The sequence below is a fragment of the Equus quagga genome, chromosome 5 (assembly GCF_021613505.1).
Source record: "Equus quagga isolate Etosha38 chromosome 5, UCLA_HA_Equagga_1.0, whole genome shotgun sequence".
Lineage (NCBI taxonomy): Eukaryota > Metazoa > Chordata > Mammalia > Perissodactyla > Equidae > Equus > Equus quagga.
The window spans coordinates 88705584-88849762 of NC_060271.1; the positions used below are offsets into that span (position 1 = coordinate 88705584).

At 45.2% G+C, this 144179-nt stretch overlaps 1 protein-coding gene across 8 annotated transcripts; it reads left to right on the top strand.

The window, feature by feature from the left end:
- The first annotated feature begins 12084 nt into the window (after positions 1-12084).
- Positions 12085-109637, top strand: BCL11A (BCL11 transcription factor A). 8 transcript variants are annotated; one of them, XM_046662280.1, is made up of 5 exons: positions 12085-12604; positions 19448-19777; positions 94034-94135; positions 99436-101330; positions 109129-109637. In XM_046662280.1, the coding sequence occupies exons 1-5, from the start codon at positions 12550-12552 to the stop codon at positions 109228-109230; spliced, it is 2484 nt and encodes an 827-aa protein (XP_046518236.1). In that variant the 5' UTR covers positions 12085-12549; the 3' UTR covers positions 109231-109637. The 8 variants fall into 8 exon arrangements, with proteins under 8 accessions (XP_046518236.1, XP_046518240.1, XP_046518238.1 ...); XM_046662284.1 differs by having other exon boundaries at positions 99436-101178; XM_046662282.1 differs by lacking the exon at positions 94034-94135.
- The last annotated feature ends 34542 nt before the right edge of the window (positions 109638-144179 follow it).

Consider the following 144179-nt stretch of genomic DNA (forward strand, 5'->3'; position numbering starts at 1 on the left):
GTGAATATATATTCAGGTAATTTAAAAATGCATATTATGTATTCAATAGACCGGCACAGGTCTGAATTGTATCCTGTATTCTATTCTATCCCCCCACCCCCAAGTCTTAACATGAAAATCTGTAATAGTGTGACTGTACAGCTATGGCCATCAGTTTTCCAATGTTCCTAACTTGGTTGTTTCGTTTATTTATTTTATTTCATTTTATTTTTGAATATCAAAATGTCCAGTCCACACTATGAGCTAATGGCCCACAAAATTTTCCTTTAATAAAGAAAACCATTTAAAACTGAGTAATAGCTCTACACGCTGTTAACACTAACTTTTCCCTTCCCGCTCTTAATGTCCTAGTGAGTAGCATGATATTCTTTTAATTCATAATTCATTATTGTTAGGTAACCCCTAGAAAATTCTTAAACTATTTCATTCTTTAAGCATGCTGTTTTGGATCTTGCTGTGGTGTGTTTTTTGAGCAATAAAATCAATCTCGATGTCACCTGCGTATTTAAAGGTTTTGAGATAAAAGTGACTCTTCCAAATTTTAGGCTGATGAAAATGTCTAAACTGAATTTGTGAACTGGCAGGAGGAACTCTGAACGTGGGTGTGGCTGTTCCCGGAGCAGGGGTAGTGGGCATTTATTTTGTATTTAACCAGATCTAAATGCTTCCGGATTTTATTCTCCCTTTCGTGGACAGCCTGTGATTGCAGCAGGGGGCACTACCAACATACGAATTCCTTGGAAGTGGGAAGCCCCAGCTCTCCTGTTTCCCGGCCTACTTGGAGGCATAACCACTGAAAACAGTTATCTCTCAGAAATTTGCATATTTATGGTGCCTCCTGCAGGTTCCTGTGATTGCTTTACAGTCAGGAAAGGTAACAGAAAAATATATATCCTCCTTTAAAACATGAAAAAGGATCATATAGGAACAGTGACTCTAATGGGAGACTAATCCTTGCAAAGCCTGTAGCATGAAATTTGTTTCTGGAACATTTTTGTTTTGGTTTTGTTTTAGGATTTGAAGGGAATTTTTTTTGGAAGTTACAGGACTAAGTCTCTGATTCCTTGAAAATAGACATAGGAAAAGACTTAATATTTTGAGGGGAAAAATTAGCATAGACTTACTTATTCATTGAATGAATACCTCTAAAGAAGAGAAAATTCCTTGCAGACATGAAAAAGCCACCCTATAGATCATTTAAAAGGCTACTTCCATGGCACATACATTTTTTTAGTCCTAGTCAAAAGCAATGAACAAATGTGCAGTGTAGCTTTGGATATAAAAGTTAATTAGGTCTCAGAAGAGGATAGTTTCATTTTTATTGGCTCTGAGTTCCAAGGATACCTTTGATACACCTTTTCTTCAGCCCTTTTTGACCTTCTTTGTGGAAACTGCGCATGGGCCAGATACTCAGCCTTCTTTGGTTCTGGAGGCTGGATTTTTGTTACTCCGCTCGCTCTCTTGAAAAGCATTCCACCAAAGTAAGCATCATAATGGAAATTACACCCGGAAACATCTAGTCTTATCTCCACCTCAGGACCAAGGTGAAGTTAATGTGACATTTTATCAGAGGTTTTAGTTCAGTGAGAGATTTCGTACACTCTTCAGTTGGCAATACCTGAACGCAAGAACATGGGGGCTGAAGCTTTCATTCCGAGTTGTCCAGTTTCCGTGTATCTTCATCAGAATCTCATTCTTATTTTATTGCAAGTATATTGTACTTAATTTCCTTCCCTCTTAAATGGCCAGTGTTCAGTGCTCATAGAACTGTTATCAGCAGTCATCAGCAAATATCCTCAGTGATGGTGGAATTCCACAATACACAGCCTTCTCTGTATCCCATCCTTTCTATGGGAATGCCTATCAAAATCAAGGGGATGAAAATCATTTTTCCTGCAATTAGACTTTACATAATAAAGACACCATGTAGTAAAAATAATATGTGCTATCAATAATAGACGGTGACATGAATGCGCAAACTGTGGGCAGAAGGACTCTCTCATCACACATTCGTCCCCACAGCAGTGCGCGCACAGACGTACTACCTTTCAGTGTAACATTAGGCGATATATCTGTTTGTTGTTCTGGCTAGGGAAATTCTCATTAAAATAATTACTGCCATCATCTTATTATTTCAGTGCAAATTTATCCACGACGTTTAGGCATTTGGTATTATATTGAAAAAAATATATACTCGGGGATTAATATTTATTTCCTTGCTCCTGGTCAGTGTCTTGTCCCTACAGCATGAAGCAAAGATACCACCTGAAATCAGAGGCCCTTTTGCCCCTTTCAGCTCCCAAAGTGAAAAGCTTCTTCCTTCTAGAATATTTAAAAATTGGATGTAATGAATCACAACATTTTAGCATTGTCAGAAATGTATTAATTTTGAACATTTCTACAAACCAGGTATCATGTCAATCTTACTGAGGGTGAAAAAGCTGATAACACAAGCCTGGGCTCAGGATTTAAAATTTTCTCTTTGTCACATTAATTTTAAGAGATTGAAACCCTTAAATGTGAAGATTCGTGGAAATAAAACAATCCAGCTTGGAATTCTGAAGATGTTACTAAAGCTAAAGTCACATCAATGTTTTTTAAAAAGTAGTTCCTTTTTGGTCTGAGGTTGCTTTTCACTTTGATTCATTTATGCTAAAATAAAAGAAAAAAATTGCGAGTTGCAAGTTCCCCAACTTCTCAAGGAGAGTTGACTTCCTGTAAAACATATGTTTCAAAATGAGCATATTTTTAGTTTTCTAGAATCTTTAAATCAACACATGCAAAAGGTCTGCAATCTTCAGCAAAACTCCTTTATGTGATTAATAGTCAAATAATTAACATATATGCTTTCTTCCCCCTTATATGTTTACAGTCAGACACCAAGTTTATTTTGAAAATCCACTCATCTTGTGTTTTTTCCTACTAATTAGGCTCAGAGTTCAACATTCCATATTTTGAGAAGAGAGGGTCATGATTCTTTTTCCATCATATTTGAAGAGCACATACTGATATTTCCCTTGGTCCCCGAGCAAGGCCACAAGAATTGCTGTTTGGGGATAGGTGGGAGGGAGTTGCCAATACTGCGTGAGTCTCTATGAAGCTCCTTGCCTCTTTCGAATGAGAACCAGCTAGAATAGGCCTTGATATTTAAAGAAGATGGTATCTGGAGAACCAGGCTCCAGAATTCCTCTCTTAGAGTTACTCTGTGTTACAATGCACTTGGATTTTGGCTGCTTGAATATTTTATTGCATTTCAAAGTCTGAGAATTGAGAACAATGAAAAGGACATTTAATCTATAGTAGATAGGATTTTGAAGTTCCAGGGAATGTAAGTGATCTACTTGGTAAGTCTTTACTCACGTACCAGACAGTTTCCTATGGCCCTACTCAGTGCTAAGGGGGAAAAAAGATGAAGTTGACAGAAGCTCTGCCCTATAAGCACTGACAACGCAGGACTTGAGTCAGGTGGTGACTTTTATGACATAAGTTATTATATGAAATATCCACAAAGAGACATGCAATTGTTCACACGTGACCCAAATGCATTTGTAGTTTATAATGTGTAGGTTAGAGAGCAGTGCAAATGGCCTATACTTAACTTTTTAAAAAGTGAAATAATGTAGTTTTCCACTATCTGTGTATTTAATTTATTAGTGAGCAGACACAAATACCTGTGTCTTTTTCACCTGGGGCAGCAACTGAAAATGCATTTGTAGAATTCATTCCTTGATTTAACAAATGTATTAAATGCCTACTATGTGTTAGGGAAGTGAAACAATGTCACTTTAAAAAATGATACATTCCCAAATGCATGCTAGAAATAGGGTATTGTCCACAAAACAAATGTAGCACAGAAATCTCATTTCTCGAAAGTAACTAGTTTAGCTATTTAATAACATCATAAAAACGGAAAACAATAGATTATCACAGATATCCATGACCAGACATCATTATTTACCATTTTCATTTCTGGGAAATCAAGTTTTTTCTCTAGAAAGTAAAAATCTGGCGTCAGAAGTGACCAGAGCTGTGTTTCCTCAAACAGGTCCTTGCTGAAGGCTTAGAACTGTTCACATCAGCCACATGCAGCCAGGGCTATGCAAAGTGAGGAAAATAGTGTGCGTCAGTGTGGCTTTGGCATGTGTGACTCGTGAACTTTATGTGATGTGCTTGTGCCTGTGTGTGTGTATCTTGTTGCCTTAAAAATAAGAGTCATCCAAAAGCAGGAGCCACGTCTTATGTCTGCTCAGTGTGGTGCTCCATAAAGAAAGAAAGAATAACAATTCTTAGGGCCAGATTCTTCATTTTATAGGAACCTGGAGGCTTAGATAACTGACCTTGGGCAAGGGATTTTTTTAAAGAGAAAAGGAGAAAACAGTCAAATTGTATACAGCTAGGAACGGGAGACTAGAGAGGTTTGTCCTCTACCAAGCTGCCAAGGAAAGATGAAATAGGACTAGGCATTTTCTACCAGTAAATTTCCCTTTGCTGAATTTGGCAGGAAAAAAAAAAATTACTGATGATTAACTATCAGGAAAAAAACATGTCTTAATTTCTGGAAAAGGGATTAGAAAAGCCTCAGCTCTTCAGAGATCTCTAGGAATGATTGGCACACATCTGGAGTGGTTGTGGGGCTAGGCATTTGTGGGCTTTATGAGGACCTGGCAGAGAAGGAACTTGAGCCTAGTGACATGTTTGGATGACTACTTCTCTTTTGTCACCTAGAGAATTCCAGAGGAGACCAACTAAAGCTATTGTGAAGTGAAAATTGTCCAGGTCATGTGGTACTTGATGGCCTTATTTGGTGGTCTGATTTTATCAGAGAGAACAGAGAAAAGAAACTGTTCTAGAAGTGAAGAGGTTTCTCAATGCAGGCATGGTTCCTGCACAATTCTTGGTGAGTCTTTCTGTATGAAGGCAGTGATCTTAGAGCCTGCCAACAACACCCAGCCAAGGCCACATCTTGGTGTGTTTATGGGAGGAGCACAGAGCAGCATGCATTTCAAAACTTCATTTTAATTCGTCTACCACCTGATCTTTATGAAATGGCTTTTCTAAAGCAACAAGAGTTGGAGAAACAAGGGTTTGAGCTTTTTACCTTCATCTTTCATCCTACTTCTACTGCCCTCTGATTGACATGTTAACTAGAGAAACCACCCTCGCCCCCATCTCACATCCCCACCATCATCACTACAATCTCCACCATCACCATCACCCCCACCACCATCATCACCACCTCTATAACCTTCATCACTGCTACTACCACCACCGTCAACATCTTCATCACCACCACACCATTGCCACCACATTACTGCCACCATCCTTGTTTTCCTCACACTAGAATCAGTATCAGCCGCATCATCATTAACAAACATTAATTACCTATTATGGTGGTGGTATATCAGGTTAATAGAACATATTTTAAAAATCCGGTCCATTAGGTAATCCAAGATAAACTCTTCATCTGTCTGTCAGCAATTAAAATCAAGCAGAGAAATATATGGTGTTTCTGCATAGTCCTTGCGTAGTTCAGTGCTGACTTCACCATGCTAGCTGTTTCTTTCTGAACAAACTAAGTGATATCAGGAAAGCTACAACCTTCTAAAATAACATGTTAATACCTCTTTATTTTTTACCACACAGTTGATAGACAAGATAAAGAAGATCTGAGGTGCTTTATTTTTCCTCTTCAGTAAATTGATACTTTTTTGTCAGAATGTAACCCAGAATGGATACCTTGTGTATGTGCATGAGGTGGTAACATACCTTGACATATAGTCTTGATTTTTTCAGTTGTTTCTCTCTCTCCCTTCCCCCCCTCCACCTCTCTCTCTCTCTCTGTATATTCCAGGATAATAAAATACTGAAAACATAATAATGGCAAAGAGAACTTGTCCAAATAAAGGGCTAACTGCCTATAAAATTTCCTCTTAGACAGTGAAGTCATAGCTAGAAGTTGGCAATAAGACCATCTGAAACCACTAAAAATCATTTCTGTGATGCTCTGTAAGGAAAGGAGGGAGGGGAGAAACGAGAGAGGGAGGGAAAGAGAGAAAGAGAGAGAGAGGGGGGGAGAGAGAGAGAGAGAGAGAGAAATCTCCAACTCCAAAAGCTTCCTCAGCTGAGTTTTTCTGTCTTTTATAAAACAACTTCACATCTGGACTGATAACTTGAATTCCACCCAGTGCCATTTAAATAGCCCAAGTTATAAACCTCTTAAACTTGGGGTTTATAATAGAAACACTGACAGACCCTTAACTATAGTGCCTCTATAGTAATGAAAGCACCACTATTTCATTATAGCAGTGTCTGGCAGGGCTGCTATAATTAAGAGTCTGTCAGCGTTTCCATTATAAACCCAAATTTTAAGAGGTTTTTAACTCACATTGTTTTAAATCACATTGGGCTGAAACTTGCTGTACAAAATGTCAGACCAGATGTGTGTGTGTGTGTGTGTGTGTGTGTGTGTGTTGTGCTGCTTTTTATTTCTCCCCCTAAAATGAGGTAAATCATTTTTATTTATATTTTGTTTATTCTTGTTTTGTTGTTTTGTTTAGTTATTTGTTTTTAAGATTAGGTGTAAAAATGTGTTTTGAAAAAATTTTTCCCTTGTTGAAAGCAAAAGATTCGTGGGGGGGGGGGGGCACAGAGAATGAAGTTTGAGATATTTTTTATTTTTTGGTTGTTCTGATTGTATTTTTTTCCTTTAGAAGTGCTCTCATTTGGGAAACCTGAGTTGTAGACATCCAAAAAGCAGTGTTGAGAAAATGAATCTCTTGAGATTGGGTTCTTGACACTGGCTTCTTTGGAAGATATTTGATAATGTAGGCTGCTAGAGATGATGGAAATATCTTGTGTTGTGTTCTTAATTGCTCAGCTGCTCTGATATTTGGAATAATCTTTTTGAGCTCACCATCCTTGGGGGGAATCACTTTTAGGCTAAAATGCACTCTTACAATAGGGTTCCATGATCAAAGCCTTGCTGGTCTCTGGGGGAAACTAATAGAATTTGGATGGTTTTGTTGGTTTCATTTATGTGGTGCTAAGATTTATTTATTTGTTCACTCAAAACCCATTTATTGAGCTTCTACTGTGTGCTGACTACTGTACTCGGATGTTCCTAATGCAGTGCATTAGACTGGCTTCATTGCACAGCACCTATGTGTCTTTGATGTCAATGCTAAATTATTTCACCTAGCGGTGTTCTAACCAGAACTCCTTGTTGTCTTCAAAGGGGCCTCTTATTTAAGTAGTGAGACTACTGCTCCCACCCTCCCCATACATTATTGACTCAGCACACAGTAGCCCAGTCTATAGGCAAGTATAGACTTATTTAGAGCAGATTCAGCTTTTTCCTTCCTTTTTCCCTCTCTCCCTCCCTCCTTCCTTCTTTTTTTTGGGACGGGTCCATCCAGGTATGTGAAGTAGCCTGCCAGGCAGCCAAAGGCCCAGGGAGCCTCTGGAGAAATGCCAGACTAACTGAACCTCCCTGGGGGGAAGTCTTTGCCTTTGCAGAAGATGCAGACACTGCCCTCCAGGGGCCTCCTTAGGTCCCAGGCTCTGGGTCACACTGGTAGTAGAGGAGGAAAAAATGTTATGGGGGTGAGGGCTAAGGGAGGCTGGGGAGAAGAGGTGACTGGGGCTCTTCTGCTCACCTTTCAATTTAGGGTGCCCCCACAATGCCCACCCCCTTCCTCACAAACAACCTTTCTTGCTTTTTAAATAGATTTTTCTTTTGTCTTAACTGCACCCCAGCACTCCCACCCCCAAGAATCCCAAATGCAAACCCTATGCCAAGTGTAGACTCCAAACCTAAGTTTTATTTTTATGAAGATGACCGCCCATTCTCTATTTTCTGAACTGCCATTGGGGGGAAAAAAGAGAGAGAGAGAAGAATGAGGTAAAAAGCAAGGTGGGACCGACTGTATTTTTAACCATTCATTCATTCATTCATTTATTTATCTTTAAGTCTATAAAGATGTTTCCCCCTCAAGGCAGACAGTGAATATTTTATTTTAATCTTGTAGTTTCCATCAAGACAGACCTTTTAACCCTTCATTCTCCCGCTCAGCCCGAGTCCCCCGCGCCAGGCGATGCTCGGCTCGAGGGCTGCAACTGCGATAAGCCTCCTTCTTGGAGCTGTTTGTTGACCACATTCACGTTCAGAGCCCTGGAGCTAAAAGCACTTTACACCATAAAATAAAAGCACTGTCTTTTTTTCTAAAAGGTTACGTCTGGAGGCCACGCGGCTCATACTTCATACCGAAAACTACTGAAAGGACTATGAAATCCTCGATGATTTACACTCTCTCACTGCATTAGAGTATAGATCTACTCGAGTCTAAAAATACGGTGGGTTTCTAACCGACGTGAATATATGTGCATTATTTCAGAAAGTCTGTTAGAAAACTTGTCAACACATTATAAAGCATAAACCAGGACTTGGCTATTAAGTACGGAGATCAGAGGCAGAATATATACTGCAGGAAGTCCTGGGGAGTCTCCTCCGCGGGCAAGATAAAAAGGGGGAGGAGAGGAGGGGAGGGGTCGTCACTTGGCCTGGAGTTCACACGCAGTGTCGTCACCAAAGGTCGGGGAAGGAGCCCACCGAACGTAATTACCCCTTCGATGGAATCAGCAAAGGTTCCACAGCTCCAAATGAAGTTAACTGAACTGCCAGAAAATTTTAACGCTATCATAATTTATTACTTTCTAAAAGCCACTTTTGGAAAGGTAAATATACTTATTGTGTATCCAAGTGCGCGCGTTTAAAGTGACCTTTCACCCCTCGACAAAACCACCTGCATCATTAATCAATACTTATGTAATATTTTTAAACCTCTTAAAACAACATATTTTTATTTCTTTAAACACACGTACAAACCCTCCCCCTCCCCCAGTTTGGGGCGCTTTAGCGAGCATCCAGCAGCAGTGAGGGAGGGGGCGTCACTCGTAGGGGCGAGCACGAGGCACCGGGAGTGGGGGTCCGCGAGCGGGGTCGGGATCAAATGCCGATGCACAGCCCTGGTTTTCTGGACTGGGTGAAATCAGGCTGGGGGAGGGGCGGGAGCGCAGGGCAGCTCCTATTTCACTCTGGGCATTTTATGATGGTGAAATTAAATATACGTTAATGGTGGAAACGTCGCTGCTTACCTCTGCATTGGCACCCAGGGAAAGCAGCTGCAAAACTGGGTTTTTAATGTATGTTTTAAGATGTGGTTTCGGAAGGAACCCCCTGGAATCTGAAACAAGTGCAATAACATAGCAGACCTACTTGTAACTAAGTGCTTAATTTCCTATGATTTTTTAAAAAAGAAAATCAATAAAATGTTGCCAGTTATTTATTGGAAATAACCACAGATAGCGGCCCTGATAGGGTGCCGGTTTTAGAGAGCACACAATTGTGTAATGAATTGTAATTCAGAAGACTGTTAAATGTGAACCACAGAACCTTTCAGAGGTAATAAAGTCATTACTTTTTACACTACAGCCAACCCTGAAAAGCTTTATACACACCATTATATATAAATCATACATATATATTTCCACCTCACACATTCGCCCATTTATACACCCTCTCTCTCTACGGACTTCTATAGATGGATGGGAAAAATATTTAAATTTGAAAAGCTCGGTTCCGAAAGAATCTGACTCACTATTGTTACCTGAGGGGATTTTGTTTTATTTATTTATTTTTCAAAGGCCTCCCAGTTGCACTTTCTTCTTCTCTCTCTTCACCGTCCCTCCAACCATTCTCCTCCACGCCTCGCCACCCTCCCCCTACCCCCCGCAATGACCTTCTTTTGGTCACTCAACGGCTAGCTTAACAAGACAAAAAAATAGACGGTAGTAGGAGAGAGATGCTGACCTCCTCTGAAGAACTCACGAAAAAGGGGAAATGGTGCAACGCACACGCTACAGAGCTTTACTGCAAGTGAACCTTCCTGCTTCTTAAACAGGATTTGAGTTTTCCCCCCCTCTTAAACTGGAGAGAAACAATAACAAACCACATTTACACAAACCCAGTCCAGCCCACATCTCTCCCAACGCTGAGCATCAAAACCTCCTTTTCTTATTTAGAGGGGCCCGAAGCTTCGCCGAACCAGGCAAGCCAGTCATTTTCTAACAGGTTTGAAACTTTACTAAGACAACACAGGAATAAACAGCCGCTTGCTGGAGCGGCTGGGAGGTGGGTGCGCGCGTGCAAGCCGGGGGCTCTCGCTGAAAACAATAAAGCCCCCCGCCGGGTGGGTGAATTTATGAAAAAGAGGTCCCTTAGACTGAGGAGGGGGAAGAGAAAACACGAGGGGTTGTGGAGCCGCTTGGAGGAGAAGGAAGGAAGGCTCCTCGCTCTACAGACACACACTCACACACGTCCACCTGCAGCTCGGAGTCTCGCGGGCCGCGGCGACCCGCCTCCACCCTGCACCCTCCGCGCCTCCCTTGGACTTGAGTCCATTTTCCTCTCCCCCCTGCCCTTCCGGATTTGGAATCGCAGCGCGGTCTCGGCAGCGGCGGTGGCGGCTGAGGCTACAGGGTGGCGCAGGCAGGCAGGGAGGCTGGGAGGCGGGAGACGCCGGGGGACTTTGCAGGCACGTTTCTGAATAAACTTTCCAATCGCAGGGGGTGCTGTTGCTGTACATTTTACGTAAAACTGAAAGTATCCCACGCCAGAGTGAAGCCCGCTTTTTGACAGCGGCAGCGTGTGTGCGTGCGTGTGTGTGTGTGCATTAAAGAGACAGGGGTTTATTTCCAACAGGTCTTCCCTAATTTCCCGCGAACCTCTGCGGAAAGGCTAGAGGAGGCTTCGGGCTGCAGGGTGTGCGCCTTGGCCCGGGGCGCCTGCAGAGCGCGGCGCTGACCCAGGGCGGTCACCCCACCAACCGTGGCCTCCCCGCTGCTCTCTCTCCATTCCCCATTTTCTTTCCCCTCGTAACAGCACAGGAATAGTTGTGCTCTGCCCGTAAGAAACATTTTCTTTCCATTCCTCTGTGCTTTTGCAGTTGCTTTGGAGAGGGAGGGGGTGTGTCCTTCCCTGGGACCCGGCTCCGGGACCTCCCGCGGCGCCGGGAGCACGTTCCCAGGGATTGGAACTCCCAGGACTGCCCGTGCTTTGTCCTCTGGCCAGCGGCCGCTCGGTGAGGTGGACGCCTTGGCGCCTCCTTCGCCCCGGGCCCCGGCGCTCCCCTCCGAGTGCCCCGAGTCTGGCTCCACGTTCTGTATTCCTTGGCCTCTCTCTCTTTCCGCGACCCTTGGGAGCCTCGACTTGGTGCTTCAGTTGCATTCAGCCCCAAGCGCTTGTCGGCGCGCTCAGATCCCCGGCCCCCCGGCTCGGCATTGGGGGCACACTCCCGGCCCTGCCGCCCGGGCCTGCACCGCCTCCCTCGCCCTTGCCCCCTCTCTCCAGGCCGCCCCGGCTCCGGGAGGCCCCGGCGCGCCCTTCCGGACCCGCAACCCTCCAAACTTGGGCTGGACTCCGCTTCGCCGCGCGCTCCCTCCCGCCTCCCCTCGCCCGCTGCGGAGCTGTAACTTGGAGGCTCGGCTCTCAACTTCGGGTGATTTTTCTTTGCTATCCTCTCCTCCGGCAAAGTTTCCCGAGCGCAGCCGCCGACTCAGGGCTTTCACTTCGGCCCCGGCGTCCGCACGCGGGGAGCTAGCGCGGCCGCGGCGGCGGCGGTGAGGGGAAGTGGGTGTGCGCAAGGAGGAGGGTGTCCGGGAGCAACTCTACCTGGCTTCCCTCCGCCCGCGCTTCCCCGGCCCGGGGCTGCAGCCTCCCTCTACACTCTTGCTGCTGCTGCTGCTGCTGCTGCCTTTTTTTTTTTTTTTTTTTTAAATATCTTTCATTTAAGGGTCCGCGTGCGGTGGTGGGGGGGGAGCAGGGTGCATGTCTTGCTCCCCCCCACCCCCGCCGTCCCTTTCTTCTCTCCCCGCCACGCCGCCGCCTCGGCGCTCGCTGTGGCCACTGGTGAGCCCGCGGCCCCAGCGCCCCCTCCCCTCCGCCCGCCCCTCCCCCGGGGGCCGCGTCTGGCGTCTGCGGAGCCCCCCGCCCCGCACCTCCCCCGCCCCGCACTGGCCATTGGCTTGTCCTGGTCTCTTTTTCATGTCCAGCCCCTGATGTGTGTCCATTGGTGTGAGCTTCCCCTTCCCTCCTCCCCTTCTCTCCTGCTCGCCCTGCCCATGTTTTGTGTGTCTCTGTCCATCCAGACTCCTGACGTTCAAGTTCGCAGGGACGTCACGTCCGCACTTGAACTTGCAGCTCAGGGGGGCTTTTGCCATTTTTTTCATCTCTCTCTCTCTCTCCCTCTATCTCTCCTCTCTCTCTCTCTCTTTTTTTTTTTTTGCTTAAAAAAAAAAAGCCATGACGGCTCTCCCACAATTCATCTTCCCTGCGCCATCTTTGTATTATTTCTAATTTATTTTGGATGTCAAAAGGCACTGATGAAGATATTTTCTCTGGAGTCTCCTTCTTTCTAACCCGGCTCTCCCGATGTGAACCGAGCCGTCGTCCGCCCGCCGCCGCCGCCGCCGCCGCCCGCCCCGCAGCCCACCATGTCTCGCCGCAAGCAAGGCAAACCCCAGCACTTAAGCAAACGGGAATTCTCGCGTAAGTAACCCAATAATAGTAATAATAATTATTAATAATCACGAGCGCGCGCAGGACGAGAAGCAAGAGCGCGGGGGAGAGAGGGGTGTGTGCGTGCATTTTTAAAATTTTTTAGGAGAAAAACCTCCGAGAGTCGGGAGAAAAGAGATTAAAGGGAGAAAAAAACCCCAAACCTCATCCTATCCCGAACCGTAGCCGTATGTGCACTTTTGGAATAGCACGCACCTTTTAATTTTATTTAATTTTACAAAAATTTGATTCCTTCTCTTTCCTGCTTTCCGCTGTCTTATTTCGCTTTTCGAAAAGGAATGCAATGATTTCCCCTCCAATTTTGCAAAATAATGAACAATGCTATGGATGCGAACAACTCTCCTGCAAACCTAGGGAAGGGAACTGGAGGGGAAAGGGGGGTTGGTTCCACTCACCGAAGGAAGGAAAACGGGGGGGTGGGGGAGGAGGGATCCCAAGCCTAAAAAACAATTCCCAGGGAGAAAAGAGGTGAGACTGACCCTCGGACACGAGCGCGCTCACGGTCAAGTGTGCACCGGGAGAAAGTAGTCATCTCCACAATAGTGAGAAAGTGGGATTGTGGGAGGGGGGCCCCGGCGCTCAGGAGTCTCCCGAGTCTGGAGAGGTGCCGCGGCGGCAGGGAGAGTCGGGCGACCGGGAAGGACGCGAGACGCGGCCGGCGCTGCCGCCTTTTGTTCCGGCCCGAGGTGGGTGTTTGTCCCGCTGCCTTTTGTGCCGGCTCCTCACGCTGGCTCTCCCGCGCCGCCGCCGCCGAAGGGCAGGAGCAAGGGCCGGGGCGAGCGGGAGAGGGAGGGAGGGCGCCTGGGCCGCCGCCGCCCGGGTTGCGGCTGCCCGCCCCTCCCCGCCGAACCTCAGTGGCGGCGAGAAGACTTGCAAAATAAAATAAAATAAAAATAAAACGAGGCAAGAGAATGTAAAATTTCTTGCCCCAAACCAGAAGCCAAACGCTCCGCCGGCCGTTTTCTGCAACGCTCTCCTTTTTGACTCCCCCCCCCCCCCCCCGCAAAAATCTCACAATCTCTAACAGAGTTAAAAAAAAAATACAATTAGCCCCTTCCCCAAAACCCCTTTAGTTGCAAACTTAGAGCGCCAGCGGCACGAGAGGAGCGAGGAACTCCCTCCTCTTACTATTTTTTGGAAGATTTTCAAAAAAAGTGGAAGTGGATTTTGATTGGGAAAAATCTCGTGTCTGAATGTTTACAAGCACCGCGTGTGCGGGAGCCTCCTGCCAACAAACAGACAGAGGACCAAGCGCGGCGCGGCAGCCCAAGAGCGGGCGGCGGCGGCGGCCCGGCCTCGCCGGGGCCTCGCCGGGCCTCGCCGCGCCCCCGCCCCGCCCGGGATCGCCCACTCGGCTCCCACCGCCCGCCCGCACAGCGGCAGGCCGTGCCGCGACTCCGCGCCAGCCGGGTCCGTGGTTCCCTCTCGCCCTCAGCACAATGCCCAGACCTTCTCCCGGCCAACCGGACTGCGAAGTCGGCTGGGGAGAGACTCGGCTTTGCAAACCATTTTTATTTTGCAAAGCAACCGAAAAAGCGTGTTCTGGCCCCCCCATCCCCGAGTCTCTTGTCCACAGCTCCGGACAGCGGGGAGATCACCACGTGCTTTCCCTGCCCCCCTCCCACCTAGCCTGGTCACCGGCCCCCGACTCCCAAGCGCAGCCAGGCCAGGTTGGGGGGAGGTGTGTGTGTGGGGGGGCGGGCAGCGGAGTAGCGTCTTCGAATGCGTTTTGCAAGTGCCGAGTCCCGGGACTCCGCGCACCCACCGTTGAGTTCTCGCCCTCCACCCGGGGCCTGGCTCAGTCGGGTGGGGGGGGGGCCTCCTTGCGAATCTATATAAGGGGATGTGTATGACTTGTCTCCTGGCTAACAGAGTGCGCCTGGAAAGGCGGGCAGTGGACACTTAGGAAAGTTTGGCAGCAAGGGAAAGAAAGGCATGAGAGGGCCCACATCCCTTCCCCACCTCATTCGTGACCCGTATTTAAATTTTTGATGCAATTTTAGAGGACCACCTTTACCAGTTCTGTATTTTTAAAGGGGTGGGGGAGTGCGCACAGGGAATTGAATTTTTCTCTGAGACCTGGAACTTGTCATACACTTCGGAAGCTCCCCCGCCCCGGCACGTTGCGGGGCCCTCCCTCTCCCCACCCCCGCGCATCCCTCCCTCGCCGCTCTCCCCCGCCCCCCACTCCCCCGGCCGCGCCGGATGCGGAGCAGACGCAGCGCGTGGCGGTGTGAAGTTACAGACCGGCCAGGTACCGGCGGGAAGTAAGGGCAGTGTTCGCAGGACTCGGGAAAGCCGGGCCCTTCTTCGGAAGGATGCACTGGGGGCTCGAAGGATGGACTGAGGCGTGCAGTTCGGGCTGCTTTCCCCCACTCCCCCCATCCCGGGTCTATCTCGGGACACTCCAGGCTGGGTGGGTTAGCCCCTCTCCCCCGGTCTCAGTGCGGGTTTGGGATTAGGGGACTAGTTTGGAGGAGGTGCGCGGGTCGCTCCTTCCTCATTTTCTGGGTGCACAGAGGGGGCGGGAGCCATTCCGGTCTTCAGGACCCCCTCACCCCCCATCCTCCGCTTCTTGGGCTGAATAAGCCATTCGGTCGCTAGGAGGCAGAACAAGATCAAGAAAGCTCAGCGAACTTGAACCTGTACCAGAGCCTCCCCACCCCCTGCTCTGCGTTTCTCGGCCGGGGAGGGACAAGCATTGCGAGGGTGGGGGTGGGGGAAACGGACGGTTAGGCAGAATTCCCTTTCTCCCCCCATCACCCCTTATGTCTTTGTTCTTCATTTTGACTTTAAAAATGCTTCTGGCTAGGGCTGCGGAGGAACACCCGGGAGGGCGGCGGACACCCCCGTGCGCCGGGTGCAGAGCGGGGTGCAGTTTTCGGTTTCTTTTGGGGCGGGCATTTTTGGTAGGGAGGAAAGGGGAGTGCGCGGTCTCCGGCGTTGGGGCAAGGCCAAAGGGCGGGATCGGCAAGTTTGCACTTAGTCTCCTGGTTCACTTCTTCCACTCCCTGATCCCCGCGCAAAGCACGGACCACGGCGGCCACGGCAGGCTTGCAGGGCGCCTCTGCAGCCCGACCCCCGGCTCCCCTGCCTCCTGCAGCTCTCGCCTCGGAGCCCGAAATCACAACAATAGTAATAGTTATCATCCTAATGATGCGGGCAAGCAGCATCATTAATTATGAATAACCGCAGCCGCCGCCGCGCTGAGCACACTGGTGCCCGGAATTGCGGGAGAAACGCATTTGTAGAGTTCCCCGAAAGTAAAAAGTGTGAGCCTGTGGACACAGAATGAATTTCAGGACCCGGGGTTGAGGTGTGTGCGGTGATACCGAGTCTGTACCAGGTTAATCAGCCGAGTTTTCCAAGCCTCCCTTTTCATTTCTCCAACTGGAGGGCCCAGGGAACCGCGGTCACCCCACGGCCAGACTGGATGGGAGTAGAGGCGGCAGTCGGGGCTCCTGGCTGCCCGCCGCGCCCGGGCCCCTGGCCCTCGGCCCCACGGCTCCCCGGCCGCCGCCGCACGTGTTCGCAGCGAGCGCGGCCGGAGCCGGCAGCCAGCACGCTGCTCGCTTTGTGCCTCAGAGTCCCGGCGCCCAACTTCACTTTCTGCGCAGCCCGCCCCTGCCGGGCCCCCTGCCCCGGGCCTGTCGCTCCTGCCGTCGCTTTTGTTTCTTTGCTTTTCCTCTCTGCATTTCAGCCTCGGTTTGCTTCCTTACCCTGTTAAGACAATCAAAGGGAAGGACTTGGAAAGCAAACTTGAAGGCTGAGCTTCTTTTCCCCCTCCCCCTCCCCCAGCAGCCCTCGTTTCCCTCGCTCCTTCCCTACATTTCTTCTAAGGCTTTTTTTCCTCCCCTTTTTAAATTTATTCTTTTGCAACTGCGGAGAGAGGAAAGAGATCTCAGTCAGCCGCTGGGGCATTGAGACGTTCCAGTCTGTCTTGCTGTTTGAACGCAGAAGCATTTTATTTTCTATTTCTTCCTCCCCTTGTAGAGAATTCGCTACTAATTATTGTGATTATTTGCCCACTCCCTTCCACTTCAATCCAGGACTCCCCGCTTTGCAGCCGGAGCTTAGGCCGGAGCTTAGAAACGATGGTATTGTGGGGGCGAAGGAGGATGGAATTGAATTGAGGGAGGGGGTAAAATGGCTGAGGTTAGGAATGTTTTTAGGGAAAGAGGGATTTGCATTAAAATACAGAGAAATTATCAGATGCCCAGAAAGGAAATGTTGATTGCCACTGAGAAAAGATATCAATGCAGATCAGTAGACGACACCAAGAGAATTGTATTTTCATATTTTCTTTGTGCCTCACTTTGTCTGATTTTTAATAATATAGCAGCAATAATAAGAACACGTTTTGGTATTTCTCTGAACATCACTAGCCAAATGTTTTGCAAGGAGCCGGATCTTAAATGTATTTCATACATTAGGATATAATTCTTGTTAATTAGCAATAATTTACGTTAAGAGCATAGAAAATGTTGAGGTTACAGGTTTTATATCTGTACATTTGATCATCTTGTTATTTTCAAGAACTTTGCCTCCTATAAAATTAATTAGGTGAAATGTGGAGGTGTAATCAGCAACCTCTGAATTACCACTTCATTTCCTGGTTTTGATTGTAAATCAGTTCAGTCACTACGTTTAGAAGACTTTAACCAAGTCTGTTTTGTACCACATTACCTTTAACTATTTGATACCTAGGAGAATATTTCCTTTTGCTCCTAAATAATGTTTCCACTTTCAGAAATGTGTTAGGCCTTGGGAATAAAAAACGAATCTTAACAGTGGAGTTTAAAAAATGTCTTTTGCAAAGGTTCTACGTAGTACTAACTTTAATAAAATAAAATATTTTTCCTGAGTCTTTCTTCAGACTACAAACCTCAGAACTTGTGGTTAATACTGAACAGAAAAAGCCACGTTTGTCAATGTGTACTTAAAATCCTTAGTTTGAATAGCAGGGACCTTGGAGAATGACTTCCCTAGTCAGTTCCTCACTTGGTCAAAATGAAAGCAAATGTAGGAGAAAAATGACATAGAGGCGTAATGCGAAAGCACTTCCGTTTGTCTCCTTTTATTTGAAAGTGTGCGTGTGTATTCTGTATTTATCTTTTGGTCAGTCTGTTGGGCAAAGAAACATAAGTGCTTACCTTGCTGTCTTTATTAGTAGGAATATAACCTTCATATTCCTGTGGTGACCTTATGTTAAGTTAGGAGGAGTACCAGAGGCTAGAAATTATGACATGTCCTACTTGAGCACAGGTGCAGCTAGGCAGGGCTCTCTCAATATTATTTCACCCAGCACATCTGGGAGTTAGTCCAGATCTTCCCCCTCAATATTCAGCCTGGGTAGGGTTGAAATAAATTTAACCTGAGTTCACTGGATTTTTGCACTTTATCAAAATCTGTTCCAATATTCTACACTCAAATTAAAATCTATTTTTTGATTCTCTGTGGCTTTAAGTTCATTAAATGTGAAATTGGCAGCTTGCTAAAGAAGGTCAGACTGATTAACTGTTTAAGACTTGTACGTTTTCTGCTTCAGTTTTATTAACTGGCAGCATCCTGGATGTGTTTTGTATTTTGTGATTTTTTTTTTTTTTGATATGGTAAGCATAAGATTTCAGGAACAGAGACTTACCAACTCTCTTTTCCCCGTTGGAAGGTTAAAAAATGATAGAAGCTGTTCAAATAGATGCTGGGGTATTTTGGTGCAAAGTTGAAAAAAAAAAAAAAGAGGAAACAGGAACGAAAGACATACCTACCTTGTTATACCATCCGCTGGTGATTATCTGTGCAGAAATAGTCCCATAATGAAGCGTTTTGGAGCTCATTCAGAAAATTAGTCAACTTTGACAACATTAGGCAAAGTATTTCAAGTCTAAAGAAAGGACTTCTCAGCCTTGTTCTGAAATGTGGCATTTGCTTGACCATTCTGATTTTTATGTGATGGGGGCCACCAAGTGCAAACATGTTTAGAATATTTTAAGCATTCCTTTCTTCAGAATGAAAAAATGACTAATTGGCTTATTTTCTTAAGTACTCAAAAGTATCCCATTTAGCTAATGTGTCTGAGAAGAATTGCCAGTGAATTTGGTATTTCTTTGATTTTGTGGCACTGCTGAGAGTGAGAGCAGAAAGGTTTTTGGCGGAGTGAATGATGCTGCGTTATGATGATTATTTAGATCCGTTTCACAGGTGAATGCAGTGGTTTTCTTATTACGGCGCTGTACATGTGGCACACTTTCTGGGTGATGTAGTAGCTGTCTAATTCATGAAGCTACGTCTCTGTATACTCAGGAGTACACACATTCACACACAAAGGGTGTGTGTGTTTATTCACTTCTCCTTTTATTCTTTGGCACAATAGACAACTTAGCCTGTAGGAAAAAAAGAAACAAATTTGGTTTCAATCCATGTGTTTACCAATTTTTTTTGGGGGGGGGGTAGTTATTATTTAAGCTTCTTGATGTTCCCTGCATTAGCTATTTATTTAAGTCATTCTTTCTAAACTCAAAGTCCAGACACATTTGTAGGATGTGTATGTGTTTATGTGTGTCCTCTCGGGTTATGCAAGTCAGATAGTTTTCTTTAAATATATGATGATTTGCCTCAGTGATAAACTTGCTGTCTTGTCGATAACCTCTACATCCTGTACATTTTAGGTGCCCACATTTTCGGGGTACTCTATGGAGGAGCCTAGAAACGCTTTATGTAGTGTGGTGGGATGGGGTGGGGTTGAGAATGTGTTCCCCCTTTTCTCTCCTTTCTGGTACTCTAATAATTGTGCTTTTGTTTCTCCAACCACAGCCGAACCTCTTGAAGCCATTCTTACAGATGATGAACCAGACCACGGCCCTTTGGGAGCTCCAGAAGGGGACCATGACCTCCTCACGTGTGGGCAGTGCCAGATGAACTTCCCATTGGGGGACATTCTTATTTTTATCGAGCACAAACGGAAACAATGCAATGGCAGCCTCTGCTTAGAAAAAGCTGTGGATAAGCCACCTTCCCCTTCACCAATCGAGATGAAAAAAGCGTCCAATCCCGTGGAGGTTGGCATCCAGGTCACGCCAGAGGATGACGATTGTTTATCAACGTCATCTAGAGGAATTTGCCCCAAACAGGAACACATAGCAGGTAAATGAGAAGCAAGGAGAAAAGCTGTTTGCATGTTTTCTTTTCATTTTCAGAGGCGCTGTAGCCAAGCACTAAGAAGGGGTGAAGTGCTTTCTGTATTTCTCCGTGTGACTGTCCATGACAGCCCTGTAATGTTAAAATAATCATTCCTATTGCCTACGTCCAGGACACACAAAAATAAATGTTTTCCACATCACTGAGTCAGATGTAGGCAGAATAGGTACACACACCTGATACCCTCTTTCTGGATCTGCTGATTCTGAATTCCTCTCCTTTTTTCTATCTTTCTCAGTTTTAAGTGTTGAACCTTACTGTATCTAGCCCAGTTTCCAATGTCCATTTCCAGTCTTGGTGACAAGTCAGAGGCAGAGTGGCCACATAGGCATTTGTAGTTTGGCCAGTGACCTGTTTGAGTCAGAATACCTGGTCAGGCCTCCCCAGGGGTGCAGTTAGTTCTCAGGGCTTCCATGAAGTGGGGTGGGCTGGAAGGGCATTTTGGAGGGGGTGGAAAGAGTTAACTGAGCTTCAGGGCTAGCCTTGGATCCATATTGGCTGTCAGCCCGTATGGGGCTGTAATTAAACACAGCCCCGTGGTGGGATGACACCGTGACCTTGACTTTAAGATGCCATTTTCGACTGGCCAGGCCAGAGTAGAGAGGGCAGTTGCTGAAGCGCACAGACGTGCTTACTCGAAAAGTTTAAGGGCATGTTGGAAATTTCAAAAGGTTGGTTTGACAGGAACGGCTGCTCCCTGCAGCCTGCCTCCTCAGCTAAATGATAAATGCTTCTCTGTGCTCTCCCCTGTCTCTGATGTGGTTTTGACAGATGTATCTTGATTTTGTTTGTGGTTTACACAATCACATGTCACCCTTACAAATGTCCAGTCCAGACTTCCACTGTTTCTGCTATAACACAATGTAAAAATTCTCCTGGAAAAATACATACACATCTTCAACAGATCTCCTTCCTCTGCTTAATTTTAGTAGAGAGGTAGCTAGGTGTGTGGGTTTCTCAGCAGCTCAGGGGAGAAGGAATTAGGGCCTAACAGAGGGACTTAAATCCCTACTCTGGGTGATAAACAGCAACACTATATAGTAACCCTTAAAACATTTTTTATGAAACCACAGTGATTTAACACATAAGACAAAGTGAATGCAGATTCTGTGGTGACAAAAATGGCATGCCTGTCAGTGGATCACTTTCCTGTGTTTCCCCCACCCCCTCCCCCCAAAGGTGCAAGGTTGGTTCAGTTTTAGGAAAGGTGGTGCGTCTGATCAAGTGATTCACTGGAACTCGTCTCTCCGACCTAGTTTGACCACGAAGTTGAACTGTAGTAGGTCAGTGCTCCAGAGAGGATCAAATGTCGTATTATTTCTCCTCTCCCCCTCTGGAATTTGATCATTAAAATCAAACGTGGCATTTTCTTTCTGTTTTGAAAGCTTCCTGCAATAACACTCAGATACTTTTCCTTTAGTGAAATGAGAAATCTGCTAGCAGGGAAGTTGCTTTTACAAAATATTTTTCTCGAATCCAGCCCACGTGGATGTGACATGTAGTCTGAGATTTTATTTCCCCCCCTCCCCTGCACCCCCCAGTAGGATACGGCAATGACCATTTCCATGTGCTGTCTTGTGACTGGAAGGAAAATGAACAGAAGTGTAAGGCATGATTAATGAAGCAAGAGCAAGCGGAAGGGGATTGTCGTCTTCGGAGATCCAAAGCCTTTCTAAATCACCAAATATGGAGTAACACTTGCGTGATGTAACATCGTATTTACATATCGAGCTGCTCGTTTAAAAGACAAAACACAGTGTCTGTCAAGCAAGAATTAAAACCACACTTTTTACTGAGGTCCCAAATGGGTTATTCAGTCGCAGATCAACCAGCTCGAAAATTCTGTGCCTCTGTTCTTAGAGGAGGAATCTAAAAGCTGGGGGAAGGCCCTATAGTGAAGGCTTTTTCCCCTTACAGTTGTGAATCCTATGCAGGGAAAGAAAAGCTATTTTCCTTAACTCCCTGGTTGTCATAAAGGTCCCATTTTTTTTTTTTTTTTTTTTTAAGAACTAGTACAACAGCAGAGCCCAGAGAAGCCAAAAAAAGGGAGGCTCATTTAAAATATGTTTTATAGGGCTAATGCTAAATAATTTCACTGAGATGAAAAGCTATCTGAGGTATCTAAGATAGTCAATGGGTGCACAAATGCTGCGACCCAGGTGAGGTAAACCTTTCATGCACGAATAATTACAAAGTCTTGATTCCTTTCATTGTGTTTAATCACCTGTTCCCACCCTGGAATTGGCTGAACATAAATAGCGTGGTCACATCTCAAAGCGAGATGTCAGTAACTAGAATCACGACTTCTCATCATTCACAGTAATGAATTAAGCGTTTCTTATGGTGAAATTAACATTCTACCATTGCACATAAATTAAGATGCGCCGGCCCTCAGGTGCCTCTGAAGCGAAGTTCTGGAAGACGGCTGTGTACTCCCAGCCCATTTCTCTCAAGCACGTCTTCACAATTCCAAGTCTGCTTTTCTTTTTATGGTGAGGAAGGAAACAATGAGAGTAATCATTCAGTAGATATTTGAATTGTGTCACAAAAAGAAAGGAGAAGCGATGCTCTGTATTAGGAAAGAGATATACTGATGAATCTCTAGAAGAATATATTTGGCAACCACATAAAAGGTAGTCATTTAAGTGTGCTGTGTAGGGAAGGCTTTATTAAAGCGATGTAAGTTGGATTTGAGCTCACTGTGTGCTCTGTGCCATTTTATAGGCAAGAAGCAGGAATAAAACAGTGACATCTTCCTGAGATAAATAAAGCTTAGAATTCGCGGTTTTCAAATAGGAGAATAAGGTAGAGTCCTTTAAATCTTCAGTAAAATGGTATGCATTTTGACTGTACATAGGCCTCTCAAAGCTGAGTATTTTTTAGAGAGGAGGATTTTTATCTGGCAAATGATGGGTATGTGTTCTGGCACTTCACCCATATATGTGTATTAACTACACACATATATGTTGATCTGGTTGCTTATTTGATTTTATTCACATATTTTAAATATTGCATGACTGTGATCCATTGAGACCATTGAAATAGTATTAATTTAACTGAGCAGGTTATATCGTGCAGGGCCCAGGTCCTCAATTTGTGTTCACCATCACATCGCAGCAGCCTTTGACTGGCAGTCAGGGCATTTAATAGGGGTTTGGTTTTGTTTTCTAGTCTCATCTTTTATGACGGGGAAAGATTCATCGAAGATTAGTGAATGTGAAACTGCTATTCACTTATAGAAAAGGCCAAAAAATATTCTCCCACCATGTCAGCTTTGAGATTTTGGCTTATTGTACACAGAAATCTTTGAATTGGGCTATGATAAAGTTAGCTTTTTGAGAGAATGGGAGAAAATATGACAAGTCCTATAAAATGTAGTAGAGTCAACCACAATTGATATATAACATTTTCTCCTTAAAATTATGAACATAGACATTTATATCAGAGTATTTAAAAATTATTTCCCTGGACAATATACCTCATCTCTAGATAATAATATGTAAGACAGATTCTCCAAAGAAGTGAGAAATATTCATTCAAAACAGAAATACATTAGCATGTTACTTAAAGGTAAATCAGGTATATGCTTTACCTGATATTATAGGTATAAATACCTATGATATTTACATAAATATGATTTATGATATTTATGATAAATACCTGATGATATAGGTATTTGTGCTTTTCAGAACTTAGAAAATCAACCTGCCTTTTCTCTTTGTACCCATTCTAATTCTTTCCTAGATCAGATTCAACTGGAGGATGTATTTGTCTACTTTATGGTGTAATTATAAATGAGACTATAAACTATAGTATCCTATTATGACTACTTATTTTTCATTTCTCTTTATCTGTGTGATTCTGAATAAAAACTGCTGACTTCTGAAGTGAATTTTTAGCGTGGCAGCTGAAAAAAAGCAACAAACAAAAAATCCCCAATATATTGGTGAACATTTTGTTTACCTTCAGAATCCAGAGAATAGAGAATATTGTTTCCTAATCAACACCTAGGATTTTCCTTGGGGGCCTGTGTTTGTGAGGCTACTACCCAAAGACTCATGTCCATGAGACTGGGAGTCCTATATACAAGCTGTATTTGTAAATAAGACAGAGAAAGGTTGTGAACTGGCAGCTTGGATGTTTTGTCAAAGTACAATGTCAGAGAAACTCTTTCTAAGACAAATTGTAAATAGAACTGTCACAGTGATTGCATGATTGAGCCGCAGAAGTGTCTTACAATTGTTGGCATTGTCAGAGGACTTTTGAAAGCTTAATTAAACACAGTGGCCCGCATGGCTGCTAAATTTACTTTAGAAAGCCAAAAGAAAAAAAAAATCTAAAATGTAGCTGATCCCAAAGATCCCAAAGTTCTTCAGACCTTACCCTTTTGGTGACACAGAAAAAAATGCCCTGTGCATTTTCCTAGTTGTCTTTTATAAATAATAGTTTTGAGAATAGGGCCACGTGATATGAAGATCATCCTGTGTGTGATGTGGAGATTGTGTTAGTTTTTCTGTCTCCTGCTGTTACAGACAGTTAATGTAAAAATGGCCTTTTATTGGAAACACAAATATGTATTCACTTCAAGAACAGGAGCAGAGGGGGAAAGTTTCCCTCCCATTCTCTGTGTTTATTCTGTGAAAGCTTAAAAAAAAGCAGTGCTGTAATTTCTTAAATCACCCCATTCCTTGTTGTGTTGTAAGTTGTGCCTTTTAAAGCATCTGAAATCTGTTTTGCACACCTTTCTCCTAGTGAGTGTGGGATTTAATTATGGAGCTGCCCATGGACTGGAAAATGCAACTGGGTGTAGAAACGGGCAGGCAATGTCAGGATAGCGAACCTTCAGCTCAGGGAAGAGGCGAGTTAGATGTATGTTAATGGCACATTTTAGAGTCCTGGAAAATCATTAATTTCACACTGCAGCCTCAATGTAGTTTGGCTAATGTGGGAGGAGTAAATTGGAGTACAGAACAAACGTGCAAATCCTAGGGAAGCATTTTTCAGAATTCCGTGATTTCTCAGTGAAGGTGTTTAATAAAGGAGAAGAGGTGAGGGGTAACTTCACACACTAGTCAGTCAGAAAGTTTGGCTTTCCTTTGGGGGAAAATATGAAATTTAACCAAAGTAGCACAGCTAGGAAGATGCACCGAGATTGTGTCACTCGATGTTAATCTACTTTGGTTGGTCTGTTCACACCCTTTATTGCACAAAGAAGTCATTTGACAAAATTTACCCCAAGCCCAAGTCTGTTTTTATATACAGTACTACCAGCTTTGTGCAATAAAAACCACTTAGCATTAAGCTGGACTCAGCCTGGCACCTTGCCACTTTTTTAGCAAGAGATTTAATCACCAAGGATCTTTAGTACCTTTCTGCTTGTTCAGATTTCATTTGGGTCATGGTTATGTCAGCAGTGTTGTTATTACAAGGATTGAAAAAAAAAGATTTTAACTTAGTGCTCATTTTTAGCATTATCTCAAATCAGGTAGGTTTTTATTTTATGTGTCAATTTGGAGGACGTTAATAAAGTTCATGAAATATGTTCAGACTATATAATTTAATGGATAATGACTAATATTTTTATTTGTAATACAAATAGAAAATTGGCCATTGTATCCTTCTTTCCTCTGTTCTTTCCTCCTACCTAGGTAAATAAGCATCCTTAAACTGCTTTTCGCCTCTACTTCCAGGGTATAGAGCTCTGGCCAATATCAGTAAATTTACCTTTGTAATTTGCCATGTAGTTTTTACAACAATGACCTAATTAATTTGAGCACGAACCATATTATTGCTACTAGAGTCATTTTCTGTCACAAACTTAATTTCCAGGAAATGTAACCTGACGAATAAGAATGCTTTAGCTCTCCACATGTGCTCCTAGAGACCAAAGGCAGATTTAAAATAATAATAATAATAATAAAAAAAATCCCAGCATTATTAAAGCCAGTATGCTTGATGCCAAATTCAATTTGAAGCCAGTAAACATCAGACTGTATTTCTAATCAGTTTTAGAATGTAACGTATTCCATATTGGGTTCACTGGAATTTGTCTCTCTGCTTTTTACTGGCCAGCTGCACTCCCTATGCATTTTTAAAACATTTCAGCAAAGGCTTTTGCTGTTCTTAGCAGGGTTGGTAACTTGGGGTCTATTTCTGAGCTCATTCGTCATTCTGCGATGGCATTAAGTTGGGTTGGCAAGGGAAAGATTTGAGGCATGGGGGGTGCTGAGGTCACTTCTGACCCCAGCAGGGAATAGGTGAGCTTCATTTGCCTTTACAATAGGCGCACAGTTACTGTACCTTGGAGGAGCTCTCAGGTGCCGCTCAGATGGGCGCATGTAAATGCCCTGTCAGATGCGGAGCCGGAATATTAATGCTTCTTCCACCACCGCGCCATAATAAAGCTGTACACAGCAAGCTTAATATGCAGCTAGTCTGGGGAATTGTGTAAACTTAGATAGCCCAGTGTGAAAGACAGCGGTGTAAAAATGCTCTATATGCCACAGTTTCCCTTCTTGTTCTCCTTTGATCTATAGCAAAATGAAAACATCATCCTTTCTTCCTCTTGGAATTGTCTCCCCAACTCTGCCACCTCCCAATCCACGACCAGAATTTTTTTTGCATGTGCTGGTATGGAGAAATGCAACATAATTTGTTTCATATGGTTAATTACAGGCGTTTGAATATTTAAAATTTTAAATAGCCACAGTTCCAGCTTTTCCTGTTAAAAGTATGTGATTTGAACAAAGGGAGTACAGTGTAAATATTTGTGGTGATTTGCAACACCCCTCTTTCCCCATTAAACACACCCGCACACACATGCACACACACAGACATTCAGTTTAAATCTGGTGCTGACTTAAAGGACTTCTATGCCTCCATTTGTACTTTTTTTTTTTTAACCAACTCTCAACTGGAACTCCATTAAAATATTTTACCATTATTTTTGAGTCCACTGTTGCTTGAGGTTTTAAAGAGGATTTTTATAATGTGTTCATTTAACAGAATCAACAGCTGTCAGAACCAGTTGTGGTAAATCCACAAAGAAACGTACAAAGAAAATACACACGTTTCCTGAAACAAAACACTTGGAAAAATAAGCTACCAAGAACGGGTGAATAAGTGTGCAGACAGGGAGGCGGAGTGTTTCATCTCTTGGTTCCCCTTAGAGACTGATCTGAGGGGATCTGATGCAATGTCGCTGGAAGGGTTACCTGAACAGGTTGCTGCTTGGAGGCAGTGGGCCGTGCACCAGAGCTAGGCCGGCCTTCACCTCGCGCCCTCTTTTGCCTTCCTTTTTTCTTTTTGATCTCTTTAGATAGATGAAACATCAAGTTCTTAGAGTGCTAAACAACAAATTATATCTAGTAAAGGTGAGATGATCAAGTTTAAACTTCCTGTAAAAGAGGCGAGAAGGGGCCTCGCACACCCTCTTCCAGATAGGGTTGGCAGCGCGTTAATCAGAATTGAATCTGTGCGCCAGGGAATTCCCAGTGGGAACCTGGAGCAGGCATGTTGATGAAGGGAATACCTGGGGACCTTTGGTCACTCACAATGAGTTTCTGTTTGTATCTTCACTGTTGTTAGCATTGGCGATGAACAATTACACCTACAATTTGATCTTAGTTTTAGATAGAGCTGAGTCCACTGATTAAAAACTCCCATTAAAATGAAGAATGGAATAATTGTGAAACCTGCAAAGGTGCTTTCAGGAAGAACACAGGTGCCGTTATGCTCACTCCCCGCTCCCCCCCCAACCCCGCCCCGGGTTTTCTGTTTTCTTTTTGAACTTTCTTAAAAAACACAAGGAAGTCTCCTAAGCATCAGAACATCTAAATTTGTGTTCATCAGTTGTTCATTTTCTTGATACGTAATGCTGCATAAAAAAGCGGCAAAAAAAAATCACATCTGTTAATTTTTAGGGAAATAAGGTGTAGCTCGGATTCTTACCTTAGTTGGAGCACAATGCCCTACATGCCACGTCTGATCTTTTACGTTTTAAATATGGAGCTTCTCTTTGGGCAAAAAAAAAAAAAAAAAAAAATCTGAAGCATTTCCCTTTCCCGACTCAGGGGATACCATGATTTCATGATTTATTTACATTTAGGGGGCAGCTCACAATGAGCCATTTACTGCTCATTTTAGACACTCCCCCCAAGTCTTCACAGTTAAAACAATGCATTAACCAATGTTAAATTTTAAATCTCATGAGTTTCTCTCTTCCACTCCATCCTATCCTAAGATTAAAAAAAAAATTATTCTTTTACATTTAAAAGTGAACATTGGCTACTGAAGAATGATTTAAAGGCTGAGAAAAATTTTAATAATAAATCGTAACCTTCTCATGTTATGTTTTTGTTATGTTAAGGGGAAAAAAATCAATAAGGAAAAATTTAATTCTGATAAAGATACTCTTGGATCTTTGAAAACAACTGCTGTCCTTTTAACTAAAACATTTGAGCAGCTTCAAAGACTATGTATTTCTTCTGATCTTGGAGCTGTGTGACTGGTAGCAAGAAAGAAAAAAAATCTTATTCTACATACAAGTGGATTGCTTAACAAGTCTGCACAGACACGTACTTGTTTGTACAATAGAGATAAAAATTCCTGTATAAAAATAATTCAGCTGCTGACAGCAGGCATTGTTGTTGGACCTGTCTTTTGTGCTTGTCCCAGCTCTAGGACCCCTCCCCCCATCTGCTTGGTGCGGCTTGCTGCCTGTAGACTACTGACCAGAAGTTAATTGCTGTATATTAAATATATAGGTATTGTATCTAAAGAGGAATATCTCAAGCCTTCCTATATGCATTCCACTCTACACTCTGATGTGCTTGGGCATTGCCAGCAGTGGGGTGGCAGACAACCGCTCTAATAGGGAAAATGACTTGAAGGCAGTTAGGGGAAATTTGGCCTTCAAGTCCCATTTGCTCTGCAGTGTAGCATCGGTTTCTAAACTTTTGTTTTTAATCTAATTCTGATTTACTCTGTCACATCCCATATCAACCCTCGTTGAACTCTACTCATGTAGAGTAACATTAGTGTCAAACGGAATTGGTCAGGACTGTGGACCTGTGGCTCATACAGATGGTTGTGGATACGGGTTACATGCAGCTCTGCGTCCTATTCTTTCTAATAAACGTTAAAATGTGGTGCGTTTCTGAGCAGGGCCCATGGATAAGAGAGTCAAGGAATCAGGGGTAGTACCTGAGGTTTTCTCCCTTCTCTCTCCTCTTCTTTCCCACTTCCTTGATATACCTACATTTCAGGTAAGATCAATTCCAGGGAAACATCTGATGCTGGGCGGGTGGAGGGGGAGAAGGGTGGCGGAGAGAAGTCGCTGGAATATTTCCAGTTGGGGTTCAAACACAATCACCAAAGCCGAGAGCCCTTTGGTCCAGCAGTGGAGCAGTAAGCACAGGCACGTGGCCCTTTCAAAGCTGTTACTCTAAGTCTGACTCGTACAGTGGCTGAGATAGGACTTAATCTGCTTTTATGCTTTTACCTGGATGGGGTGTTTGGGATGGAGGAAGGAGAGAATTCACTGGGAATTCTATAGCTAGAATTTCTTAAATGTCACGAGGTTAGTAAGGTGTGAGTTAGCATTCAAGGTGTGAGTTAGATTCTTCTCCAGAGTGGTGATTGGGAAGCCTGAAAATCCAGATTCCCACGACACTCTCTAATAACTGGGGTGTGGCGGCAGTGGTGGGTGGACATCACAACTTTCTGAATGTCAGCTGATGTCTGCATGACCCGTTCCCCTTGGATTAAATGCTGCCCGTGCAAGATGGGGGAACCCCAGGAAGATAAATACCAAACGACAGGATTTTCACTCCTCAGAAGTAAACCAGATCTCGCTCCTCTGCCTCATCGTCTCTTCTTTCTTGCTCTTTTCCCTTTGGAAGCAGAAACTTCTAAAATGAATGCCACTCCAAGCCGATGAAAAAAGCTGTTTTTATACCATAGTGGATGTTTACACAGGAGACTCAACTTGAGGGGAAAAAGGCTTTTTGGGAGGGTGATGGGACTCGTGTTAATCTGTTTTGTTGGAGGACTGTGCAGTATTGCCTATGAGCAACTCTGGGCTGTTTTTGATAAATTACCATGGTTAGAGATAGGTTTGGCTCTGAAGGGCTTAGTTTTATGAACAAAGTCCGTAACGATGTTTGCAGCCTCTGTTTGTCTCTTAGCCCCTTTGGCTTCACTAGAAGCTCAATGTTTAGTTTAAGCTCAGTCTGGAAGATATAACAATTTTGCATTAAAAAAATGAGGAAATCATAGGAAGAAAAACCCTTTGCTTTTTGGATGAATCTTACTGATAATTTGCTAAAGCTCATTTGAATTTTAAGCACTTCTTTAATCTTCAAAGGCTAAATTGCTTTATGAATATGCATGGTGTGGGCAGACTTCAGTTCATTACCTAGTTGTAAATTCTAATGACCATTAGGTCCTTCCAGTAATTGCGAATTGTTTTGCATTTTTGATTGGCCTATTAACATGTACATTCGGTGCACATCAGGCTGGCCTGTCAGCCTGCTGAAGGAGAAAAAAAAGGTGAAAATTGTTTATAGCACCAAGATTCTTAGATTTTCAATCTTGCAAAATTGATGATGTAAAAAAATTAAAGCAGTGTTTTTTCTTCTCAAGATTGAAAGTTCACCAAGAGATTTGACATATTTAATTTACATGATGACTTTGCACTCCTTCATTAATGCAATTTGCATATGAAGCTGTTGTTAATCACTTTTGATCATGTTTTGTGTATTAGCTGCCTCAGTGGCTCTCCTCCTCAGATGCCCCAGTAGAAAGGAGCAAAATGATGCATCTTCTTGCCAAGTTTCCTTTAGTGAATTGAGGAATTAGAAGTCTAACCTTGAGTAATTACATATGTTTTATCCGTTTTCTTTTAACGTTAAGTACAGTTTGTGGAAGTGGTGGCTGGAAGTCGTTCTCATTTGGGGAGAAGACTGTAAAATTTAAGTGTATGATTGAGGGACATCCAGATACGTACAGAAATATGTATTGCCTGTCTTGTTTCCCCACCAAAGTTGTCGGGCAGTTTCATTGTTAGCAGTTTGATGGCAGGGAGACCTGAATGTTCCAGTGTATTAAGACATCAGGCTCCTCCTTTGGAAGAGAGCAGGCTACAAACTACAGACCTTTCTAACAATGCTTTGGGTTCCTTCTTTCAATATACGGCTGGCACCTACACGTCTTGGGCCTGAGCTTGGCTGACTTCTTTATCTTTTTGCTCAAGTACGTTTTCCTGTGGCTTCGTTCAGTTTCTGCTCTCAGCCGCTCTCTCTGTGTCCTCCCCTAGTCACTAAAGTAAATTGTGGTCTCTGGGCTCCCGGGTGCCTCTTTCAAGGTACACAAATGCCCTGGTTGTGAAAACAAGGTGCTAACTAACGGTTTCCGATTTTTAAGAGCCTGTGATTTTGGTGTTTGCCTTTTCTGTTGAATAGCCTGTGCTGTCTTATTGATGTTCATCTTTGGTTTATGAGTTTATCACTGGTTAACAAGCAGAATCAGAACACTGAAACTGATATTCTGATTAAAAGGAATGTTTAATGAAAGAAAATAAATTGTGATGGAAAATGAACAGTGTGTAAGAAACATAACTACAATTTTAACCTCCGAGGGACCCTAGCACTGCCCTACCGTGACTTCCATCCATACCATGCTAAAAGCATGCTTCAGTTCAAAGTTGTTAATATTCAGCTGGGAAACAGTATCCAGAACACAAATAAATTATTAAGTGCATGAACTTTTTAGGCAGTAAGATGAACTGATGGGGTCCATCTGTGAGATCCAGGGGCTTTTTATTTGTGTGTGTCGAGCGATTCTGCCCTCTCCGACTTCACAGCCTTTGGTCTCCGGCCAACTGCATGCATAATTGATTCCACACGCACTATCATTTTCTTGATGTAATTGCTTTACTAAGATATGATGAAATCTAATGGATAATTTGCTATTTGAAAATGGGCAAAAAAATTTTCATACTTTTTATTGGGGGGAGGGGTAGTAAAGAAGAGGGTTTTCAGATGACCTGGTATTGAAGAAAGGAGAACAAAACGAAAAAGGCCAAAGTAACTTCTGCACACTGCTTCGATCGCGTTGGCTGTGGGTAGGAAGGTCTTTGTGACATATGGAAGCCAGTGTGTAAATCTCTCTCTTTCTGTCTCCTATCACCCCTCCTTCATTCCTTCTCTCTGTGCCTCTCCCCCAAAACTTTACAAGAAAGGGATCCTAACGAGGTAAAAAGTAAACAGTTTAGTCATCACAAGCCTTATTATTCAGTCTATCCAGGAGTTTTGCCATGTCGGTTTATTTAACTTCCAGGAATGTAAACACTGACACAGCCCTAGAAGCAGCAAGAAAGATGACAGCATTAGAGTTAAAAACCGTGAGCATGGAGTAGCTGTGCTTTATACTCTGCTGTAATAACACTTTACATCGAAACGTAATGGTAAGTCAAAACCGACTGGAAACTTCTGCTTATATGGAGTACAAATTTTATTCTAATAGATTGGCATAATCTAGTGTACCCAGAGTAGATTGTTATATAATGGAGAAACTGTATAAATGTCAAGTACACAAATAATTCTACAGGAAGTAAATGGAAAGTATTAGAATTTCTTAAATCACCATTAAATTTTGTTGGTGGGACAATCTCATTAGCTCCCTCAAAATCATGTGTGGCTTTGCATAAGTCTTTTAAAAATGTATTTTGGGGGAATTTATGGACGTTGAAACATTGTTTTAATCCAAACCAGTTCATGCTTTAAATGTACCTTTAAAAAAATTGTACTGTTTTTCAAAGTACTTAAAGGGAGTGAAGGGGTAGAAAGCATATAAAGCGAATCCATCTCACTGTGGCAAACTGTTTTTCAAGTAAAGTCATAATAATGAACAACACATGATCTGAAATTTGATCAGCAAACATATACTTATGCCAAGGAATTTTCTTTCTTTCTTTCTTTCTTTTTTTTTTTTGCCATTCACATACCAGGGTTCTGTAAATCAGTAAACCAGGCAGAGAGTAACGATTGTAAGGGAGAGACCAAATCATACTACACAGAATGGCACAGCTAAGCTGTCTTTTGGAAGCAACATTAACACCCCTGCCACTAACAACAACAAAAAAAAACATTTTTACAAAACTGGAAATGACAGAATAATTTTAAAAGGGGGAAAAAAAAAACCAACACCCCACCTTCTGATGCTCAAAACTTCAAACTATTAATAGACCACCAGTGAGATAGACTGTCTTTGTGCCTTGAAATACAAAATGAGGGAAATAATTAGCAGAGGAACAAAATTCTCAAAATTTGAAGAACTTCTGTGATTACTCGGGGTGCAGTGAAAAGAAAATGCAAATTTCTTCCTGATCTTAATTAGAATCAATTGTGCGGTGGGTGTGTTGCATTTGGGGGGGAGGGGAGGGGGCAGGGAGTGAGGGGTGGGGGTGGGGGGGGCGTGAAGCGAGGGGCTTCGAGATGTGGAGACAGGTTAGCAGGGGCCTGGCAGCATGGCAGGAAGAAAGGTGGCTTCCAGCATTGGTGCAGTTAACGGTACTGAGGGGGCCCGAATCCTGAGCCCTTGATTTAGCTGGGCTCATTTCCCCTCTGGGGCTGGGAGATTTTATCTGTCTTTTGAGGGGAGGCTGGGCGCTGAAATAACAGCCCCGGCTGCCTTAGGAAGGAGAAGCCGCCTGTGGGTAACTTTCCCCCATACATGGGAAAGCTGTGTGAGATGCTATGGGCTCTGCCTTGTGCACTGTGGCCATCAGTCAATGGGGTCTGCACAGGACCCCCAACACCAGGGCACCACCTCCGCCAACCCCCCCAAATACACTCTTTAGAGTTCAATGGTGGTGGTTGGCCAGAGTCCTGCCAGAGTATGTGTAACCAGTTTCACTGGCTGGATTTCCCCTTGTGTGAAATAATAAAAGCCCTGGCCAAGGCTTATGAATCTATTTTTGTTTCATTAATATTATTTATTATGTATTTTATTAATTTTTTTTAGGAGGGACTGTGCTCTCATTTGACCATTTGTAGTTATAATTAATACATTCTGTACTGGTTGTAAAAAGTGTACTTGCATTTAATTGCAAGTCAGGATAAATTAATGGGTATGATTTAAAACAAAACTCACTTAAAATATTCTTGCAGGGAGCAAAAGAGGGGGTAGTCCCTGCATTTAATTTATTTTCTGTGTGAGCGTCCGTGGCGAGAAGGTCGAAAGGACTGTGTGGGTCTAACGGGATTGTGCCTGTGTCCAAGGGATGTGGGGGCCACACGGGGCGGGGGTGGGGGGGGGGGTGGGGAGGGAAGGACGAAAAGTGGGCAGGAGGAGGGGCCGCCAGGAGCTCTGTTCTTTTCTTTAATTTCTGAGGTTACCGGGAGGGGCTTAAGCAAAGTGGTCAAGTCCATCTGCTCCGGAGAAGGTGGTAAAGAAAAGAGGTTAGTGGCAAGAGGGAAGGAGCACAAAGGGAAAATTGTACATTGGGAGCGTTGCTCTCCCGGCCGTGGTGTAGCCAGACTGGTTTAGCAGACAGAATGATAGATTGTTTTGTCAAGGGTCCCAGGGTGTGCCCTGAACTTGAAGCACTTTGTTTATGTTGAATAGAAAGGGAAAAGCTCAGACATAATCGATGTCTAGTTTTTAGGAGCTCGAAAGAGGTGGGAGAACAGAGAAGAGTCGGGGAGGTGGGGGAGGTGCGGGCCCTGGTGGTGGCTGTCCATTAACAGATGAACTTGGCCGAGGGCCAAGCTTTAGATGCGAGCGTGTCAGGGCCCCAGTGCAGCCAAGCCTTTTCAGGGTTTTTATTTTATTTTTTTTCTTTTTCTTTCTTTCTTTTTTTTTTTTTTTAAATACCTGCTGACTGTACATCAAATGCTCCCAGGTCTTTGGCTAAAGGCAAGAAAAAAAAAAAAGATAGCTCAATTTTTTTCCCCTCTGAACCAGTTGAGGCCAGTCTTTTGGCTACACACACAGGTTCTGTCATCTTTCCTGGCTTGCCGTTGGGAAAAAAAGAGTTGTGATAACGCCAGTAACCCGAGGGCCCAGGATCGGAAGGGTTTGGTGTGTTCAGGAGACCAGTGTGTGTGAGCGCATGTGCTGGAGTGCGTGTATGTGAAGCCAGGGTGTGGCACGGCGAGGGGGCCTGCGTGGGCAGGTAGGAAACCCGGGGAAACAAATTTTTTTTTTAATGGCGGAAGTCAAACTCCTCGTTGGAAAGGACCTGTGAACTAATCTGTGGTGGCTGAGAAAGATAATACACAAGCAGGGCCCAGGAAAGGCCAAGGGTGGCGAGAAAAATGCCCTTGTTCGAAGCGCAGCGTTTCCCGTGCAGGGCTCATGGCAAACCCATGGGTCTGGGCTTGTTTTGTTCTCGATTATCTTATCGTCTTTGGTCTGTTTCTGTGTTTTTTAGCTTATTGTGACATTATGCATTCACTTATGAGTGTTGGCAAGCACAAGTCATCAGCCCAATAACTTCCTGACATTTTTAGCTCTTTTAATGTGCAGTCTTTGCCCTTCTGCCACAAGTGGCGAGGTAATTGAATTTCCTTGTTACCTACTGGCAAGAGGCATGTTCTGGTTCCCACATGAGGGGCTGCTGGGGCGAAAGCTGGGTTCACAGAATTCCACCTGGGGGACACCAGGGCTTTCAAGTGGTTTGGGGGCCTGTCCGAAGTGCAGGTCATACAATAAAAAATATTTTTTCCCACCATAGACTTACAAAGCTACCATTGTGAGCATCCATATAAAATAGGATAAAATCACGTTTACTTCCCTAGGCTGAAACCTCACAACGGAGGTGAATTTTCCCCTCTCCTTATCTAGTAGCAAATAGAAACTGGGAAAATTTGGAGGCCTCTGGGCTCATCCCACGGATAACCCAAAAAAACTCAACCCAGTCCTCAGATGCCGTCTTCTCTCCCACGGAAGTGTCTTTGTAACCTGCGTGGTAAGAAAGGGAAGAGGGGCTGAAAGAAGGGGAAATAAACCCTTAAAAATATGTTTACCTCCTTTTTTTTCCTCTTCAGCCTCTGTGCGTACATGAAATAACATGGCAATGAAGTGCCGCCATTTCCACTTGTGTGAGCTTGGGCGGATTTCTTCATCTCTCTAAGCTTCAGTTTCCTCATCTGTAACGTAGAGGGAGTCCCACCTCGTGGGACACTGTGAGCATTATATGAGAACACTTGCCTGGTATGCGGTAAGCACTTGAGAAAAGCCACTTACTATTATGATTACGACTCAGGGCTTAGAACTTTTTCTCCTATAAGAACTGGGGTCTCCACATAGTTCTTCAGCATGTAGGGGTGAGCAGGTTGGGATGAGAGGAGAGCAGGGCAGGGAGGCTTCCAAAGTGCTCAAAGCCCCTTTTTGCCTCAGGGTGGGTTCCTGTGGGAGCCTGTGGGAAGGGGTCATTGGGTGGAGACGGTTCAGTAGCCACTGCAGATCTGGTGAGGTGACGTGACTGGGGGTGCTTCTCTCTATTGGCAACTCCCTCAATGCTTGGCCTCTCTCCCTGCAGATGTGCTGCATCACCAGGAGAGTGTGCCTGGATGTGTGACACAATCACTCTGGTTTCATATTCCTACTTCACCACTGACTGGTTGGGAGAGTTGGGCAAACTTTAAAACTCTGTGAAATGGAGACAACAAAGAGTACGTCCACTGTAGAGTCGATGCAAGGAGTAAATGAGAGAAAGCACATAAATTACTTGCCACACAGGATGCATTCCGAGACTCCGTTGCCATACTGTGTATCTGACGCGTTGTTACTCCATCCCACAGCAACCCCAGAAGGGAAGTCCTATTAGCCTCATTTGGTAGAGGAGGAAATTGGGGCTCATCAAGGGTTAAATAGCTTCCCTGAGGGTTTGCAGTTTTTAAGGATTCAGTCCTTTGGCTTCTACTCATTACCCTCTGCCACCTCCTCAAAAGGTCTGGCGCTTTCTGCAGTGGGGCTGGGCACCACTTGGGCGGGAAGCTCTGGTGCCGGATGGTTGGACCTCCTGTGGGTTGTGTGGTCAAGTGTTTCAGTCTTCTGGGAAAGAGAGGAATGTTCCCATCCAGTCCCTGGGCGGCTGTCCTGGGCGTATTGGAGGAGCCTTGAAGCTGTTGGAAAGACTTGCAATGTAAGGAATTCTGCTTTGCAAGTAGTCACTTTTCTATCTGTCATCCAGAGTGAGCCAGAAGCGGGGAGAGGGTCCTGTGAAGAAGAGGGAGAGGTTTTACTATTTGTTTGTGACTTGGTTAGGAGACAGCAGTGGGCTAACCAAGAAACCAAGCTAGGACTTAAGAGCTGATGAAGTCTGGCTTCATCTGTTCTCTTGTCTGTGTTCTGTTGTCTCTTTGGCATTCACTTCACTGACCACACCTTTAAAGGGTGGGGAGAAGCAGAATTACGCTGAGAGGGAGAGAGTGTGTGTGTATGTGTGTGTTTAGGGCTGCTGGGGACCGTGGGTGCTGGGGGGGTAATAATCTACTTCAAGGAGGTTTTCATTTCTGGCCGAAGAAGCGCTGTGGTAAGGCAAGTCCGGAAAGCATGCTAGGAGACTTGAGAGAATTTTTGAGTGGAAACTACAGTCAACAACTCCATATGATCCACATGTGGCTTTCCCTGAGGCAAAGTTTCAACTGCATGGTGGCCTCCTCCAGTCACTCCGCAGGCTGCTCTGACACCATCAATATTTGCTGAAGCAAGACCAGAGGTTCGTTGCAGAGAGATTACTTAATGTATTCCAAAACCAAATGTCAGGGTTTCCTTTTATTACCCATCCTTTTGAATAGCCTGGGCTACCATGGATCACCATTTATATAATTTCAAAGTTGGGTAGTTAGGAGGCACCTACTGTGTGCAGAGGCTCCATGGGGGAGCTGAAGAGTTGGCCTCAGCACTGACAAGTATCAGCTGGGAGCTCTGCTCACTTGGTAAACCTTTCTGTTCCAACCAAGGGAGGTTGTTCAGATCCACCACCAAGAAGTTGTCGCTGGCGTGGATCCAGGTGGTCTTCTGAGTTGGGGGTGGGGATGAAGGTGGCTGCTGAGAATACATGTGAATAAAGAACTCCAAACCTTCCATTTCATTTCTTACTCTGCCCTGGAACTGGCATGTCCATCCCCAGTGGATCCCTGCTTCCTTCCCTCTCGCCTCTTCACCTCCCTTTCCATGTTTTCTCTCTGTGCCCTGGCTTCAGGACTGCAATGGTCTACCCTGATGACCCCAGAAGAGAAGCTCTGAGCTTTGCTGGGACTCCTAGACTGAAAAGCTGAAATCAGAAAAGGAATACCATTGCTTTGGAGCCCCTAGTTTCCCCCCCTAGTTTTCTCTCCCTTCTCTTGAAAATCAGGCCATCTCTTTGATGGCGGCCTTCTCTTTCTTTTTCTTTTTTGGTTCTGCCTTCGTTAAGGTAAGCACGAATTTAATGCCGGTCCCATGAGGCAGGCCGGTGACCCTTCAGGCCAAGTGCCTGGATGTGGCAATGCTATAATAAATATTGAATGGTGAGAGCAATGGAAATTTAACAAAGCCATAACTGAGGAGACCGCAGAGGGGCCGCGGACTGGTTAAGAGGCTGTTGGATGAGTTGGGTAGTATTTCTACTTCAACCTGATTGAAATGTCGACTAAAAATCAATGCTGTTGACTAGTGATAATTTACAGCGTTCCCAGTGCTAAGTAGTTCCCCGCTTAAGAATGCGTTGGCCGGGCAGAGATTAGTGCAGGGAGTTGTGTGTGTCACAATGAATCAGACGCATTATAGGTCAGCCCTTTATTTGTTTCATCATGACTTTTACACAGTTGTCATGTAATTTATGGCTGCTTTCACATTGTCAAACATTTTCATTGCATCTTCTTCTTTAACACACTCCTGACACAGACGCGCTGCCTTGGAAGTCTTGGTATTATTTCATAATCCGAGAGGAGGCCTATAAACCGTCAAATTACGCTATCTTCGGGCTAATCTAAATGCGCTGCAGATTAAAATCAGAGCTCATTTGTCCCTGATGCAAATTATTAAGTTCTAATTATAAATATCCATTTAATTACCCCATACATTTTTATTTTGCGGACCCTTCTGAGCACTGCTGTCTGTGAGGGGGGAGATGCATGGGAGACAATCTGTGGTAATTAATGTACACGTCCCAACTGGTAAGGGATAAACATATGCTGCTTTGTTTGTCTTATTTATTGATTGATTAGATGTATAGAGTCTTTGGCATTGGCACAATCCAAAGTTGAAATCCTTTTAAAAATGAAAACTATTTAAAAATCTTTTGGGGAAGAAAAAGCAAAACATAGCCAACCAAGAGCTTTTTGCTAGAACACATCGTCCTAAAATATGGGATTTTCACCAGATTCTGAATTTGATCCAATTTAGATTTTGTAGAAGTTAAGAGTGAGAGAAACCATACCTGTTCTGTACCTAGAATGTGAAATTATTCTTATAGAAAAGACTTTGTTTAAAAGCCCACAGCATCCTTATTTCCAGCCCTGCAGCCATTCTCTACGAGGAAATAGCAGTATCAGCCTGTAATATGAAGGCAGTCCACTTGAGAGCATTATGATAAACTACTTTTTGATTACCAAACAATAAAGTAAAACAAAAAGATAAAATAAAAATTTCCAAAGGCCTTACAACTAGACGTTTAGTCTTGCATGAAGGCAATGGGTAATTACCAAGACTGGTTTGGTGGGGTATTGAGGTTTTTGGGGCATTACAGATTTTTCTAGAACTAAACTTTGACTTTTAATGATAGTGAAAGACATTGGGCTGGGAACCAGGATGCCTGCGTTCTGACCCACAGCTGTGAGACCTTGCATTCCCTTCACCTCGTGGCAGTTTAGCCTCTCTTATCTGTGAAATGGCTAGTTTGGATTGGTGGGTCTCAAAGCTATCCCATCATGTACCAGCACCCATGGGCAGATCCCTACTTCCTCTCCTCCCTGTTTTTGGAATCTAGTTGCTGAATGGGGGTCACCTGCAAAGAGGGCAGCATATTTTCTTCATTTGCCTCAAAGATGGAAGCTCTGGTGGAGATTAAGGCTTGGGCCCATGATCCCTCAGCAGAAAGCTTAAGAGCAACTTTCAGATTGCTGGAAGCAAAATTGAAGCGTGGTATAATGGAATGGTGATAATTCACAGAAGTTTCCAGCCTTACAAGATTTCTCCATTCTTTTTAATTGTTGCAAGCTGTTTTTTTGATAAACTCTAAGGAATGTAATGTGTATTTTCTCCAAGCTTGCTTTTTTGGGCAACTGTAGCTATGTCAAAATAGAAATACACTCGACAAAGAAATAAGTTGAATTCAAACAACCAGGTATTTTAAATTCAATTAACTGACTGAATTCAGTGATATTTTCCTTCTTCCTCCCCCAAAAGCTGGTTTCTCTGTATGGACATAGCCTACATATGCTGAGTTCTTGGAGTTACAAATTCTTGCTTGTTAAAGGCATCCGATGCAACATGTTTAGAAGAATTCTCCCTCTGTTAGTGTTGAAGACAGCATAAATTGAGGGAAAATGTTCTTTTTTTATTCATCCTGTAGGTAAAAGCATATGGCCTGTTTTGGGACATGTGATCTTTGCAATCCATTTTCTAAACTTGGTGTTTACCATTGACTTTTAGCATGGATGTTTCCACACTGTCCGGCAAATACCATTTATCCATGGCATTAAATTAGATGCAAAATGATGCTTTCAGAAGCATGCTGAAAAACAACATTCAAAGTTGTCCTTTGGATAATGATTATCTAAAACTCTCTTTCATTATCCCATGTGCTAAGAATTGGGGAAATGAACCAGTTGTGAAATGAACGTGTTCCTTGTAGGGCACAGGCACTCTTGAGATTGATAGCTTCAATAAAAAAGTAATTTATTTAAATTACTGCCTCTTTAATTTATAATGTTTTGGGGGATTTTTATTAGGAGTGCTCTATTAGGGCACTGGTAATCAGCTATTTCAGATTTTGCATGCTCTTCTGTCTCTGGCAATAAAACAAAAGAAAAGTTAAAAAAAAAACGGGGAGAAGGAAAAGGTTTAGCCCTAACTCAACCCAAAGGAAGATAACAGAGAGCCTGCATGAATGGCAGCCACCCAGAGGCCCTTCAGTTATTACCTGAAGAGAAAACATGATAACATTCATGCCAAAGAGATAGGCGACAAAATATGTGTTCAGATATGAAGTTTAGGATTTCATAGCCTGATAGTCTCTCTTCTCCCCAACGCCTCATTGTATTGTGCAAATGTATCAGCCGTTGTATTGTTAATGTATGATAGGGTCCTGCCGCCAGGACAGCCTTGGCTCACTAATGGGGTCAGCTGTGTCACAATGTGATATATGGATTATGTTTACCATGGCATATTTTGTTTGCGAGCTGGGCTGTGAGATGGGAGCAGATGATAAATGAAGATACCCTACAGTTTTCACACTCGTTCCTGTGGTCCTGAATCTCCCAAACAAGCAAGCACTGCTGATAATGGAGAGGTATTTATGGGGACATCGTTGACTTTAAAGTTTTGGATCTCTGGCTGAAGTTTAAGATGTGATAGTCCATTACATTAATGTCTTTACTTAAAGCTCCTATTGGACTGAAATAAATTATTTAGGGTTTGTTGCTAAAACCTCAAAAAATTCATGAAACTTCAGGCTAGTTAAATAACTTTCCTTTGGCTTTCTGTGCCTCGACGATTCATTTGCTTGGGTTCCTGTTTGTTTGTACGATTTCTAAATTTATTTCTCAAGTTACACTGGCAAGGAATGATTTTCATTACTGGATTCTTGTGTGGTACACCTGTAAATGACTTGTTATCTCTTTTGAAAAAAAATCCCCAAATACATCAACACTGTCATCATAAGATATAGTATATATATACACACAAACACACATTTATACATAACATGCGTACTACATGTATACACATGTACATATGTTCATATATATATAGTGTGTGTATATATATACACTCTTTATGTGTATATATGTAGAGAAATATATATTTATATTTATATGTGTGTAAATATATATATATGTATGTACATATGTATGTATGTAGAGAGAAAGATAGAGAGAGACTAGGAAGATCTTTAGATTTACCATGATTCCATAGTCAGTAGAGAAGTTTTAAAAAATTGTTCACGTGAATACCTCTTTTCATCAAATTCTGACTTAGGCAAATCTGTTTTCATGATATTTGTCTCTGAGGGTCTGTTATTCACATCGCCTTGGATTGAGGGGCACAGTTACAGACTTAGCAACAACAGTCCCAAGCCGAAGTCTTGGGTGGCAGCCTGTACTTTTTGCCTTCACTGAGTTGAGAAGTCTGGTCTTTCTCTCTCTTGGTGGCTGCAACACTTGTTGCCTTGAAGTCCCCTTCTTCAGAGTTCTGCCATGAGTCTACTTCTTGTGACTTGCCTCTGCATCTGGTTAAATGGGCTTCAGTAATCTGTACACAGTTACTTCTTACTTATTTTATATCCTGAAAGATATTAAGTCCAACAAGCTTTTACCCGCTGAGTCTACAGAGAAAACGGCCAGGCAATTTTTGTTTCAATCTCTGTGTCTCTCTGGAGCACTAGTTCCAGAGGCTGATCAATAGGTTTTATTGTAGACCTCACTGTCTCTAAAAGCATTGTGACCTTATCCTGTCTAAAAATAGTATTTGCTCTTGCTGGCAGAACCTTGACCTGTGAAAACCCATTTGGAACATAACTGACATATCTAGTCAGCTGTATATCCAAGACATGCTCTGCGAATGAATTCTGTGCAGAACCGTCCAGGAGAACACTTTCTTCGAAGAAGAAAAATAAATACCAGTTCTGAATGCTGGGAGTGCACCTGCTTGCCTGATGCGATGACGGGCCACGTGGTGGGGAGTGAGGAAGACCTGGGGCCTAGGGGTGTGTTGAGAGGGATGAGGACTCTCACAGGGGACTCTTGGAGGGTACATTTAGCCCCAAATAGGCCAAGGGCTGAAGTGCCAAGTGGCTTTAAACAAGGTCTGTGACCCTTTTTAGAGAGTGGGATTCTCCATTGCTTTCCTTGGCAGCTTCGGTCTTGAATGTTGGTAGAAGGGATCCTCCAAAGCATGAACTAGATGGAAAGGAGTATTTCTGAGTCTGAGTCCGCCTATTTGATGATAAGGAATTATGGCCACTTAGGTTTCTTTTTAGATGTGATAATGGTTTTGTGGTTAAAAAAGGAGAAGTCTTTATCTTTTAAAAATACATACTGAAGTATTTACTGATGATGATGAAATGATAGCTTGTCTGGAATCGATGTAAATATTCCAGTGGGCAGGGTTGGTGATAGGGTTATGGATAAAACAGGATTGGCCATGAGTCGTTGGTGGTTGAAGTTGGGTGATGCCTACTTGGGGCCTGATGTATGCCGTACACTCTACTTTTGCATATATGTGAAATTTTCCTGACCATAAAGGTGCTGCCTGACTGATAAAGGGCAGGATGGCCTTGTTCAGTGGGTGTTGTTTCGCCGAGGGTTCAGCTCAGAGGTAGTAAGGGGGCAGGTGTCCTGTGGGGAGGAAAGTACCTGTGAGCTCAAGTCTTGTAACTGGAAAGTTCACTGGAAAGGGGTCGTCTTAGAGTCTGCACTGTGCACCATGCTCCATTCTTCTGGAAGAAAAGAGATCCCACGATTTATTTGCAGGGCATGACGAAGAGGTGGAGGTGGAGGTGGATGGAGTTTTAGCATCGGTGCCTCTTTTTGTCGGGGTGGGTGTTGGGAAGAAGCAGGTGGGAGGTGCCCACTCACCTGGCAGTGTTGAGGAAGACAAGGCACTCCTGCCTTCCTTGGCCGTTTGAGCCCTGGCTTTTTGAGAAGGATGGTTTGTCTGAGAAGAGGCTGACCACATTCTGGAGGAAGAAGGGGACCAAAAACGCAGTCAAGGAAGGACTGGGGCACAGCCTCCGAAAGACGGAAGGGAGCAGTGCGATGACTGCACAGCTGGAAAGGGGCAGTTTGTTCTCCTGTTTAGCAAAAGCCAGGACTGTGGCTGCGTAGCTTGAGAGCGAGGTCACCGGGGGTCTGAGCGCAGCCAGTCATGGGTGCGGACAGGGGGGGTGGCCAGGGTGGGCCTGGGCTCTGCCGGATCTGCTGCCCGGAGGCCGAGACCAGCCTCACGGAGACATTCCCAGGCACAGGTCCCTCTCAAAATGTCTGCTCCCGCTTGCTTCGTGCAGAGGCTATTATTAGCAAGTGTCATTCAGTTATCTGAGAGTAGCGCTTTTAGCTGCCATCTAAGTGCCTGACACTTGGGTTTACAGTAGATTAAATTAAATTTTAGGCTGGTTTGGCTTCACTGGCAGTAGACAATAGGACCAGCTGTTGTAGAAATGTAGACTGAGACCTTCAAGGACCTGTGTGTGTGCGTGTACGGGAGTTCTGAGCACGCAGGTGACTCTTGGGCGATTAGGGACCTGATAGGCCACCACTGTGGGAATACGGAAGGTGCCATTTTCTGGGGTTGACTGCTGGGCTACGCCTCCTTTTGCTCTTCTCTGAATTTCATCCCTTCCCAAAAAAGTGTTTGTGCAAATAGTTTCTCCAACTTGGTTTTGTTGTGCTTGGTTGACAGAAGGGAGTGTACGAAGCTGTAATAATCTTTTCTTCTTTCTACTGCGTGCACATCCATGTCAGTGTTTTTCTGCAAAGAAGGGGCTAAGCTTACATGAAAACACCAATGGGATCCAACAGAGGAAGGGTGTAGATGACTTCTGGCTCATCGCAGCATGGTGACTAAGTTGATCTGATGGGTGGTGTAGGCAGAATGTCTGCTCTGCCCCTCTGTCCTGCCACATATCTCAGAGTCTTGTGGTCTTGCAGGCAGACCAACGTGGAGGTGGCAGGGAAGGTCTGCTCTTTTAGGTGCAAATATCTTTGCTTTCCTTCATGCTTGGTGCTCGGTGTAGTTGTGGCTGTGAATTTAGGGCCTTTATGCCTCATACTGTTGAGTCAGAGCAGAGCAGTGGCCATCAACATCACTTATTTAAAATTCTCAGAAAAACTCTGTGGGGACAATTTCTCCTTCTTATAAATGGAATGCAAATGTGTACGTTATTCTGCTGAAGGGCGATGCTCTTTGCTTTTACAATCTAGATTTAAAAATTTCTGTGGCACTTGATTTCAGTTCCTCAGACTCCAGAATTTATACTCACTGATTAGTAATACATTATGCAAATAATTCAGTTTACATATCCAAATACTGTTTTGCATCATTCACACCTCATGTCTTGAAAAAAAAAGTGAAATCTTTCCTCAAAATAAACAAAACCTGCAGAAGAGTTTATTGTAAGGGTGAAAATTAAAGAGATACCCCTTTGCCTGGAAACTTTTGAGGAAAATTTTAATACTCCTGCAAAATAATTTGGCAAGTTTTTTTTTTTGGCATCTACCCATATGAATATTCAAATACTAATATTTGTATTATCTTTGGCTTTTTGCATTTTTCAATTTTTGGAAAAAAGCTGTAACATTACATCAGATACACGTTTGCATATGGATATGTACAGCCATAAATGAAAATTTGAGCTGAGTTATTTGAAGGAGGTACAATAATTATTTACCAGTGACATGATTTTTCTGCCAGAAAGAGGGGAGAGTGAGTGTATGCAAACTTTTAATACCCTGTGTTGAGGGAGAGTTAACTAAGCACAGCCGTGAATGCTTAAGTCATAGATGGGCAAATGGCAATGCCCTATGAAAAGGATCTCTTTGCTTTCAGTGGGTTTTTATTGTCATTGGAGTAATTCGGGAGAATACAGGATGTGACCTGGAGCCCTTGTGTGAATAAGCACATTCCCCTGCCCATGTGAGTGTCTATCCCAGTGGCTTTGACCTCATGTGTCAGAACAGAATTGACCTCAGAAATCTGCCCAGGATTCCAGTGGTTCCAACCTCACTCTCTGGAGTGGTTAACTGACTGTTGCTGCAAAAATTTCAGGAGGAACTTCCCTCAGAAAGAAGGTCGGAAGGCAGGGGAGAAAGCAAGCCTTACTTTTTCTCTGCTTCTTGAGTGCTGTCATCTTCCTCGTGCGGTGCTCCACACCCAACTCTCCTCACAGGTTATAGACACATTTTTGGCACCGCATGAAGTAAGTGTCCCAACATGTTTTTAATCTTTAACTTTCACGTTGTTAAAAGTCTGATGTACTGGCTTTCAGCTGCCTGGAGATAGTTCAGGGCACAGCACCTGACAGGTGTAGGGTTTTGTATTTTATGTCTCTCGGTGTAGAGGATATAGAATCAAAAAGGCCACAAAATGCCGTGAAGAGGTTGCTGCCCATATATGGGGCACGCACGGCCCTTAGCTTCCCTTTCTTGCCCCAGTCTCACACCTACTTTTCATTGTATCCTGTATTTGAAAGGGGCCCTTGGTGTACTTGGGAGACAAGAAACTTCATGGCTTGGTATTACCTACCAGAGTGTCAGGACTGAGAAATCCCACTTGTCTTCATTTCCTTCAAGGGTTGGGAGATGGGTGCCATAGCTCGTTTAAAGAATGAACTCTCCTTTTGCTGAGGATTGTAAGGAGACAGATTTGGTGGGTACCGTGGCTTCAGGTCTCAACTTGAATGGCAGAAGGTCAGTAACAAGCAGCCCATGAACTGCCTCTGTGAACATCTGCGTCTTGGTCTTTGCTCATCGAGCAGCAGCTTGTTAATGAGGTCCATCCAGCTTGACTTGAACCTAAATAGTAATTCTGGGTCCTCAGGATGCCCTGTGGCAGCCCCTCTTACCTTCTGGTTCTGGGTGGACTTTTAAGGGAACTCCATAATGGTAAGTAGGCTCTTAAAATTTCCTCAACATTCTCCGGTGGGTTTGTCGTCATCCCTCGCCCCCCTCTGGTGTCCGGTGATTCTCACATTGAGCGCAATGGTTCTCGCCTTGTCCCCTCAACGTCCATGCATGTGAGAAACTGACGTTCTCATCTGTGATGCCCTCCCATGGGCAATTTCTGGCTGGGCCCCACCTCTTACTCTCCACTCGAGTAAGCATATTGCAATTCAGGCGAGTTGGAATGTCATTTTACAGGCATAATCTTGAGTCTGCTCTAACACAGACACTTACAAAATAAATACATTTTATTAGTGCTAGGTAGTAACAAAATTCTTTGGACTCCCTTCACAGTGGGCTGCCCCACACCCATGTGGAAGTCAAGGTCTGATCCAGTGCCGCGCTCATGTCTAGTGCCTGATGCTGAGGGGGATCTCAGCAGACGTTGACGGAGGGAACTAGATGAGGTGATTTGAGGCCCAGCCTTGTCGGAGGCAGTCTGAGAAAACCTGGGCCTCATTTTGTCTTTTTAAATTAAGATCGCTAAATCCCAGTGATTATTTTAATCTGTTTTTAAAGAATTTCTCTCTTTCCCTAAAATCGACTTTTAGGGCAAGGCTCTTGTTGACCAGAGCATCTGAGGAATCGTAGAAAGAGTGCAGATCTTTGAGCATAGACATTTCCCTTTGTGAAAGGGGAAGTGAATATTTATTGAGCTTCTTCTGTGTAGGTGTGGAATCGTGAAGTCCTGTCGGTCACCCTCTCCTTGTACAGATGAGGAAGGTTGAGGCTGAGAGGGGAGCGATGATGTGCCTGAGGCCGCTCACTAGGCAGTGCTAGAATTGGCCCAGAGCCCGGGCCTCACACTTTCATCCTGGCTCGCTGTATCAACTTGCACAGCCTCTGCTTGCCCGGCAGGATCCAGGGTGGCCCTCCTGTGCTGCTGTCGAGAGAGTCGTGGTACTCCCAGCGCTTTTATGTGTGATGGCTGCAATGCTTTTCAGAACCAGAGCTTTGCTGATGGCGATCCCGGAGCTCTCTAGACAGTGCTGACCTGGGGATCTTGTGGTAAAACCCGAACCACGAAACACCCAAGCGCACGGCTGTGGCAGAGATGGCTGTGTTGCTTTGCCCTTTCATCTCTCCTCTTTCCTTTCCCTGTAGCCTCTGCCCTGTGGCCGGCAGACCTTCCTGCCGTGTTTCCTGGTAGGTCTCCCACAGTGTGGCGGTTCTGAGGTTTGCACCGTGCGCATGTGGAACAGCGTGGCGTCTTCATCCAAATCATTGGACACATAGGGTAGATGGCGCTGGGATGGTGGTGGAACCTGTACCCTCTCGGGCAGATGGGTCTTGAGAATTGGCCAACCCAACCTCTTCCTCCGCTGCACGGGTTCTATTTTTAAAGGCGTCTCTCAATAGCAGGAAATCCTTCCTTTTGTCTACCTTAAATCCCTTATGCTTCAGTTTAAACCCACTTCCTCTGCATTCCAGAGAAGATGGAGTATCTCATCACCAGCATTGGGCTGAAACCCCTCATATTTTAGAATTTTCTGCTCTACTCCCTGCCACTGCTGCTTCCTGAATGATCTCTATTCCCTGAACTTGAACTTACAGATCTGTTATCTTTAAGCCCATTTGTTATTTTTGTGCCTCTCTTTAGAGCCTGCTGGTTTCTGAGACCTTTTACTCATTCACTAGTCTGATTGCTGCAGTGGCAGGAAGGATACCTAGTGTTTTCCACATACTTACTCCTCAATCTGCACTCGGGTATATTGCTTGCTTTTAAAAAACCAGTGCTTCATTGATGACTCATGCTTAGCTTGATGTCCACTAGGAATCATAGATCTTCGTCAGCCATCTTTGAGTGCAATTAAACTTTCACCCCCAACCGTATTGATGCCACATCTCCCTTCCCAGACCTCCCGCCCACATCCCGGTCCTTGTGCATGTTGCACTTAGTTCTCCACTTCTGTCCCAAGTTCTCTGGCCACCTCTCTGCTTCCTCAGGTGACAGAGAGTTATGATCCTGCCTCCTCCCTCTTGGCTTCTCTCCCAGTGACAACTTCATGGAGGCTGAGAAATACAGTGAGTGGCCTTTCTTGCCTCACTTACTGCTGGGAGAGAGCTGTTCATAACTTTCCGCTGACATCTGGAGAACATAGGTTTTGGAGGAGCAGAGCCCAGATTCCCTGTGAGCCAGCAGAGCCAAGTCTTTTTTGAGTTTTCAGTACAACCTGTGTTGTAATAATAGGAGTTGGTCCTTGTCTTTCATAATAAAACAAAACCTAAGTGCACATAAAAAAGCACATCTTTTCTGTGTGCCGGGGTGAGGAGAGGTGACAGTGAGTGTGTAGGATGATATGAACAGCATTACAGACATGGGAAAGCATTTCAGAGCACACAAACATGGCATGAGTAATTGTAGGCTTATAGCCACAAGGCTGGATTTTCAATCCCCGCCTCCTCTTTTTTTTTGTACCCCAGTGCAATCAGTTAAGATATAAATGAAGAAGGGAAAAGAAGGGTCACCTTCCCTTCAGACTCCAAGGTATTTGTAGCCAAGGACCCCCCCTTGTGGGTGTTGGCCCAGCAGAGCCCAGAGAACATCCCTGATTTGATCTTTCTTGGGCTGACTTGCTCACTTCCCGTTCTGCCAGCGCAGAGGTGACTTGGTAATCCCCGTAGTGTGACCTCACAGTGGGCTAAGTGGCCTGGGAACTTCTGTATCCAGTATGAAGTCCGGTGCAGAAATGGGGAAGCTGGGAAGTTGGGTGATCAAGGGTCGGTTGGAAACCCCTGTGTCTGTGTTGGGCTCTCCTTCTATCTGCTCCTCTGTTCACCACCACATTCTCCTTGCCTGAAAGCACTGGCTGGGTTTCTAGGAAGAAAGAGGCAGCCTGGTCCCATATACATGCACTGAGTGCTTGTTTCTGTATCATCTTCCCCGTGCTGGGTCTCCAAGGCCATTTCTCCAGGTAACTGAATGTCTGAGTGGGCACCTGGCAAAGGCCTGACTCCACCAGGTAGTGGCTGCAGCTCCCTTTGGAGGAAGTGTCGCTCTGGGATTAGTGAGAGGGCATCAGTAGTATTCCCATTGCCTCCTGGGTGTTGGTATTTTCTCCATTTCTGTTGAGGTCAGGGATCATGTTTTATTTTTTGTATTTTTGTGCCCCACATTATACTGGTTCTTATGTGGTGTTTAATTCATACAGTCACGGTTTTTTTAATGATGGTGATACGTTCTGAGAAATGTGTCGTAAGTGAATGTACTTACATAAACCTAGATGGTACAGGCTACTACACACCTAGGCTATATGGTACTAATCTTATGGAACCGCCATTGTGTATGTGGTTCATTGTTGACTGAAACGTCATTATGCAGCACATGACTATGCTTCGTTCAGGCTGATTGACTAAAGCTTGAAAGGCCAGGCTTTGGATTGCATTCCTCGGCTCCCTGACATGGAAAGGTGCCGAGGCTGGGTGAGTTTGTTTTCCCCCTTTCTCCCTGTGGACATGATGAGAAAGGGTTGGGGTTGGGATGGGAGTGGCATCTTTGCGGCCTTTGCTCCATGAGTGCCTTTTCTCTTGGCCAAGCAGCGAGTTCTCTGTTTGCAGCTTCTGCCCCTGCTCACCTGGAAGTCATTGTGGAGGAGGCTTGGGGCTGGGCAAACGCTGGGAGGATAGCTCGGGATCCCTGGGGGTGTGGGAAGCTGGGAGCAGCGTCCTGTAAACAGCCCAGAACATACCAGAAGGGAGTACGGCCTGCGTTCAGAAAGGACTGAGTAGTACTTTCCTTCTGGTAGCTCTGGCTGATGGCAGAGCTGGGTTTAAATGGTGATTCTCTCTTTCTCTCTTTATTTGGTCTAGGTATATGCAAAACCTTTGAATTTGAGTGGGGAAATCCTCTCTTATCAACGGAATTCACCGACTCTTGCAGTGTTATCCTTTTCAGTGTGTTGTGAAGAGAGTCATCCAAACCAATTAGGTTTATTTGCACAACTCTGATTTCTTTCATAAGAAAAAAAAAATCCCAGTTGAATTCTGTGCTGAGATGACCTGTTCTCCAAGTGCCAGGAGTGTCCAGAAGAGGGTTGCTCAGCAGGGCCCAGGTTCAGGACTACTGTCCTGTCAGTGGCCGGGGCAGCCCGCAGCTTTCTAGTTTGGCTGTGGCCTTTCTCATGTTGTTTTTTTATCTGCTCCCACCCGCATCACTGGAGGTGGCCCAGCATGAAAGTGTTCCCTTAGGAGGGCTGGCTGGAAGTGCTCTCGGGGATGTCTGGGAGGAAACTGCTTGTGTGGCCTGTGTATCACTTCAGCCCAAGCCCAAGTGAGCCCACCTGCCTTCCCTCAGGCCAGCCTTCCTTCCTAACTTTCTCCCCTAATCCTCCCCTCACCGCCTGGCAGTGAGAGCCCCTGAGGAGTAGGCCCCTGGGGGCAGAAACTCCTTCTAGTGTCATTCCTAGGACTCAATTACTTGTCCCTTCTATGTCCCATGTTCCACCATCTTGAAGTGGTGTTGACTGCGTAGCTTGGGGACTGGGCCAAGATAGGGATGTGCCTTAAACCTAATTAGCATGCAAGTCCCTGACTCCGGTCATCCTCCTCCCAGGGGAGAGCCTTTCAAAGAGTTGTGCTGTATGAGAGAGAGAAGGTAAATCGCCACCCCGCAAAGGTTCTATAGCAGCAGATTTTGATGATGGGAGGAGTCCTCACTATTCCTGAAACTCTCCCCCAAAAGTTACTGTTCTGTGGGCCATCCTTTCTCTGCCTCTCTCAGGAGTAACCAGAGGTGGTGATGTAGTCAAATGTGACTTGTTAGCCGTGCCCTGGCTGTTCAGTTTTGGGTGAGATTCATCTCTGAGATGACTAAGCAGTAAATCTCCACGGCCGAGTGGTTAAGTTTGTGAGCTCTGCTCTAGCGGCCTGGGGTTTACTGATTCAGATCCTGAGTGCGGACCTACACACCACTCATTCAGCCGTGCTGTGGAGGCATCCCACATAGAGGAACTAGAATGACTTGCAACTAGGATATACAACTATGTACTGGGGCTTTGGGTAGGGGAAAAAACCCCCAAAACTCCTTTCTCCTGTGTCAGCCAAATGGATGTGATGTGGGTGGGCAACGTGGTCAAGTGTATTCCTTCACTTTTGATGTGTGTTGCAGTAAAACCTGCCTGGTCTCCTACCTCTTGTTAAGATGACTCATAGTTGAGAAACTGAAAGAAAATAAACCCTCTTCACCAGACAGTGAACCTCTCCAGGCTCTGAACCAGTTTCAAGTAGCCCAGGGATGCCCGGATGGCTACATTATTGAGGCCTCTTAAATTAGATAAGCAACATGAAGTGACTGGGGGTTTTTGTTTTCGCAGGACCAAAGAGTTTAGAGCTGAGAGCAGAGGCACGTGCCTCCAGTCTGATTTTTTAATTCAACATGTGTTTATTGAACACTTACTCTATGCCCAGCACTGTGTTGGGTGCTGGAGATGCAGGGGTGAGCAAGACCAGGCAAGTTCCCTCTCGTGAAGCTAACTTTCTCATTTGGGAGATGGGTGTGTGTGTGGGCATGAGGGGGCAAATCCCTTGTACCTGAGAGCCAGATATGCAGCCAGAGAGTCTCAAATACACAGGCCAAGAGAGGTGAAGTGACTTGTGCAGGCCACCCGGGCTACCTAGCAGAGCTCGGCCACAAAGCCAGTAGTTTTTTCTGAGTCCCAAACCCATGCCTGATGCAGCCACCTTGAGCAACTCAACAGCGTGAGTTGCCCCTTTAAAGCATCCTTAGGTAAGCAGGCTCCCTCTGTTGACAGCTCTCCAGGGAAGGTGAGCACAAAGCTCCCTTTGTAGCTCCCCACTCCGAGTGTTTCTGAGCTTTCCATGTTGTTTGGATAAAGTTGCAGGCCCAGGTCGCCCTGCACATATTCGTTTTGGAGTTGCTGAGACACTTGCATTTTGTGGGAAGAGTTACTCTATCTTTGGCCCAGTTAGTACTAAGCCCTGAGCCATGTCCTTTCTTTGGCCTTTGAATACCCATCCCGGTTACTGGAAGACCACCTTGGTGAGTTGAGGGTAGCAGATGAAGCACTTCACATTATTTACTTATTTATTTGTTTTGGAAGAAAAAAAAAAATCCCACTTGCTTTAGCATCCCTCTTCTTGCCTTCATGGAAACAGAGTGCACAAAGCTTGGAGGAGAATTAAATGGCACCCCTCCCCACTGATGTCTTACATTCCGAGCTTCTCCTATGCCTACTGCATTTTCAACTTATTACAGCTTTTCTATGGTTTGGAAAATCCGTTGACTGAGTGATGATTGTTTTCATGAAACGGTGCAACATGTAAAGCAATGGTTGTCATTAATAGTGCAGTTATGTAGAGTGTAGCTCTTTAAGCCTTCAGTTTCAAATCAGATTAGCGCTCTGTTAACTTAAAATAGCCCCAAAAAAGAAGAAAGAAAAAAAAAAAGAACTGTCGAAAATCAGAGGGAAATATTAGCATTATGAAACATGTTAACAAGTGGCCATTAGCACTTTATGTCTGCATGAATAGCATCTTTAAGTGTTTTATTGGTAACAGAATAGAGTGGAGTCACATAGAATGGCATTACTTTTCAAATTGGCAAGTTCTTTTAATTCAGCTTTCTCCTTGTTATTGCCTACTGGGGAGCATTTATTCGCTTGTCAAAATGTATGCCAGGGTGGGAAGAGGTACTTTAGCTTTTCTGGCTGATCCCAGGCTCTCAGGTGTAAGGGATTTGTCCCTTTACCATGGTCCCCCCAGGAGGAGAGAGAGTCTGAAAGCAGGCACGGAGGAAGAATAAGACCATGGAGGAAGCTGGCGTCTCAGAGCCTTGTGCCTGCCCAGTGCCTCTGCACAGCCTGGCGTGTGAGTGTGCACGTCTGTGTGTGCCTGGACACATGCGGGCTGCAAGGAGGTGTGTGGGGGGACCACCATGTGGGAAGAGCTCTGAAAAGCTGCTGCTAGTGCTTGGCACCTCCTCAGGCTCCTAGCTTCTCCTTCTAGAGGCTCCTAAGCCTTAGGGAAAAGACTCTAATTTGGTCTTGACTGCCCCATCTCAAGAGCCTGGCATTCTTTTTCCTTTCCCCAAACCAGCTGAACCCCTGCATTTATAATATAACGCAGAATGCTGGTGCCTCTGGGCCTCAGGGTCCTTGGGAAAAATGGAAGTTGAAACTCAAACTCCAAACCCAGAGCTCCCCCAGGTCGGGCCCCCCACCGTTTATGGAGATGATGTGGAGTGGCTGGCCTCCCGGCAGTTTGGAATTCTGGAGGTTCACGCATTCATTTTTCAACAATTTTTTAAAAAACTTCCCATGTGCCAGGAACTATTCTTGGTGTTGGGCATATAGTGATGATCAAAGCATTCAAAAAAATCTCTGCTCTGTGGCTCCCATTCTAGCTGGAAAGAGAGACAGATAGTAAATGATGAATAAACATGTGAATTATGAAGTGTGTCAGAAGATGGTCAAACTGCTTTGGAGAAAAATTAGGTGGGGACGAGGGACAGGGAATTTGTGGTGGGCACACTTTAAATAGGATGACTAGGGATGGCGCCACCACCCAGAAGCAAAGGCTGCAAGGCGTGAGACCATTGGCTGTGTGGATTTCTGGGGGAACAGGGGTCCATTTGCTCTTTGCTCTATAGCGGATGCAGACGCCTGCATACAATCTGCCTGGCTGTTGGAGGAGAAGTGAGGGGCCCTGCAGTTAGAGTGGAAGGAGTAAAGGAGGTGGGTTGGAGCTGAAGTCCCAGGGAGAGGAGACCAGCACCTTGTAGGCCATTGTGAGGACCTTGGCTTTGACTTCAAGTGAGATGGAAGCTAATGGAGGAGTGGCATCATGGGTCTTAGGTTTCCAGAAGGTCACTTTGGCTGCTTTTTGAGACTTCAGTGTGGGGTGGTGGGGCAGAAGCAGTCAGAGGCTGTGGCCAAAATCCAGGCAAGATGATGGCAGCTTGGACCAGGGTGATGGGGATGTGAGAAGGGGCTGGATTGTCTTGTTTTGAAGGTAAAACCAACAGGATTTGCTGATAGATTGGATGTGGGGTATGAGAGTGAGAGAGGAGTCAAGGTGGACCTTAGGATGTTTGACTTGGTGACTGGAAGGATGGAGTTGCTCTTTACTGGGATGGGAAAGGCATTGAGAGGATGGAGTGCTCAGCCCAAGCTGCTGGGCCCCTCCTCCCTCTCCTCCTCCTCCTCCTCTGCTTAGGGCTATGGGTGGCTGTTAGATTGCCCTGGTTCAGGAAGGATTGGGAGGGAAGGGCACGTGGTCCTCATAGGCAGTTAGGAGAGCTCCAGTAGTCTGCTTGTAGCTAAGATGACTTAAGTCAAACTCTAATTTACAATTCTTTAGAGAAGGTGTTTTTCTGAACCGTTTTATTGTTTCCTTCTCTACTGTTCTTTAGCTACCGAAGACACCTCGATCTTTTGACTCAGGAATATCTGCTTTGTTTCTTGCATTTCTTTCCTTCAGCTTGTTTTCTCAGAGCTCAGGGAGACCATCAGGGGCTGCTGGTGAACCATGGGATTTGGAAATGGATATACAAGCTGCATCTTTTCCTGGACTTCACCCTCTCCGGGTGCCTGAGGCTCCTCAGGAATCCACTGCCACTATGTCTTATACCTTCGAAGAGCCGTTTCCTGAAGACGTCCCTGTGGCTCTGCTGTGCCCAGATCTGCCGGTCAGCCTGGGGTTTGGAATTTCTGATGGAAATCGTTGTCCTCCTTTCCACAGGTCCTCCTCCTCCCTTTCCCCATTCCTGGAAAGAGCTTGGCTGGCAGATAGAGTGTTTTTCCTTGAAAGGAGAGTGGAGAGCCCTCTAATGGAAAAGTGAAATAATTCTTGGAATCCTCGTAACACCCAAGCCAGCCAAAGCTGAGACCAAATAAATTATTTGGGGTAATTTGCAAGGGCCTGAATCAAACAAATTGCTTTCTTGCCCTGACCTCAGCTTGAGTCTTTAGACCAGAAGCTGATGATTTTAGGAGTCTGATGAGAAACAGGAGTCAGCGTTTCTGTCTGAGCCACTTTTGTATTCAGGGGGTTGTCTAGGTTTTAGGCTCACAGGTGAACATCTTTTGCCCACAACAGTTTCCTTATCATAGGAGGAGATCCTTCGTCCTCAATCTCAAAAAAGACCTTGAATAGCAGTGCTTAGAGCACGGCTTTAAGATCCCTCAAGTTAGGCCTCAGGTTTTTTTTCTCTCTCTATGGTGCTCACTTTGCCACATGTAGAACAAATTATTCTGGAATCATAGGTGATCCAAGGAAGGGCCCGTAGAGGAGTCTAGGCTGCCAGCTCAGAGGTCCAGCCTTGTTGTGGACGAGACCCTCAGGGAAATCCGCAGGCTTCCTGCCATTCCCACGTCCCAGCTGTGTCAGCAGCCTCTTCCTGAACCAGGCTGAGACCCTTCCTGACGTCTTCATTCTCACAGCCACACCCCTCCTCCACCAGTTTGCCAAAGTGCCTGAGACCAGTATCCGTCTTTTGCCCACCAATCGTGTCTTTCCCATCCTGGAGGAAAACAAAGTCTTCTTCAGAAAGGGAAAAGTCCGACACAGTTTCACATTGGCTGTTCCATAACCTTACAGCTGCATTCCTTTAAAAATATGTCTTAGGTGGACCGGGCCCCATGTTCGAGTGCTTAAGTGCAAGCGGTCTGCTTTGGTGGCTCAGGATTTCACTGGTTTGGATCCTGGGCAGGGACCTAGCATCCCCCCTCATCAGGCCATGCTGAGGTGGCATCCCACATACAACCAGAAGGAACTACAACCAAAATATACAGCTATGTACTGGGGGGCTTTGGGGAGAAGAAGAAGAAGAGAAGATTGGCAACAGATGTTAGCTCAGGTGCCAGTCTTTAAAAAAAAGTGGCTTGGGGATGTTTGTCTCACAGCAACTGGCAACCTCCCTGTTTTTGTAGATGTCAGACTCAGTGACTATAGGGAGATGGGCCTAGGGGGCAATTCCCTGTCCCCCAAGAAGCTTTTCTCTGGCTCCCCTTTTACATCAAGCCTTCTCCACCACGTTCTAGAGCAAGTGCCGCCAGTTGGAGTTTCCTTCTATTTATTTACATAATTTTTTGTAGTTGTTGTGTGGGGGAGGGGTAGACCACTCTGGGCGGTCAGCCTTTTAGGTCACCTCGTTGAGATGAATAACTACTTAGCTGTTGCTCAACTACTTTTGTTTGTGAAATAAAGGGCAGTAAGCACCATGACAGGAGAGAATTTCAGGTTTATTGTGATTTCTTTTTTTGTGTTTGCATCTGTCCTGCTCCGTTAGGGCATTACCCGTCACCCCATAGGAACCAGCAGCGAAGACCATATGATTTTAAAGCTTTAGAAATCTGCGTGTGTAATATGTCTTTTGTGAAATTCTTTTTTTGTTTTTGTTCTTTTGCTTTAGAAACTGTAATAATAATCCATCCTAATTATCCCATAGTATGCTGTCCTTTGTTACCGGAGCGCTGGATTAGTGTGAAAACGTGTCCTGTATACAGTTCCAACAGCTTGATTTTGCTTCTTCCTCCCCGCTCTGCCCCGCCTTTTCTGTCTTGTGCTATTTGGAAGACAATTTCCACATTTCTGCCATATGTCTTCGAAAAGCTCAGGACTCAGAGGCAGTAGCAGACTTAGGGGAGGGAGCTCAGTTCGGGTGGGGAGGCGGCCCCGTACACCAGGGACTGTTATGCAGACGGCGAGCTGTTGAAACAGCTGCATTTGGAAATGGTGCTTCCCCTTGCCTGCCCTCTTTTCTTGAGAGACTCCAAAACACCTGAAAATGCAAAAGCACTTCACCAGGTTTTAACTTTTCTGGCTGGTACAGAAGCCGCTTCAAATCAACAAGAGCACAGGAGTCTTCGTACTTTTTGCACGCGTTTTTCCAGCTTTTCAAGAAAGACAAGTCCTTTCTTTTCCTTTATTCTCTTTCTTTTTCTTCCTTCCTTCTTTTCTTCCTTCCTTTTTTCTTCTTCTTTTTTTTTGGTGCCTTGTTTTGCATTCTGCTGAACTGGAAGAGCATTTAATCCTTGGCCTCCTGTCTGTTGAGATATTATGTTTTTTTAATAGTGCTTGTTTATGACTAAGGTCAAAGGCAGTATTTCAGAACAAAAATTAGAGTTAGTTCATAATTGAGTACATATGTATGTAACTGTTTATTTTTATAGTTTGCTAATTTATTTTTAAACAGCTCAGTTATGCCAACATGTTTATAGCTCCGTTCATCTCATGCCTTACCAGTCGGGGTGTTAAAAGGCACATGCTTTTCAATAGTTTGGATCCCAAGTTAAATTAGATAATGCCATCAGGTAGCAATTTAATTACATTAATTGAATGTTTAGGCGGAAAGGTAGTTTTGCAGAGGCTATAATGAAATAACACTTATAAGTACATGTGTATAAATCTCAGCATTATAGACATTATTCGAGGTTGCCGACAGAAAAAGGGATGTATGTCAGGCCTTTAGAAGGAAACGTGAGGGGGGCTCCCTTGTCAGTGGTAAATGCTGCCTCGGCAATTTAGGAGGCTGCTGGGCATGGCCATTTTGCTTCATGAGCTGTCTTATCACTAGTGCTTCGAGCAGACACACACAAAGGCACTGGGGTGCGTTTTGCATAGCCAGGACTTTCCTGGGAGGCAGCATGCCAGCTCGCGCTGGCTCACTGAGCCTGAAAAGGCCAGACACCGTCTCGTGAGGTCTTTGTCACCTTGGAGGGCCGAAGCTTGGCACCCTTGGCTTTATCTCCATGGCACTCCAAGCCAGCCTTGTCTGGAATTGGAGGAGGGCTGCCTCAGGGTTCCAAGGCATGTTGCAGACCAGGGTGGAAGCCACTGGTGGAGCCCTAGGGCATAAGATGTGGCAAGACAGCCCACAGCTCTTGCCTGTGAAGGTGACTTCCTCTGTTGCTGAGGGAGTTCAGCAAGGGGCCGAGCCCCAGCCCATGGTCAGCTGCCTTCCGTCCATGCCCTCAGACAAAAACGGGAGCACCAGCCTTTGGCTAATAGAACAAGCTATTTGGGGCCCAGGTGTTCTTTCCCGCCTTTCTGTGATTTAGTGAGGTGGGTGTCAAATGATGGCTAGCAAAAAGGGATCTTTAGGTGTGCTAACACAGATCCTTTGCTGTGAGTCATTCGCTGTCTTCTGACACCATCTGGTTTCACCCGGGCTGCAAAGCCTAGTGCAGTGTCCGTACCCTGCAACCTTATGTGGGTTATTTACCAAATGCCACCGCACCTCCTCCACAGTGTCTGGCAGATGAATCAGGTGGGTCTGCTGTCGCTCCTGGTGTTGGCTGGATGTGGATTTTTCTGACCATCATTTTTTGACCCTTCCTCGGGTCATGTTGTTCCTGGCGATCCCTGTAATTGGCCCTTCCCCGTTAGAAGTCAGCCATGAATGACTTCATCTAAAATTAAAGACCCAGATGGAGGATTATCCATGCTTGTCACAGAGTGGCCACCTTGTGTCCCCTCCCTCTGGGAGGTGGAGGTGGGCGGGAGGGGCTGTTAGTTCACAACACTCTTGCCTTGGTGGCCCGAAGGTCTCTGTTCCTTGGAAGAGAGCTGAGGGAGCTGGAAGGAAGGGTGGGGAGGTGTGTGCCTTGGGGGAAGGAGGCCTGCTGGTTGGGACAAGAAGGTAAAGGAGAGTTGGTTTGGCCCCCACGGGAGGGACGGAAAGCTCTCGTTCCCGGCGTGGCTGCAGTGTTTGTCCAGCTGAAAGCAGCCCCCTCAGCTGACTACCTGATGAGTGATTTTCCCCAAGCTGACGGCTGCTCCAATACATTTCACCTACAAGTCCTGACAAAGTGGTGTGTTCTTTTGGGGCTGTTATTACTGCAGCAGGCATTTGGAAGAATCTGGAAGAATGGGGCTCCAAAGGACGACCTTGCAACAATTTCTGAGTATCGGTTACTTCCCTTCTTGCCAACTCTCAGCTTTTTTTGGTTTATGAAAAATGGGGCCCATCCCTTTCAGACATCCATTGTGCTATTAATAATGAGGACAGAAATAAAATCATGGTGTGCTTTTATGGTTCCTGAATAAGCCTTTTGATGAGCATCCTCAGATTTGAGCCATACCTCCTAAGCCCAGAGAGGTTAAGGGGCACATCTGGTCTCACACAGCTCCAGGATAGACTTAGAATTCGGACCCAGGATTCCTCGTTCCCGGTCCTCCACCTGTTCCTCGGCCCGCCTGCAGACATTCGGGCCTGCAGAAGGCTGGGTTTGGGGGGAAGATCTGTTTGAACAGTTTGGAGTGGGAAGTCGGTGGGAGTGCTCGCTGGTGGGAGTGCTCGCTGGTGGGGGAGGCAGGTATAGGAATTAGTTTGATCTTTGAGGGTTGGCAGGGACAGAAATGTGCCTGACATTCAACCTTTCTATATAACTCCAAGAATTTATTGCCATAGTCCCTAAGCACCGGGGAATGTTAATGTGGAGAAGCTGCTCAGGTACATTGGCAGGTGAGCGGCAGGACCTGTTTCTTGGGCTTCTTCCTGACTCCCTGCGATGCTGAGAGAAGGCTCTGAGGAGGAGAGTCTGGGGAGACGGCCACCGAGTTGGTTGTTTCAGCACACACTTGGCCTTCTGTTTGCATTTCGCTTTAGCCTTGACTTTTCCTGGGTTCCAGGACGCTGAGCTTCCATTTCAAGGAGAACATTAGTGTAAATATAAAAACCGCAGGTAGTCAGAGATTGACTTGTTTGTGCTATTGTACCTTCCTCTTTGGAAGAGCGGGCTGGCAGGTGGAAGGCTCAAGTGTGTGTAATATTCTGGTATTCAGATCGGTGACCTCCTCTACTTTTGCAGTGGGCGACTGGGCTGGGTGAAGCCCTGTGGCGACTTAGGAAGGGAAGGGGGGACCCAGAGAGACCTCTGGAAGACCATGCAACTTCATCATCAATCCTGTACGTGTGCTAGCAGGCAGCTGTGCGTGGATGGCTGGGGAAACCACTGTGCGATGTGAGTGTCCAGCCCTGCTCTCGTGCAAAGGCTCAGTGGGCATCTCTGTCTTGGGTTGGGATATCCTGCAAGGAAGTGTGAGTTGAGAGGAGCCCAGGATCCTGTGCCCCATGGGCGGTGTAGGCTGAATGGTCCTTTCCACAGAATGTGCCACCAAAGTCGTGATTTCTTCCAAGGCAGCGTTTGGGCTGGTTGGGCCTTAACACTCAGTGCCTTTCATTTCCCTCCTTCCTTCCTTCTTTCTTTCCATCCTTCCTTTTTTTGGCTCGATTGGGCCTTGACACTCAGTATCTTCCATTCCCTCCCTCCCTTCCTTTCTTCCTTCCTTTTTCTTTTTGAATCAATAAGCAGTCGATAATCAGTTTTCAGAAGGTTTAGATGAATGCAAATTATTGTTTAATTTTTAAAAAACTTTACAAAAAGAATTAAACTTTGACAAAAGATCCAGAATACTGTCCCTCTCAATGGGTGTTGGGTTTGTATCTTGTCTCCCAGATCTTCTAAACAGGTTAAATTCGCCCTCACAAAATGTCACATTTTCCTGGCAGAGCCGTCTGGGTATTCGATGAAGTCTTTTCACCTGGGTAGGAACTGCTGGGTGTGGAAACCACCAATTGTAAACCCTGAAACAGCCACTGGTGTGGGGACTTGGCTAGCACTGAGACAGACGTGAGCTCCACAGATGCTTTCCCGCCTTGGGCAGTGCATGGGCAGTCTAACTGGGAGGCGGGAGCCTTATGCCCCGTCCTGGGAATAGGTGGAGATGAAGGTACACAGGAATTTGTTATGGTCTCAAAAGAAGCCAGAGCCTGCTGTCTCCCAGGGAGAAGTCTGAGTCCTGGAACGCCTGCCCAGGCTCCTGTGGGTGGCGTGGGTGACTGCTTTAATAAGAAGTCAGAATCCATGGAGAAGTGAGGTTCCTTTGCAACTGCCCCCTCTTTCTGTCTTGGGTCTCCCGGTTGGACTCAGTCTGTCCTGCTACCTGCTTGCAGTTGGCTGAGGCTTCAGAATGGGGCCACTATGATCTGAAGTGATGTGGCCACTCCCTCTTGGGACAGGGGGTGACCTGGTTTGGAGGAGGTGGCCCCTTCCCCTGGTCCCCCACACCCCAGGCAGATGCAGTGAGTGGCTCTGGGCCTCCTCCCTTCCCCACAGATACCTTCATGCCTGGCTTTGATCCTTATTTTAAACAAATTCCATGTGTGTTAGGATGACAGACGCATTGGTTTTGCTCCAAGCAAGTAGCTGTCCACCCTGGGTCCTAAAGACAGGTAGGGTTTGGAAGAGAGTAAGCATTGTCTCCCTGTTTCTTCTGGGAGCCCCAGATGGACCAGTGCTCTCTCTCTGTGTCTCGCTTATGCCTTCCCTGTCTCATTTTACCGATAAGAAACTTGACTCTCTTAGAGATTAAGTGCCTCCTCCTGGTCACATAGCTTCTTAGTGACGGGACTAGAATTTATGTTGTTTGGTTACCAGTGGAGGGCTTTCCTGCTCTACTTTATTACCACGAACGGAGCTAAATTTGGTGGGGTTTTTTATTGGTATTTTCCTAAACACACATTTTATTATAAGAAAGCATGGGATTGGGTGTGAATAATACTTTTTGAAGTAGGAGGAAGATAAGGGGAGGGAGCCGACTGGGGACAATTCCGGAGCAATACATGAGAGCCAGGAGTTGAAGGTACAAAGTGTGTGATGGCAGAGCACAAATATGTGCTAGCAAGAACCACTGTGCTACCCTTCTGAATTCCGCAAGAAGCTACTCCGTCTGTGTGATTTCATTAGGCCGAGACTTTTTCCAAGGGTTTATTTTTCCGTTTGCTCACAGCCCGTAGCAGAGAGCCAGGGAGGGAAGCCAACACGTTCGCGCTATTTACCTACTCTCTGACTTTGGAACTCTGCAAGTTGGCTGCGTGTCGCTTTGTTTCGCCGACTTTTACAAATCAGGACAATAAACTGTGAGCCCATCAGCTCGCTTCAAGGAACCTGATGTCTGACTGTTGCTCTGATAAACGTCTGTACAAATATTTCTATGATTCTGATAGTCTTGAGTTGCATTGTTACGAGATGCAGAGCTGTCAGGTTTCCAGGACTCCTAGAGGTCAGTCTTCTCCATGGAGGGAGGATTAGTTTCGATCTGGCCTTTCCTCCCTGAAACCTTGTGATTCTGAGATTTCTCCTAATGCAACACAAGCTGTGTAGAAAGAAACCTAGTATTACCTTAGTTACGTTCACGAGTAACGTAACCAGAAGAGGCCATTCTGGAACGCAGAGGGACTGGTTTAACTTCTCTTCTTGAATTTTCATGTGAGATGAGCACCTTGCTGTAATTAAGGAAGCAATGTAGTGCTTTTGTAAAGGCCTTTATGGCTTGCCACTGAGGTGAGCACCCGAAAGAGAGCTTATAAACCTTTTGGAAGTGAGTAATCCTGTTACGAAAAGGTCCTTCATTTCCTTGAAGAATGTGGCGTCCTGGGACCCTTCCACGTCTATCTACAGAGTGTCTATCTACAGAACGTTAAGGAAGAGAGCCGCTAAGCTGGGGGCTCCTCGAGGGCAAGGAATGAGGCTCATGTACTTTGTTCTCCCGCCACTAACAACACATTTGGAACAAATGAAAGAAAGTGGTTGCCATTGAATATCAAGTGGAATGAAGGTAGCATTTCTGGAACGATGGTGTAAGTGTAAAATTGGGTATTTACTGACACTGTTCCAGACACAGGTCTTGTTTTGGAAGATGCGCCAAAGGCGTCCCGTTTGGGAGGGGCTTGTGTGGTGGCGGGAGACCTCTCTTGCTGTTGTGGTCAGCTGTGACCAGGCCCAGCAGTTAAGGTTTTTCCCATGTTACAGATGAGGAAATGAAGCCCCAGCAGTGCTTGTGAGCCCACCCAGCAAGGTTACTGTGAAGCACCCGCTCTGGGCTGGGTGCTTCGCAGACACTATTTTAATCAGTTTCCACAGCAACCCTGGGAGGCTGGCCATACAGTATTGTCATGCACATTTTACTGATGAAAAAATTAAGGCTCAGAGAGAGCTTAAAGAGCTGCTCTGGGTTGCACAGCCAGGAAGTGGTAGCAGGTGAAGATTCTAGAATCTGATTTGGGAGCCTGAGTGCTCACCCTACTGACCCGCCACTGCTTGGACTCATGTGCCCCCCTCTGAGCTCTGGGTTTGATGTTCCAGGCCCATCAACTTACAGCTCCACTGCTGCTGGCAGGTGCTGTCTCCAGAGATAGCAACCGCCAGCATGGCTCTGGACCTGGTCCTGAGGGTTGGGAGAACTGGGGTGCCCTTAGGATGCCTAGTCCTTTCTACTCTTCCCCCATCTTTTCACAGGGCCTCACCATCCTTCTCTAGCACAGAGACTGTCCGCCTGGCTCTTGGGTAGGCCACCTGCTCCGATGTGCATTCCTGCCAGGGATTATTTCTCTGGCCACTCCCCACCCAGCTCTGAAGGCACGTCTGTCAGCCCGCAGGGGTGCGGTTCACTGGGCGGAGGAGTCACAGGCCACCTGGCCTCAGGGAACTGGGCCCAGGGAACCTCACCGGCCCCCTTCCTTCTTCCAGCCTGGGCTAGACTTGGGGATTTTCCCTCTCAGGACCACGTCTCTCACACACAGCCCCTCTGCTGCCTCAGCAGCCACCCCAGACCTTTCTGGGCCTCTGGGTTTTCCATCTCGAGCAGAGCGGCAAGACTGTGGGAGTCCCAACCCTCAGTGCCCTGGGCATAGCCCTGACATGCAATCGCTCTGGCAAGCAGCCTCAGGCAGGTCTGGGCAGAGGACGGAAAAGAGGAGAAGGAGCAAGGAGAGCTGCAGCAGACCAGACGAGAGACAAAAGCCAGCTAAACAGCCTGGCAGTGGGGTGGGTGCCCGGCTGGAGGGGTGGCCCGGGCTGGCCGGCCCTGGGAGGAGTCAGGCTGGTGCCTGCTCTCTCAGAGTCTTCGTCCTGCTGGAGGCCGGCCAGCTGCTGGAGCTGTGTGTGGGGCCATGAACACAGGGTCTTGAAGTCTTGAAGGCTTCGGGTTGGGAGGAGGAGGAGGGGGAGAGCTGAGATGGCAGAACACCAAACAGCTTCCGCGTCTGTCTCCCGCACCCCGACACACACACCATGGCCCAGCCGTTGCCCCCAGAGCTGTTTCACAGCAGTCACCCCTCTCAAGGCTGAGCAGTGTTCTTCACTACAGTCCACACTTTGGTCCTGGGGGCTCCTGGTGCCTGTGGCTCACTGACACCTGTACCTGGGGCTGGTGGTAGTGCAGGGCAGGTGGCAAACATTGTCTTGTGAAGGCAGCACTTTGGAGGAGCTTGGGCTCTAAAGCTGGGTACATTTGAGTTCCTTCGCTAGCTGGCTGGGTGGCCTGAAACAAGGTGATCAACCTCATTGAGCCTCAGGCTCCTCGTCTGTAAAATGGGGTTAATGACCTTTCCTGTCCACTGGGAAGAAATGTGCCGCTTGCCTCTCACTCAGAGGTGTGACAGAGTGTGCCTCTTCTCCAGGGGTGTTGTTCTGGAAGGCATAAGGCATGGTGGTCTTTTGACTTCAGCTCAAGCACTGTGAGCTGGAAGTGAGTGGCAGGGGACGAGGTATGCCAGGCTCCTGACGGCCCGCTGAAGGGTGCTGTCAGCTGACCTTGCACAGCACGCGTGGCTGGCCTGAGCTCCCCTGGCTTCCCCAGGTCTGTGGCCAGAAATGTTCTCCAGCTCATTGGCTTGGGTCCAAAGATGGGAGAAGATAATGGGAGCCCTAGAACCTGGGTTCCTGGGGACATGCCGTCGGGTCCTCTCCCAGAAAAGGCAATGACAATGGTTTGTTGCTGTAGTGTTCTTCCCTTTTGATGCCCATGTGCAGAGAGTCAGCGGAAGGGAAAATGGGGAAGAGACACTGCCCCTACCTCACACCCCGCACCCTAGCTGCTTCCTGTTCTGTTAGAGAAATGTAGTTTCTGCATGAGTTGGACAATCATCTGATTTTGATCAAGGTTTATGGGTGATTCAAATGTATGTATAAGGTACATATGTATTAGTACATAAATCCAAGAGGCTTCCCTTAGCAACAAAGTCTCCAGGCTCCTTGGAGAATCAGCCTGGCAAACAATGGGGTGGGTCTGGGATGCCCTTGGACCTGCAGATGGTTTCAGTGGCCCCACTGGCTTCTGGCCTCCTTCCCTCTTTCCTGATCATACATGAGTAGGTCAGATCATCCTGCTCACTTTTCTTCAGCACACTAAACCTATTTCTATTTAAATTTTAAAAGCAAATGCAGGTGCCAGAGGTGGCTATGTTATGAATGTCTCAGGCCACTTCTAGGAAGGGAAGTGGGTATGGGGCAGCCCAGTTCTTTGTGGTGCTTTCCTGGTACCAGGATGATGCAATGCTTGGAGGCTGTCTCCCCCCACCTCCTCAGGGCACACCCTGCAACCTTGTAGGGACCCCTGTGTCCAGCCCAACCTGGGTGTGCATCTTATGTGCTTGGTCGGTGCTGATAGGGGTCATCGGTGGGGAGGAGTTCTCCTCGGAGCACACTGCCGCACGTCCTGTGAGCTGTCCCTGAGGCTGTGCCCACCCTGCAATGTCCAGGGCCTCTTCTGCCAGGGCCTGCTGGTTATCACTGTGGGCATTATCTCCATGCACCACCTCTGCACCCTGGGCTGTGGTGTCCCCTTGAAGAGCCACACACCCATCTACCCAGAAGCCCTTCTTGCTTGAAGTCTGACCCAATCCCCCTCACCTTTCTCCACGGACTTTGACTCACCCCAGCTTTCTCAGAGCAATGTTCTTCCCCAAAAGACCAGACCTGGCTCTCTACGGGCTGCCCAAGGGTCCCCCAGTCCCTCACCTCCTTGGGCCTGCTGGGTTTAGTGCCCAGCAATCTCTGCAACACCCAGCCCTTTGTGGGTTCTCATGGTGGCCTTGGCTGATGATGTGGTTTCATTTAGGACTATGCAAAGGGCTCTTTTGAGCATTTCTCTAATAGATTGTTGTCACGTCATTGGCAAAGGGAGAAATGGGACAAAAGAGGCCACGGAGTCCTTGGGGGAGATGTGTGCTGAAGACAAGGTGGTAGCACAGAGAAGGGGGCAGCAGAGGACTAGTCTGGAAGACCTCTGAAGGAAGGGAAGTTGTTAAATTGCTCGTAAGCTGCAAAGTGCCATTCAGTGGAAGCTATTATTATTATCATCATCATAATGGTCATTATCGTCACCATTATAGGATATGGCAACGAGGTAGGTGGTAACTGGTGAGCACTGATGGAGTTTCCAGCTGATTCCTGATTTTCAAGGCCATGAATTTGTCTACCTGGAACATTCCAATTCAGTTCAAGAGCTGGGGTTTGAGTCTAGACTTCAAAGCTCTCTGTTAGTGCCCTGGCTTAGTAAATTAAGGGCTAGTTTCTAGAGTTTGACTTGAAGACAACTTATATATCTACAAATACTAGTTATCTGTATTGTGAAAAATATGAATTTATCAACAGAGCCACAGAAAGGTGATGCTTCATTTCGCAAAAGATTTTTTTTTCACTTTACAGAAGGATCCACAGTGGTATTCCTTTTCGATGGAATGTTTCCCTAGCCCCATAAGTGTTTACAGGTCATTAACTACTCCGTGGAGGGACTTTGGTAGAGAAAAGGGAGGCAACAAAGAAATAGCCTCACAGCTCTAGCTCAGAGGATGCTAGTTAAAGAGAATTAGAATCTGTCGGCCAACAGGTGTCTGCTAAGCACTCTGTGTGCTCAGTGCTGGGAGAGAGGTAGGGAGCGAGCTTCCTTCCCTCTGAGAACTTACAGTCCCTTTGGAATCAGCATTTCTCTTGAAGTAATTGTGAAGACAGTATCGTGAAGTCAGAAATTAAGGGCTAAGTTGTGTTCACTCATCTCTTATGATTGTTGAGGGAGAATGGGCCCTGCTTTACAAAAATTCAGTTTACATACTGCTTTTCAGGAATGCTGCTACTGCATCCAGTGAGGGAGGGTCGAGGAAGGAGTTGGCCTAAGCCTCCTTTTGGGAGCACTGAGAGAGCTCAGGATGGAATGCGGAGGGTTGAATTTAATTCTCTGTCATTAGGTTTTATACTCCAGAAGTGGCCCAGGCCCCTAATGGCTGCTGGGAGAGAGAAGTTGGGGGGGAGAGAGGGTTGTACAAGACAGGAGAGATGTACTTGTCAGACTCTTTCAGAAGAGGTAACTGGCTCAAATCTCTGTCTCGAACCAGTGGCCAAGTGGAAGATGGACGTCGCCCTTCTCTCTTCCTGCTCTCCTGGCTGCTGCTCTGAGTTTACTTTTGCTGTATGTCCAGAGGTGACCAGAGGACAATGGCAGACCTATGATCAGACAGTCAGCACCAGTCTGCCTCTGCCTGGTAAATGGTTTCAAAAAGCTCCTGGTTCTGGCCTGGACACCTGCCTCAGAAGACCAGTCATTGCCCTTTAGGAACACCTTTGGGATGCTCAGCCCTTGTCCTTTCCCCCTGCTCTGGCAGCCTGCACCACATTCCCAGGCAAGGCATTCTGCAGATGCGTTTATTGGACTTTGCTTGTATAGGTCATAATTTGTTTTTCTGGCTTCCAGGGACCCACCCGTATCCTAGTATCCTGGGATTCCATGAGCAAGTCCGTGTTCTCCTCATCCATCTCCTCTGTACATGCAGCGCTATCAGCCATCTCCCCTCCTGTACTCCTGAACGCCTTCCTTATCAATTGAGTTTTCACAGATGAGGGTGGCTTGGCCCCCTTCTTTTTAGTTTGCTCCCCCCTTTTCTGGCAGTCTTTCTGTAGTATGTTTCTTAGGTGTTTTAAAAAATATTCTAAGAAGAATGAAAACATTGTTGTGATTTAGAGACTCTCAGAGAAACAGCAGCATCGTTTAGAGCCTGGAGTCACACTTTGCCCTAGACATGCCATCTCTGCCCCAGGCTCCCACGGTGGCAGGGGGTTTGGGTTGGAGGAGGAGTGTTGAATTGCCCGGCTCTGAACCAGAAGGGAATTGGGGTTTGCCAACCCCCTTTTATGTACATATGCAGATTGAGGGTCCCTTTCGAACATTTTGACTTTCAAGGAAACCGCAGGGACCACAACAGACACATAATGTCTGCACCCCAACCAGAAAAGCAACCTGATTGCACCCGGTGGCTGAACTGGACTCACTTCTGGGAGTCCCCGTGCCATCTTAGTGAGAAGAAAGGAAGCTAGGCAGGAGTGGGCAGCTAGCTAGAATGATAGGACTGAAGAGAGATACGGGGCTGGGTCAGTGCCCAGTTGTGCACAAGTAAGAGCAGGTGGCTGATGCCAGTGCAAAGTCCTAACATTGGCCAGAAAACAGATATGACATCTACTCTCACATAACGCACCAGGGTCAGCACAACTTTAAAAGTTGGTCTGGTGCAAGCTAACAGTTGCTTTTATCACAGTCCCCATGGGAGGGTTTGGGCTCTGGTTGGGGTGGAGTGGAGAAGGAGTGGGAGGTCTCCAGGTCTGTGGCTGTTTGCTCAGGTGGCTTCTTTCAGAAGGCTCTCTTGTCGGTGGAGAATTAGGTTTTATTTGTCAATGGGAGTAAAGTGATTTGTATGCTATGCCAGGTGGACTAGATCATCTCTCCCAAAATTGTAAAGGAGGTGAAGCCTCCCTTGTCTGCACTCTCCCCACCTCACCACTATCTATCCATTTCTCATCTGTCCATCTGTCCCTCCATCTGTCATATAGGCACCTATCAGGTATCAGCTACTGTGCTGGAACATGCATTTCCAACCGACCCCTCCCCTCGACCTCCTATTCTTTTCTTCTGTTCTCTCCCTCTTCCCTTTTCTATTGATCAGAGATTCGTCTCTGGAAAGGGGCTGATGACTTCATTTCTGCTAACTAATGAATACCAGGGGTATGTGTTTTATTTCACATATAGAGCACTTCCTCTGTTCTAAGTACTTTACAAATATTAACTTATTTTACTTTCTGAAAAACCCTATGAAGCAGATACTATTATTATCCCCATTTTACAGATGAGTCACTTTTTTATTCCAGCAGAAGAAATAAAGTTTGCTGGTGAAACATTAGGAGTGAGCCAGGAGTTATTTGTCATCACAGAACCAGTCTGTATCTCCTCGACTGTGGGAGTCTGACTTGCCAACTGGAGATTGGGTAGTTGGAATGAACACTTTTCTTCTCCTCCAACATCTCATCTCAGCTAGCTCTGGGCCGTTTCCACTCTTCTCTCCCCATATTCCCATCTCTGCAAAAATGGAGGAAGATTTATAAGACATTAGGATATTAGAGATCATTTACTCACCTCTTTGTCTATACTGGAATGCCTGAGGTCTACAGAGGCAGTAAGACCTGGCATGGTCACCTGGCCAGGTAGTGGCAAGGTATGGATGAGAAGCCAGGACTCGCAGCTCCCTGCCCCGTATCTTCCCACTCTGCCATACCACTGTCAGCACCATTCCCTCCCCCGCCTCCCACTTCCTAGTCTATTAGCTAAAGGATCTATTGCCCCAGGAGTAAAAATCTGCACAGGGGTCCTAAGTAACATAGGTGTGCCTTGCTCATGGGGCTTCACTTTCTCAGTTATTGCCAGTAGCAGGCTCTGTTCTGTTTTCTTTGGTTTCGTCCCCTTGAGTACTCTTTCTATTTAAGATGGCTGCCTCTTTTGTTCAGTTCTCCTCCACTCCCCATGTCTTTTCTCAATTCTTTCTGCCACACCTGGGGCCACTGCAGCTCCAGTCTTGAGGCTGTAGCTCCTTCATGGATCCTTCTGCTTCCTGTTCACCTGCTGTCCCCCAGCCCTGCCCTGTCACAGCTGGTGGAGGAGAGTGAGGAGGGGCAATCTTCATTTCTTCCCCTGATTCTCTGCTGTCCACAGCACTGGGCAGCAGCTGTCCCCCCCGAGTGTTGCCTGAGAGAGGCCTTGTTGTCTTTCTTCCCAAGGCCTTTGGCAAAGTAGGTTATCTCCAGGACCCTTGGCTGCTGTTCAACTATACAGCTAATGGGGGAGGTCAGCCACCCCCTCTCTGACTTAGTAGGGGCTCTTAGGGCTCTCAACACCACATTTACTAGTTGCCCCTGACTCAGAAGGGGCCTCAGTCCAAATGAATGCCCATTATAAAAAAGTTTTGAGGTCTCTTCCCATCACTTCCTTAGAGCAGTGGAGAGGTTTCTGCTTGGAAGAAGATGAAATTTGGTAATTGAACCAAACAGATGGCTAGGATACAGGCTTTGGAGTTAACTCCCAGCAGAAGAGGGTAGACATAGGGCAGGCTCGGGAGTGTCAACATGGGGGCGCCTTGGACTTTCAAACTCAAAACGCTTTCTGTGTTCTCAAAACTTGAGTTACCCTATCTAGATAATTACTTAAGAGAAATGAAGGCATGAATTCCTATAAACACATATACACAAACGTTCATTATAGCATTGTTCAGAATAGTCAAAAAGTGGTAACAACCCAAAAGTCAACAGTAACATCAATTGTAGTACAATGGGATATTCAGTATAAGGATGAAATAGTAATACACTGAACAGCATAGATGGATCTCCAAATCATTCTGCTCTGTGAAAGAAATTAAACACAAAAGGTGATGTACTGTATGATCTCATTTATATGAAATTCTGGAAAAATCAAGACTATAGTGATGGGAAGTAGACCAATGATTAAAAGGGGTCAGAGGGAGGAGGGGGAGGGGATTAACTGCAAAGGAGCGTGAAAAAACTTAGTAGAGTGATGGAAATGTTCTATATCTTGATTTTGGTGGAGGTTATACAACTGTATACAATGAGCAAAGTGACTTTTATTGTATGGAGATTATGCCTCAATAAAGCTAAAAAATAAAAACCAACCACTTGAGTTGGACTGTCATGGAAGGCTGGCTGTCTGTCTCTAGCCTTTAACTGTTTGCGTCTTCTCAAGACTCCGGCTGTCTCTGAGGCGGGCACCAAAGTATGTTTCAGGGAAATCAGAATGCTCTTTGGATTCTGAGGAGGTTTTGTAGAAGTTGGTAGTGACCGAGAGAGAGGCAGAAGCAGACTGAGACGGCGTTACCCATCGTGAGCAAAGCCTGTGTACCTGTGTGAGACGTGCGTGGGGACTTGTGAGTGTGTGAGGGAAAGAGAAAGTGAGGGGAGGGGATTTATTTCATAGAATTCCAGTGAGCTTTAAAAACTAAAAAAGGGAGAAGGTGCCTGCGTCAGCCTTAGTCATTGATATATCTCCTCCTCAGGTGGAGATCCCAACTGTGTAACTGGTGAATTCCTGTAGAGCAAGGGTTTTTGTTTGTTTTTAACATCCATCTTCCTCTCCAAATTGTCTCTCGTGCAGTTTCCGAGGTAGTCAGCATCAATGCGATATCGGAACTTTCCTCATTTATTTGGCAGACTTGTGTGGAGTGCTTTTTCTGAACCCAGCAGAGGGCTAAGGCTGTGGAGATTAGGGTCCCTATCATGGAAAACTTGTGTGCTTACGTAGTGCTGAGTCCTGCCTGGCCACACGGCTAGACTCCAGGTCTTGGCTGTCAAGGTGGCATGAGGATGCCCAGGTGGAATGATGATATGAGCGGTCAGCCCAGTCTGGAGGATTGTGGCAAGGTTTCCAATAATAGTTACATTAGCTGCAGCTTAGCCTTTGCTAGGCTTTCCCTTTACCATACCCAATAGCTAAAGTGAGCCAAGGATGTCCATATTTGCTGCTCTCGACTATCAAAATGCAGTCCTTTTTAGTGGTGCTGGATTTAAAAGAATATTAAAAATATGTTTTTAGAACTTAGCTTTTTGCATTCGGGATGTGCTCCTGCTGAGCCTAACTTCTTTGTGGATGACCATGGTTGAAATACAGCTAGAGAGTTGCACAACCTTCAAGTTGGGTTTCACATAGAGAAGATGTTATTTTTTGGTAACTCTCACGGCCAGACTCGATTGACCTGGCACATGCTCTGATTGGCCTGTGTACTTCATTTCTGTTCTTCTCCAGGGTGTGGGATGGCTGTTTAAAGAGGGCGGATATTAATGCTAATCTTTGTGTAGCATAACATGTTACTGCCACTTGCCTTTATTTTTATCTGGAAGTTCAAGCAGATATCAGAAGGGAACTGTTTGTGGGTACAGAGATGGTTTAAGTTTCCTTTATGAACAGAAATGACATTTGGAAAAATAGCTTCCCTTTTAGGAAGGTAAGTCAGTCATTTAACCACTATTTGTTGAATTCCTGGGATATATGTATATAATATGTCATGTGCTATGCTGGGGACTTTGAAATAAAATTAAATCAGTAGAAGACAGAGTCCCTGCACTTAAGGAGCTCCTTGAAGAGACGTGGAATTAAGTAGTGGCATAGAGAGGTAACCAGCGATGTAAGGACTGGATATGAGTCCAAAGCGGTGCAGGGAATGAGTGCTCCACGAGGCTGGAGAAGGGAGAGATTGGTTCTTCATGCTAAGGTGACTAGCAGACCTTTAACTGGGCCTTTAAGTATGGACAGGATCCCACGAAGTCAGAGAGGGAGAAGAAAAGCCAGAATGGAAATGAGAATGGAAGGCCTTTTTCACTTGAGCATTTTCCTTGGTGTATAGAGGGAGCTCAACCTGGAACAGAAATTTGGGGCTAGATTATGGAGCTCTGGAATGGTAGCTTAAGGAGTTGCACTGCATCCTGTAAACCATGGGAGGCTGTTGAAATGTCCTGAGCAGGGGATGAAGGCAGCAGTCTAGGAGACGTAAATGGAGGACTCTGTCCAGGGGCGGGGTGGGGCACGTTGTTGGAGTTCTTTCTGTAATGTCCTTCATGCTGCATTCTCCCCTGTTGACGTATATGTTCTGGAGGATGGAGTTGGTTGACCTTAGGGTTTCCTTTCACAACCAAACATTGTAGGACACTAGCCAATGGGTCTGTTATTAATGTAGAGGAAATTTTAAGTCTTGGAAGGTTTTCGTTTCACCTGCATTGCAGATGGAGAGTGGACAGGAATGAAGTTTGAAAGCAAGAGCCCATCAGGTTCCACACTGCTCCCTTGTCTCTCTCCTCCAGAGCATCCATGTTGGGGAATTGTTCAGAGTGTGGACAGTTTTTCATGATGGCATTTATCACTCAGATGGCACGTGAGGAAACAAGGCAGGAACCAAAATCCATATCCTTAAGAGCTGTCTTTGATAGCACCCTCCTACTCTGGCAGTTATTAAGCTAGCCTGAATTTCATGAACTTTTTTAGATAGGATAAGAGGAGAGTTGATAAAGGGGGTCGTAGATAGGCATCTGGAAAGGAAAGGAGGTCTGGGGGCTCAGGGGATTAGCCAGGGAAGCACAGAAAGTCAAACAAGGAAAGCAGAGGCCCTAGTGAGCCTGTAATATTCTAGAGGAGAACCAGCCTCTGTGAGGATTTGACATGGTCAGAACATTCTTCAGCCTCCTTTGTGGTACTGCCTCCTCTAGCCAGAATTTTTTTGAGACAAGTGTTGGTCAAACAAGCTTTTGTTTGTGGTTGGTCATTTGGCACACGGCATGGCTCCTTGTCCTGGGACAATGAGGAAGCCATTTTAATGGCATTTAATGGCAGGCAGGGCAGCTGTGTGTTCACTGCAAAGGAATAACAGCTTCTAGGAGACTTGGTGGCTTTGAGGAGAAACTCACAGTGGCAGGAATTAATTAGAAAGTAGAGTAGAACTGACTTCCAAAGGCTTATGGTGTATGTATTTGGATGTGCTGTGGGCACAATGACATGAACGAAATGGAATGAGAAATAGTGTAAGTGACTGACAAGGATCCTGTTGGCGGGTAGACAGGTGTTGACTGGCTCCCCCAATGTGAATTTAGTTGGGTGTTTCCACTTTATTTTTCCCAAACTCTCTAAAGCAGCTGATTCCTTGGGGTCTAAGACATCCTTCCGAAACCTCTTGGCTACCTATTGTTTATGACCAACAGCAATTTTTTCTTTCTTTCTTTGAAGATAAATTCATTTTGGGTGGTAGTGACTAACGGCTATTTTTGAGTCTTTGGCTATTGGTTTGAAAATCTTTTTTAGTATTATTTTCACATCGACAAAGCTAGAAAGTTTCACCGAATCCCCTACAGTATAATAAGTGTTACCTTTCATTGGGAAGCAAACTATTTACAGCCATAACAGGGTTTGCAATGAATTGTATAAGTGATGCTGACTTTTGTGTCAGCAAAATATGAAACAAAAACTGATCATAGATGACATTACCTAAATGACAGTACCTACGTGTGTCCTTTCTTTCACATTTGCTGTAATCCTATTATGGCATTGTCCTATTATCTCAACCACTGTCACTTTTAAATGCTGTCAAATTGTAACTGGATTGCCAAGGACAGAGGAAGGGAGTCAGGGAGAACACAACGGCCTTTCCCAACATGCCACAGGATGGGCTTCTTCTCCCTCTCGTAGGTTGAATTCTTGGAAAAATTCTTCAGTCAAAATGATGACTCAGTATCTTTTATAGGCTTTGATGAAATAGCCAGATTCACTCCTCTAGTTCCTAGAAGGAAAGAGAGAAACATTCTCTTTTAACAGCCAATGAGACAGACTCATCCAGCATAATGTTAATGTTTATGCAGAACAAGAATGTGTTAGAAGTATTATAATTGCGTTTTAAAATCAGGTCAGAAGTAATAGCAAAGAGATCGCTCTATCTAAGAGGTTAACGTCCAATTGTTCTTTCCAGTGTTGCCCAGGTTTGCTTAGAGGACTCCATTTTAGAGATGGGAAAACTGAGTCATAAGACCATTAGAGGCAGACTTTATGGGACAGCTGGAGTTGGAAACATTCATATTTTGTGTTTGTGCCACATGTCTGTGTTCCTCCTCGTCCATTTAGACCAAATTCTTATCCAGATTTCTCATAAAACATTCGTAAATTTCCAGTCTTCACCTTTCTGCAGCTTCCTTAGATGGAATGGTTGATGGGTACATGACTGCATTAAAATTAAGCCTCTTGCTTTTTGCATTCCGTTTCTCATAAATAAGGGAGTGAAAAATGGTTATTTTGAACACTCTTATTAGGGCTGGCATGGCTGCCAGAGAATAGGGCTAAACTTAAGGGGACAGGCTACTCTTTTTCTTTTTCATGCCTCTTTTCTTTTTGCTTTGGATTTTATAATGGTATAATTTAGTTTTTCCTTCAGCTGATTCTGTATTCATTTTTTAATATATAATGTTGATTAGTATGTTCTATTATTTATAGCCCTCCAGAAGGATCCCAAGGGAAGATAATCTCCATTTGAGAAGATGATTTCCCAATTTCCATACAGATGACGAAAAAGTCACTGCCCACCACCCCGTGGCCACCGCCGAGCCTTCCTCTGACACTTGTGGTGTGTGGCGGTGTGGGCCACAGGCACCCAAAAGCCTGACTGGAGGTGCAACATGGGATGTGCTGACATTAACGCGAAAGAACTGGCTAATTGACTTGCAAAATATAGGTTAGGGAGTTTTATGGGATATCAAATTATCTTACTCTTGCTCTGATTAAAGACAAAATGTATTAAGTAGATCATTACATGGGTAAAAGGTTAGAACTTCACACACTTGGAGGTGTAGTGCTGGCGCTCCCCCTCCCGCCTCGTGACAGAGGCCCATGGCAAACAACGGACCGAAGGCCGGGAGACTCACTGTCCGTGGAACTGTGACGTGGCTGAACAGCTAAGTTAGATCTATAGGAGAGACGTTTGCCTTAGCCTTGAATTTCCTGAGTCTTTTGATGCTGATAGAGTACTCATCTTAAAATTAAGTATTAATTTGTTCTGATTCTGTTTCTGTTAGCAGGGAAAAGGGCGAATACATGAAAGGGGGAGTGAGCAGCGGAGCAGTGGCTATGTTTGAAAACAGAGTGACCACCTCAGGCTGCCCTGGAGTGGCGTGCACAGGGCACTGAGCAGAAACGTCACTCTGTGAAGGGGGGTGATCATTCTAAGACTAGGCTGCTTCTCTGTCACACCGTGATCCCTTGGGCAACCATCTCATGCTATAAAGGTCTTCCTGAAAGAAATTCCAGGCCCGGTCCTGATGTGGAGTTGGAGCTTCCATGTATCTGGTACTAATCTACCAGCTAATCCATCATGCTGCCCGTTTCTGTGCATTATGTGTTTCAAAGCCGGAGGACTGCGTGTCCACCGCAGGGCTTGTGGTTTGTAGAAAGGGACCACTTCAAGGCTGTTCCAGGTAGCCATTTTCTTTCAGTATTGTAGATTGGTAGGGCTTTAGACATTATCTCTTAAATTGTGTGTGTATGTGTGTGCGTGTGTAGTATAAGTCTAGGTTTCTTGAATTTCTCTCTCACTTCAGAGCTTCACTACACATACGTGCATAAAGGGAACTCTCAGCAGTTGCCGCCCCATCCTGTCTCACTGTGTGAAAAGAAGGCACAGTTGTCAAATTAGAGGTGAAGCAAGGTGGGCTAGTAGAGCTGTGATTGGGTGTCTCCATTTGATGTGTTGGGGAGAGAACAAATCACAAGTCATTCTCTGGAAATGAGCCATGGTCCACACACAGAGCAGTGACCCTGAAAGCCCCAGTGCCAGCCTCCCCCGGATGGCTTGACCTTCAGCAGTCTTTCAGTCAAATCCATTTCAGAAATGGAGAACAGCTTGCCACTGTCCTCTACTCTTGACCTGTTGACAGAACAAGGGTGTTAGAAACTTTGGGTGGATATGGAAATAGATCTTTAAATATACTAAACAGATCTTTGTGTGTGTGTGTGGGGGGGGGGGGGGGGGGAGAGGAGAGAACCAGAACAGAAGTTTGGAGAAAGGAAGGAAGGAAGAGAAATGCTAAAACGTGCAGTCTTGTTCCCCAGCCCTCCTGTTGAGATAGGGATCAGATGTAGCTGTATATATTTCCAAGAGAAGACAAAGCCATCTATTGGGTGAAGGGGTTTGTCTGGGGCCCCTCGAATTGCTGTGTGACCTTAGGGAAACACTTACCTTCTCTGGGTTGAGCTCAGCCCGTTGTCCACAAGGGGCAGTGCTGGTATTTATAGATCATGTTTGATAGTCCCGAGTGGAAAGCAACTTCACTTCTCACCCCAGAATAGCAAGCATTGTTTCTCATATCTAGGTTGCTGGGACAGCTTCCTAGGAACCTAATACTCAGCAGCTTTGTGATGTTGGATGGAGGGTTTTTCTTTTTAAATGAGTTGGTTGGTTTTTGTCACTTTCCACATTATTTTCCAGGTCTAAGTTTTTTCTTATTTTTTCCTCACAGGCAGTATCTAAATGCTTAGGGAGTCTGCCCTGGCTCACACCATCCTGGTTTTTCTGTTAGCTTAAAGGCACCAAGGGCTTTCCTGGGACTGGTGTCTAAAGGCTGGTGACCAAGCCGACAGCAGCAGCTTGTTGGTCGAGGTATGGGTGCCCACGGGGGTTAGTGGCCCGCTGTGGCTATTGAGGATGCTGTCCTTGGGATTGTCCCTGGGATGTCCTTGCTCTGTCTACCCTGTGAGGTAACTGTAATTTCAGCTAACCTGGGTTTGTGTGAATTCATCAGTCTAGCCTGTGACATCCCACCCCATTGTATTTCATAAGCCAGCAACTGCAAGGCCAGGCTCCCCTCCCCTCAGCCTCCTGCATTTGTTTGCAGAGCCCTCAAGGAAGAATTGGGTCTGCTTAGGGAATGGGGCTTGGCCTGGTAAGAGAGTCAACTTAGGAACTATGGTGGCAAGGGATAGCTTGTTCTTCTAGGGCTGTCCCTTGGGGGTGGTGGTGAGGGTGTGCAAGTAGTTTTTATATTTCCTATTTTGATTTAAGTCCTGGTTTCTTTTTTTGGTGAAGTCTTAGGCAAGTGCCACAGAGGATTTCTTTTTGGCTTGAACTTGATGAAATTTAGATGAACTTGACGAAATAAAGAAATTTACTCACACATGGTCATGGACACATCACGCCTGCCCCGCCCCCCTCAACACATATCCCGTAATGAGCTGTTCCTAAGTGAGAATTCCTATAATTTTGAGGTCTTACCTTGAATGGTGATAAGGGTAGAAAGCCTCTGCCCCATATGCATTTTCGCTTGAGTTGTTAACCTTTCCTTCCTTCCTCCTCCTTTTTCCTACCCCTTCAAGGTCCCCCTTCCCTTGAGAAAAGACGTAGGAGCCAAGGCAGAAATATAGACTTGACCTCCACCTCACCAGGTGCAGCAGCTGACCGGTGCGAAAAAATAGGAAATATTTTTTTTAAAAGAGGGGGGCAGTTTCTGTTCCACAATCACTGCTGTTTCAATAAAAAGCAACCTGGTTTATCTGTAAAACCTACTTCCCTTTCTGGCAAATGTGACCGTTTTCAAGAGCAGAGGACCCTGATGGTTGGGGGAGTAAAAGGAGAGAAGGTGAGAGGAGGGAGATGCTAGAAAGAGGGTGGAAAGAAGAGAAACAAGAGGTGGAAAGGAGAAGAAAAATGGGAAGAGAGAAGGCGAAGAGGGAGAGAGGAAAAAGGATTGAAACTGGAGCTATTTTTAGCGGAATGTGAATGCAGATTTCAACAGGCTTGTTGGCTGTGGGGAAACAGACCTCGTGCGGACAGTCACCTTGCGTGTAACTTCCTGCGAAGTGGCTGTGGTGACTGCGTTTCTGACACTGTCAGAGTTTGGACAACCCTGCCAGCTCCTGCAAGGGCAGCCTAACAACTGTCAGAGGCGAAGTATCAAAAGCATGAGCTGTCGATAGTGACCTGCATTTGCAGAAAATCTGAGGGCTTTCTGATTAATAGAGGAGCTCTAAATTAGAGAGATGCTGTTCCACAAGCCCCCTCCTCTGCGGTGAAGGCCACGGCACAGATAATCATTACCATTAAACAGGCTTCTGATTTTTAACAGAAGCTCTGAGGTGAACTCGCTGATAATGGTTCAGTTTCAAGAGGAAAAAAAGCACTCCCCCACCCACCCCTGCCATGAAAAAGAAGGAAGGAAGAAGGAAGGGAAGAAAGAAAGAAGAAGAAGAAGAAAAGACATAAGGGGAAAAAAAGAAAAGAAATTCTCACACTAGTGCTTTGGGCAAATGCTCAGACTGCATCCCTCAGTCCTTGCCTTTGTTGCTAGCACAGCACTCAGATACATCTCCTGTTTGAGATTTTCCTTACTGTCCTCTGTGTCTGCTCATAAGCCGGCTCGTTCATTTGGTGTTTCTGGGAGACAGGCATCCTCCGTGAGTTATTTCTGACCATTGCAACATTCCACAGGGTCTGAATTGTTGAAAGTGTTGCCCCAAACCATAACGACTTGAGTATTACAATCAGAGCCCATGCTATAGACAAGGATTGATTTGGGTTCTAGCTTGGACAGAGAAACAGACTGGGCTGGCGGCGACCACAGCTATACCTGGGGACTTGCCTGAGCTCCAGCCTCCTAACCCTGTCCAGGGCACTTTGCACAGGGCGGGGGAATTTGAGTCCTGGTTTGAGGCATTGATTTAAACCAGCTTTCAAAGTCCTGAGTGGAGCCGATCATTTGTGTGTTTTCCTTTCTGGATGTTCCCCCTGTCGAGACCATTTCTCCACCACGAGGTACATATTGGAGGGTGAAAGGCATTGATGCTGGCCGACATTGCTCAGGAAGTACAGCATTAAGGAGCAACACTCTCTTGCTTGCATTGATTCTCCTCCCAAACTTCCCACACTCTCTTTGCAATTATTCAAGGGAAATAAAATAATATAAATCACACTGCCTGATTCTGCTCAAACAGCTCACAAAGTAATCACAGGCCGAAGTGCAGGTTTTCTTGCAGTGCCTTTATCAGTAAATCAGATTTTGAGCATTTATCAGCAAAAGTTAGATTGAAGCATCATTCCTGTAATGTTTGAAAGAAAGAAGATTTGTTTCGGTGGGGATTCTGCCAATCAGCGATCTTCCAGCTTGACTCTGCTATCAATTATTGCTGCAATTATTTGTCTAGTTGGATATTTAAAATGTCATCGGAAAGAGATGATTACATATTCCAGAAAGCAAGGCAGTGTATAATCAGATGAACTGAATCCAGTTAAATGTAGTGTGGTACCAACCTGTCCTTCAAAGTGGAATTCTTGAGCTACCACCGAAGCAGCAGCCTTCTGCCTGGTTTTTGAAGCGGATCTTAACCTTGGGATGCAGTGTGCTGCTGGGGTCGGGTGATGCTCAATTATGGGAAACTTTCCAAGTCTGAAAATGGAATTGCTCCTTCAGATACACGAGAAGTGCATTTTGGTTATCTCATTCAATTCATCTGCAAATCTATAAATAAGAAGTCCCTCTATTCTTCTTGCTTCCTGTGGATTTAAATGCCAAATCCTGATTTGTGCAAAGTTGTCACATGCCCCTTTTCCCACTCTCTGTGCCTGGTGCCCAGGATCTAAGCAGCGGCAGTAGAAATTACAACTGTTTGGAAGCCAAGAAAAAAGCGCCATTTCTCACTTTTCTCCAATTCCGGATATTCTCGGCCCCGCTCCATCTATCAGCCTTCTCCCCACACACCTCCTCCACTGCACTCCCTCCTTCTGTCCGCTCCACGAACAGGAAACAAATACAGCTCCAAGTTTATTTTTTTTTTTTATGCGGGAAAAGAAACCACAATCTGAACAAACCACAAAAAATCTTTAACCAAACTCTCTAGATAGAATGATCCCAAATGTTCTCCACTTATAGAGAGCCCCCGTTTAACAGACTGCCCCTTCTCTGGGCATCAGGGGCATCCCGCCCCTGCTGAGCGGGATGGTAGATCTGAAAGTGACAGCCAAGTCCTCAGCTGGGAAACATTACTCTATCCCTGTTCTTTTGACACCAAGATTAGAACTGACCAGAGTCGTTCTTTGGATGTAGATGGGTTTCATGAGTCCAAGGATTTTCTGTGGGACTGGCTGTCTCTCTGGGCTTTTCCTAATTCACTTCCCAGAGAGCATGCTGAGCTCTTAAGATTCGAAAATAACGTGGTGGTCAAAAGGCTCTCCCGCCATAGCATAAGATGTACTGGAGGGCTATAAGGAAATAAATCTCATCTGTAAAAAGAAAAGCACCTTATAAAACACTGGAGCCCTGGGTTGTGTGCCAGGAGCCAGATGTGGACACAACTCTGTCACCTTTGTCCACTCTCTTCCTTCACCAGCTGTGTTCAAGGACCCTTATCTGGTCTGTGTTTCCGTGCCAGGCCCTGCAGCTGTGGCCTGGGCAGCCTCGGTTCCAGTCTGGGGTGACCTGGGTCACCTGATCACATTACCCTATTAGGGGGCAGAAATTGCTTTGGTCCTTGAAAGCAGGTTATATGCTTGTGGTAGGTGAGGTGTAGTGTGTTAAAACCACAAAGCAGAGGTGTGAAGGGCCTGGTTTGGGTCTTGGGGGATGGAGAGGAGACCATGAGTTCTGAATGTTTTGCCTTTTCTTGGGATACCTGCTCATTTTTGTTTCCAGGGTGTACCTGTTTCTGCATACCCTCCAGCATGTCCCGAGCAGACGTGGAGGCCTGGGCTTGGTCAGGGGCTCTGGGTGGGAAGGGAATCTGCCCAGTTGTCTCCTAAGCCTGTGGCCACAGTTTCACATTCCAGGTCCTTGCCAGCATTTGGCTGGGAAGCCCTGGCCTCCTAAGGCACACCAGGGCTTTGCATTCTGTCTTCCCTGGGCCTCCGCTGGGCTGTGCCAGAATCTGGTGTAACTTGGGCGATGAGGTGTGGGTTGCTGCAGGTGGCCTCCTGCATCGGAGGCAGGGAGGCAGATGAAATCATCTAGCCACCTTCCATGGCTCGCTTCCTAGCCTTATTTTTAAGCCCTTTTAGTGGAACAAAACTATGGGTTCTAGATAGGATTATTTAACTGAAGGACTTCACACTGTTCTTTCTCTCGGGGCAGAAAGATGGGGGTGTAGGTAGGGGGGTGAGAATAGAGGAAAGTCTGGGAGATTGCTAAAAACAATTGAGAGAGGGAGAGGAAAGGGACCCAGACTAGGTAATTTGGACCAATTCATCAGAAGTCTTAAAGAAATTTGACATCTATTGTAACTCTTCTAACTGTGTAATTACACACCATTTGGAGAGTAAATTATTAACCCGATTGTCCATAACAACCATTGAGTAAATATGCAATTACAGATTGCCAAAATTGTACAGTGAACCGATAGGCCAGCAGCCACTTTCAAGGGGCTGTAATCATTTCCTGGGTCAAGGCTGATCTGGAGACTCCTTGCTTAGTGAATCATTTACTGGAGAGACCTCAGTGACTTCGGGAAGGAAAGGTTCCCCTGGTCACTGTGGCTCCATAGCAGCTCCTTCTAGCCCGGTCGTTTAGAGTAGCTCTTGAACAGGAAGAGAAGGCCACTGAACAGTGCTGGATTTCTGAGTGTTTGTTGAGGGCCTCTTCTGTGCCTAGAAGATGCCGGGCGATGAGAGGTAGACAGTACAGTCTTGGTTCTCAGAAGGCTTAGACTTTAGTTGGGGAACCAGTGGTGGTAGATAAATGATGATCGCGTGGAGCCCTGGAGAGATGTAGTGTAGAGCTGAGGACAGAAGAGTGGCATATCCTTTGCTGTCCCTTCCATTGTCTAACCAGGGGCCTTTGTGCTCCCAGCCCCCTGAGCTACAGTGTGCCCCCACCCTCCCGGGTTCAGGGGGGCAGTAATCTCAGTGGGGCCTCCTCCCGAGAAAGTCCACAGCCTGCCCCACACTGGAGGAGCCTCCAGAGTCAGCCAAGAGCCGCAGGCCATAAATGCAAAGTATGGTTTAACAAAAGCAGCTTTTGAGTGAGAAAGCTGAGTGGAGTTGTCCCAACCTGTCAACTTCAGATTTCTTTCCTTCTCCTTATAAATCAAAAAACGGTTGGTGGAAGGGAGGGACAGAAGCATTTCATTTTCAGATTTTGTAAGAAAATAAAATCAAATCAAAAGAACCTGTCCCACGCTGATACCTTACATGCCAGGTTTGAGCCTGAGGCAAATTTTTGTGGCCATGTAATAAGCCTCTTTAAAATGGTGACAGACCCTTGACTCTTTGCCTTGAATTACACTGATAAAAGACATTTTATTGCGTTAGAGCCGGGGCAGGAGTACAGGACGGTTCTTGCCTGGTAGGCCTCTTTGAAAGCGCGTCAGCTCTGCTGTCCACGCTCCCCACCGCCTGACAGGGTTTGAGCGCCATGGCGGCCGAGATCTGTGGGACACTGACAGAGGGGGCTTTCTACCCAGAAGTCAAAAGTTGAGGCTCTGGAAGCAAAAGGATTTCAGCCTGAGGGGCTTGTTAGGGAGAGTGGAGTGTCTCTCATTCCTAGTAGACATAAGACATCTTGACATTGGTGGCTCCAGGTCAGTTTCACGGTTGGGCCTGCATGGAAACAGAGTATAGCCGGGAATGCTAACCCTCCCAGACCTCAGTTCCCAGGGAATGAGATTCACAATAAAGAATCTCATTGAATCTTAGAGAGATTCAAAATAAAAAATGATCCTGGGTTGTCCCCTGTGGTGTGGGGTCCCTTTAGCACGCCCACCCCCCCCGCCTTGATGCCTATGGAAAAGAGAAAGCAGGATCGTGGCCCCTTGACCCAGAGAGGCTAGGTCTCCACAAGCTGAGTTCCCAAGTGGACCTATTCAGTGGGTAAAAAGGAGTTGAGATGGTGCCTTCTTGGTTTGAGGAGCTTGGAGTTGTCTCATAACTTTGGGTCTTACCCCCGTTGAATCAACAGAATTAGTAGACTTGAGAACAGCCAGCGGCGCCCACCCTGTGGCTGGACTGGGGCCTTTTGAATGGTTGCAGATTATACATGTGGGCATCGCTTTTTTTATTCAGGAAATTCTTTCCAGGTTGGCCAGTGATATAAATGAAGGATTAGAAATTGGGTAAAGAGCCAGGAAAATAACTATGAAGCCAAGAAAATAGGCCTCAAATAAACAGGCTGTGTCTGCCCCTCCTTTGTTCTGTGGAACTCTGTCAGAGAGGTTAGGGCTGAGGCTGGAGCTTGGAGCTCCGCTGCTCTGTGCCCGGGAGGAGGGAAGGTGCTGAGAGACCGAGGAGAGGGTAGCAGAGTTGGAGGAGCTTGTGGGCGGGCAGAGGCCTGTTTCTGAAAGAAGAACTCGCTGCCATGGGACGAGGCCTGGCCTCTCAGCACCAGAACCCTCCTTGATTGAATCTCACCTCAGGCGAGAGGGCAGCCTAGTTTTGTTCCTGAAGAAATGTCAGAGCCTGACCTGCTAGACCATTTTCTTTTTCATTTGTAGAGCTTTGAAGCCTTAAATTAGTTCTCATAATTTCCAAGCAGTTCTTCGTTAACCATAGGACATAATAAGTTTTAATTCTGGAGTATGGCCAATTCTGGTTCTAAGAATCTCCTGGCCAAGATTGTCACAGAGCATTAGGCCTGTGGAGTGTGCCTTCCCCACTTTCTCCAACACACACATACCCCTTTATAGTCTCAGGAAGGCAAGTGATTGCCTGTAAGACTAGTGCCCAGATAATACACTCTCCCTTGGCCCACCTTGAGGGCTCCTGAGGTGAGTCGTGACGAGGGGCAAAGCTTAGGCCCCACCAAGGTGGGCAGGACTCTGAGTTCCAGCCCTGCCCTCAAGACCTGCAGCAGGAGGCTTCTGAGATCTTCATTTCCTCTCTGGGGAGGTGAGGATAATACCTTCCCTCATCCCACAGGATTTCTTGGGGCCGGAATGTGAGGAGTGCGCTTCAGGAAGAAGGTAAAGCCCTGCACAGAGCTCAGGACACACGTCCTTAAGAAGGGCCAGGCTTGTAGGTCTGACAGAGCCTTCCTGGGCTGCCCATTCTTCCTGGGCCCCAATTCCGTTGAAGGGTTGCACAGATCAGTCCTGGAAGATAAGACCAGAAAACTCTCCAGCTGGCTGGGCGGCAGTGCAGCCTGGGCCTGCTCTCATCTTCCAACCATGCCTCTCCCCTCCCCTGTCCCTCCAGCTGGGGGGACACTGCCACTGCCCCACCCCGCCGACTTCTTCTTCCACAGTGCCCAAGAACTCCTGAAAACATCAAGGGTCTCATAAGTGCTAAGCATGGTTTTCTTAAGCTTACTCTGGCATTTTCCCGAGACTGATGAAAATGGTGATATAGAGGCATAAATGACATTCGTTGTGAGTTGACACAGATAAAAATGCTTGGGTGGCCTCTTCAGAGTAATTTGGGAGTTGCGTGTTCTGTTGGCTTTGATAGACAAGTCCTTCTCTGCCCTGGCTGGTGTTATCAGAATTAAACGTTTGCTAGGCAAATGGTCAGTCTCCTCGGATCCATCTCTACAGCCCAAATGCCTCTTCCTCCCCTCAGTTGAAAATGCTCATTTTACCCTCCTCAGGCATCTAATACTTAAATCGGGAGAAACTCAAGTGTGGTTTTCGAGGCTTTCCAGGTGTCTGGGACTATGATTTTCCATCCTTCTCTTCATTTCTCAGGTGGGGTAGGGAGGTGTGAGTGGTGTCTTCGAATACATTAGTGTGAGGCTGCACAATTTGGGTGAAAGAAATGCATCGGGGCAGCTTCTTTCATCACTCACCTCTTCTTCTAACCATAAAGGTATTGCCGTTGAGCCCTACCTTAAGAAAGCCCAATACACACAAAAATCTCATCAATGGAAACTGATAAATTAGAGGGTGATTTTTCACATTACAGAAAGATTGTTAACTTTTCAAAAGGTTTCGCCACAGGGTTCCTTTAAATAGTGAGCTCCCCCACTGAATTTAAAGTGTTTGTTTACAGATCATTAACTACTTGACAGAGAGGTTGGGGAGGGGGTGGAGGAAGAAGCACTTAAAAGGTAAAATGTTAGAAGCCCTGCCAATTTTCGATGAGCCTGGAAGGGTGATGAAACATCTCTGAAATTATGTCGGTTCGCAAATGTGAGTCAGTTTACAGAAACCCATTTTACACATGGCTTTCCAGGAACCCCTCATGTTGGTTGAGGGCAGGGACCACAGGATGCTGGGGCCTTGCCTCCTTGGTTTGAGGTGGCTGGGAGAGGACTCTGGCTTTTCTTAGAGTCCTGTGTGTGCCCTCATGAGCCATGGGTGCCAGGCTCTGGCATGAGGCCAAGCTTTGCCTCTGACCTTCTGGCACGGGCGGCAGAGACAGACCTTTTCCCTTGACATTTAGCCTGAGTTTGTGGGACGTTTCTTCCTGGTTCTCTCTGACCTTCAGTCTCTTTGGCTCAAGACCCATCTAGGTTTCCTCCTTGAAGCTCAGACAGGTGAGCATTGCAAGACTGTGCCCCAGGAGGTTGAAATCCATCACTAGGTTACTCTCTGAGTCTAAGAGTTAACCTGGGGGCTGGACCGAGGCCACACCAGCCTGGAGGTTCCTCCTAATCTCTGCAAGGTCACAAGGGGCACAGGCCCGTCTTGGCCAGCTTCTAGGATGGCCCAGAGTAGGTCTCTTAACTGCACTCAAGACCTTTCCCTAGGTCTGGTCTCCAGCAGGCTCTGACTGGCATGGGGAACAGGAGACAGAAGTCATCCGTCTAATCCAGGCTTCTCTTTTTAAAGATGGAAAACTTAGGGCCGGAAGGGGAAGGGATTTACTCAAGGTCACACACAGCTGGTGAGTAGCAGAGTTGGGACTGAAGAACCTAGATTCCTGACTCTGTTCCAGCAGTCTCTGCAGAGGAATGAGCCCCTGACGACGTCCTAAAGGAAGAAAAGAATGTGGAAAGTGAGGTTCAGTGGGACTCCTGGGGGGATGCATTGGGCAAGGGCATCTTCAAAAGTAGCTCCCAAATTCCCCCAAATAACCTGAAAAATACTTCAGGTAGAAGCAAGCCTGTGCACACACACACACACACTCAATCACACCCCACCACACACAAACAAAATCCTCAAAGAACTCAGAGCAGGAGTGAGGTTTCCTCCGCCCTCGCCGTGGCTTTGAAGAGAAGAAAGAGGGGAAATTTGGAGGGAAGGTCAAGTTGATAATTGAAGAGACAAAGCAGTGTAGGAAGATCTCCACATTTCTCGCACAGTCATTTGTTGAAAATGTGTCAGCAAGTACAAGCCCATCTTAAACTGGCAATGATACACCTGAAATAGATCATTTAAGCCAGGGAGGCAGTATTGCAGAGAAGAACATGGCTATCAACACTCGTTTGTCTGACTCAGAGGAATAAAACACAGGGAATTCTGCCTTTGGAGACCACCCACCATTCATTGGGGGTAAAAAAAGGTGGGGGGAAAACAAAACAGGACAGATGAACTTTCATAAAGGGTTTCACAAGAGTCCACCTGGCTGTGTCCCTGATTTTAACAAAATGTGAAGTCGTGAAAGCTGAAGACTTCGAAGAAGTCCTCAGAGGTTTATTTCAATGACCATATCCTCTGTTATCAATCAAATGAATCAGTGTACAATATTTTGATTTAAATGTACGTACCTGTTGGGCCCTGTTTGCTCTGTGCACACCTTGGGTTTTGCTTCTCTCTGAGCATCTGTATACCTGCTTTTTTTTTTGTCCGTAAAGTCCTTCCTCTTAGCTCTCTAGGTCCACTTCCTAAGTTACCTCTTCCCTAAGGCCGCTCTCCTCCTTTCCCAGTGGAAGTCGTTTTTCTTCCTTTGAATTGCCATAGCAGTTTATCTGTACTTCTCTCATGACACACTTTCTGCTTTGGAGTAGAGCGATTTCTGTCCAGGCCCTATGTTCTTTCTCTACCGGATGAAAGCTCCTGTATGGAAGTGTCTGAGTTTTCTTTGTGTTACCCACAGAGGCTAGCCCATTGCTTTAGGCATTATGGGTACTTGGTAAATAGTTGTTGAATGAATGCAGGAAAGAATGAATGAATGGAATTTATCCTGGGTACACAAGTTTGGCATAGTGAGGTACACAGTTAAACAAAGGAAAAAAAAATTGTCCTAAGACAATTTGTCTTTTCATGCAGCGGCCCTTGTAGTCTCCTCGATAAGTTCTACCATTCTAAGGCAAAAGCTTAAAGTGTAATAAAAATTTATCTAATTCACCATCAAGTGAAAATACTTTGGGCCCAGAGCCAAAGAATCTTATTGGAGTGAACTTTTTTCAACATCCTAAATTTAACCAGCTGGAATTCTTTTTTTAAGTACCATCCTATTCAACCTTTTGAAATGAAAGATTTGCCTTTTTAGTGGGAAATCTGCATTTCAACACAAAGATGAAACACAATGTCTTTGGCTTAGTTATTCTTCAGAAAAGCAAGCTCTCTTTTTTTGAATTATATGCTTTGCTTATGTTAAAGACACAGATTGCAGAAAATTTTGTTTAGGCCTGACAGATTGGTGGCTTGCATTTTTTCCATTTTTATAGATAAAGGGGCATGAAGGATGTCGTCTCTCCCTCCCCTCTCATAGAGCGAATGCCTAGGATGAGAACTGTGAGAAGGTGAAGGTAGTAACCTGTTGTTCAGATAATTAAGGCTCTGAGGATAGAATTGGTCAAAAAAAAAAGAAAAAGGGCTTTTAAATGGGTGATTGAAATTAAATCACTGATGAAGTACCCGGGAATAGAAGGACCACGAGCAAGGTGTAGCAAAGGAATTCTGCAGTGTGATGTCTCTAGAATTCTTGCTTGCATTCATTTGTACAGGACATACTTTTTAAAGAGCATTGCAATTCAGTAAAACCTTAGCTAGTAAAAAAGCAGCGATGGCGAAAATGCTCATGTAAATGCTCATTTCTAGAACGAAAGGGAATGCGATTTTGACAATATCAGAAGGTTAATTAAGAAGTCTGTTGGTGACGGTAGAGCTGGCACATTTTCAGTTCAGATTGACAGGACTCAAGACACAGGCGCAGCTAATGTTTGCTCTCTAATACTCTGGGAAGTCACAGAATCTGAGAGAGAAGAGCTGGTCTCTGTCGTAAACGGAGGGTCAAGAGCTAGAAGGACATTCGGTGGAGTGGCTTTGGGGTTGGATAAAGAAGCCTCCAGCCTGGACTCGCAGCCCTGTAGTTATTTTTGTGATTTGGATCCAGTAATATTGATAGAACTGGAATTGGTTCATTCAGGGAACTTCACAAACTCTCAGGATGCAAGTGTAGTCTAGAAGTTGGCTACTGGCTGGGCAGGGGGGCCACTTGAGAATCTTGGAGCTGGAAGGGACTGTAAGGGTCCTTTATTTTGGCCGCTCTGCTGGTCACCGGTACAGAGATCCCTCCCAGTCATGGAGGGTTGTTATCCATTCCCTTCTTAAAGACCCAAGGTGAAAGAGAGGTCACTGTTTCACAAGGTAGCCATTCCACTCGGGGACGGCTTGACTTTTTTTGTGTCCTGTCACGTTGGAAAAACAGGGAAGTTGTCTGAAAATATGTTTATGAAAAAAATATATATGTATACATATGTATTTTAGTGAACGACAAACATCTATACATCTATGTACTTCTCTGGAGAGGCCTGGGGTTTTAGTACCTGATAAAAGTCAGGCACCTGGAGTAGTCAGTCATTAAGTGTGTCGGAAGTGATGCTTTGTGGTTAGCTGTTTTGGCATGTTTGTAAGTCAACAGTATTACTTGTTGATTAGTGGACAGTAATGTGGCTGTATTACACACCCAGTGATTGGTTTCAGAAACAAATAGAATGTCAATAGTAAAGGAATTCTGGAGATGTTCGTGAGGAAACCTAAAACTTGATTTAATGACCTTAAATTTCAGGGACATTCCACTGGGCTTACAGAGCTCTGCATCGAAAGGTGGTACCCAATACATACAGAAATGTGAAGTGGCCAATGTCTAACATTAAATCAAAGCCATTCCCAATTTATTGAAGATTTTTAACGAGACCTGAAAAATAAGATTCCTTGTTTTTTGTTCAGCCATAAGGAAGCTTTGCAACCTAATAGTGCATGAGGCATTTCTGAGGCCCCGAGTGGAAATGGAGACGCTGGGTCTAGAGAGACCTTTATGAAACAGAACAGGTTAAACACCTTTCACCAGAGGAGTGCAAGGCATTTGAAAAGAGATTGATTCAGAAGAGGGCAACATGTCACATTTGACAGTCCGGAAAGGGAAACAGAAGTCCGGTTCTCGCTCCATCCGTGCCGTGAGCCACAGCTGCCTTCTCAAACCTTTCAGCTTTTATGGAAGCGGCGAGGACACCACCTGCCTCGCATAAGCTGGTTTGGATGCTGTCCTATGCCAGGAGGGTTCCCTGCTTGATGGAGAGCCTGGGCCTGTTTCCTCTCCTGTCAGTGAGTGAGGGGTGGAACCTCGATTCCACATGGAGGGATCCTTAGGAATTCCTTAAGCTTTCTCTGTTTTTGACTGTTCCAGTCCTAAAGGAAGTGAGTCCCAGACGGAAGGGATGACAGCCTCGTAGCCATTCTGGAGCTCTGCCGGGGGAACATCAAAGCTTCTGGCTTCTTGCCTCTCCTTACCTTAAGATGGCGCTTATTAAACTGGATTGTGCATTGAATCACCTGGAGGGCTTGTTAAACACAGCCTGCTTCCCCCCTCTCCCTGCACCCAGTTTCTGATTCAGTGAGTCTGAGGTAGGGCCTGGGAATTTACATTTCCGGCGAGCTCCCAGGTGATGCTGGTGCTGGGCCTGGGCCTGCCCTTTGAGAACCACCGCCCTAAGAGTATTCCACCAGGGAAATAAAGAGATCATAGCTGGACCCCCCACTTCCCAGGCAGTCACCCGAGCCCATCTCTCCCTGGGGAGAATGAAAACACGGGTGGGAGCAGAAGAGGCCCTCAACCAGGGGCGGCCTGGAAAGGCAGAGCTGGTCCTTGAGTGTGATGGCTTAGAAACATTAAATGTGAGACTTTACCCTGCCTAAACAGTGATGAAATAATTGAAAGCATCATAGCAAGAAGTTAAACACTAGGGAGGCTATTAACAATTTAGCATTTCCAGTTCCTGTGGGAATGTCAGTTCCACTTACCAAGGAGAATGCTGTGGACGTGTTCCGTGGGAGAGGCAGCACAGTCAGCTGGGGTTCCCCGTTGCCTCTGCTTTGACCGACCCTCTTCCTGGAGGAAGAGAAGTGCAAGTATGAGGCTGTCTCACGCACACGATGTCGGTGGCTTGTTAGGCTGATAGGAATGCTTTGTTTCTCTTCAGCTGGCTAATTCTCTGGGGGGAAGCAGAGGTAGAGGGTGAAAACAGTGGGGGTGACAGGTGTGGTTTTCCAATTTTCAAACCGAGTCAGTTCATTTGGACCTTGTGAAAGGCCCACTCAACACCTCTGGGCTGGATGCTGCCCCAAGGAGTTGTTAAGAGAGAGAGGTGGTTTCTCCTAATGGGTCAGGAGACCGAGAACCCTCCTCGCTGGTACTTCTCGGGCGGTGAGGACCAGTACGAGCGCAGCAGAGGGGAGGAGAGAGAGGAATATCCCAGGAAAGAGCACTGGACCAGGTGGGAGTCAGGAGACTAATTCTGATCTTTGCTTTGTGGTTAACCATCAGTACAGCTGTGGGCCAGTCACTTAATTTCTCAAGGCCTCAGCTTCCCCATCTGTAAAATGAAGGCATAGACTTGACGATCTCTTAGCTATTTTACAACTCAAAAAACAAAAACAAAACCAATGCCAGAAACTGGAACTCTCCTTGATGAGCCCTCACTTTGCTACGGGGCCAGGCGCTGTGGAGAGCTGGGCAAGGCTGCTGCCTCTGAAGCTGGGCTTGCACAGGGCCACTGGGTTTGTGGACAGGTTTGCAAGGCAGAGACGCATGCAAGTTGGCTAGGCATGGATTAGGTGAGCAGTTCTCCCATTTCTTGCTGGAGGTCTTTTGAGGCTCCTCAAAGTCTCTTCCCAGAGTAAGTGGCAGGGAATTTGAAATCAGACTCTCCCGATGTGAGGGTCCAAGTACCTTGTTGCTTTTATGCTGGGGTCACAGAGGCATCTCGGTTGTGTAGTCTCCTAAGAAAAAGATTTCGGTCTTGGTAACAAACAAACTTATTAAATAGCTGAGGCGAGAGCAAGTGCAAAAATGCATTCTCAGATTTCTTGTTGAAAAACACTATGACTGCATCTGTGGTTAATTTTCCCCTATACCCTCCATGCACTTAACCTCAACAGTCAGATGAAGACATACTTGTTTTTTAAGTCCCGTCTTCCTGCTTTTGTTGGTTCATTTTGTAGTTTTCATTTCGTTTTGGGTCAGGACATGCCTTTTGAGACGGTCTCGGGCTAGGTGGAACCTCCACAGCGGCCTCCCTTTGCAGGCCTGGTAACAACAGATTTCTGCGTCTGCGTAAGAGCTTCCAGGAGCAACACACCATTGTTACCCACCAGGCTCCTCATGAAAGGGAACCTTGTGCCGACTGCCCCGGCTGTTCTTGGCAATGTGATCTATATAAAGGAGAACAGGATGTATTTTACACTTGAGACCTGCTATACTCGAGTATAACAACAACACTTTTAAGTGCTCTTAATATTAAGCCAATGGAAAACATACTCTGTTTACTCACCATCAAAGACTGTTTTTCTTCTCTCTGGCCTCCCCCAATCACCATAAACTCCAAGCCTCTAGAACACACCAAGCTTCTGCTGCCTCATCTGTCCTCCACTGTCAGAAGGTTGAGTCTCCGTGCTTGGTTAGCTCAAGGTGGACTTGGAAAAGCTAGGAACTTACCACATAAACCATATGATCCCCAGGTTGCACAAACCAAATATTTCCTTTCTCACAAAAACCTCAGGGCTAGGAATGCTTGATTTACTGCTAGATTTATGTTTATTATTGTGAGAATTCGTTTTGCCTCACCAGCATGCAACAAAGTCTAGTAGAATGGAGAAGGTGGGCACTTTCTTGGGGTGCTGCTATTATTGGAATGCTGGTTCTCTCCTTGTCACTTAATGGTAGGATTCCTCACCGGCAAGGTGGGGACTTGACCAAAGTTATTTTAACCTCAGAAGTCTAATCTTTATTCTCCACTGTTTGTGTTGTAAGAAGCCGTGTCTATATGGGGTACCCCACTGATACAATTCTAGAGTGTGGTGCAACCAAGTCCTGAAATGCCTAAGGCTTCCCTATTACTGAAGGTACTGTCATAAATACAGCAATGGGCAGAGGGGGCAGTGGGACAGGAAAGCAGAGTGGGACTCTGTTCTAGAAGAAATGATTCACAAACCCACTCATTTCCTATTAGTATGTTCTTTCTTTGCTTGTGCTTGTCTATAAAGTAAAGTAAATGTATGCATGTAAACCAGCCTTGCAGATAAATGCCCTCCTTTTACCAGCCTACCCGCAATGTTGCCAATTTTCCCATTGCTATTTACACATCTCATTATTATAAGGCAATAATCAAACAATAACAAACAAGCAAATGAACCAAAGAACCCGCCCTTCCCGTACCTAAAACAAACCCCTTCCCTTTTGTCAAAAAAGACCAAAATTAAAAACAAAACAGAACTGTGGAAAATAACTCACCACTGTTCTTTTGATACAGGCCTTGGGCCTGTTAACTATCTGCAAGGCTGTTGTAATGATGTTCATCTATTTTAATGGAATTGAAATGTGATATCCTGTGGTTTACGATGCACATTGTTTATGGCTTTAGTGCTTATTTTTGGGTTTCTTTCACAGATAAACTTCTGCACTGGAGGGGCCTCTCCTCCCCTCGTTCTGCACACGGAGCTCTAATCCCCACGCCTGGGATGAGTGCAGAATATGCCCCGCAGGGTATTTGTAAGTTGAGCATTATTTCTTCTACAAATGTCCATGTGTATAGAGATGAGAGTTTCTGGAAATTACCCTTACTTTTTAAGTACTGAAAAGAGTTACTTCCAAAATAGATTGGCATCCGCATGTATATTATTCCATTACTCACTTGGCACCGGCTCCCCCACTCCACTCAGCCCCCCAGTGACTTTTTCCCTCCATTTTTTTCTGTCTTTCCTCACTGATGCACGGAGCTGACAGCAGCTTGTCCCTGCGGGTCTCCTCCCCAGGGTCTTGTCTGGCTCCATGGCTGGTGACTGCATACGTCTGTGTGTTCAGGGCCCATTTTATTGCTGGACATTCACTCCCATGGCCTTATTTAGGACTGATTCCATGGCATACAGCTTTAGCAGAGGCCAGAACCAAAACGAGTCAGTTTAGAGTTACTACAGAGTTATGTCTCATGCATGTTATATACGCATTTATGTGTATTTAAACATGGTATATTTTTATATATACATGCTATATTATATATGTGCATACATATATCATGTCTACTTGTTTTTCTCCTAGTTTTAGAGAAAACTGCACAGCATTGTTGCTGAAATTCAAAGATAGCACCATACCATCACCATCACTACCATCACCCAATTCCTTGTTTAAGCCAACTTTTATAGTGGGGAGCTTTATATGACATTTAGATTTGTATGTTTATAAGAATGTTTTTGAAAGATGTTGTTTTAGAAGGTAATACAGTTTGCTTCTCTATGTAGAAATAAATGGTATGAGTCATGCATGGCTAAAAAGTCAGATGGGGGGATGTTGATTCCACCTCAAACACAAAAAAGCAGGTTCCAGAAAAAAAGAAGTGTGACATCTAATTTTTATATAAGGAAAGTATTTTTGTTTTGAAAGTAAATGAAAAATAACCTGCTATGGAAAGAAAGAAGAAAAAGAAAGTGTCATGGAAAGAGAATAATGAAGAGCAAGATGCAGGAGTTGGGGCCACAAAGGGGGCTGGTTTTCAGATGGGAGGTAAATTAGACCTAACCATCTTGTGAATGGTGTCTGCAGGGCAGGGCATGCACCCTGGGGCCAGATTCGAAGCCAGCTGTTTATTTTTGTTAGCTCCTAGGTAATCCTAGGTAACAAAGAGTTATTGTGTGAATTTCACAAACTCTTGGGTCCTCAGGGCTGGGTGGTACAGGGGGTTAAAAGCACCAACTCTGCCCCCACTACCCCTACCAACCCCAAGCTGGGCCTAAGCCTGGGTTAGGTCACAGACTGTAGAGTCCAGGGGATTGGACTCAAGCTTTCGAGTCCCTACTGGCTGACTGGGTGGAGAGAGCTCTCCTCATTTTGCTGGGGGTGCTGGGACCCACACTTGGCTGTGGGAACAGAGTCATCCTTGGAGGGAAGGCAAGGAAGGGAGTGGGGCAGTTGAGAGGAGGATGGAGTTGAGAGGCCAGGGGCTGCTGGCCTGGCAAACAGTTTAGTTCTTTCTCTTCTGCTTGATCCTCCAGAGGGCAGGGAGTTTGATTTGAGGGGTGGGAAACTAGGAGCCTGATAACGGAACCCTGTCTTCTCCCCTGCTTCCCGCAAAGGGAGGGTGCCTAGTTGGTGGTGCCCATACTGGCAGGACCATTTTAGGAGTGACCAGAACAAGGTATGTGGAAACGGGTTGTGGGGTTCCAGAAATCTCTCGAGCAAAGCCTATCCCCACTCCACTCAGCTCCCTTAACCAGCTGTGCTTGGCTTTCAGAGCACTTAGCACTTAGCACTTAGCACTTAGCCTCCCTGCGGGTGGACCACAGTCACAGGCCTTCACATCGCCCTCTCCTGCCTTCCTCTAACCAGGGCCTCCCCTCGGCCTGGGGTAGGGCCTGGATTCTGGATTCCAACCTTCCCCTTGAAGCCCTTCTGGGTGTGTAATGTGGTTAGTCATCATGCTAGGCAACTAATCAAGCCTGGTAGTAATGAAAACTCACATTCCCGTTTGACCTGATAGTTTACAGAGGGCTTTTATATACGTCTGTCATTTGAGCCTGACAATTCTTTAAGGTACTCTTTTTATTCTCACATTTTGCAAATAGGAAACCTAAGGCTCAGAGAAATTAAATAACTGCCCCAGAGCCACAAGCTAGTAAACAGTAGAGCCAGGGGTCCAGTGTCACACGGCCTTGTTTTTACAAGCCCTGAGGCCCAGATCATGTGACTTTTAAGTCACGTGATAAACTAGAACTGGAGTCCTGTCTCCCCATACAATAAAATGAAGTAAAATGAAAGCTGGTAGATGAGCTAGTAGTTGATTTTAACCGTTTTGATGCGAGTTCCCATGCTTAGGGCCAGGTCCCAGATTACTGCTTTAAATCAAAACAATCCCCGTGAATGCCCAATGAGGCTCTCAAATTGAGAAGTTGATTTTCATCAGAGTAAATGAAGAATATTATTATATTTTACACATCAATAAATCAATGTAGCCCTAATTTTGCCACGCAGGAAATCAATTCTAGTCTTTCTAAACCATCAAAGATGTTATGAACAAAGTAATTTCACAAATTATGGCAAGTAACACATTTATTGATGACTGCAGTTTAGGAATTTAGAATCTGTGAGCACTGTAATATAATATGGTGCACTGGCATGAGCTGAGTGAAATACAGATTATATGGTGAAACTGTAATGCATCATTTGCTATTAGTGGACTGGTAATAATTACCAGTTTCAAAGCGGCTCTTTCCATGTAATCTTTAGTCTCAATCGTAACAGCCCTTCTCATTGACATTATGATTACACTAGCTGCCCTCATGATCTAGAATATCTAGTTGATGGGAATACTAAAATGCAATAGTGAAAACTGTATGTTGGATGCTCATTATAAGATAAAATGCCATTTTCTCTGACCTGCTGTATGAGAGAGAGGGGAGGGTAACAGCACAGTGCTAACATACTGTAGCATGATCACATAACTGGCTCTGAAAGCAGAATTTTAGGAAGCTAAGGGCAGCAAAATAAAATGGACTTTTCTCGTTTAAGCCTTTTTGAAAGGATGCAGACAAGATCCTTGTTGGAGTGCTATAGAGTTCCACATTTATCAATGCCTGCATTCATGGCACATGCGAAACCAGTATCGTTAATTATGGGTCCAGTCCTGGGTTTCAATAGAATAGTATAAGGTAAAATATGATTTTAAGGCATTTGGAGTGATGAAAGAGTTAAGGACTTGCTTCAGCTGACAAATCTCCTTTTTACTTACCCAATTCAGATTGTCAGGCTAAATGTATGATAATGACACAGAGTCCTAGAGTGGCAAAGGAGAAAGCCACAGAGGGTCACAGTAGTCGGAACCAGATAGTTTTTTTCCTGTCTATTTAGGACCCAAGTCATTGTTCAACAACAACAACAAATTTATGAAAATACTCTCAATGATGCTTTTTATTTCCCTTTGAAGAGAGGAGGCAAACAAAAATAGGCAGATAATGTGATACTAATGTCAGCGTTTTCTTTCAAAATCTTTCTGCTGTTTTTTTCCCCCCTCCACATTAGGCAAATGTTTGAAACCTAATTTTGGTATCTTATCAGCTAATCTTGTTAAAGAGATTTACCCAGGAGTGGGATATATTGAGTGAGATTATAAATGCATTGTAAAGTAAATTACAAGGTCAGGGCGGGGAGTCCATTGTTCAGACCAGCGCTTGAGTGAGGCTGGCTTGCTTTGGAATGCGAGTGTTTGGGGCTCCTGAGAAGACCCTGCCAGCTTTTCTTTCTGACTTGCTAAATGGAGGAATCATAATTGATTAATTCCTCATTCCTTCTCTTTAGCTCCATGGTGAATTTTTTCCTTTGTAAAAGGTTACTGACAAATACTAGCTGTGGCCTTAAGGAACTCCTCTAGGCGCCTCCCCCCCACCCCAGTTTTAAAAGAAGGGCTAATGTTTGTTTTTCTCATTTGTGTTTTATACAGTGAGTGTCATTTCTGGAATCCCTGAGAAGTTATCTATTTTTCTCATCCTTGTCCTTTGCCCACCAACATTTGTGCCCTTTTTAATGCTGCAGTTGACTGGTAAACTGTTAGTTACTCCCTTGGTGTATATATGTTTTTTAATTTAGCTATCTCCCAAAATGAGTGATTGTGAAGTCAAGCTGGCCCCTCTTTGCCAAAGTGGCATTTACCACTCTCGGGTTCTTTTCAGCGAGAGAGAAATAATGTGACTTAAGCAGGGCCCCTCTCCAGACGGCTTGGCTACTGGCCAGAGAGTTGACTAGCTGAACTGTATCTTTCTGTTTCTTTCTCAACTGGAGCTGAGGCTCAGCCGAGGGCGCAGGATGTTGTATAATTTGGTTCACGTTGTTAGCCTCTCAAAATAATGAGGAGGAGGACAGTGTAGCATTTCTCAGCCTGCTGCCCGTCATGGTGCTGGCTGCTTTAACTGTTCTTAAACTAGGATGCTGTGTCTGCTTAAGTTGGCACCAGCCACTCCTCCTAACTTCTCTAGACTTGGGGGACAACTCCTAAAGATTTGATACGGCCTGTCGGTTAAATCTGAATTCAATTTCTCTTTTGAGATTTTACAACATCTCTTGAGGTAAAAATGAGAGTCCCTGTGGGGTGTTGTGGAACCGGAATTGGGACTCACTGACCCTCACACAAGCTAGGAGGTGAGGATGTTGCTAGTCTCTCTTTCATGGAATTATTTTATGAGTACCTTCTCATTTTTAACAATATCAACAATTAGTGTGTTTCAGGCTAAGATTAAAAGCATCTCTGGGGCCATAGAGAATTGTAATGAGTTGACCTTCTCTTTTTTGATATCTCTATGAAATGATTGCCTGTTTAGAAAGTTCACCTGCCACCCAGGGGGGAAATAGAACGATGGGATTTAGGAAGCAGAAAAGCTTCCCTTAGGTCACCTTGTTCAAGTCCCTCACTTAACAAATGAGGAAATGGAGGCACAGAGATGAAATGGCATGCCCCAAACCATAGCTGGTGAAAGATTGGAAAGTTCAGAAGATGTTTGCTGAGGTTCCCTAGCATGTAGGGATCCTCATCCTCAAACTTGAATTGGTCTAGATTTTTCTGCTTGGAGACTGGATTTAAAATTCTTAGAACTGAGTTAAATGGCAGGAAGACTGGACAAATACTCATTGGGTACCAACCACCAGAAGTGCCAGGCACCGTGTATGCAACAGGGGATATGTCAGTGAGCGCTTAGGCCTTGGGGTTGAGGGCTGGGGGCAGGGAAGGCTGGAGGTGGAACATAAATAAGCAATTGCTGATGCCCTCCTCGGTGATTAAACATTGATGTTGGTGTTGTATTATTTTGCAGGTAAAGATGAGCCCAGCAGCTACACATGTACAACTTGCAAACAGCCATTCACCAGTGCATGGTTTCTCTTGCAACACGCACAGAACACTCATGGATTAAGAATCTACTTAGAAAGCGAACACGGAAGTCCCCTGACCCCGCGGGTTGGTATCCCTTCAGGACTAGGTGCAGAATGTCCTTCCCAGCCACCTCTCCATGGGATTCATATTGCAGACAATAACCCCTTTAACCTGCTAAGAATACCAGGATCAGTATCGAGAGAGGCTTCCGGTCTGGCAGAAGGGCGCTTTCCACCCACTCCCCCCCTGTTTAGTCCACCACCGAGACATCACTTGGACCCCCACCGCATAGAGCGCCTGGGGGCGGAAGAGATGGCCCTGGCCACCCATCACCCGAGTGCCTTTGACAGGGTGCTGCGGTTGAATCCAATGGCTATGGAGCCTCCCGCCATGGATTTCTCTAGGAGACTTAGAGAGCTGGCAGGGAACACGTCTAGCCCACCGCTGTCCCCAGGCCGGCCCAGCCCTATGCAAAGGTTACTGCAACCATTCCAGCCAGGTAGCAAGCCGCCCTTCCTGGCGACGCCCCCCCTCCCTCCTCTGCAGTCCGCCCCTCCTCCCTCCCAGCCCCCGGTCAAGTCCAAGTCATGCGAGTTCTGCGGCAAGACGTTCAAATTTCAGAGCAACCTGGTGGTGCACCGGCGCAGCCACACGGGCGAGAAGCCCTACAAGTGCAACCTGTGCGACCACGCGTGCACGCAAGCCAGCAAGCTGAAGCGCCACATGAAGACGCACATGCACAAGTCGTCCCCCATGACGGTCAAGTCCGACGACGGGCTCTCCACCGCCAGCTCCCCGGAACCCGGCACCAGCGACCTGGTGGGCAGCGCCAGCAGCGCGCTCAAGTCCGTGGTGGCCAAGTTCAAGAGCGAGAACGACCCCAACCTGATCCCAGAGAACGGGGACGAGGAGGAAGAGGAGGACGACGAGGAAGAGGAAGAAGAGGAGGAAGAGGAGGAGGAGGAGCTGACAGAGAGCGAGAGGGTGGACTACGGCTTCGGGCTGAGCCTGGAGGCGGCGCGCCACCACGAGAACAGCTCGCGGGGCGCGGTGGTGGGCGTGGGCGACGAGGGCCGCGCCCTGCCCGACGTCATGCAGGGCATGGTGCTCAGCTCCATGCAGCACTTCAGCGAGGCCTTCCACCAGGTCCTGGGCGAGAAGCATAAGCGCGGCCACCTGGCCGAGGCCGAGGGCCACAGGGACACTTGCGACGAAGACTCGGTGGCCGGCGAGTCGGACCGCATAGACGATGGCACTGTTAACGGCCGCGGCTGCTCCCCGGGCGAGTCGGCCTCGGGGGGCCTGTCCAAAAAGCTGCTGCTGGGCAGCCCCAGCTCACTGAGCCCCTTCTCCAAGCGCATCAAGCTCGAGAAGGAGTTCGACCTGCCCCCGGCCGCGATGCCCAACACCGAGAACGTGTACTCGCAGTGGCTCGCCGGCTACGCGGCCTCCAGGCAGCTCAAAGATCCCTTCCTTAGCTTCGGAGACTCCAGACAATCGCCTTTCGCCTCCTCGTCGGAGCACTCCTCGGAGAACGGGAGCTTGCGCTTCTCCACGCCGCCCGGGGAGCTGGACGGAGGGATCTCGGGGCGCAGCGGCACGGGAAGTGGAGGGAGCACGCCCCATATTAGTGGTCCGGGCCCGGGCAGGCCCAGCTCAAAAGAGGGCAGACGCAGCGACACTTGTGAGTACTGTGGGAAAGTCTTCAAGAACTGTAGCAATCTCACTGTCCACAGGAGAAGCCACACGGGCGAAAGGCCTTATAAATGCGAGCTGTGCAACTATGCCTGTGCCCAGAGTAGCAAGCTCACCAGGCACATGAAAACGCATGGCCAGGTGGGGAAGGACGTTTACAAATGTGAAATTTGTAAGATGCCTTTTAGCGTGTACAGTACCCTGGAGAAACACATGAAAAAATGGCACAGTGATCGAGTGTTGAATAATGATATAAAAACTGAATAGAGGTATATTAATACCCCTCCCTCACTCCCACCTGACACCTCCTTTTTTTCACCACCCCCTCTCCCCATCGCCCTGCAGCCCTACTCCCTGTAGGATTTTTTTCTAGTCCCATGTGATTTAAACAAACAAACAAACAGAAGTAACGGAAGCTAAGAATATGAGAGTGCTTGTCACCAGCACACCTGTTTTTTTTTTCTTTTTCTTTTTTCTTCTTTTTCTTTTTTTCCTTTATGTTCTCACCGTTTGAATGCATGATCTGTATGGGGCAATACTATTGCATTTTACGCAAACTTTGAGCCTTTCTCTTGTGCAATAATTTACATGTTGTGTATGTTTTTTTTTTTTTTTTAAACTTAGACAGCATGTATGGTATGTTATGGCTATTTTAAATTGTCCCCGATTCGTCGCTGAGCAAACATGTTGCTGTTTCCAGTTCCGTTCTGAGAGAAAAAGAGAGAGAGAGAGAAAAAGACCATGCTGCATACATTCTGTAACACATATCATGTACAGTTTTATTTTATAACGTGAGGAGGAAAAACAGTCTTTGGATTAACCCTCTACGGACAGAATAGACAGCACTGAAAGGAAATCTCTATGAGCTCAATGTCTGTCTCTAAAGGGTTAAATTTATCAATTGGAGAGGAAAAAAAAGGCCTTGAATTGACAAATTAACAGAAAAATAAAAACAAGTTTATTCTATCATTTGGTTTTAAAATATGAGTGCCTTGGATCTATTTAAACCACGTTGATGGTTCTTTCTACTTGTTATAAACTTGTAGCTTAATTCAGCATTGGGTAAGGTAATAAACCTTAGGACCTAGCAGATAATTCTATATTGTATTTCTCACAACAATGGCTACCTAAAAATATGACCCATTATGTCCTAGTTAATCATCATTTTCCCTTTAGTTTAATCTTGTAAGCAAAACTGATTATACCAGTATAAAAGCTATTTTGCTCCTGGTGAGAGCTTAAAAGAAATGGGCTGTTTTGCCCAAAGTTTTATTTTTGTTAAATGATGATTAAATCAAATGTGCAACGTGCAAAAGCTCTGGAACGTGATTAAATACATTAGTAAGGAATTCATTTTACGAAGAGACTTGTTTTCAATAATGTCTTTTAAAAAAAATTCTGGCACCAAAAGAAATAGATCCAGATCCACTTGGTTGTCAAATGGACAATCAAACGATAAACTTTAAGACCTCGTAGACCGTATTAAAAAGAGGCTGACAATAAGTTTCGAGAGGGTAACAGAGGAAAAAGATGTGATTTATTAGCACAATGTGGTACTATTTGCCATTTTAAACTAGAACAGGTGTATAAGCTAATATTGATACAATGATGATTAACTATGAATTCTTAAGACTTGCGTTTAAATGTGACATTCTTAAAAAAGAAGAGAAAGAATTTTAAGAGTAGCAGTATATATGTCTGTGCTCCCTAAAAGTTGTACTTCATTTCTTTTCCATACACTGTGTGCTATTTGTGTTAACATGGAAGAGGATTCATTGTTTTTATTTTATTTTTTTAATTTTTTCTTTTTTATTAAGCTAGCATCTGCCCCGGTTGGTGTTCAAATAGCACTTGACTCTGCCTGTAATGTCTGTATCTTTTCTCTAATCAGAGATACAGAGGTTGAGTATAAAATAAACCTGCTCAGATAGGACAATTAAGTGCACTGTACAATTTTCCCAGTTTACAGGTCTATACTTAAGGGAAAAGTTGCAAGAATGCTGAAAAAAAATTGAACACAATCTCATTGATGAGCATTTTTTTTAAAAAAAACTTAAAAAACTTTGCCAGCCATTTACTTGACTAATGAGCTTACTTATCGGACTCAACATTGCAAGCGCTGTGAATGGAGAACAGAATACACTTAACATAGAAACGAATGATTGCTTTTGCTTCTACAGTGCAAGGATTTTTTTGTACAAAACTTTTTTAAATATAAATGTTAAGAAAAATTTTTTTAAAAAAAACACTTCATTATGTTTAGGGGGGAACTGCATTTTAGGGTTCCATTGTCTTGGTGGTGTTACAAGACTTGTTATCCATTTAAAAATGGTAGTGGAAATTCTATGCCTTGGATACACACCGCTCTTCAGGTTGTAAAAAAACATACATTGGGGAAAGGTTTAAGATTATATAGTACTTAAATATAGGAAAATGCACACTCATGTTGATTCCTATGCTAAAACACATTTATGGTCTTTTTTCTGTATTTCTAGAATGGTATTTGAATTAAATGTTCATCTAGTGTTAGGCACTATAGTATTTATATTGAAGCTTGTATTTTTAACTGTTGCTTGTTCTCTTAAAAGGTATCAATGTACCTTTTTTGGTAGTGGAAAAAAAAAGACAGGCTGCCACAGTATATTTTTTTAATTTGGCAGGATAATATAGTGCAAATTATTTGTATGCTTCAAAAAAAAAGAGAAACAAAAAAGTGTGACATTGTACAGATGAGAAGCCATATAATGGCGGTTTGGGGGAGCCTGCTAGAATGTCACACGGATGGCTGTCATAGGGGTTGTACATATCCTTTTTTGTTCCTTTTTCCTGCTGCCATACTGTATGCAGTACTGCAAGCTAATAACGTTGGTTTGTTATGTAGTGTGCTTTTTGTCCCCTTCCTTCTATCACCCTACATTCCAGCATCTTACCTTCATATGCAGTAAAAGAAAGAAAAAAAAGGAAAAAAAAAAGAAACAATGTTTTGCAGTTTTTTTCATTGCCAAAAACTAAATGGTGCTTTATATTTAGATTGGAAAGAATTTCATATGCAAAGCATATTAAAGAGAAAGCCCGCTTTAGTCAATACTTTTTTGTAAATGGCAATGCAGAATATTTTGTTATTGGCCTTTTCTATTCCTGTAATGAAAGCTGTTTGTCGTAACTTGAAATTTTATCTTTTACTATGGGAGTCACTATTTATTATTGCTTATGTGCCCTGTTCAAAACAGAGGCACTTAATTTGATCTTTTATTTTTCTTTGTTTTTATTTTTTTTTATTTGGATGACCAAAGGTCATTACAACCTGGCTTTTTATTGTATTTGTTTCTGGTCTTTGTTAAGTTCTATTGGAAAAACCACTGTCTGTGTTTTTTTGGCAGTTGTCTGCATTAACCTGTTCATACACCCATTTTGTCCCTTTATTGAAAAAAATAAAAAAAATTAAAGTACACAATGTAAGCTTCTTGTGTCCTCATTTGACACACTCTGTAAATTACTTTCAAGAAAATAACAGGTTTTAAGAGAAGGCCAGTCAGTCTTTTTCAGGATTATTTCTATGGGCATTTCGATGCGTGTATTATACCCAAAAAGAACATAAAGTACTTACTATATTAAAATAGACATATCTCAAACCATGGAAATAGTTTTTAGACTTTACAGTTCTTGAATAATTTTCAAGAAATCGAAGCTGTTTTCAGTCTGATGTTAAAAACTTTCCCTCTATCTCTTAGCAGTAATCCATTCAGATATAAATGAAAAACTTACTGGTAATAACATCTTAAACTTTTATTTCCTTTGGATTTTTTGCTGCTCTTGTTGTCTAAAAGTTCTTTTCTATTCTCCCATCCCTGCCCTCTCTTAGAAATAAGTAAAAAAGGTTTTTTAAAAAATCAGCTCTTTTGTTTCCACATAAGAGTCTTCCCTCAGCTAAAAATAACCCCGCCCCCCAATCTAAAAATCCAGCAGCCAAGGCATCAGGTGAAAAAGAGAAAAGAAAGGAAGCAGTAACCAGGAATTTTGCCAGATGTGGGCAAATCTGTGGAATCAGCTGCTGATTTCCTGAGATGCATGGTGTCTGCCTTGTAGTTCTGAGATTCTAGGGAGCCCAGGGGGGACAGATCTTTTAGGTGTTTTTAGCAGGTCTTCCTGGCTGATAGCAAATGAGGATGGGAATACCCTTCAGTTATCTTCTGGCCAACGGATTTATGAAAGGAAACGTTGTCTTTGAAAAGTGAGTTAGGTCTATTTTAAAAACTCCTTAGAAATCTGTGTGGTCAGGTTTGCATATACTGCAGGTTGCAGCATCTATTTGCTTTATTAAAAGACATACCTCTGTGGTACTGTATCCCTCTTCCCAGTGTAGATGATGGATACCACATCATTTTGATTTTTGTAAAAACCGAAACAAAAGCCGTCCTGTTGTCTTCTTGTGGTAGCATTTTTGTTGCTCAGTTCTTATGCCCTGGTGCCTGTGAGGTGGCCTTTTCAAGTAATGCCTTTTATCTGAGGCAAGAATAGTTTTATCTTTCTAAAATATAGAGAAAGGAGGTGTATTTTTTTAAAAGCCCGTTTGGGTGGGAAGCAGAGAGTGGAGGCAGAGAGGAATCCAGTAGGAGGGTTTGGGAGAGCGTTGTACAGGAGCTGGGATAGGGTGGAGGGTGCCTTGCAGAACTTGATAATTTGGCAGTGCCCTGAGAGGAGAGGCATGTGTTTTTGATTAGGTTACTTCACAACTGAATCCAGAATGCTGTTCAAGATAGATAGAAGTATCCCCCAGTGCCATGCCAGTTGTAGACATGGTGACTTCTGCTCCACCGTATTAAATGTCCATAAAGCTGCTGTGTGTCCCTATTACTCTCTTGTTAGGAGCTATGGGTACAACTGTGCAGGTTTTCATTTTAATTTCTCAGTATGTGATGCTCTTAGTGTAATTAGGTTTTGCATCCTGACAGACAGAATTAATGGTGGATGCTGTATACTTGTACGTTCAAATTTCTTAAATCAAACGGAGAGGGGGGAGGGGTGTAAACATCTGGTGATAAATCACAGATTGTGTTTGATTACATGGCCCCAAAGTTAAGTAAATTTATTAGGAGACAGGTTCTTCAGGATATTTAGTCTCCTGACTTACAGAAGCCCCCTTATAAAATACTACTTCTGAAGTTGAGAGAACAATAGAAACACGAAAACCCAGGCAGCAAGAATATAACTTATAAAGGACATCTTATATCCAGACCCTAAAATTTAAAATCTCAATGTAAAATAACAAAAACATTTATTGTATAAAACAAAACATTTCTGATGCTAGGATGAATTCATGATAAATTTTTTAAATAAGGAAATAATAAGGACATTAACATTTTTCAGAATCCTCAAGTTTATGTGACACTCCTGATGTGTTGATGCAATGTTCTCTACATGCCTGAACTCGACGCTTAAAATGTTCCTTTTTATTTTCATTTTGAGAACAACTTAATAAACAGGAATACAGCAAATACTATTTCTCACAGATTTTAACCCAGAAACTCTCCCAGTGCATGTACTACCTCCATCCTGAGACCATTTACTGTCCTCTCTTTGTCTAAGACCTGCAAAAGGGCTGAAGTGAACACACTTTAAAGGTTGCTAAGAAGTGAGGGGAACACTTGGTTCTTCATTTGTACCAGCAATGACAGGAAGTGTGAAGTAGTTGAGTTTTTCCCAGGGCATTCTGCGATAGAACTGTTTATTTAAATACCATTTCTGTATATGCAATAAGTACATACTGTATATATTCACAATGCTTGAAGTGAGAATTTGAAAGGAAGTGGTGGTGGGGGTTAGATATCATTTCATTTGGAGAAATAAGGAAATGAGCTGGTTTATTCACAGACACTAAAAGTTTGTTAAAGGTACTGGGATATTTCAGGCCTTCGTGAAAAGGAGTTGAGAAGCCTCAGGCCCCATCCTGTCCTGCTTCAAATACTCTACTCACAGAAAGGAAAGGAGGAAATACGGTGTTTTCTTTTTTAAACCTCTCCCCACCTCCATATACACACACAAATATGATTTCTTATGACTGTGTTGTAATCGTGTGTTCTTCATTATGATTCTGTTACTCCATTGTCCCTGGGCCTGGTGTGTTCAAGAGTGTACCCATCCCATTCTCTTCTTTTCAGACAACTTCCCATTAAAAAAGAAAATGGTGGGGATTTTGCTGGTATGAGGATGGGATTGACAGTGTTCTTTAAACCTGCTTGGAAAAATGTTTTTTTGAAAGACTGTTAACTTTTAAAAGGCATGAGCCGCTCAGCAAATTTTCCTAAGTGTCTTCTAAGGCCCTGCAGCTTTTCCAATTAAGAGTAAATGAACCCATTTCTAGAGCAGTGGACATCAGAACACATAGATGGAATTGGGATTATGTACATTTATGCCAGGGCTGCTCTAGCTACAAATTGTAGCCGTGGGTTGTTGGGTATGCACTTTCGCTTGCTGTCATCTTGTTATCCCATTAGCCGCTGTTTCATTGAGTAAAACACATGGCCAGTGAATCAGCCTTTAGGGGGATGGGCCTGTTTCTCTCTCTCTCTCTATTTCCCAGTGTCATCGATGGTCATGGGACGCGATTAATTCTTCCCTTACAAATGGGAAAGGAGACTAATACAGTTCACATGGGTCATTGTACTCAAGTACCTAAACGTGGCTGAACACAACGCCATTTGGTGGATCCAAATACTGTTTTTCCTTTCTGTAAAGTGGCGAAGACTACTTAAAGGGAGCATATATCAGGTCTTTTACGAGACAGCCGAAAAGGCAAATTAAGCAGCTTTCCCCAAAGACTATCCTCTAAAGCAGGACCCCCCCAAACCCATAGGGGGCTGTGCTTTTAAATGACCGTGAATGTGGAACACGCCCATGCTGCACTTTGTCTGTTTAGGGCTTTCAATGTTGGTAGCAGGTCTGACAAAGGGGTTGTTGGGGTATCACCTACAGGGGCCTTGATGACAGTGACTTAGGGCTGGACTGGGAATGGGATTCCCCAGAGCCCACCTGGACACAGCAGGCCCCTCAGCCCAGGTCTCCACTGCTCAGGGGGGGAATGCGTGAGAGCAGCTGAGCTCCAGACCCCAGGCCTCCTGCGGCGCCAAGTCAGGGGAGAGGAGGCCCCAGGCCTCTGCTTCAGGTCACCATGGCAACGAGGCTGGAATGCCACAGTGGTAGCACTCTTCCTCGGCACATCCACATCCGGACTCCCAGTTCTGCTGCTTCAAGTCAATGTGCACAGCAAGGGAGGAACCCCGGAGGAAACTAACCACTCCCTTCTTCCCTTCACCATTGCCTTTCCCCCTTACAAAAGAGAAAAAGAGAAAAGAAAACTGCATGTTTGAAAGAAACTACAGGCAGTTTTTGGTGCAATTTGGGAGCAACTGTTTTGGGTTCTGGTTTCTTCTTCAGAGATTTGTTCGCCTCTTGTAAATCGTTGGCTGCTTTGACGTTGAACTTGATGACATTTCATGTTTTCGTTGTGCTGCTTTTACATCAATTTTGATTTTTTGTTTCTTTATAATTTTATTATTATTTTAAGGAAATGTCCCCCCCCCCCCCCCCCCCTTGTTCTCCTCAACCAAAGGACTGTCTCCCACTCAGTTTTCTCAGTCATAAGGGAAAGTGTTTCCCTCCAGGTGTGTCCAGACTTTCCTAGGACTATCATATGATTGGGGAGGGGGTCTGAGTCCTCTTGGGGAAAGACGGGAGGGAGGCTTGGGAAAGGCACTCAGAGGTCAGAGATTTTTTGAGGGGAGGGGACTGAGTTTGAAATCATGTTTAAGATGCCAGTGGCTCAACCTGTGCTTGATTTAAGTTGTAATTTTTTAAAGAGCTAGTTAGAGAACAGAAATCACTGGCCCAAGTCACACCTGTATTTTTTTTCCCCCCTCCTCTGTCTCCAACCTCTTTCTAGGTTCTTCACACACCCCCATTCGGCGTAGTACCCAGAGAGCTCAAGATGTGTGGCAGTTTTCGGATGGAAGCTCGAGAGCCCTTAAGTTCTGAGAAAATTTGAAGCCCCCGGGGGCGGGGGGGACGCGTGCCGCCCAGCCGACATCTGCGTGGTCTGTCATCCTGCTAGTTTGTGATGTTTTCTGACAGTAGCCTCCAAGAAGCCGTTGTGCGAAGACAGAGTCCTGCAGAGTCCTTCCTGCCTGGGCCTGCAGTGCCATTTTATTTATATTTTTTAATAAAAAGTAAAAACAAAAAAACAGACCTACATTGGAACAGTGAATCAGTCCCATACAGAGGGCCCGTGGACCATGGCTGTCCTGAGTGACGTCCTGGCCCTTTTGAAACCAGCCAACCTAATTACCCGTATTGTGGAAATGAGCATGAGTCCCCGACCCCTTGTTTCTATACATTCTATGTTGTCTTTTAAAAAGTGTGCTTAACATTGACACAATAAATGTTGGAGCTTTAGGTGGTGTTTGCTTGTTCTTTAATTATTAATGCTTATAAGACAATGCAGCTGCTTGTGACTTTGTATTTCTGTACCCGTTTCCTGCAGACATCCATCGGGTGGGTAGGAGGAACAGATTTGAGGAATGGGGAGGAGGTGTAGGAGGGGAAATAGGTTACTGCTTATCAGATGGCATAAATTTTCAAGGAGAATCAAAATGCAAAACTTGGGAATAAATCATAGCAATATCATAATTAATGTAGTAGTAGTTATTAATGCTGAAGTGTGGTTTTCCTAACTGTCGGACTTATAATTTGCATACCATTAAATAATGCATAATATGGCACGCTGAATTCTGTTTTTCAAATATATGCTTTTGGTGGTTACCACGCAGGATTTGAATTTGTCTTTTAATTTAGTTCAAGAAAGATAACGTCATTGGGTTAGTGGTAAATCCCAAAGAAGGTGATAAATGTCAGTACTTGTTTATTAAATATTCTAATTTTAGGTTCCCAAACCTTCAGCAAATATATCTTAATGCAGACAAACAAACAAACATAACACTTCTTTATTACTTATCAGGAAATTTGGGGCAGATTTTACAAGGGGAAAAATTATAGGAGGAAAGAGGCTCTTGTGAGAACACACTATTGTAATCATAGTAAGGCCCCATTCCTTAGAAATTAGTGACACAAATAAGTTAGAATTACAAACAGGTGATAAAAATTCCTTCGGCCCAGTTAATTTGCAAAGAACTTTTCTCAATTTGGTGCTTTCTATTGCCTGGAGATCCAGAAGAGAACTAGAGACAATATAGCATATTAAAATAGGTTCATAAATAATAGAGCTCAAACACCTGTGTATTGTAGATTTGCATATTGGCTGTGAACGTAAGTGGGGAAAATCTTACCCACTCACCCTCTGGCTAGATTACTTAGCCTAGTGAGAAGATAGCAAAATAATTGGCATCTGGATTCTTTTCTGCTTATTCATCATAAATAACGACTCGTTACAGTAGTGTACGCCTTACACTTTATACGGTGCTTTCATGTACATGATCCCATCTTCACTGGGACAGAGCTCACAGCTTCCAATTTGTGGCTGAAGAGACTGAGGCTCACCAAGGTTAAGGGCTTGCCCGAGGGCATGTCAATGGGAGGGAAAGCAGAGAAGCCAGGTGTTCTGGTGTCTAGTGCAGAATGAATTCCACTGGACTCTCTAACTGATTATAGGGGGTGTCTCTCCCTGTGTTACCACACAAGCCATAAACGTTCATGAACACACACGTATGGCTTACTCACACACATATCAGGAGTGTCCATTGGTAAGGGCATGTACATTTGTCTCTTCCTACCAACAGTTGTGTGCACTGCAGGAGGATGCTTGGAACAGGGGTCCCTCCTTGCTATCTCCTTCCCCCAGTGACTTTTCCATGACAAATGAACAACCCTGATGAGTTTTTGAGAGTTCCTTTCACTCAGATGAGATGGGACTTCTAGCCAAGTGTTACTTCGTGGAGAAACACTCTCCCTGCCCCGTGCTCTGCGTCTGTGTTGTTGAAACTTAAGACCATTAGGGATTCTGTGACAATATCTTCCCAGAACGGGCTAAGCTCCTTGCTGATACCTAGAGAAAGTGACACCACTTCAAAAGGGAGACCCAACTGAAACAGAACAAACAAGGTTCTTTTGGACAACTTCAGCCTTGGTAACTGCAGTTGGTGTTCACTACACTTTCATTTCTGGGCTGTGTTTCTACCTCCACTTCATTTCTTCTCAATCAGTTTGTAAATAAATGGATATCTCCAGAAGTGGGATTTTTTTTGGGGGGAAGGGGGGCATGGGTAAAGGATATCTTTTGGTTTTCCCCCTTTTGGAGAAGAAATTTCCTTCATTAAAAAAAAAAAGACCTTCTCTTCACCTGTATCTTTTTGAGTTGAAGGAAAATAAGAATGCATTTATGAAATTCATTATGAAATGATAGTGTTATGCTAGGCTAGAACTTTTGAAAACCCACACAGGATTGATGATTTGCAAAGACATCTCTCTGTGCGATATACCAAGGTCATGGTTATCCATGAACAGTGGAAGCGGCAGAAGGGACTGACAAGTCTGGTTGGAGTCCTCACTGTACCCTCTCCTGAGAGGGGAACTTCAAATTGCAGAGACTAACTGGTTGCCCAGCATGCTCTGAGCGTGGATTAGAGGACACTTCCCTGGTGTTCGGGAGGGTGGGGACCAAACTTGGGATGTTGTTCTTACCCTCCCAAGCCTGTCTACATACATTAATTTTGTGGTCTGTCCAAATTGTCACAGCATACAAAAAAGTCTGTTAGACTTCTGGGTCCATGATGGCAGGGACTCAGTAGCTCCTGCAGCACCTAGCACCCAGCCTTTTGAATATGGGCAGTGCTGGAGAAACGATCGTATCAAAAACTGGTGGTAGTTTAAAGAAAAATATTAGGCAAGGAGAGAAAACTTGGACTCTACTGAGGTCTAACGGAGTGCCCCAAACCTTGGCAGAATATTTCCTGGGCACTCTTGCTTGGAGTTTTCAAGGACATTTGTCTTAGAGCCCAGCCTTTCAAGTAGTGAGAAATAGCTTGCAAGTTTCCTGTGCATTGACATGATTATTTTTTTGAGGGATAGATAGGTTAATGTAGAAGAAGATGATTGTTAATATTAACATATTTTTTTCTCAGAGTTAATGTTTATTCCTATCAAGAATTCTTATTTTATAAATCTGTGTCCCCAGAAAGCACTGGTAGAGAAGATCAGAACTGAAGTATTCTGTAGGCTGTTGTTTCCCCTCTTACATGCCATGTAGGTTTGGCTCCTTTTTGGGTATAGTGTGACAAAAACAGATTTGAGAGATTTACATATTAGCTGTGAAGTCAACGTGAAGTTCAATGGGAAGTTCAGAAATAACAAATATTGCAAGCACGCCTTCCTTCTTCAAGGATTCGTCCTGAGTTCTTACCCAACAGGGAAACAATAAAGTTACGTCTCTTTTCTCTGACTCCCCACTAGAGACAACACTCTTCAGTTTTCACTCCTCCAGGTTACATTTAGCCAGAGAACTTCTCATTTCCAGTGAAATCCAGAAGCAGTAATTATTTTCCTTCCTAACAGTGTAAATTAAGATAAATTAAGATAACTTATTGTTAAATCACATAGCCTTTTCCCTTGCTTTATATTTTAAAAAATGCTCCTAGGAAATACTTAAAAGTTTATAGAGCACTTGTATAGACATGACAGAATCAATTTTCTTAGTGATTCTAAAAATTAGGAGAAGAAGAGACTAAAGCTGAAAGGAACGACAGCAATCTCTCATTGAATGGATCGGGGCAACAGAGGCCCAAAGATGAAGCGAAGCAGAGCTTGAGAAAAAAGTTAGAGTCAAGCTTGAAACCACACAGTTAGTGGCTGAGCCAGAATTGGAACCCAAACCTCCAGCTCCTGTGCAAAAGAATTCAAATGGCAGATCTCTCCCTTGTGAGCTAATAAATTCAGTAACAAGGAATGGCGGAAAAGTGTGCACGGCAGAAGGATTTAAGAATGAAATCAAAACCTTGTTTTGGTGCCAGTCCTAGTGGGGAGCATGTGAGCGTGTGCCCCGTTTCAAGGGTTTCTAAGCAGAGTCCCGATGACAGAGAACATTTAGGCACTACCTGGAAGGACTCTTCTTTATCCCACCCTCTGCTGGTAGAAATAAACTTAGGGACCAAGAATTGCTGGGAGACAGCTTTTAAAGTTAAAAGGGCATAAAAAAGAGCTACTCATCAAACCAAATTCATCTCAAACGACTTAAATAGATCTCACAATCTGTTCCATTCTCTAGACAGGATTTAAGAGAAACACCCACTTAATTTGAATTTCGAGGCTGCATCATATCCTGTTAGCCAAATAGCCAATAGCCTGACCTGAATCTTGTTACTGGGGTTATTTAATTTTGAGGTCAAAGGTGGTGAAATAGCAACGAGAGAAAGGGAGAATTGATTGAAATGATACACAACTCTGGGTTGTGAGGATCATTCCACTTAATATGCTATTTAGGCTGCACGTTCTTTTTCTGTGCGAGATGAAATCGTGCTCATTTTCCCTTTTGATCAGGGTGCCTGGCTCTGTTTAGAGATGCACAAGTTCTGCCTCACCCCTTATTAGAGCTGGTGTGTTCAGCACTTCTGCTGCCGTTTCTTTTCCTGCCAGCCACTCTTTGATTCACACTTACTTCTTTGAATGGACATGGGTTGACTTTGAATGTCTCGGGGCCTGACGGGGCTGCTGTTGCTGTGAGCAGCAGCTGCTTCGAGCCTGCATGGGCAAAGTCCTCCCTGAAATAGGAGCGGGACAGGAGGAAGCCTCACAGAGCAACTGGCAAAGCAGATAGCCCTGTCAATGAGGGTCCGAGAGGAAGTCATCTGCCTGATTTTTTTTCCCTGGCGATAGTTCCCTGAATTTCCTGAGAGGGTAATGCAAACAGGCAACGTCTGCTGCCATCATGGTCCCGTCTGCTCCTCTCTCCCTGCTGATCCATCCTCTCCTCTCAGATATGCAGAAAGCTACAGAGAGGTCTGCCGAGACTGCCTTCCCTTTGGCTGTAAGGTTTGCAGAGCATCACTCAGGCCCCTATTTCAGATGGCCTGATTCTACCTGTTGCTTGCTTCACGACACAAGGGGAAAAACCCAAATGCAAATAATCCTCTTCAGAAACTTACCCAAAGCTCAGAACTCAGGAACATGAGAGATTTCCCTTTAAAGTGGTCCCCTCTGTGCGGATTTGCCTGTGGCCACTAAGTCTTATTTGTGGAGTTCTTTTTATTTTTCAGCTTTGAGAGTACGTTTTCTTTTCTCTCTGACAGGCTGATGTGCTGGGGGTGGACCCCTGGGGTTTTTGGTCCAGACAGGTGAATGGTGCTAGCGTCTGAGCTGGCAGCTTGGGGTTGCAATCCTGGCACTATCTTTGCCATGCTCCCCCACTTGGCATCCCCTTTCTCTGTACTTGACCCCCCAGGCCCATTTCTCCCTCCGAGAAAGGAAGGACACAGCCTGCTTCCTATCTCCTACTGCCCACAGCACACAACAGTCACAGCGGTGTGAGCCATCCCAGAGCTCTGGACTCCATGTAGGACATCCAGTCATGATAACTGTGGGGAAGGGCGGTTGTGGTTCATCTTAAAGGTGGGCTTTCCTTTGCTTTTCGTTAGTGAACCCATTTCCTTTATAAGTTTACGTCACAGAAAAATAAAAGCTGCAGTCATTTTTGTTTGGAATCTAAAGCTGTTAAAAAAAATGCTCACACTTTTGGGGGCCGGCCCGGTGGCGCAGCGGTTAAGTTTGCACGGTTCCGCTTCTCCGCGGCCCGGGGTTCGCTGGTTCCGATCCCGGGTGCGGACATGGCACCGCTTGGCAGCCGTGCTGTGGTAGGCGTCCCACGTATAAAGTAGAGGAAGATGGGCACGGATGTTAGCTCAGGGCCAGTCTTCCTCAGCAAAAAGAGGAGGACTGGCAGTAGTTAGCTGAGGGCTAATCTTCCCCCCAAAAACAAACAAACAAACAAACAAAAATGCTCACACTTTTGAAAAGGCTGCAGTGCAGTGCTCAGAGGACATTGTATCACTCTGGTGCACCTTCAGGTTGGAGGTCCTTGTCCACCCCTCGCCCAGGGGGAGGGCAGCACTGGAGGACAGCCCTCTCCCACAGAGCCTTGTGCATCTCACCGAGGGTGGTAAAGCATCACACGTCTGCTGCTGCCTGGAGACCGAGGGCCAGGATGTGTCCAAAATGTGATATCTGAACACCCAACTCTTCTCATCCTCAGCTGGCAGATCATCAGGTAAAGAGCAAAATACAGGTTAAAGTGGAAATAATAATAACAGCTAATGTCTATTGCGAATTTACCGTGTTCTAGGCACAGCAATAAGAGTTTTCCATTGCATGTTCTTATTTCTTCTTCATAACCACTTGGTGGGGTAGGTACTGTTATAACTCCCATTTTACGGAAGCTTGGAGAGACTAAGTGACAAGTGCAAGGTGATATGAGTGTTACTGCCACTATGATATGACTCCATAATCTTCACTCTTAACCTCTACGTATTGACTTCCAGGATCTATCTCATTCTAAAATTTTGTCACCATATGAAATGTTAAGATTCTTCAACCTTGTACCATATAAAAAAAATGACAACAGTGCTAATTAAACTGATTAGGAAGCATACTCAAAGTGGCTTTACTTTCAGGGTTCTGGTCCTGTTAACTACAGAGCAAGGCCCATGTCAGTGTTTCTCACGGAGCTTGCCTTTCTGTCTGTCCTTGGCGCTTGGAGGACCGGTTTGATTTTGTGAGGTGTATCTGAGGAATTCACTCCTGCATCTTCTCCATCTGCAGTAAGGTTCACTCATTTGTTCAGTCAACAAATATTTATTAGGTCCCTGCTGTATGCAACCTACAGAGCTAAGGTGCTGGGGAAGGGATGCAAAGAAATAAAAGGCACAGTCATTGCCCATCAGAAATCACCACCAGTGGAGAATTAAATTAATTAGAATCCTACTAAATAACTAGTCTCAGTTAAGCTGATGTGGCGAGAACAGTGGGCCTTCTAAAATGCTAATATATCATTCACTTTGCCATTGTAGACAGCAGTCCCAGGCAAGGGGGCTTCAGCATTCCCGAATGAATGGGAATGTTATTCTTTATACCTTTTCAGTAGGATGCACACTAAAAAGTTGTTTTTCAAATGGTAGAGATGAGTATACATTGATGTTTCCTCATATATTCAGCTCAGTCCTTCTTGTGAAAAATAAGAGCAGATGGCTTAGAAGGAGGGGAGCAATAGGAACACAGTTCCTGTCCTGTGATCAGATAAGTGACCTACACGGGGGATAAGTTCATGTATTTCAACCCTCTGAGCTGACCTGTAACTGATTACCTGCCACAAATTCAATCTAAATGGAACATGACAAAGAAATCTTTGCTTCTCCTCTGTGCAGTCCTATGATCTTTCTCAGAACATCAACATAAGACAAGTTTTTTTCTCCACCTGCAGCATGCAAGGTGGTGTTCTAGGCAACTCTAAAGAAGTGTAAGACCTAACCCTGTCCTTAAGGGGATTATAGTTGGTGCTAAAGTGGGGGTGAGATTACAAGCATAAAAGCAGATAATTAATGATGAAAGAGTGCAATATGATTAATTCAGAAGTGAGAGACACAAACTGTAGGAATGTGAAGGAAGATAACTTCTCTGGGGCCCACAAAGATGTTGGGCTTTTAGTTGATCATCATTGGCAGGCCAGGATTTAGAGGATAAAGAGAAAGGATGAAGGCAAACCAGGTCAAGGCAATGCTGTGGTGATTAGAGGGCAGTGATTAGGCCAGTGTGTCAGGAAGAGAAGGGCTGTGTATGAAAATCAGGGAAGGTAAAGTTGGAAACTAATTTGGAACCATATTATGGAGGCCCTTTAATGATAGGCTGACGGGCTTGTATTCTAGTCACTAAATAGTTTTTCAAAATCATGCCCATAGAAAAGTCTTAGAAAGCATGTAGCAGGGTCTGGAATGGACTGAAGAGGAACTCAAAGGAGACCAAGAGACCAGTAGGAGGCTGATCCTTGGCGGTGTTGGCAAATTCCTAGAAGAAGGGTTCTGTTGCAAAGATGGGATTTGGGTCAAACTATGTAGTCATCCTCACCACATCTAAGCAGACAATGACCCCATTGTTCAGTGGTATAGCTAAAATCCCCATGTGCCCTGGTCTAGAGCCATCCCAGACCATCCATGGAAGCCAACAAAAGGTCTTCCTTGTATGTTGACTGTGTTGGAAGCCCACCCAATGAAGAGCTTAAAGATAAAGACCTTGAGGCCCAAACGGGTCAGTTTGTTCCTAGAGAATGATTAGTTTCACAATACAAAGGGAAGACATCATGTCTCATTAAGCATTTAACATTTTAGCATTTAACACATCACGTCTTAAGCAAAATGATAAACTCAACTGGAAAGGGAATAGAAAGCTAAGAGTTTTGCAGGTCAGCCGGCTCCAAGGACTTTCTTTTTTGGGGGGAAGATTTAAGAATTTTTTGGTTCTCCTGACTATTTGTAAAAGTTGTATTTTGTTGCTTTTTTCTTTGCAATGTGCTTGTTGATACATGCTGTGTCCTGTAACGATATGATTTTATTGTCATTTGGCCACAGCATTAGATGAATTTCATAATGAAGGCATAAATTGAAAGTAAGAGAGCATGTTTACATGAAATCAGAGAAATGTTCTCTGCACAAAGTAAGGCTGAACAGGCTGGGACTTTACTCTCTTGGAGCTTGTGTTTCAAAAATATAATCCTTCGCATTTTTATATTGCAGTCATATCATCTGGTAACCCTCGGTACTTCCCTTCCCCCTGCCTGCCACCCTGTTCCTCCTGGAAGCAGGACTGTGTCTATGACTGTCTAATGTCATAGTCAGGACATTTAAGGCATGTAAAGAATTCTTTTTTTTTTTTTTTTTGGTAAGGAAGATTGGCTCTGAGCTAACATCTGCTGCCAGTCTGCCTCTTTTTGCTTGAAGAAGGCTGTTGCTGAGCTAACGTCTGTGCCAATCTTCCTCTATTTTATGTGGGATGCCACCACAGTGAACTTAACCACTATGCCAATGGGCCAGCCCCTAAAGAATTCATTTTTGATACTGGATTGTGAACTCTCCATTTCTCCCAGAGACCCCTCCCCATTCCTGTGACTTGTCCACAGCCACAAGCCTCAGTGCTGGCCTCACCCCTCAGGAGGGTCATCTAGCAACAAGGATATAAATATAGTCACGTGTTGCTTAATGACTGGGATATGTTCTGAGAAATGCATCGTTAGGCAATTTCGTCACTGTGTGAACATCATAGAGTGTACTTCCACAAACCTAGGTGGCATAGCCTACTACATACCTAGGCTATACAGTACTAGTCTATGGGACCACCATTACATGTGTAGCTTGTCGTTGACCCAAACGTCGTTATGCGGCACATGACTGTACATGCTAAGGATTAGTCATAAGCGAGTGGCTGGGAGCTGCCCAAGGGGTTCAACACATGTGGAAACATTCCCCCGAGATGTGAAAACACTTCAACGTTACCAGTATGGCCCATATTTCCCCTCCCACTGAAAAAGAGTAAAGCACAACTGGAAAAGTTAAGTATTCCCTACGGAGCTTGTTGGGGGACAGGGACTTAAGGCCTCTGTGAGACAAAGTCTGCGGAGCAGAAGGCAAAGCTTCCTTCTGCAGCTGAGCTCTCCTCTTCTCTGTCAGCACAGGGCTCTGTCCACCCCTCAACAAAATGATGATCACTGAATGTCGTATACACCCGGTTAGAAAACGCAAGTGTCCATATAGTTGTTTAATATAGTGGTTTGCATATAATCGCCCTTTCTGGTTTTCCCATGAGTCAGAATTATAGTGTACGTACAGGAAGCGTGTATATGCACAGTTGCACTTCTAATTCCTTACGTATACACCTATTTATAACATGGGCATATTCATGCCTTGTGTGTGCTGCCAGTGCACACACATCCAGACTGGGAAGCACTCTCGTCTGTAATCACTGTGAGGATCTCAGTGACAGTACTGGGCTTTGATCTTTGATATCCACTACCCCCTAGCTTCTAGAGTCTTACCTTCAGAAACTGCATTAACTCTGGGCTCGTACTCTCCTTCTCCAGTAGTCAAAGGTAAAGGCCCCAAAGCCGGGCTATGGAAGGTTAGTTTATCCTTTCCCAGCCTGAGGAGTCATTGTGTCTACAGAACAGAAGTGGGATGGGCAGCAGTGGCGTAAACCTATCTCCTCTCCTACTGGAAATAACATTTAATTCTGACCCAAGGGGCCTCCGTGTCGCAAATGGAGAGGTAATTAAGCCTCAAGACTCTGAGCCTTTTGGGGTGAGAGGGCTTATTTTTCATATATACGTCCAGTATATTTTTGAAGAGCAGGAGGTGGGGGCAGAGAGGTGCAGGAAGCCTTGAAGAGGATGAAAACAAGATAGCAGGCGTTGGGCAGATTGCCATTAGGTGGCATGGATAAAGGGAACACATATTTAAAAATTAATTCCAGTTTTAAAAACCTTGAAAATTCTCCCGGCATTCTTGGTGGTGTGACAGAGGAATGGGGACACCAATTTGCCCAGTGAGAGCTTGTGGGAAGGAGTGTGGGCTGGAGAGCATCTTCAGCTATCATTATTATTATTTAAAAAAAAACTTATTGGGGCCCGCCCAGTGGCGTAGTGGTTAAGTTCACATGCTCCATCTTGGGCGCGGACCTAGCACCGTTGGTCAAGCCATGCTGTGGCGGCATCCCACATTAAATAGACGAAGATTGGCACAATCTTCCTTAGGCAAAAAGAGGAAGATCGGCAACAGATGTTAGCTCGGGGCTAATCTTCCCCCGCCACACACACAAATTTTATTATTGAATTGGAAAAGTTTCACCTGCAGAGACCTGGAGCGGGACCTCAAAGGACGGGATCCCTCCTCTGGTAACGACACTTGCTTGTTAACCAACACAGCCAAGGACCAAGCCCAGTGACCTAGAGGGAGATGGCTGAGGTAACCAATCCCCAGGAGCGGTCCCCCAAGGAGTGTCGGTCCCATTTCAGCCACTGCTAGCAAGGAACGTTCCACTTGCTGCTGCTCTGTGTTGATTTAGACCATCCCTCCTGGGTGTGTGGCTGCAGCTGAGTTTGGAAAATCTGAAGCAAGCGAGAGGACTTAAGATTTCCACTTAGGAATATTGACACCTTCCCGTATTCAAGGGACACAGAGTGTGTGTGTGTGCGCGTGTGTGTGTTGGGTTTGGACAGAAGGTGGGGGTCAGACCCTTCTCTACTGCCCAGCTGTGTTAGGCTGGGGACGCGAAGGGTGCTAGCGGATACCGCACACCTCTCCTTCCACCACCCTGCTTTGGAACCAAGCTGAGAGAACTCTTTAGCATGGGCACCCTTAGGTTTTTTTTTTTGATGGGCCAAGCTTACAGTTTTCAAAGTGCTATGACAGGATGGTTGCAAAAATAAAAAGCTAGTGAAAGCTTAGTCACAATATTTCTATAGCTGGCAATCAAAAGATCATATTGCATGCAACTGGCAAAATCGTCATAGGGAAATTATGCATTTTCCGGAATACCTTATTCCCTTCTGTGTATTAAACATTACTTTAATATTCTGGTGACAATGTTTTATAATTAATCTAAATGTAAGGGAATGAACACACCAGAGATTACGTCTCAGTGCAAAGAGGTGAAAGAGCCTTTTTTGCAGTGGCAGACCAGATTACTGACTCAACTCCCTTCACTTAAGAGCAGCCACAGATACCGCTAGGGGCTAATATCCCACCCCATCCTCCAGTGAATGCAAACATTCTGTACACTTTGGGGAGTCAAACCCTTTCACTCATAAGGGTGTTAATGTTAACACAGAAGAAAAGCGTTTTAAAAATTGCGTTAGTTCATAGACTTATATTGAACTCAGGAGGGGGAATCTAGCCCCAGAGAGATAAAAACTAAAGAGCTGAGCCATAAACCAGTATGATAACATCCTTATTATAAGATGCAAATTGAGGGACCCAATTCACTAAAACACATGTTACTGGTATTTAATTTTGCTTGTGGGAATATATCAGAAGTTGGCCTATGCCTTGCGCACAATGTACTTAAAACGAGGGCAAGTAACTTTAGCTATAAAAAAAAGTGATAAAGAAGCACAGGGCAAGTCAGGATTGAGAGATAATTGCAAGGATCTAATTTAAGTGTCAGCGTACACAGCTTTCTTTCCTGGCTTGGGTTTAGAGGCACAGCATTGGCATGAGAAGGCAAGTGGGACTGTGCTCCTGGGCGGGGAGGCTGGGGTCCTGCCACAGGGCAGTGGAATGGCGGCCCTGCTGGGCTGGTCCAGGCCCTTGGGGAGGGACCGCCTGTGGGTGGGGGCCAGAAGAGGCAGGCCCACACCCAGTGGTCATCGCAGGAACCTCACTCGAGCTGGCATGGTTGTGAGCCTGTGGTTTGGAGAGAAGATGCACTTCCTCATGCGAAAAAGGTCAGTTCCTCTTTCCTCGGGTGGCACAAACAGCCTGCTGGGTGTACTCGGACTTCCTGCCACTGCTTCCACCCCTGAGTAGGTGAATTATGCTTCCCTCTTTGGGTGACATCGTGACATTGTACCCTGTATCTCTCCAGGTGGCCATTCCTGTGAGGCTCAACAGATGAGAAAGCTGATCCTCAGGTCTCACCTCCTGTCAGAAGCCTTCCTCATCTGGGGGTTTTGGGGGAAGGGACCTCAAAGTGCCATCAGTGGACCACAGAGCGTGGGCATCACCTGGGAGCCAGTCAGAAATGCACAATGGGCAGTCTGTCCCCAGAGCTACTGAGTCATGATCTGCATGTTAACGATGTGCATTAACTTTTGAGAAATATGACCAAGCCCACCGTCTGACCTATTGCATGAGCCCTTCATTTGGCATTTGCCACTTAGGATTTGTAGGGTATGTATAATGAAGAAAGAGTTCTCCAAACATCTGTTTTCTGAAGGAGGGAGTCAAATCTTTGTGACCAGAGAGAAAAAAATATCATAGGAAGCAGAGAGGTGCATTGAAGGTTGTCAGAGAGCAAGTATGGCGCACCATTAAATGTTACCTGAGACAACATCGGTCACCTGGATGTTGGCTGGGGAGGGAAGGGCCGTCCAACCCATGGGGGCACGAGGGTGTGCTGAGGGGACATGTTTGCTCTGATGATGTTGGCTGAAGCCCTAGAAGAAGCTATGGACATAAGGATGGGCTGCCCCTGCCCAGCCCCCTCCAGAAATAGGCTGCCAGCAACCTCCTTGAGAGTAGAAGTTAGGGAGGCAGAGAGGAGAGGAAAGGCGCAGAGGGCAGGGACCCCTAGGCCACCTTACATGGTTAAACTTGCTGACCTCAAGGCAGGCAGGGTAAGCCTTCAGTGATGTCAGGGGCTTTTTGAACTAACTCTGCTCCCACTAACCTGCAGATGCCTGAAATTCATTTAATAAGATGAAAATCCTTTCATAACTCAATTAGGAAGGAAAAATGCTTACACTGCAAAGGCTGGTTTGAGGTAGCACTTAAGTGTGAATGAGTTAAAGAATAACCAGCCAATCAATCCTCGAATCTCGATAGGTGAAGAGATGGACCAGTCCTGGTTTTGCTGGGCTGACAGACTCAGTTAAAACTGAGCAGAGGGCTGGGTGCAGAACATGAATTTCGAAGACCCCACTCTCATAGCCGTGAGTAGGGCCCAGTTTACTTCACACTGAGCAGAGGGCTGGAAGCATCTAAGGAAGAATTTTAGTCATGCAGCTGCAAGGGTCACAGCTCAACTTTGCATTATTCAATGAAGGGTTTTGTTTTTTGTTTTTAAACCCAAGTTATTTCATATAGAGGAGCTTGTCTCCTAGGGCTTTCTTAATCGGAGCATTACATTTAAGTATCTTATCTCTCCACTTGTCTCTGTCCTACACCTTGTGGCTTTCCCTGGAGCAAGCACAGTGTCCACACATAATTCTCCGTAGAGATACCCAGATGCAAGTGGCTCTTTGGAAGGGCCAAGAAGACCTTCAGTGGGATAGTTTCCTCTCCCAGGATGGATTTTACTCATTGTGTTATCACCAGGACAGCGCACACGCATCCAGGCCTCTGGAGTGAGTAACTTATTCTTTTCTTCCATTTTTTAAAAGCAAAGAGGATATTTTACAAGAGGTTCTCAAAGTTCAAATTACCCCATCAGACTGATCTAAATGCTCTCAGATGGGCAGGAGATTGAGGAGGGGGTGGGGATGGGATTATTAATGAAGGTTTTCAAATGTGTGGTTAAAAGGCTCACGTTTTTCCAATAGCTCAGATCCAGGCTCCAGCCCCAGTTTCCGTCTGACCCTTGAGAAGCCATCTCTCCAGGGGCCTCCTTTGGAAGGGAGAGCCCTACATGCTTGACTGCCATGTGGGATCCAAAGGAACAATTCCTGAGCACCTGAGAGAAATGCCCAAGCGAAAGCACTGGGGTGCTGGGGAAGCAGCCCCTGGTTTTTGGAGAGGGCATGAGAAGAAGTTCACGGAGGGCTTTAGTTTTGTTTGGATTCCCAGTCATTCTCTTATTACTGCTACTCCCTGAGTTTGTGTAACCATTGGCCTACAAAATAGGTCAGAAGTGTTCTCTCATTTGATGCTCACAGTGGCACTGTGGTATGCTACAAGCAGGTACAAGGCTATTATCTCCAGTTCACTGACTGGGAAACTGAGGCTCAGAGCAGTTTGGGAGCTCTCCTGAAATCACACAGCTAGTTAGAAGTCAAGTCCCAGGGTAGATATGTCAGTACTGGGTGGAGATGGTATAAAACGAGATCTGCAGGCCACTATTTCTCTAAGTTCGAGTCATCTGCTTTGCCCCTTCCTCCCTCCAAGACAGGAAGCTGGTTCAGTGCCCTCTCCTTGGGCAAACTTTAGAGGCATCTCATCGGTGCTGGGTAGCTACCCTAAGACCCAGCAATTCCACTCCTGGGTATATATCCATAAGAATTGAAAGCAGGGACTCAGATATCTGTACCCCCGTGTTCATGGCAGCGTTACTCACAACAGCCAAAAAGTAGAAACAACCCAAGTGTCCACCAACAGATGAACTGATTAACAAAAATGTGGTATATGTACACAATGGGATACTATGCAGCTATAGAAAGAAATGAAATTTTGACACATGCTACAACGTGGATGGACCTTGAAAGCATTATACATAGTGAAATAAGCCAGTCACAGAAGGACAAATGATGTGTGATTCCACTTCTATGAGGTACCCAGAACAGGCAAACTCATAGAGGCAGAAAGCAGAACGGAGGTTACCAGGGACTCGGGAGAGAGTGGAAGGGGGAGCTGTTTAATGGGCATAAAGTTTATGTTGGGGATGGTGAACAAGTTCTGGAGACACACGGTGGTGTTGAGTACACAGCATCATGAATGCTTACTGCCACAGAATTGTGTGCTTACACGTGGTTAAAATGATAAATATTATGTTATATATACTTGACCACCTTAAAAGAAAAAAACTGTTAAAAACAAAAAGAGCAAACAAAAGCCAAACAGAAAACAACAAGAACAAACAACAACAAAATAAGCAAAAACAAAAGAGGAGACAAAGCAAGCAGAGATGCACAGGGTAAATGGCACAGGGGGAAGGCTGGGTCTGGTGTGGGAGAGAAGGGCCTGGAAATGGAAGAGGAGAAGGAAAGAGAGGGGCTGGGAAGCGCTCTGCCTGGGGGTCTGCAGGCTTGTTGGGGAGACTGCCACTCTCTAGGGCTGAGGCTCCCGCAGGGAAACCGGCCCAGCCAATTTCAGCCAGATTTTCTTTTACTACATGACAGCGTGCCCGGAGCCCCAGGCGGGATCGCCTCCCTGGGGTGGGAGAAGTGTCCATTTCCGGCTTATTTATGTGTTTTATCCCAAGAGTGGGATAAACGGCTGTGAAACTGACCTGATATTTATGTCCATTTTAAGGCTGGTGGTTGATATGAGTGCTTTCTAGATGAACTGCGCCCTCAGAGCCATTTACTTTAGTGCAAGGTTTCTGTTGGGGAGGAAACTGGGAAAAGTCATCAAATTCCATGCTTGCTGCTCCCTCTAATTATATTCTCACTTTTGAATAACTTCTAAGCACTTAGGAAGCACAAGAAGTGGGTCCCCTTCAAGTTCTGGGCACATTCCAAAGGCAGCTAAGATGTTCCTTATAAGCAGGCTCTTTACTGTGAGTTTGTGAAATCTACTTTTATCATTCTAAGAGTTTCCCTTAGGAAAAGTGCACGATCTGGCTTTCAAACATGTTCTCAGGCTGTATCAGGGAAGACAGATTCTAAATCTCACCTGGCCTGTTAATTTGTGTGGTCATTCCCTGTTTGTTTAGAATTCTCTCCCCTCTTTTTTCTCCCTTAAGCGACCAGTTGGCATAATCACAGTCCTGCCCGCAGAACTCCCTGCCTGTCGAGCCCTGAAGGTTCAGGTCTGTAGACAGAAAGAGGCTGGAATGTAAGGTGTGAACACTGAGATATAACAGTGCAGGCAAGAGTTTCGTCTGGTTGCCATTGGGCTTTAAAAACTTCAATGTCAGGAACTGGCCTCGAAAACAAAGGAACTTGAGAGACTTGAAATTCCATTCTGAGACCAGGGCAAAGGACCCCCAGCCCTCAACACTGCGACTTGCTCTCAGGTGGCATTCGGCATATATTTGCTGGTGATGGAGGCAGATGGTTGGAATTCATTTTTTGCCAAATAATTTTGTTTTCTGAGTCTTGAGTCCTGGTCAAATCTTCCCTTTTTATCTTATTTTTTGAAAAATCAATTGATATAGGCTGGGCTTAACTGCAAGGGAATTTAAGCAGGAGGAAAGGCTAATTCATACAAGGTAACTGGTAAATCTGGGAGTCCCTGAAAGGATTCCAAAGAAATGTGAGTGTATGTCTGGGAGGAGGGCAAGGAAGTGATTGTTTTATTACTAATAACATAATGATGTAATCATACTTTTGAAAAATATTTTAAACTTTGTTGAAGAGTTTTATTTTGCACTTTGTCCCAGTGCTACCCAGGAATTGCTATTAGCCTTATTTTTCTGATGAGTAAGCTGAGGTGCAGAGCAGTCCAGCTGTTTGTTGGGGGTCATAGTACTGGTTAGGAGAACAGGCAGGGATGACACCCAGGTACTGTGACCCATCCTGCAGACTTTCCTTGGGATTTTTTTTTTTTGAGGAAGATTAGCCCTGGGCTAACTACTGCTAGTCCTCCTCTTTTTCTGCTGAGGAAGACTGGCCCTGAGCTAACATCCATGCGCATCTTCCTCTACTTCATACGTGGGACGCCTACCACAGCATGGCATGCCAAGTGGTGCCACGTCCACACCCAGAATCCGAACCAGCGAACCCCGGGCCACCCAGAAGCAGAACGTGCGAACTTAACTGCTGTGCCACTGGGCCGGCCCCTCCTTGGGATTTTTAATCTTGTCCTTTCTGGACGTGCCCACTCCTGGGTTTAGACTCACGTTAGGTGCTAGTGGGAGGGTGTTGGATGTAGTGAGATAAGTGTGGGCGTAGGGGGTGGCTCTGGAAGGTGCTGACGTTCTTACGGTGGAGCTGGTCCTAACCCTGCCATGGTGAGGTGATGGGAATTGAAGAAAGACCCTTTTCTGGAAGGGAGAAGTGTGAGTGTTGGGTTCATGATACTGATGTGTTGTTCTTGGTGATGCCCTTCAGGCCAAGAAAGCAGGAGAATCTATGTACGACCTGCATCCTCTGGGCTGCTTCTGAGCCTGGCCAGCTCCTACACCTCACCCCTAAGAGGGCAGCTTGCTCCCTCTGAGTTCAAATGCCTTCTTTAGAAGTTACTATTCTGGTCTGGATAGTAAAGCCATTTCCTTCAGAAAGCCCTTGTTTTCATATTCTCCTTTCCTCTGATGGATTAGTTTGTCGGGTTTTGTCACCTCACCTTAACCATTCCAAAAGCAAGGCGTCTGACCTGGAGGAGACAAGATGCAAGGAGTCGGCTGAGATAGCATCGGAGTGGGCAGGGCATTGGGAGGGAGGATGGCAGCCACAAGGAGCCTATCCAGGCAGACATCTTGGAGGCCAGCCAGGGGCACTGAAGGCAGACTCCTTGGACTTCACAAGTGATCCAACTGGAATGTGTGCTGGGGGAGGAGCTGCTGAGGATGTCTTCAGGCCACGTGCCGGGTGGCACTTGGTGGACCCAAGACACCTGGGTGCTAGTCTCTGCTCTTTCAGTTCATTTTCTTCTCAGAGCCTTAGTTTCTCATGTGTAAAACAAGTAGATGAATTCTAAGATCACTTCTGACTCTGATTCTCTATGACTCTCCCTGGAACGGAGAACCTGGAGGGAAACCTGGGAGAACACTGCTCGATGGTGACCAGGGAGGAAGTCACCTGGCACATCCATAGAGGGAATCAATGAATCCATGAGGAATCCCTGCCAGGAGCCATCCGCGGTGAGAGGAGTAGGCTCAGGCCAGTCAGAGAAGGAAGGTGACTCTTAGAAACACCAGGGAAGCGATAGAAGGAGGTTCTGCCTAAGTGATGGGCAAGTAGGTGCTGGTAGTGAACAAACCAGCCAGGGTCTCACCTTGGTCAGGACTGGAATGCTTTCTTTTTTTTTTAAGGAAATAAATCCAATCGGGTCTTTTATCTTGTTTAGAAATCATAAATCTCACATGTATTAGGGTTACTAGACCAGTTCAGAGGCTGTTCAGGGGCATGGGTTCATTAGGCTGGGAGTATTTATGAGGCAGGGTTGAAAGGACACCATTCAACAATTGTGCCCCAGGGCTGTTTTGGCTATAGCTTGGGGTGATCTTTTGGAGTTTTGTTTTGTTGAAATATAGTTTAGGACACAAAGAACTAAATGCCTTTTGAAAATATTTCCCTCCCACCCCAACGAGTTAACTTCCCAACACTTTTGAATCACAGTTTACAAACACAAAGTGGAGGGCCCGCTATGTCTTGCTATGTGCAGGACACCTAAGAGGTATTTTGAGGGAAATGACGATGAGCAATACTAGAGCCACGGCAGTTAACTCAATCATTTTCTGAATTGTAGTAAGTTTTGGGAATTTTCCTCCACAGATAAGAAGGCATATCGACACACATCTACACTGTGATCTCCATATGTCTTTTTGCCACAAGACTTGGTCTTGGTTTCTACAAACTTTTTCACAATAGATAGGCCAAACTTTGTCCTAATCAAATTCTGGTAGGTATGTCTCAGCATGAACACTGTTTAAAAAAAGAAGACTCTGAAATACAAACTGGTTTAGACAATCGGTAAATGAATGCTAACTCATTGGGCGGTTGGGCGAAGGTCAAGGGCACGCTCTGGTCTTGAGCACCTGGTATGTGTATTTCATTTATTCCTCTGAGTGATGGAGTATCGTTGCCATTTTCCAGATAAAGAGACTGAAGCTTAAACTAGTTAAGTGACTTGATAAAGGTCATCTAGCTAGTAAGAGGTAGAGTCAAGTCTTTTTGGCTCCAAAATCCTCGCTCTTATTCACTCATTCATTCAACAAATGTTAATTGTGCATTTCCCATCAAACATGCTGCCTTCACGTGGGACATTCTATATACTCCAAGGGAGACATCTAACAATCACGAAAAAAAGCACACTATAACATATTTTGTAATTAAATGCTGCTTTCAGAGTGACATGAATTCAGATTAGGGAGAATGAGGTGAGTTGGAGAGGCTTGGCAAGATGTCTTGGGAGGTCTTAAGCTGGGTCTCAGAACATAGAAGATTTGCTGGGACAGAGAACAGAGAGGAGAGGCAAACAAACTGCGTCTGGGGAAACAGTGAAGCGCAGAGGCAAACCGGAACAGATGGTTTAACTTTTGCAATGTCACAGCCTTTTGGGTTTAAATATATATCTACCTGAAGTGGCCTTTCAATCCCTAAAACATTGGAGATGGGTGAAGTAACATGTATTGTCTTACTTCCATCTGCCTTTGTAGTGACTGTCTCTAAGTCCAGAAAGAGCGCTGGGAGGGGTGAGAATATAAAATAGTTACTTTTTCATGGCAATTTTCACATGCTTCCTAAAATGATACCCAACCTGACTTACCTTTCTGCAGGTACATCTACACCGATGAGGCTTAATACATCTAAAATAATAATAGGAGAATCATAGGAGTAATGATTTTAAAAGCCCTGTGTTCCCCAGGGGCACGTGTTACCAGCTGCACGGGCTCCTTTCTGTGTGTGATCAAAACCATTTTTGTTCCCTTTAAAAAGACGTTTGTAAGAAGGGGCTTCTTTGGTTGAAGAAGTAGTTGCTTGGCTGCTGACTTGGTTTTTGAGAACAGAAATGATGTTTCTGTGGGATCAACTTGAACAGGGTATTTCATTCAGCTTATCAAAAGTTGCCAATAAACTTTATTTAAAAAGCTCTTCAGGGAGGCTGTTGTGGTGACTCTGACTTATTGCACCCCATGCCCCCTCTTTTCACCTTTTTTTTCCCAGCCCTGCATAACCCTGAGGAGGTGGGATGGGAGGGGAGTACTGGAAGGTTTGGGCTCCGATGTTGGTCAGGAGAGGTTGGAGCCTGGGGTGGAGCCCCAGAAGGACATGGCGGCCCATGATGATGTGGTGTGGCTTCTTAGCCACCACACTGAATCTCCCCAAGGAAAGGCTGCCGCCACCATCCTCTCCTTTGCCGCTGGGGGTGACTATTGGGAGCATTTCTCATAGGATTTGGGAGGCATGTCCAGGTTTATCTCCTGGGGCCCATTAATTTGGTTGCTTGGCTGTTCTAGTGACGGATTTGTATGGTGGGTGGAAAGAACACCAGAATGGAAAAGAAACCTTACCCTGGACAGTCCTGCTGTGTGGCCTTAAGCAAGTTCTTTAAGGTTTCTGCATCCTAATTTCCCTATTTGCCATCTAGATGGTTGTATTAGGTAAATCTCCAATCTCCCTCCCAAGTCTGTGACTAGAGGCCCAAGTTGTGAATTCAGTCTCCTCATGGGATAGCTAGTGCTGCTTTGTGTCACGGTCACAGGCAGTGGCTCTAACCTACACTCATCTTGACTCCTTTAGATAAGAATGTCAGCGGTTCAGCCCAAATCCCTTGTCATTTTGGAATAAAACAGCTCCCAGTTGATGCTGTCAGCAAAATTGTGTAGAAGGACTAGGACGACCAACCATGATGGTTTGCCTGAGACGGGGGTTTTCCCTCGGTTTTAAAACTGGCAAAGTCCTGGGCAAACTAGGATGAGGTGGTCACCCTATGAAGGACAGTGTCCACCAATTTAACATTAAGGTGCTGCTCAATCAGAACTAGTGAAGGATCACTAAGAGGTGCAAGAAAATTCTGGAAAGCTCCAATTTCTCCTGGTAATTACTGTATTTCCCTAAAAGTCTCTTCAGTTCTCTGTTAGACAAATATTGAAATTTAAATGATGAAATGTTTTCTCCTCCCAGTCCCCAGGCCTGAGTAACTAAGATACTTCTTATCCCAGAGGCTAGTGTGGCCCTGGTCTAAATGGTCTTTCACCAAATGTCCCTGAAGCCATCTTCTCACTCACCAGTGCCTCCTAGTTCAGCATTCCCGTGTCCAGGGCAGGAGGGGGATCCAGTTGAGTCTGACAGGACATGACTAGGCCTCCTCCCCAGCTCCCACACACCCTCCCACCACTCACCCTGGGGCTGGGAACAAGTAACCTCTCTTCTGAGACTGATGCTCTGACTGAGCTGCTAAGGAAGAAATGTGGGACCACAAGACAGCAGGAGCCGTAAGAGTATGGATGTTTCAGGCCCAGGATCCAAGGTGTCCTGAGTTAGGTTGATTTATTCTCGGAGGAGGGGGGTTCTGAGAGTGGCCGTAGGAGCCTAAAGAAGCCTGTGTTTTCACAGCCTATTCCTTGTTGCCACTTGCTACTCTCTGTAGAGATAGGGCCATTTCTTTCTGGGGCTTGGGTCCCTTTTCCCCTTTATTCTAAGTGTCTTTTGAGTTGAGGAGCAATGCCAGTGGTTCCCTCAAACCTCTTTCCTTTCATTGAACTCGACTTCTACTCCCAGCTTTCCCTACGAGGGCCTTCTCTATATGTTCTGGGGGCACAGAACACCAAGCAGTCATTTTATAATTTCTAAAATCTATTTGAATCACACAATTTATATAGGATATATTTTTGTTGTAAAAATTCAAATTTTGTCAGTCTGATGGATGAGAATGGTATGTTTTGGTTTAATTCACAGCTCCCTGGGTCCCCGAATGACGGTGTGGAGCAGGCCCTCCTTCACCCCCACCCTCTGGATAACCAGTATCAGACTGTGATATAAGCAAGAAATTAAGTTTTATTGGGTTAGGCCACCAAAATGAGGGTTATTTGTTCCAGCAGTTGGCCTACTTTGACCAATGCAGGACTTTTCAAACAGTGACAGAATACTGAATTCTTCTCGGCCTCTTGAAATCGTACCACCCAGGCCCCGCCCTACCTGACCTGTACGTGAAGCCAACTTTTGATTGCTTAAGCCCTAGCCTACGGTTTGAAAACCCAAGTAACTACAGAGTAATGAAATAACCTTTTCCCTTCTTCTGTTTCTATCTCCCTCCCGTCGCCACCCTTCCCCCATTATCTTTGCGAATATTCTTTTCCTTTCTCTCTCCCAATTTGTAGAAGTAAAATGGAAACGTTCAAAGGTTAAAATAGGCCAATGATTCTTTGGCTATGTCAACTCATAACAAATTGGGATGGAGAATTTTAACAATTAAAAAAATGCTTTCTTGAATCTTCCTTTGGCCTTAAGTAGCATCTAGATAATTAATGCCATAGTGGTATTTTTTTCTCCGCTCTTTGGGTGGCTAAATATTTGTACCTCGTCTTTCTCCTTCTTTTTGTGTATGTGGACAGAAACAATTTCAATGCCCTAGCTTAAGATCTGGCAGAGAAAAATATCCTTATCCCCTTGGAGAAGGTCATCCAGTTCTGGAAAATCTGCCTCAGAAAGGACCATATACATGTTTTGTAAAAGCATGATTATTAAGTTTCAGGTTTATTATCATGCAAATGCTTCCATTTCCCTTCTTACCCCACCCAATCCCCTCCTATAACTGTGAATAAAATGACGTCTGGGACGCTGGGAATTTAACTAGCCAGTCAGGGAGGCGGAACAATGTTTCTTCAGCCAGCGGTTAGCAGGGGTCCTCAGGGGGGCCTTTGCAGGGAATTTAAGGAGTTGTTCCTTTAAACAAGGTGCTGACTTACCTCACCTTTTTAAACTCCCTTTGCTTTCGAAGTTAAATGTTTATCTCCTTGGGAATACGAATTGGTACAACCTTTCAGGGAAAGCAATTCGGCAACATGCATCAGGAGCCTTCAAAACGTTTCTGTACTTGACCTGGCTGTCTCACTTCTAGGGTTTTCTCCTACGGAAATAATCAGAGATGCGATCACAGATGTATGTACAAGAATGCTTATCACAGCATAATTTATAACAGCCAAACACCTGAAAACAGCCTAAATGCTGAATAATAAGGGTAAGGTCAATCTGCTGGATAATGGAATATTATGCTGCCTTTAAAAATAGTGTTTTTGAAAAAAATTTAATGACATGGGAAAATGCTCTCGATAAAGTGTTAAGAGGAAAAAAGTGGACACAAAACAAATAAATTCTAACTTTACTGAAAATGGTTTATATAGGCACACAGACGTGAAGGACGAGGAATAAATACAAACAAGAAGAGTTTGGTTCTAACCTCAGCTCTGACACTTTTTAACCTCTTGGCATTGAACAAGTGATTTAAACCCTCTGAATTTTTTTCGGGATTGTGGTGAGGATCTGAAAGAATGTTTGCACATAGTGGTTGCTCAGTAAATGGTAGTAGCTGTTATTGTTATGATTCTTATCACTATTATTTATTAGTGCTGGAAGTTTGTTGGTGACAAAGCTTACTTAAGAATAGTTTTGTAAGGACAGCCTTCTTGTTACTCTCAACTCACCTCCCGCCATTGTTCACCCACTATCTTCTGTGAGGTGGTCCCACCCACAGTCCAGGCAAAATGAACCGCAAGCCCTGAAGCAAAAATCACCACAGGGATAAAACCTCCTGGGAAATATATGGATGGGGACTTTAGGAGGAGAACAGAATTTCCTCTGGCTGTTCAAATGAAGCAAGTTAAGCACTTAGGAAAGTAACATATATTGAGTTGAAAGCAAATGATAATATACATCTGTATCGCGCTTCACTATATAAAACCCTGTTACCTCATAGGAGAAAACCTTCCTGTGAAGCAGCTTCTATGGTTTGACCTCCTGTGTTAGTTGTCTATTGCTACATAGCAGATTACCCCAAAACTTAGCACTTACATCAACATACATTTATTATCTCACAGTTTCTATGGGTCAGGGATCCAGGTGCATCTTAGCTGGGCTGAGGGTCTGTCGCAAGGCTGCAATCAAGGTGTAGGCCAGATCTACAAGCTTCTTGAGGTTCAACTGGGCAGGATCCACCTCCAAGCTCACTCAGTGGTTGTTGGCAGGATTCAGTTCCTCATAGGTTGAAGGACTGAGGGCCTCAGTTCCTCACTGGCTGTTGGCTGGAGGCCATTTTAAATTCCTTGCTACATGGGCCTCTATAGGGCAGCTTATGACAGGGCCACTGGCTTCATCAGAGTGAGCAACTTAGAAAGAGAGAGAGAGAGAAGTCTTTTGTAAACTAATCTTGGAATTGACATCCTATCACTTTTGCCATATTCTTTTTGTCAGAAGCAAGGCACTAGGTCCATACCACATTTAAGGGGAGGGGTTCACACAAGGTTGTGAATACCAGAAGGCTGGGGCATTGGGGTCATTTTAGAAGGCTGCCTACCACATCCCCTTTTTACAGCAGAAGAAACCAAGGCTTACCAGGGTAGTTTGAGTTCCAAAGCCTGTGCTCTGTCCACTCTATCATACCAACTTCTGCTCATCCTATTCCGGTGTAATCCTCCCGCATGAAGGTATGCATGGCGTAATTTATTGAGCTCTTAAGGATTTTCATATAATAAAAATATCCTGACAAACCTACAACATTTTATGATATTCTGAGATGAAAGCACGTTTGGGAGACAGATAGAAAAATGCAGTGATAATTAGAAAAATATACAGAGGCTCCATTACCTACAAATGCCATTCAGAGTTTTCACTGAAGAAGGCCCAGAAAATAGTTCTTTAGGCCATCTAGGGTAGCAGTGATGATTAATTCCAAGCTGTTAACGCATTTTATTATGCAAATACTCCAGCAACTCAGCCATGGAGAAAGTCCGGCACCGCCCCCACCCCATTCACTCTGGACACTCAATTTGCATGGAAATGTGGCGCTCTCACTAGAAGAGGAGACTGTGTGGTTCTCCTTGGGTGGGGGTTGTGGGGGTGGGGTGGGTAGGATGTGCATGGGGGAGGTGACTGGAGGGAAATTCAGCTACCCAGTAGTGACATTGATTATTTTAACACCATTTGTGGTTAGAAAAATAATGATATTACCTTAATTTAGTAATTAAATTGCTCCAAGCCAGAGAGATAAGCAAAGCCTAGGGTCAATTCCAGGCGCACTGAATTTTGGGTCTTCCAGGAATGGGAGTTGAATCCTGCATTATCAGGAAGAAGGATATTCATGTGAGCAGAGTTCAGTCTCAGCAGAGATGGGGATCTCCTTTCTGGGGAGAGAAAGGCAAGCAAAAGGAGCATGTCTCTGGGAAGCAGAGGGAGTTTTATCTGGGATATTTTAGAGTGGTCGGTGCTTGGTATCAGCAGGTCATCACTGATGGTCCTCATGGATTTTTCCCACTTAATAATACTTAGGTGGGCTCAAGAATCTGATGAATGAACAACCTCAGCTTAGGCATGGTGGGGCAGGCTTATGGTGGAATTTAGCCATGGGTTGTCTGAGGCAAATCAGCATACAATTGGAGGCCTCTTAAGCGATGGGCCAGGAAACTAGAGTGACTGGGGAGGTGGAGTAGGGTGCTGAACGGTGAGGACTTAGCAGCACAATTATTTGGGAGTGAGAGGGGCTTCCAAGACTAGAGCAAAAGTGAGTTTAAATATCTCTGGGGAGGTCCTATTTCCAGAAAGAGAGAGGAAGATGGAGAGATTGGTAGAGAGCTAGGATGTCCACTCACACCTGCCCCACCACCCCCATCCCCCACAAAACCTCCGAGTGCACACACACACACTTGGAATGAAAAGGCCGAATCAGGTTTTCCTACCAGCAGGGAGGGAGTTCAATGGCAGGAAGAGAGTGTACACGCAGGACATGCCTCTAAACCTCTTTTGCAAGTCCTGACAGGCATTGGGGGGCACTTCCACTCTATTTTCACTGTATCCTCACGATGCCTTCAAGCAGACAGGGCAGACGTTACAGTCCTCATTTGATAGAGGAGAAAACCCATGGCTTGGAGAAATTCAGTGACTGGTGAGCTGGGGGCAGGCGGTCCAGAGCCCAGGTCTCCTGACTTCTGGGTGAGAGCCCTTCCCATTTCACCAAAGTACCTGGGCAAGCCAAAGGTGGCTTGAAGCAAATGGCAGAGAAAAGGAGCTAGGTAATGGAGAGGATTTTGAGGAGAAGCTGCTTAAGCTACTTAAGTTTCTTGAAAATGGCTTCTACCTATGGATGGACAGAAAGGGAAGAAGTATCAGGGGAACCTGTAGACCAGTCTCTGACTTTCGGGAACCATCTGATTGACTTATTGGAGCCCAGTTCTGTGAAGCGAATGGCTCTGTTGGTCAGCAGGCAGGAGAGGACACACATTGCCAAAAAAAGAGGCTGGGATACGATGGGAAGTTCACTGACCTTGGGACCAAAGATGCGTATTCTTGTCTAGTCCTAGCTGTGCTACTAATTCACAATTTAACTCTCAATTAAACCTCAATCTCGCTAGTTCTTGTTTTGCTCACTTGTAAAACACGGACTATATGATCTCTTAGACCTTTCTCACTCTCTCTAGGGGGAAACTGAAGTCAGACAGAAATGAAAGCAATTTCCATTCCATTTCTTGGTAGTTAATCACCAGATTCCAGCCTCTAGGAACTCCAGCTTCTTCCTCTAGAATTTCCAAGTTATAGGCGTCTTGGAACTTTTACTTATTGTGAAACACAGTGACCTTGGCTGTGAGAGAAACTGGCTTCTTCCTAGTTACTGCTTTCTTGTGTCACTTCCAGGATATATGACACCACCCAAGAATTCCCATTCATTGTCCTCAGGTCTGCCTTCTACTCCACACCATTCCTTGCTTGGGTTCCTTTAGCTCTGTCTTCTCCCATTCTGCCCTCAGCCTTCCCTGACCCCAACCATAGCCACATTTCCACAGAGAGGTGATGTCTGACCATCACTCGGGAACCATAGAAATCTGTAAGATGGGTTCCTTGTCCTCCAGCAGCTTAAAACATACTGGGGAGAGAAATTGATCAATAGAGTCAATGCATATTCAATCAAAATCCCAGCAGTTTGTTTTTTGAAATTGACAAACTGAGTCTAAAATTTATATAGAAATGCAAATACCTAGAATAATCAAACGATTTTGAAAGGGAAAAACAAAGTTGGAGGACTTATACTACATGATTTCAAGACTTAACGTAAAGTTAGAATAATCAAGACATTGCGGTGTTGGTGTACAGACAGATATGTGGATCAATAGAACAGAATAGAGTCCAGAAATAGATTCATACATATATGATCAGCTGAATTTTTACAAATATGCAAAGACATTTCAATGGAGAAAAGACAATCTTTTCATCAAATGAACTGAAGTAGTTAGAATCCATATGCAAAAAAAAAAAAAAACCCACCAAAAACCTTCAATTTCCATCTCATACCAAAAGCAAAAATTAACTTGAAATGGATCAGAGACCTAAATGTAGGAGCTAAGACTATAAATGAAAACATAGGAAAAAATCTATGTGACCTTGGGTTAGACAAATACTTTTAAAATAGAACATACACACACACACACAAACCCAACTATAAAATAAAATATTGATAAATTGAGCATTATCAAAATCGAAAACTTATGCTCTTCAAAAGACTGTTAACAAACTGAAAAGACAAGACAGAACCTGGAGTAAACATTTGCAAAAAATATACCTGATAAAGAATTTGCATACAGAATAAATAAAGTACTCTTACAACTTAGTAATAAGAAAACAAACAACGCAATAAAAATAGGTGAAAGATTTGAACAACAGACATTTCACCAAAGAAGATATACAAGTGGCAAACAAACACATGGAAAGATAGTTAACATCATGTGTCATTAGGGAAATGTAAATTAAAACCACAGAAAGATACCACTACATCCATAATGGAATGACTAGAATTTAAAAGACAGATAATAACAAGCATTGGCAAAGATGCGGAGCAACTGGAACTCTCTTTCATAGGAGTGCAAGAAGATACAGTCAGTTTGGAAAAGAGTTTGGCAGTTTCTTATAATGTTAAATATACACTGATCGTGTGACCCAGCAACTCCTCTGCTAATGAGAGAAATGAGGACATACACCCACACGGAGACTGGTGCTCAAATATTCATGGCAGCATTATTTGTAATAGTGAAAAACTGGAAACAACTGGAATATCCACCAATGAATGAATGGGCAAGGCAATTGTGACGGAGCTATACAGGGGAATATTCTTCAGTAATAAAAAGAGCAGAAGTACTGATGCATACAACAATATGGATGAATCTCAAAACATTGTGCTAAGTAAAAGAAGCCAGACACTAAAAAGTACATACTGAATAATTCCATTTAAGTGAAATTCTAGAAAAGACAAAACAATTGTTATAGAAAACAGATCACAGGATGCCAAGATCAGGGGGCCTGGATAGGGGCTTGACTGCAAAGGGATGAGAGATTGTGTAACTGTTCTACACCTGATTGTGGTGGTGATTACATGACTGTACATTTGTCAGAACTCATTGATTGCACACTGAAAATTTGTGAGCTTTATTTATGTAAATTACACCTCCATAAAGTTGATTAAAGAAAATATACAGTAGTCCCCCTTATTCACAGGGAATACGTTCCAAGACCCCCAGTGGATGCCTGAAACCACAGATAGCACTGCGCCCTATATAAGCCATGTTTTTTCTTAACTAACAGGCTAACAGGTGGGTAGCGGATACAACATGGATTCACTGGACAAGGGGATGATTCACGTCCCAAACAAGACGGAGCAAGATGGCATGAGATTTCACCATGCTTCTCAGTACGGCGTGAAATTTAAAACTTATGAATTGTTTATTTCTGGAATTTTCCATTTAATATTTTCCTACCGCAGTTGACCGTGGGTAACTGAAACCACAGAAAGCAAAACTGCGGATAAGGAGGGCCTACTGTAATGGGGAGAGAGAAAACATGTTGGCATGAAGCAAATATTGCAGAGTAAGAGAGAATGCCCAAAACAGAGGGGCAGAAGGAGCACCACAGACATTTAAAGATGAGACCTAGCTCCCAGCTCCATGTGGGGTGATCCCGGGAAGTTGGGGAGAAAGGAGACTTGTGTGGATGGGCATTGAGGGCTTGGTGGGGTCGACACAGGAGGAGGGGAGGGCGGGGGCTTAGCTGTGGACAGAACCCTGGGGAATGCCGACTTTGAAAGGGCAGCCGGGGAAGTGGTGGCAGCCGTGGTGGTTTTGGTCAGCACCTTTACAGTAAGCTGTGGGGAAGTGTGGAGCTGCTCGACTGTGGCAGCACTTTTGGCCTTGAGCCCCACACGCGGGTCACTTTCGTCAGAACAGGAAAACGAAACAGGCTCCCCTGAAAGATTTATGGGAGGGCTTGTATTTTGGGGATGTGATACTGCAATTTGTGTTATAGGATCAGGACATCTGTTTCCAGGGAGGTGCGTTCTCTCACCATGAGCCTTTCCCACCGGGGATCTTTCGCCCCCTCAAATAGTTACACATTTTATCTCGGTTGCTTGTTAGCGTAATGGGGCCTTCTGGTGACAAGTGGCCTCACCAGTGCGTGAAGGTGAGTGGTCTGGGGCCAACTGGGAGGTGAGCAGAAACTGCTTCGGTCCCACCCTGTCCCTCTGATGGCTTCCAGCAGTGTGGGAAACTGCAGGATGGGGGAGTATGCCATCGGTCAGATGGCACAGGTAGGCTCCCACTTAACAGTTAAGTTTTAACCATTTATTTGATTAGATTTCAGTTATGCGAACCGTCTCCATGTGGATCACTGTGCCTTGCTAGGGAGCTTGGCCTACTACCCTTCTCACCATGAGGCACGTTTCCCTGGCAGGTCTGAAGCAAGAAGGTATGGAATCGTGAAGTCCCCCGGCTAGAGGGCCTCTGGCCAGCTTCTCATTTAACTTTGCAGTTCACAGGTGACCAAACTGAGGCTAGCTGGTCACGGGAGCCGGTGGGGAAGGGACTTGCTCAATGTCACACAGCTTGTTAAGTGTTGAGCAGGACCCATCAGTGCCGCCAGCCTAAGGGTTCTTTCTATGTCGTGTGGACTCATTCCTCTTGGTTTATAGGGGGTGCAGGCATGGCCTGGGATGGACAGAGACACAGCGTGCACCTATGGTGGGCAAGTACCCCATCTCTTACCCCTGCTTGGAAGGGGAACATGGGGACCTTTGCTTGTGCCCACCTTTCCCTGCCAGGCTAGTTCAGGAAAGAGCCTCACTAAAAATTCAATTTGGGAGGGAGGCTCAGTACAAGCCACATTTATTTATTTATTTTTTTACTCCACTCCCTTATGCTTTTAAAAGGAAACACAAATTCTCAATTCTTAGTGAGGAAGATATTTGTCTGGTTTAAATCTCAAGGACTTTGTTTGGCAGAAGAGTGTTTGAGATTCTGGAAGCCCACCCTTCCCAGTTTTAATACTTCCCACTAATCCCTTTGCACCCTGAGGTCTTGTCCACATGGTATTCGTGGTCTCCTAGCGTGTCTGGGTGAACCCTCCCAGCTCCCACCCCGAGAACCTCCTGCAACCCATGAGCCCCATGAGCATATTATGCAAGAACGTGTGTATACAAGCACCTCCCCCACACTGTATGAGGGATCGAATATTCATTGTATAAGTCAAATTAAAATGTATTAACTTTCCTTCCAGATGCCCCCTGATAGCAAGTTTAATTACTCTGGACATAATTAAATGAGTTTAGGAGATTAGAAATATAAGGGGGTAGTGAAGAGTATAAATTTATGGGGAAAAAAGGAAAATTTAATTCCGAGTCTTTTGTCACTTGGTGGGTAGAGTGCTGGGGACTCGGAGGGATGGAGGAAATGCTTGGGTAGAGGTGGAGTGAGGAGGGTTTTAGGAGGGCTGAGCCAGTTTGGATGTGTCAGGAGGTCAGTCTCTTGCCCTACAAACATAGAACTGCAGGAGGCCCTTTGCCTGGGCATCCTTCCCCTGCAGGAGGTCCAGTGAACTCGGGCAGATGGACTGACTGAGGAGTCGGGCAAGCAAGTAGCTGTGCTATGAGTGCCACCCTCTCTGCTTCAGTCTAGGGTAAGGCCCCATCTTGCCATAGGCTTTCCCTTCAGTGGTAGGCTTTTCCAGGGACTCAAGGTTAAGTCCACAGAGGTCAAGAGCGTCTTTAACAACAGAACTGGCTCCCTAGCATGCTCACTGTTTTGTGTTTCTCTGGCCCTTGGTTCATCGCACACCTCCAGGTACTTCAACCCCAATCTTGCCTTGACTTAAGGAGCAAGGGGTGGAGGGTAGGTTCCAGGTGGAGCCAACAGATCCCTAGTCCTGCAGACCAATCAGATGCTGGGTTTCTCCATTAAACCGCCCCCCCCCCCCGAGACACACACATGAACACGTACACACATGCATACACACATGCACACTAATACACACACTGCGACACACATTTGCACACTCATGCACAGACACTACTCACGCATACATTATGTATACATAATATACGGTCACATGCATTCACATTTTTCACATACTCACTCATTGACTCACATACATGAACACACACCAACACATATACACATATACTTACATGCACTCCCACAACACATATATTTACATACACTTCACACAACACTTGCACTCATACACACATGTATACACACTTGCACACACATAATTCACTCATTCACAGATACATACTAATGTATGCTTATTCACTTGCACATACTTGCACAAATATGTAATCCTGTGAACATATGTCTGCATACTCACTCAAACACACACACACACACACAAACACACACACACAACTAGACACTCTGAACGCAAAGATGAGTGTTTTGGAGAAGATATCCTCTTTGTGAGTAATCTTCCTAAATGTCCTTCTCTTCAGAATCCAGTTTTTCAGCCGAGGGGTGTCTTGCCTCTGAGTGGGAAAGGCAGTTGTGGTTTGTTAAATTTTTCAGCTGCACAGGGCGGAAGGATATTCTCCTTGTGGTTTAGAATTACACTCTAGAACGTTGCAAACAGATTTCCACACGCTTTCTGAGGGTGCCTTCCCTTGCACGGGGGCTGTTTTCAAAAGGCTGGCCAAGCGCTAGATCGGGTCCCGATATTTTTTTCATAAAAGCAAAAAGAAAGCACCAAGACACTGAATGAATAATGAAAGTGAAGGCAAAACAAGCCTGAGGAGATAAAGTGAAAATTCTCTCCCATTGAGCCCTGGGATGAGGGTGGGGGCTGGGGCCTGCCAACTGCTAGAATGGTGTTTAGAAATAGAGAGTCTGTGTTATGTCTGGTGGTCCTAGTATTTTGTGTTACTCTGACCCTGGCATTGTATCATTTCAATGCAGTCGGGTGTGCAAACGTTCAGTTCTGGTCGGTGGAAGGTATTTTGTATTCAAGCCAAATCTGCATTTCAGATTTGAAATGGAGGGGAGCTGGGGGAGAAGAAGGGGGTGGGGCTGAAAGGGGGTGAAGGTCAGTGTTCACAGGTCTGAGACCATGTTTAATATCACATGACACCTTTGTCAAACAGTGTGTCACCCGCCCTCCCCTCAGTACACACAAGCTGTCTGGGTTTCTGTACCTAAGGGACCTTCCTCTGTGTTGCTTTCCCGCCCAAACTCTCAGACTTGCTTTCTGTAAATCAGAAGAAATGAATGAAATTTGACCTATCACTTTTTTTTTTTTTTTAATGTGGCGGTTGAGAAGCCCCGGAGGGTCATGTGCTCCCTTGTCTCCCTGGTCAAGCCTGTCTGCAGCTCCCTCCTGGCCTCCTGTGGGCTGTCTGAGGCCTTGGGGATTGACTGGCTGTGGGGGGAGGAAGTAGTATTGTATTTCATACTCACGACCTTGAAGGTGAGCCTTGGGTCTGCAGCCAGGGTCAGGTCAACTCCTGAAACCTCAGAGGAGATGAATGAAACCCGGGCAGTCAGACTCATTCGAAACAGCTTCAGAGAGCAGCCATTGTGGTTTTGGGTTCTGGGACTGTCTGCTGCCCTGCGGTGAGGTGGAGGGACAGGGTAGTGGGCTCATGGCCTGCCTGTCACCTTGTGGACCAGAGTTCACCTCTGGCTTTGATCTTCACTTAAGCCCCAGTGGACATCTGTCCCTATCACCATAGTCCCCACATAAGCACTGCAGCTCTGGACAGGACGGGATGGTGCAGTGCCATACCTCTCTGTGCCCAGTGTCTCTGGGTTTCCCCAAGGACGCTTTGTAAAAGGGGCAAGACTGGTGGATATTGTGGTCGCTGTCCTCCTTTACTTTTTGGACACCAGTTTTTAAGACTAGGGAGAGGGAGAATGAGGCACCAGAAATAACAATTTCTCAGTGAAACTTTATGTGAGGTTTAGGAAAGAGAGACAGCTCTGTTAATGAGCACAGATCAACAAAGGCAGGAGGACTTGGAGGTACATAGCCCTGGGTTCAAATTCCGAGTGTGTCATTTGAAGCTGTACCTTCTCTGAGATCCTCCCTTTCTCATCTTGAAAATAGGGATAATAACAACTCAACTGGGAGGTCATTGTGAGTACTGAATGAGTTATTGTGTGCGAAATGCCTGACATGGATTTGGGCTCTCAATATATGTTAGTCATTATTTATTTTTTAAGACTTGTATCTGGCCCTTATTTCAAAGAGTTAGAGGCAGTTTCTATATAAATCCACGGGGCAAAGGCAGAGTTTTAAGATGGGCATTTGGAAGAGGGAAAGGGGTTATGCTCAAGAATGAGGCTTGAACTCCTCCATCAACCAATATTCCTGACTAAATCAAGATTTCCCTTCTTTTGGGGAGCTGAAGAATTCTCCTCTCCTTGGCACATTATGGTGGGAAGAGTCCTTGCAGAAGCCAAGCAGGACCTCCAGGGCAGGCATGAAGGCACAGCACCCTTTCTAGACCAGCTGCCATAATGAGAGTTGCTCTTGAATGGATCATGGCTGGTTTTACCTGCTTAATGGTCTGCTTGGGTGAAGAAACAAGATGCTAGAAACCATTTGGAAGACTGCACAGTGGCACCATGCAGAAAAGCCCCAGGCTTGTCCCTGCTGCTGCCTCCCTCCTCTGCCCCCACCTCCCAAGCCCTGCTTCCAGGCTGCGGAGGTTGCTCTTTGAAAGGAAATACAATCTTTGCAACATGTCTGAGACATCACAAAGCATACACAGAAAGCCATTCAGTCCTATCTGCATAAGCTTCTTAATTTGTTACCTGTACTTTGAAAAATTCAGTCCGTTTCGGTGTGGGAGATACCTGCTCACTACCAAATTTGAAAGTCCTAAAATCAAGAAAAAAAGCAGGGAAAGACTGGGCAGAGGGAGATACTGTTATATGGTAGAGAGACCAAGAGCTGGATTGCGTTTCTGGTTCTGACACTAGTTAGCCATAATTAGCCATAAGATCTTGGGCAGGGAAATCTCCTCATCCTGCCCCCTCGGGCTTTAGATCTGTAAAATGGAGTGATGGCACCTGCTTCACCTCATTCCTCTGTTTGGATATGCGCTGAGATAATGGATGGACGGGCACAAAGTGCTCTCATATTGTTTGCCCCCTCACCTTTGATTCTTCCTTCAAGAAGCTAAACCCAGCTTTGCGTGGCCAATTAGCCTAGGGTTGGGATTCGGCATATGTCCCCAA

What these genes read in the sequence shown, in the direction of transcription:
- BCL11A (XM_046662278.1), top strand. Translation starts at nt 12,550, where the DNA reads ATGTCTCGCCGCAAGCAAGGCAAACCCCAGCACTTAAGCAAACGGGAA. An exon ending in AAGCAAACGGGAATTCTCGC is followed by an intron (nt 12,605 to 19,447) that starts GTAAGTAACCCA and finishes CTCCAACCACAG; the next exon opens with CCGAACCTCTTGAAGCCATT. An exon ending in CAAACAGGAACACATAGCAG is followed by an intron (nt 19,778 to 94,033) that starts GTAAATGAGAAG and finishes TTTCTTTCACAG; the next exon opens with ATAAACTTCTGCACTGGAGG.